The 144179-nt window shown below is 37.3% G+C and overlaps 1 protein-coding gene across 1 annotated transcript; it reads right to left on the bottom strand.

Moving 5' to 3' along the window:
- Window positions 1-48736: 48736 nt before the first annotated feature.
- Window positions 48737-105077, bottom strand: FGF10 (fibroblast growth factor 10). Its single transcript, XM_062513371.1, has 3 exons — window positions 104116-105077; window positions 53294-53397; window positions 48737-49582 (listed from the first exon to the last, which is right to left on the bottom strand). The coding sequence occupies exons 1-3, from the start codon at window positions 104450-104452 to the stop codon at window positions 49385-49387; spliced, it is 639 nt and encodes a 212-aa protein (XP_062369355.1). The 5' UTR covers window positions 104453-105077; the 3' UTR covers window positions 48737-49384.
- Window positions 105078-144179: the final 39102 nt, after the last annotated feature.

Genomic DNA, 144179 nt, shown 5'->3' with positions numbered 1-144179 from the left:
GCATAATAGACAGAGAAGAAGGAGTATTCTGACAGAGTATGTGTCATTGGCAATCATCTAGGCTGAAGACCTGTGAAATCTGTTTGCGTGAGGCCTCTGCTAAAGTGGCCAGAAATAGCTACATGTAATTACCAAGTTTTCAGTTGAATAATTTGGCAGGCTTATGAAACATGTGTAGAGGGTTTCCATCGTCTCATGTGGTCCGTGTGTCTGTGAAGGGTGAGAAACACTTAAACTGAAACAGTCCTGATGTATGGGTTCTCTGCTGGACCAGCATTTTTAACTTCATTTCTAGGGGTGAATTACTCTTGAGCTGGGAAATTACACTAATTAATTCCTAGCCAACATGGCTTCTTGGCTTACAAAAGAGCAAAGAAAGCAGGGACAACAAAAACTTTCATAACCAGAGTGTTACAAGTTAAAAAAAAAGCCAACCCAAAACAAGCCAACAAACCTTCAAAATGTCTTGTAAAATTCAAATGCTGTTTCTGTGAATAAAAGGCCTTGGGAAAGACACTTTCTACTCATGTAGCAGAGTAGCAGTGTATATCTATTCCTGAACCCTCTGTGACCCATAGAGAAAGTGCCTGGAATACAGTACTAGGCAACTGACCTAAAAATAATAACTACAAGTACATATAATAAATGTTAAATGTGATCTGAAAAACAGAATGGAGAAAAGGAATTTGTACTACTTTTTATTGGTTTTTTAAAGAATTCCTCTGAGTTAAAAATTATTATTTTGAAGGCTTCAAGATGTCTCACTAGATTTTTCTTCCTGGATGTCCACTAAACTGTATGAATGATTCGGTTTTTAATTGCATATAAACTCCACTTCTTTGGCTTTCTAATTCTCTCCTTTCCTGACATTTTTAAACAGAAAGAACAAAAATCTTCCTCTCACTTCTTTCATAGAAAAAACCCAAAAAACTACAGTCCCAAATATCATAGCATAAATTCATATTAAGTTTGAAAGGAAAGTTATAAATAATCAACATAACATCACTATTTTCAGGCAAGATAGACTATGTAGGTTGAATACAGCAAATTGCAGAATATAATGTGTGTCCTCAGTGAAGAGTTTCAGTGGGTGGAAGTGTCTACCTTATAGGTAATTAATATATTCTTTCAATTTTATGTCCATAATGAGGAACCTCTAATTTACCATTTCTTGAGTCAGAACTCTGTGTCTCCTTTTGTGTTAAGAAAAACATGGAAATGGCCAGCTGAGGATGCCATTACAGAAAAGAATTCCATTAAATAATTGATTCAAATAAAGTTTCATGAATAGGAATTACTGAAAGACTGCTGTAAGTTTATTTTTGGTGTATTGGAAGACCCCAAATGTGAGTTCTGAGAACTCTGATTAAGCTCCCCCATAAAAACCATTTAAGATTTTCTGAGCTGAGAATATGCAGGAATTGTGATAGTCTGAATTTGATGGTTTTTATCAGTTGCAAGTGAAATGATTTTTTCAAGAAACTAAGAAGATTTATGTCACTTGTAGTGATTTTCAGGTTAGCTATTTTCATCAGTATCTACTTAATGACAGGGATTTTTAAAGAAAAATGTAGAATAAAATATGCAAACACTGCTGAGCTTTGAATATTGCTTATATGAAGCAACTTTGATTTGTGAAGATTCTATTTTAGGTACCACCCTGAAATGAGCTATAAAATGTGAAGCACTGGGAGAAGTGAAAGTAGATAACACATACAATGCTCACTTACTAGACTAATTCAATATGGTTGTAGTTCTTTTACACTGTAGCAGTAATTTGGAGAAAGAATAAGATACAGTTAGAATCCATTTTAAAATGCTGCTTATAAAAAGGTTGAAATAAAACAGGTAGCAAAAACAACATGAAAGCTCATTATTAAAAGCTATGCAAAACTGGGATATACACATACATGTGTCAGTTTTTGTTGTTGTTGTTTCTTAAAAAAAATTGTTTTAAAACAGCTTTTGGTATTATGCTCAAAAATTGCAATTCCAAAGACCACTATGAAAAGCAGAAAATGTTGGGTTACAGATTCCATCCTTGTTCCACACAGAAAGCAGAACAATTATATTTTTTTTAGATAATTCTTTCTGTTTCAAAAAGATTTCTTTTTGTTTTGTGATCAGTTTCTGTATTAATACTATAAGATAACTGTCAACTGGAAAATTTAAAGCATAGAATCTCTTGTTGGAAGGCACATGAACAAATTCAGATACAACAAATACTTATGCTTTAAAATATTTTAAATATTGAGCAACACTATATAAACATCTTCATAAACTTTAACTATTAAGATTTGGATGTGAAGGGAGGTGGAATAGAAAGTAATAGCTGGAAAAGAAAAAGTTTTATTGAAAGTAGTTGCAGAACTCATGATCACTTCAGTTTTACTGGAGCTAAAGTATAAGTCGTTTGACTTTTAGACAACTGAAGAGAAAAATAATTTCTTCTTCCTATTTACTTACTATTTGAAGTCAAGAATTTATTTTCTAGAACTGCATGTTTAAAAGCATTCATTTTTGCTTTTTTCCTCTGGTGTTCTTATCTGTTTCTTTGAATTATGAGCAAAGTGGTGTTTGAATTTTCTTATGGTTTAGTGGTAGGATATTCCAGGGTTTTATTTGCCTGGTGTTTTCTTGGGACATAGCAAACCCATTTAGCCTCACAGTCATGAACAACTTCAATGGCCAAAAAGCAATTAATTAGCACAGGATGAGAGGGTCTTTTTAGCTAGCATTTGAAAAATTAGCAAGTATAGCTAATGATCTTTCAGATTGCTGTCAGTCTGTCTTACTGGCAATGAACTTAGAAACTAATTTAGGGTCTTAAACTAAATAATTGTTCTTGGTTGCTTCTGACTATATACATAAGAGAAGTAAACTTGAGGGAGTAAAGACTCTTATAAATAAGAGTCATTAGCAGGGTCATTAATTTATGTTCAGTAGGTATTCTTGGTAGTTCTGGGAAAATTATGGTCTCCTGAAAGATGGCACTGCTCGAAGTGAGCAAGTGTGATACAGTATGTGGCAGGATGATTGGGAGATGTGAAGTTCGTGTGATTTTGTGTAAGTTCCTCAAGTGCATCCCCACTGCTTTGTGGAAACACCTATAACATACCAACAGAGATGAGTACCTGTTGTAGAAACACCTATAACATACCAACAGAGATGAGTACCTGTTTTTAGATTTGTTAACAGCCAATCTAAAAATAAGTGAAAAAACATAAAAAAACATGACTCTACAGAATGACATGTTTTATTTAAAGGATGGTTGTGTACTATCAATCATTATTTACCTGATTTAAAAGGTGAAACTAATGGAAGATAAATATATTTCACTGTGAAAAAATGGTGCTAAAATTATCAAAGTTGAAAAATGAGACTGCTTAGTGCTGGTAGTTTTTAGACTAATAAAATATTCAGAATTGCATTACTGACATCAGTGAGGTTTTTCTTCACCTCTCTCTATGTGCCACACTTGCTGTAATACACACAGTGTGTAAAATCCTAGTGTGAGGTAGGGACTGCCATCTAGTATGAGACACTGCACGGGGAATGAAGAGCTCTTGTTTTCTATTGAACTTCATTTTTTATCCCTTAAATATCCCTGGGTAAAATCCTTTAGCCCTTCAAATCATTATTTCTCTTCCAATGCTTGTCTGACATGTTTGGTTTCTTCTTAGGGATTTCAGAAGGTAAAAGGGCGGTGGGATGGATGAGGCATGTGGATTCAGCACACCTTACACAGCCTAAGCACAATGTACAGAGCCTTGCAACAGCAGCAACAATATGTAGTGAATGCTATTAATTACATTTGGTAATATATATATATAACAAACTGCACAATCCAGTCCCTCAAAAAGTTCTGTTCAGTCTAGTGGGAATAGTTATACATGTGAGCTCACAGGATTATGGTTCAAGTCTGTAGGGACAATAAGGCTGATTGCAAAATATAAAACAAATATGCAACTTCTATCCATATTGTCTATGCACCGAGTTACTTAAAACATTTTCAATAATTATTTGTGCTACAGATGGTTTTTAAAACACGTTTTTCTCCTTTTAGTGTTTAAATCCTTCAGATATCCCTTGGACAAGTGCAGATAATTAATTACAGCAAAGATTTCCCAGAGTCTCATGAAAGCACACTTGTCAGGCAATCTTTACTATTATTTTAATCTCCATTGTTTCACAGATTGTTTATGTTAATCTTCTCCTGCCCTTTTTACTGTTCCAGGCAATTTTGTGGCAGAATTGAAAGTGGATGAGGCTGAGACAGACAGCATGAGGCATGAAAGTCGCTCAAGCTCTCCTAGCTTGTGTATGGTTTTATGTGCTTCTAATTATCAATGTGTGGGAGTTTTGTCAAAAAAAGCTGGGCGTGTGGTTCCTTTTGTTCTTCTGTGTCTGTTGTGGTTTATATTTTAAATGGGACACAAATGTGATTTATAGTGCATGGCATGATGCAGTTAGGGAAAATTGGTCTTTTCCAGGCAACACAAACATGAGCAGGAGAAAGAGTGCACGTGAACAGTATGTTCCTCTCAGTGGAGAAGAAACACTCCACTAAAGCTCACAGAGAGTGTAAACAACATGTGAGAAAACCTCTTCAAAAAAGGAGAAAAAAAAGTCAATGGCTTACTTCCACTGCATCTAAAAATACACATCATTGAGAGGCAGAGCTGTGAGGGATCAGACAATAGGCTTTCAGCAGAATCACCCTGAAGTGTGAAAAGCGCCAAGATGGCATGGAAAGTACTGTATACTGACCAGCAAAGCACGTGTCATAACACCTGGTTATCTTCTGGGCAGCCCAATGCTGGGTAGCACAGCTCAAAGCAATCCTGCAAGAAGGTTCACACCAGGTCCTGGCCAGCTCCTGCAAAATGTGGAAAAAAATTATTTCCAGGCCCATAATCTCTTACCAGCCTGTAAGAGAGGAGGACACAGTAAGGTGACTGGTCTGAAAATGTCATAATTAAATGGTGTGATTTGGGAAAAGTAAAACATAAGAGGAACAAGCCTTTTCCTTTTTAAAAAAAAATCACTACATAAACACAGAGATTATTGTGATTTACCTCTGCTCCCAACGGGCTGCTAATGAAGAACATTCATATTTGGTTAGTGAAAATAAACTACACAGAAATGTGTCAGAAGGCTTGATATTTATCCGGCTCCTGGCTCCTGACATATATTTCCAGAACAACTGAAAAAGAAGTTACAAGAAATCTGAAGGAACCCACTGATCTTTGCTTCTCTAATTAAATGGTGCAGTAAGGCATAACACCTGAAGCTCAGGTTTTTAGTACAGAGAAGATAAAGGCATTCCAAGCCAGTTTTTCGAAAGGGCCAGTCTTACCCTACTTCTAAAGACTTTAAATTCTCACAAAAAGACATAGTTCAAGCTGTTTATTTTGCTACTGGTAATTAGGTGATCAACAACGTACGAACCTGAAATGAAACACAGAGATTATTTGTGAGGAGAATGAATACATGGATATACAAACCGAGGGGCAAAGATAGGAACCAAACATTTAATTAAAATGAGTTATTCCAAAGATAACCCTTTATAGCAAATGTCTGAACTCTGCAAAGCTCAGTCAGTGGGTAGCAGGTTACCTACATAGGTTTTTTTTAAGTATGAGGCATGATCCTGCAATGGGTTAAAAGAAATCTCGGGTGTTTGGATTCTCCCTGGACTCTTTGTTTGGGAAGGACAAGACTGGATCTGTGGATAACTCCCAGACCTGGGAACACTGCAGTCTCATTTCTAAATTCTTTAGCTCAGAGCTAAAGAAAAAAAGAATGAAGAAAAAATGTGGTTTTAAATTAAAATGGATTCTTGAGTGTGGCAGTAAAAAATAAACAAGCAGTGCTACAAGTATACGTTGTCTTCAATCTGCATTATATTTGCATACAGGAAAAGGCAGGGAAATACTTTGCTGGTTAGAACAGAGAGAAAAGTGAAAACCTATGTGAGGAAAAGTACAACTTTTTCAAAGTGCATGGATTTTGACTCTAAAAAGAAACCTGTTTTTTAGCAACAGAAATATCTGCAAAGACTTTCTAGGATTTTGCTCAGCTCCTTGTTTCTAGTGTCCCCTACCTCATTACAAACACACAACAAAATGCTGTGGTATGACAAGAAAACTAAAACCACTTCTGCCTCAGGGTATGCATGCTTTACTTTACTGGATTATATTGCTTCATTCCTGATGTTTCATCCACTTACTTAAATCGTTCACAAAACATTTGATTTGTGTACATTAATGCAAAACACATTCAACTAGAAGTTTCATGCATTCTTACTCTCCCCACTTCAGGTATTTACTATTTACAGCTGTGGAAATTTCGTACTTTGGCACCTTTCAATTCTGAAGTCTAACCATATTTAGATTTTAAACGGACTGATTTAAATCAACAGGTCTTTATACATATGTGTTTTTAGGGAAGTTTGTTGTATGAAAACTTACAGTCTTCTTTGTTTAAGGTGTTCCAAGGTACATGGAATGTACAGCGTCTGAGCTCAAAATTTTAGAGCTCTAAAAGCAGAATAAATATTGGACAAATTTGCCATTTATTTTAAAAATGCATGAACTCTATTACAATTATTTAATCTTAATGAAGGTAAGAAGATTCTCTGAAATATCCAATGGCTTGTGCTATCTTTCTTGGTCTTCTATTTGCAGAATTTGATTTTCAAACAGCACAGGTATCTGCAACTATATATCTACTTCAGAGTTTCTAAACATGGTAAAATAAATTATTTTTTGGGATAATAATTTATGCCAATTCTGCAGATACTCTATTTACTTTCTTGAACATTTAAAGGGAGAATGGAAATTATTTGCCTTTCGAAATATGCAACTGAATCCAATAAATTTACCTAAATTGCACTGGGAGTTAACTCAGCCCGTGTATCTTATGATTTTTTTCTGAATCATATTGACAGAATATTTTAGAGTGAATCTAAGGGTAAAATTTTCAACAATCTTGTTTATTGCAATCGAGTTATTGTGTTGTCCCCAAGAGATGCCACTTCTCTTCCGTGATGAATTCCCTGTGAAATAGAGTTCTGAGGCAGCTCATGCCGCATTTCCCTGAAAGCAAACAAAAAACCAATGTAGCCTTTTGAACTCCAAAGCTATGTTTTAAACTTAAAACGTGCAATTAAAAACAATGCAGAGCAGCAAACTTTTAAAAATCACAGCCGTGCAGGGAGTGGGTAGCGCACAGGGGGCAATGCTGTCCCAGGTTCTGTGTCTGCCTGTGGGATAAGGGGCAAGGATGACTCACTCCAGCCTGTCCAGACAGGTTCCTTGTCCACACACCTGCAGTTCTGTCCTGGGAAAGGCCCTTCTCTGCTCAGGGCTGGCTTCACACCTTCTGCTCCTCCCCACACAGCCCACAATGTGCCCATGGGTGAAGTTTGGCCAGGCTGCCCAGCTCTAACATGGGCACATGGAACATTCTCTCATGAACATCCTGGGGGCTGGAGCCTCTGCTCTCAGGGCAGGGCCACCAGGACCTTTGCTGCCTGTCTTCTCAGCTGGGTGTTGGGCTGCACACTGCCACTGAAACCTGACCCTGTCCTCCTGAGCTCCTGCATCCTGTTGTCCTTCTGTTTCTGGCTTGTTCCGTTTGCCAGTCAGCACCCTCACCTTACATTTTGCTATTTCCCTTTGATGTCAAACTTCTAATCCATTTTTCATTTTGCTTTTTTACTGTTGTTCCCCCCACCTTTTTTTTTTTTTTTTTTTCCTTGGCACATACCAGGAGATTTGTTCTCCTCTCCATCAGCCATCTGGTGTCTATCCATTATCACCTTTTGGAAAAGTGCCTGATTTTCATCGGGCCAGAGTCTGTTTAGTTTGAGCTCTCTGTAGACTGAATTCCTGGAACTTGAACTAGCTTGAGAGTTTTGATTGCGGGGAACTGAGGAGTTATTTTGAGACCTGCAACATGGAAGGCAATGTAATTACATAGAAATAGGAGAAACTGTGAACTTAAATTCATCTTCTAGACATTTAATCTCTGTTGGAGTGATTATATGGTGGTATTTAGTGGATATGTAATATACAGTTGAAAACTAATATGCAAGGGAAAGAATATCAGTGATTCAAGAAACTGAGGATGATTGCATAACAAATAAAGCTAACATGCCCCTTTTTGGAAAAACTCATTCTTTGATCCACCATTATGTTTATCTTGAAAACATATTGTTTATCTAACAGAGGATGTGGCTGGCTTCTGAGGTCAATGTCATATGGTGAAAAGTCCAGTTTGCTGTGAGTAGGAACATTAGGAAAAACCTTGTAGGTCAGCCAGGATAAAGTGGAGAGTCAAACTATTGCACACTTTCCCTGGAATAAATGACTAGTTACAGGTCAGCACGTGCATGAGGATTTCTGGCAGTTAGAGAAGGTCACCATCTGTTAAAGAAAAAACAAGTCCAAAATTAAATAAATGAGGTTAATCACCTTTTCTCAGAGGACCCCAATTTTCCCTCAGAACATTAGGGATTAGATTTAAGATTGCCAAAGACTACACAGTAGGGAGAATCTTGTACTTGAATGAAGGAAGCAACTAGCGTGAAACCCAGGCTTTAAAAGTCAAAGTTTAAATAAAATTGAGCATAAAAATTTACAGTTATCTAACGGGCTTTGAACTACTAGTGGAATTTAGGGATGGATTAATATAACCATTAATATGACCATTAACAACTTAATGGTATCTAACAGATAGACATACCAAGCCTTCCTTCAGGGTTGGTGATGTACCATGGCTTTGCCCAGAGAAGATGATTTTTGAAACTCTCAAAAGGATATGAATTGCACTCAAGTAATTGACTGCAACTCAGGCTCATGTATCTATTAATGCTCATCACTATTAGCACTTTATTATTCCTTATTGACTGAGGAAGAATTTAAATGTTGGTTGTCTATGACTTAGAAGTCAATAATTAGGGATCAGTAGATACCTAAGGTAGTTAATAGATGTAGTAGGAGCCTGGCAATGTACTTCTCTAGATTATACATCTACAGATCCTAGAATAAAAGATGACTAATTTTCAGTAGTATTGGTCTTTGTAAGATTATATTTTTTTTTTATAGAGCTGTTTTCATTTTCTAAGGGCTTTGAGTTGCAGCTGTGGGTTTCAGATTAATTGATCCCTTTGGATTCCTTTCCCAAGGAATTAGAAACAATATATTATTTTTAGAGAAAGAACTGTTTAATTTTTAGGTTGCTCTTATGAATATAGACCATTTAAGTAATATTTTTGGAAAAAATAAGCAAAATTGAAATAAGGTACCTGGTGAGGACTCCACAAAACATTGACATAATAAGAGTTCCAAATCATGAATTTAAAGTTTCTTCTTGGAGGAATAAACAACAATTTTCTATTTATTTCTATTTAGGATGTAAACCACAGTATACAACTAATTAATCTCCTCATAATTCCCATACTGATTTGTGAATTCTATTAAATATTTCAGGTTCTTAATTCAGTACCCACTGGATCAAGCCATTTGTCCAGCTGCTAATGTTGCTGTCTTTTTTCATAAGTGATGGAGGATGATTTTGTGTGCCATCAGTCTCCACTGAGTCTTTTTGAAAGATACTCTACCATCCTCAAGGAAGAACAGAAAATGGTGAGAGGAGTAAGAACCAGCAGCAAGGTAACCTATGGCAGAGAAGAACATTACTGTTAGCAAAGCTATTTGTGAAAATCAGCAGATCACTGATCAGTGTCAACAGGCATTTCTGACTGACTATATCTGTGTCTCTGCAAATGAAAGAAATTTTGAGTGAAGACTGACAGTAATTCTGTTCAGTTCATTGCTCACTGTTAATAATGCCATATTAATAAGTTCTTTTTATATTTTTTTTTTAGTTCTCCTATATTTTGGTTTGATGTTATGTTCTTTATTATGTACTTGTTAATAAATCTCTGGCTGGAGCTATTTTGCCAACTGTATCATTTGAACAGTACTAGGCTTCTTTTTTCAGTAGGAGGACTGAAAGAATTACTGAGGAATAATTTATTAGTGTCCCACTTTGGTACTTTCACTGTCAGTTCAAGTAATATTAATAGGGTCGTTAGTTGAATTCCTATCCACATAACATCCAACTGTGGGTTCTTTGGGCTAGCTTTTATGGGTGCTAGAGTGACATACTCCATTTTACTGCTGGAGTTTCATGTTGCTGTTTGAGAGTTTCTTGAGAATTACTGCATTTTTCTCTTAGTAGTGTTTTTGCCATAATCCTTATACCAGTGCCTTCCAGCATTTATATTTTCTTTGTGACTTACAATTCCAGAAAAATAGGAAGGACTTCTGTGGGATTAAGCATTTGTTCCAGTTCAGCCTTTCATTCCACATTTCTCTTGTAGTGCAAGAAACAGAGCAAAGGTCATGTCCACTTTAATTTGCTTTGCTCACTGTATGATTTTCTTAGCTACCCTGCTGTACTACATGCAATAACAGCTTTAGTTATGGATATGAAACTGCAATAATTTACAAACCTACAAAATCCCTCAGAGGCCAGTTGTACTCCATTATCTCAAATTAATTCTTTCCAACTAATAGGCTCTGTGAAAAGAAACCCTGAAACTGCAAAAGTTCCAACAACTGTTTTTCCTGCCCTGGTTTTAATGATCGGTATTGTTCATAACCCTGTGACTCACTGCCCATTCCTTCATAAACTCTGGTCCATGCACTCCTAATTTCTGTGTCCTGACATTTTTATCCTGGTGCCCATAACACTCTGCTCCCATGAAATGAACTTACATCAACTCAAGCGCTGTCAGGGAGATTTCACAGTGTCAGAAGCAAGATTTGATCCAGTAAAAGTAATATGAGTTTGTCGAAACTCACTTTTTCTTTTACTCATGAATATAAACAAAGACCTATTTTGAGGCACTGTAACTGCTGCTACTACTAGGAACATAATCAATATTCAAAGCAATAGAAACAACTTGGGAGCGTGGTTTCTTTGTGTTGTCCATGGTATTTGAATGACAACATCTGAATTCCTGCAAGAAAATAGATATGTGTTTCTGGCAGCATGTGGAGAGAAGCCTTAGAATTAGTGGAAAATGATGCATCCTCAAATATAGTATCACTTAAAAACTCTTCGTTGTGACACATGTTGCAGGAACATTTTCTTTAGGGGTCGATTCCTACCATCCCAAGACACTGAACTGTGCAAGTAGCATCCCCTGCCCCTGAATACCTATTTCATAAAAATGAATTTCATTGTTTGTTTACTACAAGAATCACACAATGGTTTTGAGGCACACCCTGTTCTTTAGGAACTGACAGCTCCTCTGCAAGTTTTGGCAGGATTTCAGGTAATTTTATGTCTCCCATCACTTCCTGCACCACAATATTTAAATGCGGTCAAATGTTTTTTGTTTTCTTTTCTAAATTCCCAGTCTTCAGCTCTTTCTCATAGTATTGGAGTCATTTTTATTAGAGTAAAGTTAGGCTCCACTTCAGGAAATGATAAGTATTTTGCCCACAAGAAACTTTCAGATGACATGCTTATTTAAAACAGTTTTGTTTACATTTCAGAATGCTTGATTTTCTTCAACAAATGAATTTAGTAAATGGGAATATACTTTTCCCCTCCTCTTTTTATGTCTAATTATTCAATTTCTTGAAGGATCTAGCAGGTTGTTTTGTCATTGATGAGCAAGTGAGCAAACAAGGAAGGTTGCCCTCCTAGACATGCTATTTGTGAATGGAGAAGAACTTATGGGAGCTGTGATGGTAGGCGGGTGTGCTGGCCACAGTGATAATGAAATTACTTGGTTCAATGTGTAGAGCTGCCACCCTGACCTAACTTTAAGATATTAAAGAAATCATTTAGCAGGCTACCCTGAGAATTTGCTTTTGAGGGCTTACAAGTAAGTCCATGGGGGCAGGTCTGTCTTTAAGAAGCACAGTTGCAGTCCATCCCATTGCAGTGCAAGTGAAGCAAGAGGGGCAAAAGACCCCCTTGGCTGAACAGTGAACCCCTCATAGAGCTGAAGAGGAAAATTAAACTATATGACCTGTGAAAGTAAGGTCGAGCTTTGCAGGAAAGTTGCAAAACTGGTTCATATATGCAGGAGGGAGATGCTAAAGGCCAAATTTCAATTAGAGTTGAGACTGGCCAGTGAACTGTTAAACAACAATAAAGGCTTTTTAAAGTATGTTAATAACAAGAGGATGTCTAAAGAAAACATTGGACTAATATTTGTTGAAGATAGTTAGCTGACTGATAGGGATGAAGAAAAAGTGAAAACATTCAATGTGTCTTTTGCCTCAATGTTTAATAATAAATCTGGGGCTTACTAATACCCTGAGTCTGTGGACCACATGTGCAGGAACTTGAATTTCCCTTGTGGACACTGAAGTTGTAAGGGACCAGCTGTATCAACTGAATGCTCTCAAGTCCATGGAGCTTGGTGGGATTTGTTCCAGGATACTGAGGGAACTACTGAATATTGTGGCAGGACTCCTCTTTATCACCTATTAAAGATCTTCAGGAGGTTTCTGATGATTGGAAATGAGCCAATGGTAATTCCACCTAGAAAAAAGGTGTGAGGGAAGAGCCAGGGAACTTGTCATGGTTTAGGAATGGTACACTCCACTTCAGTGCTCCCAATCAAGGCTCTCTAAATCACAGGCCACTCTCTCACTGCTGTGCTTTCCGTCCCCCTCTCAACTGTGGTTGGAGTAGTGGGGAATTGAAGATACAAAAGGTGGAGCTCATGGGTTAAGGTAAGAACAATTTACTGAAAACAGCAATGAAATAAAATAATCAGTAACAGCAAAATTAATAACAAAAGTATACCAAAGAGGGAGTGAGTCATATGCCAAAATGTATGTTGTGTAGCCTACCACCTGACTGTATCCATGTTGCCCCAAGCAGAAGAGATCTCCTTCTGGAAAGTGACTAATTTCCCCCTGCCTCTGGCAATAAGCTGGTATAGAATAACCTCTGGGTCCCCCTTCAGACTACTGAAAAAATTAACTCTGTCCTGGCTGGAACCAAGACAGAAATAATTTGAGTTCCTAGAAAAATTATGTGGAAGATTATACTAGGTACTATTTAAAAGCATGTAACAATCATCACAATCATCACATGCAGTCAGCATGGTTTTATAAAGGGAAAGTACTTTTAAACTAATTTGCTATCCTTCTATGATAAGGTTCATGTAGTGGAGGAAGGGAGGGCAGGGCTTGTAGTTTCTCTGGATTTTATTTAGGCTTTAGATACTGTTAAGGAAACTTTCCTGTTCTACCACCCGTGAGCCACCTTGGTGGTTGCACCACCTAAGCTAGGACAGAAACACCTTTCAGTGGGCAGCTCCAGAACTGCTAAGTGCACTGCTAACTCTCTACACACACCACACACTGTCAGACAAGACTTCCTCACCGACTCAATGCCTTGTTTTCCATAGCAAAATCTCAGACATCTCTGCCCTTAAAAAATTTAATCTTAGTTCTATAACTGAGTAACCAAATCACAGCCCATGCTGGGTGATTCCAAGGAGGGGCCTCAAAAAAGGGAAATCCTGGACTTTCATATAATTACAAATGTAAGCTTGCAAAAGTCTGGGGTCCTTAGATCCCATTGTGTCTCAGAGTGTTGGTCCCTGGCTGCAGGTCCCTATGCCCTTTGGTATGGAAAAGTCCGTAGTGTGGGGTCTCTTGCCTGGAGTTCCTGTCACCCTGAGCTCCACTGCAGCTGGGCCCAGGACTATCTGCACTGATTCTATTCTTTAACAATACTATACCTCACAGCATCCTTCTGGACAAGTTTTCCAGCTGTGGGATGAGGAGGTTCATGGTGTGGTGGGTGAAGAACTGGCTGAGGGACTGAGCCCAGTGTGAATGGGACAACATCTGGCTGGTGACTGGTCACACCAGTGCTGTTCCTCAGGACTCCACTCCAGGGCCAGCTCTCTTCTGTGTATTTATCACCATCTGGATGCAGCAGGTGAATGCACTAGCAGCAAGTGTGCTGATGCCAAACTTGGAAGTGTTGCTGGATCTTTGGAAGGAGAAGAGGTTTTGCAGAGGAACCTATCTGATTGGGTTGAATAATCTTAAAGGGGGTGAAAATTGACAAGTCCAAATGCTGAATTCTGCACCTGGGATGGAGTAACATGGGGCAGAGGGATAAGGTGGGAGAGGAGTGGCTGGACAGGTGCAGAGGGAGCTGGGCCTGGCTGGTGCTGGGCTCATTGTGGGTCAGCAGAGCCCGGGCAGCCCCGAGGACAAACCCCATCCCAGAGCACTGAGCATGGCACAGCCCATGGAGGGGATGATCCTGCTGGGCTCAGCCTTGGAGCAGCCTCAACGTGGGCCCTGCTGGGCCCTGCAGGTGGAAAAGGATGGGAAGGTCCTCCAGTGCATCCTGAGAAGAGAAACAGCTGGTGGGAGGGCTGGAGAATGTGTCCCGGAGATATTGGAGGAATTTGGCTTTTCTGGTTTGGAGAAAAGGAGGCTGAGGGGTGATCTCACCACTCTCTGCAGCTTCCTGAGGAGGGGAAGGGCACAGGGAGGTGCTGAGCAGCTCTCCCTGGTGTGCAGTGACAGGATGTGTGGGAATGATTCAAAGCTGTGCTGGAGGAGGTTTGGACTGCACATTGTGAAGCATTTCTTTACAGAGAGTAGTCAAACTTTGGAACATCTTAGTGATGTGGTCAGTGTTTAAGAGGCATTTGGATAACACCCCTCTTAACTTCTGGGCTTAAGAGCTGTTCAGCTTTGTGAATCAGGAGTAATTCCACTAAACCCAAGGATTTTATCTTGGTCCTATTAATTTCTAAAGGAGAAATAGATCTAACATACACAATGACTAGAGAAAGCATTTTAATAAACATCTTAGATATTCTGTCTATATGATTTTGCCAAGCAGATTTAAGTTTGATACAGCACCTGAAGTAAGCAAGAAAAATACCACTTCAGCATCCAGGCACAGTCCTATAAATACTGTTTCTGTAATACCAATAGTCTAATCCCTCTAGCAAGAAACAAATTTTCCAGAAGTCATAGGAACCCTCAGAATAACAGAGATTAGAGATGGATCACTGGTACAGGTAGCATGCTACTATTCTTTCCCGACATTAAAATTGTCTTGTCTTCAGTAATTCCCATCATCATAAGAAAAATTGTCTGTTATTCAAACCATATCAATCCTTTTTTTCAAAGTGGAATGTATGTCATCTGAAAATAGAGGCTGGTGTGTGGTAGTCTAATGGATTCACACAGAGTTACAAATTTGGTGCAAAGTTCAGGAATCACTCATTCAGTAATAATATTCATTCCGATCAAATTTCTCCTGAAAGTTTACACATTAGTCAAGACTGTTTAATTCTTAGAAAATATACTAGAGCTGCAGATCAAGGTAATTTTGTTTCCTCGTCCATGGATTATGCCAATGTCATAAATTTGAGGTATGGAAAAAAAAGTCAAGCAGATCCAGTCCTTGGGTCTGATTCAGCTAATACTTGGTGACAGTTACACTTGCATGTGGTGATGCAATGCTCTGCAAAAATATCTGAATTCTTGGTGCTGGAAAATTAATATAAGCAGTAAACTTATCTTTCAGTCTTCATGACAGGCTATGTAAATGTTTCTAGGAGTATATAGGTAACAGTTTGCTGACATAAATAAAGAAATCTATTTGATGTCTCTCCAGGTTAATTAAAATTGCCTCATAAGACCTTTAATGTGGAATTAATCTTTCAGATTGAGACACCTAGATTAAGGTGGTTATATATAATTTTCTGCATGTACACTATACTCATGCTTGCTTCACAGACACTGGGGGTCTAGTGCATACCCTAGAGCTGACCTCAGCAATTCAAGCCACAGTATATAGTATATAGTTTATATACCTTCAAACATCTATTTAATAGAATCCTCAGCTCCTTTGTGGTATCAGTTCACATTCCAAATATTTTCCTAAGGCTATTTGCAGGCCATTAACCTGGATACAGTGTACATGCTATGGAAATAAAGGAAATCATATAGAGATTTTGATTTATTAATAATTGTTCTCTTTTGGGTTTCTTTTCTCATTTTGTGCTCTTTCAAACAAGTTTTTGACAGACTAATATTTTAACTAATGTAAATTTTAAACAACTAGATAAATAATGAAAACCATAAGCATTTTGGAGCACATCTTATTTTTCATGGATATTATCCATAATATTTTATCAGAGGTTCCATTTGATCTTACGTAATGGAAAAGCTTTGCAGTACCATTGAAAATGATTAGGAGCAGCAGGTTACTGTACAGCTAGAGCTTTCACAGAGACTGCTATGGTATCCCTTCTTACTTGATTTAATATAAAGTGAAATGTGCTTGACTGGAACATATATGCTTTGACTATTGTGCTTGAACCACATCGCAAAGGCAGAATTGAAACCATACGTTAATGGAATGCGGATATTGATGACAGGAAGGATGTTCTCATAAACAGAGATTGGAATCCACATATCCCTCCTCCTTCTGCTTGTTTGCATCTGCTGGCTAACTAGATGATCCCACAACTTAGTTTGTATCAGTTTTTGTAAATAAGCCCAATAGTACAGTGGACCACAAGAAAGGTAACTGCTTGAGGACATCAGCAGCAGAAGCAGCAGCAGGGGTCGTAAATTATTAGCGCAAATGTGAATTTTTACAAAGTCCTGTGTGTGAATGCAACCCTCTATTGTCAAGGTAAAAACTCTTTTAGTGCCAATGGGCACATTTTTCTGCTGTGATATTTAATTGCTGACAACAAACACACAAGAAAGCATTCAGTCTCAAGAAGTTAATTTGTCTTATTATTATAAGTGGTGTAACTGTTGTACAATATATATTTAAATGGTTCAAGACAAGTTTTATCTGGATTAAGAAAATGGCTGCTGTGAGATAACCTCTGAGAAAATAGTTCTCATCCTGACAAAACAAATAGACATTTTTTGCAAACTGCTTTTCTTTCATATAATATGCACAAATGAAGCAGGCATCTATTTTGCTGCAACTCTGTCAGTGCAAGCAATGGGATTATTTTGCATTTAACTTCTTAATAATTTAAAAATACTTAAGAAGCCTGATAGTAAAACTGCTAAACATCATGTAAGAATTTTCACCATCATAGAATACTTGAAGGAATGACTTTCCGTCTCTGTGGCCCATAACAATCAATTTGCTCTCCTGTAAAATTAAAATTGCAGCAGAGTTTTGTGGATGACTATTTCATGGAGCTTTAGCATAAAGCAATATCTTGAAATGTCACTTTTCTGCTGAATGACAGAAAATCCATTCACTTTCCCAATGATAGTTAGAGAAATCTTATCTTCAGTTTGTGGTTGGGTCCTGGCCATGGGGTGGGGCAGTGGTAGGACCTTGTGTGCATCTCTTTGCTTATGGTATCACTTTGATATAGAAAGTGTTAATGGTAAATCTGTTATCAGTGAATGATGGGATTGGGGTGGGAGACTGTAGAGAGAAGGCTGTGAGTCTAGATTCAGTTGTTCCATTTCAGTTGACATTTGAACTTCACAAGTCATGTATTCTCTTTATCAAGTTGTTTCAAATGGGATGTCATAAAAAAATAAACATAGAATACAAGCTCTGCTCCAAAAAGATGGTGATTAGATATTAGTTAATAAGAAAGAAAAATTTAAAATATGTAAAGGACATACCTATAAAATTGTTTTGACTAGTGTATGAGCAGTGTGCCTTTCAGAATAGAACAAGAAAATGCACCTGTTAGATATATTTATTTATTTCTGCTTTTGTTTTAATGCAAATCTGTTCTGCTTTTCTTCAGACAATTCTATGCTCTCTACAGGTGATTCTTAATACAGCTATTTTTTTTTTAATGTAAATACCCAGATAGGTTCAGTGAGAATACTTGAGGGAAAAAATAAGGAAAGATGAAATGTTCTCTGTTTAATCTTCGTTGAAAAGGCTGACACACAAGTCACAGGTAGTAGGATGAGGGTAGGTAACTCTTTAGAGTGAAGAGAAAGAATAATTTTGCCAAGAAATGCGGTAAGTCAAGAGAACTGTCATTCAAAATGAGGTGGATTTGGCTTTCCAAATTTTCAAGTTTGGATTTCCAGATTTCTCCTTTGTATCATGCCCATTTTCCCTCTCTCTTATATCCTGCCTGTTCTGCATTCAGTAAAATGAAGAATTACCTAAAGGTAGAATTTTTATAATGTTCTGTAAAAATAAGTAAGAATAAGCAGTTAGGTTGACTCAAGGTCTCAATGTTGCCCAGTTAGCTGGAAAAATTATTCAGAAATAGCTGTTTAATTAAGTTTCAAATACTAATTATATGAGCATCTTTCTTTATGTGTACAAACACAACTGCTCTGTTCTACCACATTAAGTGTAAACAATTCAAGCATTTCCTTCCCTGAAAATTTCTGAAATTCCTCCCTGGGTACTTACACAGAAGACCTCAGAGGATGTGTTGTCTGTGTCCCTCTATATGCCTCTTCCCCCTCTAAAAATCTCCAGACAAACAAACAAACAAACAAACAAACAAACAAACCCATTAAAAAAATCCCAGATACTGTAAAACTCATGCAATTTAGGAGCAGCAAGACAGATGGAAAACAGAAAATAGGTGGAGCTTTCTTGTATGGGATAACCTAAATTTTAGTTTAAAGTGTTGTAGATACTCTTCTAATGTCTTCAGTTCATCCTCGAAGCACAAACAAGATTTCAGCTGATTTGTAAACACGAATGCAGAAGATCCAGCTGTGGGAGGAAATGACTAATAAGGAATGCATGACAACTTGACTTACTGTTGACTTCTTGGGTGACCAGTTCAAATAGCCAGAGGATGTGTTAACTAAACCAACAACCAGATTCCAGTGGGTGGAGGTTATGACAACATTTGTCTTTCCAATCCCATGCCTGCTGACACAGACACAGGGTAGATTCCTGCTGGTTTTGTAGACTTTCTGACACATGGAGCAGCCTTGAAGTTTGCAAAGCTCATTTTATCTTTTTTATACAGAATAAGAGCAAGGGTGGAAGTGACCTAAACAATGAAATAGCTGTAAACCCATGCAGATTTTACCTATTTCATTTCAATTTAGACTAGGTACATTTTGGCAATTGCCTAGGAAGTTATAAGGACAAAACTTTATTCATACTAAGTCACTTAGTCAAGATATTCTAGACAGAATTATGCAAGTCATTAGAAAAAGTATTATGATCCTTCTCTGAGCTTTTTAATAAGCCCAGATCGTTCCTAGTGGAGTACCTAAGTAAGGTGACCTTATTTGGCAGGCTCAGAGAGGATTGAAACTCTTAAGAGTCTCTGCTGCACCCAACATACTGATCATACTGGTTACAGAGTTTCACAAAAATTTTTTAGGACAGAAGTCATAGGAGCGACTTTAGACACACTTATTTAAGTCACTTCTCTTTTAGAGGAGTGATAAAGAAAAAAATGAACTGTCATTGTGACGTACCAGTCTTTTGATAATCACTGTTTCAGCTTTGCTTCCTTCCACTGTAATGGCAATCAAGGTACACAGCTGTCCATTTTGTAAGAACAGAATATTCCGCATGAACAAATTTTCTTCTCAAAAATTTTATTCTATTCAATTTGGAGGTATTGGCTCATAATTTTTTTGTGATAACTGAAGCAAAAAGTGTTGTAAGATAACTACTTCTAGTTACCTAGAAAATCTAAATTAGAAATTGTGTTCAGATCACAAGTGAAAAGTGCCAGAATGCAAAGAAACCTACCTTCTTATTGTTTTTATTCTTTCCTGTTTCATCATTTACTGCAAGGTGCTTGACTGGATTTCTATAAATCTATGGGGCCTGATGGGATTAATTCAAGAATTCCTAGATTTGGCTGATGTTGTCTCCAGGCTCTCTCAATGATTTTGAATGGTCTTGGGAATCTGGACAGGTTCCACTGAACTGGAAGCTGGTGAATGTTGTCTCAGTTTTCAAGAAAGGCAAGAAGGATTACCTTGGAAACTACAGGCCTATCAGTCTCTTCAGTACCTTGTCAAGTTATGGAGAAGACTATTCTGTCATGTTTTAAAAAATGCCTGCAAGACAATGCAGTCTTTGATCACAGCCAGCACAGCTTCATGAGCGGCATATCCTGCTTAACAAACCTGATTTCCTTTTGTGACAAGGAAAGAGAGACCTCAAAAATAATAGAAGGCTGCCTAACCACCCACTATATAAGTTTAATGAGGGAAAATGCTGGATTCTGCACCTAGGATGCACCAACTGTGGATGAATGGACAGATTGGGGAATGCTGGAGACAAGTGCCATGGAAAGGGCCCTGGAATCCTGGTCAATGGCAACAGGACCGCAGGAGGGCCCAATGTGTCTTGGGGACATCAGGCACAGCATCACCAGCTGGGCAAGGGAGGGGATTGTCCTGCTCTGCTCTGCACTGAGGCAGCCTCACCTCCAGTGACACAATAAATAAAAGATATTAAACTATTAGAGAACATTCAAAGGAGGGCAGCAGGGATTGTGAAGAGCCTGGAAGGGAAGTTGTGTGAGGAGCAGCTGAGGTCACTACTTCTGTTCAGCCTGGAGGAGACTAAGGGGAGACCTCACTGCAGGTACAACTTCCTTGAGAGGAGAAAGTGGAGGGGTAGGCACTGATCTCTCTGACCAGTGACAGAACTCCAGGGAATAGTGTGAATCAGGGGAGTTTAGGTCAGATGTAAGGGAAAAGTTTTTGACCCAGAGAGTGGTTGGGCACTGGAACAGGGTCCGCAGGACAGTGGTCACATCCATAAACTTGACAGAGTCCAAGAAACATTTGGACAAAACTCTCAGACACATGGTGTGACTCTTGGGGCTATCAGAGCTGCCCCTGTCTGCAGATTTAATTGGTATTAGTTGACTGTGGGCTATTAACAGGATATCCTTTTTAGATCTAAAATCTAGACCATATACACATAAGTATAATGCCTCTTTGTTGCTTTTTCTTACAGTAGAAAGATTTCTTGCAGTAGAAACTACTGTAAGGTTCATTGATGAAATATGTTGATCTGCTGGAGGGCAGGAAAGCACTGCAGGTGGATCAGGATACGCTAGATCAATGGGCCAATGATATGAGGTTCATCAAAACAAAGCACTGAGTCCTGCCCTTGGGTCACAACAACCCCAGGCAGTGCCACAGGCTGGCACAGAGTGGCTGGAAAGGACCTGGGGGTGCTGGTGACAGCAGCTGAAGAGGAGCCAGGCTGTGCCCAGGTGGCCAAGAAGGCCAATGGCATCCTGGGCTGGATCAGCAATAGTGTGGGCAGCAGGAGCAGGGCAGGGATTGTCCCCCTGTGCTGGGCACTGCTGAGGCCACAGCTCGAGTGCTGTGTCCAGTTCTGGGCCCTCAGTGCAAGAAAGACACTGAGGGGCTGGAGTGAGTCCAGAGAAGGGCAATGGAGCTGGGGCAGGCTCTGGAGCACCAGTGCTGTGAGGAGCAGCTGAGGGAGCTGGGGGTGTTTGTCCTGGAGAAAAGGAGGGTCAGGGGAGAAAAATTCCTGAAAGGAGGCTGTAGAGAGATGGAGGTTGGTCTCTTCTTCCAGGCAACCAGTGACAGGACAAGACAAGACAAAACAGCCTCAAGTTGCTCCAGGAGAAGATTATAATAGATATTAGGAAATTTTTTTGATAGAAAACAAGGCCAAACTTTGGAACAGGCTTGCCAGAGAAGTGGTAGAATTACTATCCCTGGAAGTGTTAAAAACAAAAGTTTGTTTATGGCACTTTAGGACATGGTTTAGCATTCTTACCATGGTTGAATATTGAATTTGATCTTAGAGGCCTATTCCAATCATAACAATTCTATTATTCTATGGTTCTATCTATTATATTTTACAAACATTTAGAGTCAAATTTGGCCAATATAAGTCAACAAGACTGTCTTACTGACTTATCAATGTAGTAAAAAATAAACTGATTATCCCAGTTGCAGTCTAAGGTCATTAAGATGTAAATCCCATAAGATTTATATACCTACTCTCTGAGAGTAAATTGCAGTCATACGATCATGATTATGGCACTGGACTAGAAGTCAGAACATCTCTGATTCATGCATGTCTAAAAGATGCTCACATTTACCACTGCTAGTTTTAAAAAGATCATTTTCCAGTATTTGTCAGTTTAGATTATGACAGTGGGAAGCAGGTGGCTCAGGCACAACTTTGCACCAGTATGTAAACTTCACTTCTTGATCACATGCCAAAATAAAGGTTTTCAAGTCAAGCTGCAAGATTACTTCATTTGTACAGACCTGCTGCTATGAAGCTCTGGCAGATGAAAAGAAGAGCTACACTTGTATTGTTTGTACCTTAAATCAGTTGAGGCAGTAAACACTGAAAACTTAGGCATGTTAGAAGGTGTATGAAAAACCTGTTCTTAAAACTGTGTGATGTTTTTAGCTAAAGTAAAAATAATCTTGGGCTTCTTTTAAGGTGCTATTCTAGGGATAGCATAAACAGATTGTTGTTACTAGTTGTTTTTCTTCCACCTGTTAGTTTTCTGTCTGAATTTTATTTATTCTTTCTTTGCTCTGTGTCTTTTTGTATTTATTTTCTTGTTCTGTGTGCCCTTTTTTTCCAGTGTCATTTAAAATTCAACTTCATAGCAGGATTGTCTCCCGTCTCTCATTCCCTTAGAAGAAAACAAACATGACAACCACAATGTTTGGGTGCATTCACATTTAAATAGAGAGTCCTTCCATCCTTTCACAAAAAAAAAGTACTGGACTAATTGGCCATGTGAAACATTCATACTTACAAGGAGTACTGAACACTGCCTGTCTCCAGATACAATAATGGTTAACAACCTAATTTTGCACCATAACCTTTTCAATTTCCATTGAGGCTCCATTATTTTGCTTTTTAAATTTTCTGCAATATTTTTTTTTTCATTTTAGTCTGTTTTTTATTATTCTTTCTACAGTGGGAGGTAGAACATAAAGTGATAGAAAAAATTACTTAATTGGACATTGGCTAATGATGTTTTCAGTGCAAGAAAAAGAGTCCTGGAAATCATATGCTTATCCTTTCATATGCTATGAAGTAAGTAATTTCTTATTAGCTAAACCATTAAATATTGTGTTTTGATTCTTAGCAAACTGAAATAAATTTATTCCTTTAATGTAAAATTCTACACAAGTGAAGACCCATTAAAGTCACTTCATGATATCTAGCTTTTAATTTAGCCAAACCTGAGGGATTAAATTATTCTATGTGATGTAAGACCAGCAGTGAGTCATCCAGCCATTGAATTTAGGCAAAAATCTGCCTTGCCATTCCAAAAGCAATAATACCGTGCTTTGTTTCTGTAGCTTTAGTCTCAGGCAGACATTTTTTAGTCTATCTGCTGTGCAGTTTTTGGTGGATCAATAGCATACCAGTCTGAAAACTTTTTCTCCTCACAATTTAGTATATAGTCTCTGGAAATAGATGGTAACTGAATTTGGCAAAGAAATTTTATAAGATGAGGAAATAAGTCAAAATGAAAACATGTAAAAATATTAACGTGATGAGTTACAGTCTGTATCTACATACATTCTGTTAAATATATTTTCACAGTTTACCATGTTATGAAAATTAAAAGATATACTGACTTTTTATTAAAAATATTATGCTTTAAGTTTTAATGATTCTGTGCAGAGTCCTTCAAGAATATTGTAACTGTATGAGGACTAGATGGAGGTTTTGGTAAGAGCTGCTGAACTCAGTTGAAAATGGAATAGTACTCAGTATTATTGAGTTGTTCCCCATTATTCATTAGTATGGCTGGTTAACTTTAGGTAATGGATCACAGTATATATGTACACCCAAGACTGGGAATGCTCCATAAGAAAGGATTGAGTAGTCATTGTTAATTAGTTTAACTTGGAAGAGAATGCAGAAATAAGGGAATTTGTTCTCTAGAAATATGAAGGATATTGAAATTTAAAAAAAAATACTGTTCTCTTAAATTGATGATTTTGTGCCACAGTATGGGAAATTTCAGGTGAATATGAAAAAGAAATCCTGCATTCCATAAAGATGGATAAATTCTAGAGATTTTGGGTTTTTTTGAGATTATTCTGGCATCTCCACTACTGAACACCTTAAAAATTGTGTCCAAAAGGCATAGTTCAGGAGTGATAAAGGGAAAAACTGAATTTGGCAGTGGCATAGACTAAAAGTCTTCACCAGGACTTTCAGAGTCTACATGAAGGCTTCTATAACAAAGTTGAGAGTTGTGCCCCAGGGTTTGAATCTCAAATAATAAATAATTCATGCAAATATAGTATCATACACAGATGTAAACACTGCTCACGTCTTACCATTGTCTGAATACTTTTCTTTTTTAAGCTGTGTGGTTTCAGGAAATTAATTAGGATGTTCGGCAGTGCATGTTGTAATACGATTTCAGGTTACATTTTGCCTGGTTTGAATGATGTTGAATGTCAGAATCATGCCTGCGTTTTAGTATAAATCTAATTTTTAAGACCACAGGCAGATTTTATAATTCTGATATATCAGAATGAAATTGAAGTATTATCGTGCCTTATTTAAAACAATGAGCTGTGACCAAGAGTTATTAATTCTGGAAGTAAGAAACTTTTTATTCCTGTAATTTTCTTGCCTCTATTTTTAGGCAAACTAAGTGCAACTTTAAATTATTTCCTCAGAAATTATATGTTACAATACTTATTATACAAAAATCAACTATGTTTGTTCAGTTATTTTTTTTTCATTCCTGGGTGGACAGGTCAAATCCTGCAGACCACTGTACACTGAACTTAGTGGTGCTTTTTTTAGGTTTTACAGACTAAGGAATAGCCAGAAATACATGGCTTTCAATCTTCATTCATGTATGTCTCTTGTGGATCAGCTGTCACATCTGCTGAGACATGACAGTAGACCATATCTAGGTTGTAAGAGCAAAAAAGATACTTCATTTTTAAAGCAAAGAATAGGCTGGTAATGCGTTGTCGCTGGAGGCATGCTTTCTTTCTTTTGTGGCAAACAATTGTCAAAATGGTCTGGTGCAGCCTTGATCAACAACAGATCAGGAAAACTCTTCTCAGCTGATAAGACTGGAGCTTCACTGGGGTGGCTGTGAGCTCCTTGCACCCGACAGTGTGACCACTGCTGTGCAACAGGCTCTGCAAAGGGGAATAGGTGAGGAGGCAAGCTGTCAAACTTCAGTTTGATTGCAGTAAGGACTGACAGTAAGGTCAAAAGGAAGGAAATATTTTTTTTTTGTTTGGTTTGGTTTGGTTGGTTTATTTTTTGGGGCTTTTTTTTTGCACATAAGTAAAGAAACATTGAACAATAACAATTGACTGTAATTAAACTTCCTGAAATGAAGCACCAGTAAAGTAGAAGGAGTAGAAGGATAGAATTGAGAGGTTTTGCAGGGGTTATTATTGTCAGCCAATTACTTATTCTTGATCCCTAATAGAAGCAGAACCCTCCAATCGAAGGGGCCCAAATGAAGAATGGAAATGGTATGAAAAAGAATATGACAAACAGAATATGACAAAAAGAAAAATATGACTAACAAACAGAACATTCCATTCTCAAAGTGCTGAACAAAACTGCCTTAAAATATGAGAGGAGTACTCCAGAAAATTTCCCAGAAATGAATGACTCTTTTTGATTTAAATCACAAGAGTTCTACAAGCAATGATGACATTTTAATATATTTGCCTTCTTGCACACTCAAAGTGCAGAAGCTCTAGGCATGAATGCAACAATGTAAAGCAGAATAGAACTGCTTTAAAACCTGAGTTATTGCCTACTCAGTAATAAGACATTTGATATCTTTCAGGGAATTATAATGTGGTTGTAAAAATATTTTCCCAGCCTGACAGTTAGGTATTCAATCCAGCAGAACATTTGTTTTCATAATATTTGAAAAACTTCTTTGGTTCTTTTTCAAATTACAGTAGTGCAAATGAATAAATAGAAACAAAACTAAAAAGAAAGAAAAAGGGAGTTACTGCTTTCAGATGTTCTTCCACACTTCTCTTAACTCAAGCATTGCACTGGTTTTTTTTTTAATGTAATTTTGGAAGCCCTTCCAGTCCACTCTGTAGTGGTTGTGGACTGGTACTTTTGGCTACTCAGAGAAATAAACATTTTAAAATAACTAAATGCATTATTTTGGAAAAACAGCTCCTGCACATGTTTAGCCCCAATATACTCAATGAGAAATGTCAGACAGTTTTAAAACTGGAACATGTGGAAGTTGCACTGAGACATACAATAATACACCACAACAGGGGTGCACATTAGCAGATTACTGGTATACTTCTTGGATGTCATGTTAGTCTGGAGACCAGTGACTGAGAGACTTCAGTGTCTTCAGAAGTGGGTTAATAGCCTTCATGATTTAGCTCCAGCTGGCAACTAAGTCCCACACAGCCACTCAATCTCCCCACAGGGGAATAGGGGAGAGCACTGGAGGGGTAAAAGTGAGAAAAATTGTGGGTTGAGACAGAGACAATTTAATAGGGAAAGCAAAAAACTGTGCACACAAGCAAAACAAAACAAAGAATTCATTCACCACTTCCCACAGGCAGGCAGGTGTTCAGCCATCCCCTGGAAAGCAGCAAATAACAGTGACTTGAGAAGACAAATGCCATCGCTCCAAATGTTCCCTCCTTTGTCCTTCTTCCTCCAGCTCTACATGTTGGGCATGTGCCCTGTGAGATGGAGTATCCCTGTGGTCAGCTGGGGTCAGCTGCCCTGGGTGTGTCTCCTCCCAGCCTCTTGTGCACCCCCAGCCTGCTCACTGGTAAGGTGGGGTGAGAAACAAAAAGACATTGACCCTGTGTGACTAAAACACGCCTGTATAGTCAACACTGTTCTCATCACAAATACAAAACACAGCCCTGTACTGCCTACTTTGAAGAAAATTATCCTAGATAAAATCAGCACATTAGAATATTCCTGTACATTGCTACTAATTTGTCTTACATGTAGATTGCAAATCAACATATTTCATTGTCCTCTAAAGAGTTTCATTTCATAAAGAGTATTGTATCTTTTCACTTTGAACAATAAAAATCAGTCAAAGAAGAATTGAAAATATATGTAATGTATATAAATTTATACAGGTTTTATAGTGGTTTAAGTAGTTTAAGATGCAACAGCTATTATAAAAAGAAAATTTTAAAAACCAGCAACTAGTATGAAATATTGAAGAGACTTGCTTTAGCTTTTGCTTATGTAACTTTAATTACCTGTTAAAGCCCACTCCCATTATAGCTTGATTGTGCATGTCAGTAGATGATTGAGATTTAAAATTGCTTAACTGAAAAATCTTGTAAGGGGTTTCAAAAGCTTCAGTTAATTTAACTAATTGAAAATATGTGGTTTATTCAAATGCTGTGTGCCTTTTTATGGGCAGAATGGAACTCTTCTCAAGGTCTCCAGTTCTTGATGCACTATATAAGAAGTAGTAGCAGCAGCAAGATTTTAGTTTTCAGAATAGATAAAAGCTTAGAAATGACTTTCACAGGGATAGCCATAGTCTAATCATATCAAAGGTATTTTGTAATCTCCCTTATTCATTCTGTTTATGATCAGACAAAAAACCCAAAATGCTTCCAAAGAAACTGCAGAGTAGTGGTATTACACATCACTTGATTTTAGTGTCCTCTGCCTATTTGTTTTGGCTTTTATTTTTTTTTTTTCATGGTTAAAAGGTGTCATGTGTCCAAAGAATGCCTGTAGGTATATCTGAAAGTATGTATATCATTCCATTGAAAAATAAGGATGAAATTTTTTCACCTATTATCCTAGTGAGAGTTAACTACCACAGATGATCAATGGTAGCAAGTTGTTGCCTTTGGAGATTGACTTATACCATCTTAAAATGTCACTTCATACACTGAATAAAGGATAGTCCCTGTTGCCATTTATATATCTAGATATAAATCAGATACACATATATTTATAACGCTACCTATAACATCTGAACAGATTCAAAAACATACTTCAGGAAGGAATTTCCCACTAGTATACTATCTGTTTAAGTAAAATATAAGGAAAAACAAAGATATATAATCTCTGAAAAGGCAGTGGAAACTGCAAGTGTATCTGCTTAATGAGACAGAATGACGTTAAAGGATCAAAGTCAAGCTTAATTATTTACATCTTTGTGGTTGGAGAGACTGTCCATTGTAATTAAGTAAGATAAACCCACAGGACTACAGTATCACTACATAGAATGATAACATTCTTCCAGATGTCACGAGCAAATCCTAGTTGGTATAATATCATTTTGTATGATAAAGATCAACATTTGCATCCTGGTTTTCCAGTGGTGTGAAATGACACTAAATCACTGCATTACAACAATGCTCCTAAGTGTCTGAGGAAATGTATTTTTTCTGAAATTGTAATTAATTTTTAATAGAGTATAGACAAAATAGAGAATTCATTTTGATGTGTCCTAATCTAGTAAATTAGTAAGTGGAAAACAAGGATTCATCATCTGGGCTGTCTCTTTAACAGCAAGTTCTTTGCAAAATACCTGTATCCTGTACCTGTGTGTACTATTTACTTTATAAGCGCTGGAATGCCCACTGACTTTTTCTTTTTTCTTTTTTTTTTTTTTTTTTTTTTTTTTTTTGTTTAATCTGAGGGGCATGGAAAGTATGAAAAGGTGAATTTTCTTTGAGCCGTAAAGATCTCTGAGTACAGGTGTACACTGAAGTTTCAAGCAGACTGATACAGGGCAGAATTCCTTTCTTTTCTTCCAATTTTTTATTGCAAGCTTGTCAGACAGGATTCCTTAGTACTTTTTCTGGATGACAAATCTAAATGTTATAAAAGCTGTTTGGTTTATGTGACTTTAAAATCTGTGCTGTCTTCATTTTCTGTGAATTACATTTTGAACTTTAAAAACACCTTCAGGTATTCAGAGACAGCAGCCATTTTTCCTTGAGTAAGGCTTGGAGGGAAAAAACATACCAGTTTCTCACATTCCGATGTGTTTTTTTGTTTAGCTCATTTTGCAGCTTTCATTTTGAAGAAGACCTCAACACAGATTCAGGTTCTACCTTGGCATTAACACAGACATGATGACACAGATCCTAAACAGGTATAAGGCAGCAGAGATACCACAGAAGTGAGTGGAGGAGTATCCCCATGTCAGAGAGGGGACTAGACAGAAGTTTCTCTGTGGTCTCCTTTAGAACTGAGACCAAATAGAAAATGTTTTTAAGAAATCCAAACACATCAATAGTCCCAGAATTTTTTATTCTGCTTGTTAGAATGGATTCACCAGCAGGATTTAAGAGGACTGTAGACCCCTGAAAATGGCTTTGTGTCATGCAGACTCCACATCTCCACATGGGTTTACAGATTGCCAACAGCAATTTTGTGGCTCTGTGCAGTCCTGGTAATAATAAGAAAATTTTAAAAAGAATGGCAGGAATGGCTGTTTTTCTGAAGATTTTGCAATGAGAAGATTGTCAGTATTTTCAAATCAAGTTGACAGAACTAGAATGTTGTCAATAAAGTTAAAACATGGGGCTGGTAAGAAAAATTGTGTTACTCAAAAGTTAACAGTAATGAACCCAATAATAGAACTTCAGTAGCACTTCTGCCAGGGCAGCAACTATTTTTTTTTTAATGTAGCAAAATTATGCTGTATATTGCACCAAGTGAAAGTGAACACAGTATTTCTTAAGCTACATTCACAGTATTGAAACTACAGCATTGTGGAATTCTGTGGAATTCACAAGGAATTAATATATTACAGATTTACTTTCCTAATAAAATGCAATCAAAAAGCTAAGTAAATGTCAGTCTACCATCTATAAAAAGTAACTAAATACCTGTGGAGTATTTTTTTGTAGGTGGTGGGCATTTTTAATAAATTAAAATAACATATTTTACAGCTTTCCCTTTTTTACCATTTTCACCTTAAAGTGAAAATTTCTGATTAAATATTTTGAAAATATCCTTCAGAATGCCTTTAATCAGATTCTGAGCTAGTCTTTTTCAGGCAGGAGGGATTTCACACTACATTTGTATATAGTAGTCGCATTTTTCAGATGGTGTTTATTGTCTTGACTAATTTTTTGTAATATATAAAATTATTCTTGCACGAGCTACTAAATCAGACAGTTACTGTCAGGTGGTAAGTTTTGCTGTTGTTGCATTATATTAGGGATATGACTATGCTAAGCCATCTTAATTTCTTTCTAGAATATTTTATCAAGACATAATATAAATGAGATACAGTTTCTACAAGTTTGGTTAGTATTACCTAGATAGGAATAAATCAGTGGAATCTCAGTTTATCACTAAGTAGAAAATACGAAAGTTTGACCAATTTCTTCTTTTTTTTAAAAAAAAAAAAATTATTTTAATTTTTTTTTTTTACTGTAAACCTCTTAACTTAGCATTTCCAACAATTTCATGTTAGGATATAGTCTTAACAGTCCACAAACTAAAATATCTTGCGGGTGATATATCTGTAGACTGCCTTTTCTTTTATAGGGTTCTTTCCACCACTGATACTATTTCCAGATCTAGGCACTGTGCAATGGAGCAGAAAATCCTCTGCCCTCCTCTGCTTCCCAAACCCAGAGCCAGAATGGTAAAAATACTGGAATTATATGTCTGGAATAATTTCTCAGATGTCTCAAATGAAACCACATTTTATAGAATTATTAATTAGAAATTATTTAAGAGCAAACAAAGAACACAAGTGAGAAAGTATAATTGTATTAGCAAAATTAGAACATACTGAGATTGTGTCCTAATATGTAAAGGCTGTGTATCTATAAAACGTACTTAAACCAAACTACAGTAAGTAATTGCTTTGTGCCTTTGTGTTCTTTGTGATACGTTTTAAGAATCCAGGGGTAACATAATTAAGTGCCACTTGCCAATATTTTCCAGTGCTGTGTAAAGTTAACTGCACATATAAAACATATTGTCTCCTGCTGCTGACTTTTTATTGTCCTGTGTCTGTATTAAATGCTGGACTGGTATGCTTAAGGATATAATTCTGTGCAGGAAACCACAATAAGGTCTGGGAGTAATTGCAACACAAGATCAAGATTAAAAGATAGTTTTTTTAAAAAAAATCACTCGACATTTTTATCTAAAGGGTTTCTCTAAAGACTGTAATTCTGATGGTCAGTTCATAGATAAAGATAAATGTGAATGAAGGCTCTGATAGTTAATGTTGCCACATACCTGAACAGTTATATAAGGCTTGATCAAGCCATGACATTACCTTGTCATCTGGCTCAACACTCAGTTTGAAAACCATTTTGTTATAATGTTTTACAATTCTTCTAGCCTTGAACATTTTGGCTTTAAGACTAGGAGCTTGGCTCAGTTTTCCACTGATGGAAAAGTTGTTCTTGAGAACAATTGCCAGCCCTGGAGATCTATACAAGACATGGTTGAACATGGCCTGCCTTCCATTATAGTTTGTTCCAATGAAGATTTTATTTCTGATGAATGAGGTCAGGAAAAAAAAAAAGTTAAATGAAAGAGGCCGCTTGCTCTTTGTTTGGTTCAGCAGGCCCCTTGTCCTTGATGCAAAGTGAAAGGTTATCCTAGACCCCCAACTCTTGCCATTTTGCACAAAATTCCCTTTGAAATACTTTTTTATTTTAATTTGAGAGGGACAATAATTATTTATGCTTCAAATATTTCAGAGACAATTCAAACTGAGTCCATAGCAACAGAGCAAGTACCACTGTAATCCATACAGCATGTGCCATCTGTAGAGGATGCAATTGCAGTAGTGTTATAAGATGTTATCTGTTGGCCAAACATGTGGAACATTCTGTAGATGTCCTATTAGGATAAAAATGTTTAATGTCATGGTATTTTAATTTGGGATGAACATCGAGGAACAGCATTCTGATCCTAAGCATTGAACAACAGCATCAAACAGAGCATTTAAAGATGGGCTTGTAAGAACTTATAAACCCCATACAGACCTCCTTGGTGTCAGAATGCAGGAGCTGCACTTTGGAGCTTCAGTATGAGATTCATGAAATTTGCTTAACTGTCTTCAGGCAGATTAATCTTATCTTGATCTGAGCTCTTAATTCACATCAGTGAGTCCAGTTTGACCAAAGAAATAACAAATGAGCAACTACTTTCTTTCTGTAGAGGGCAAAGAGTAGAAAATGTCAGTTATTGGTTTGTTGTTAAAATTGATTGCTTAAAATAATGCATAAACTTAGAGAAGTCATATTTTTTAATGGCAACACCTTATTGTCATTTGTTGCCTCAATTGTGTGTGCTGTCTTCCACAATATAGTGACTGGCAGAGTGGTTTTCCTTATCGTCACTCAGAAATGTGTTCTCAGAACTCTGGCAGGCATGAACTTTTTGGGCATTCATCCACCGCTTTGGGAGAAATTCACAGTCTGTGTTACATCAAAATTGCCATATATATTTTGTTGATTTGTTTTTGATAAGGTAAGATTTGCTGTCCAAATCCTCAGTTCCTGTGAGCACATCACACAGAAAAAAAGCATCCTTAGGAGGCTGTTTGAAGCTTAGATAGTGGATCACAGTAAGAGGTACAACACATTGAGTGTTGGGACTCCTGACCAAAAAAGAAAGAAGTGCCTATGGAATTTAAGCAGAAACCAAATAAAGGTTGTCAGATTAAAAGCACAGAAGTGCATGGTGTGTGACCTTAAAGAAAAGAAGGCTCAGTAATAAATTTCCGATAAAACCTACCTACTAAGTACATGCTGTTTCTGAAAAACAGGTAAATAAAATTACAAATTTTGATGCAGTCACCATATCTGCCAAAGACACAGTTTTGGATCTTTCCCATAGGCATTTTGATTAATATTTTTCTCTACATGTCTTACCAAGGTCCTATACAGCCACTCTGGCAGCTGAGATTTGAGGTCAGAATTTCAGTCCAGTGCCTTACCCACAAGATTACCTTTATTCTTACACAGTAGAGACATCCTTTGAAAAGTTTGGTCTATGTTAAAGATTGCAAACAGATTTCTTATATTCTACAGTAAACATTTCAAAATGGAACAGTTTTTGGTTTGAGGTGACAGGAGGATTTATAACCCAACAGTTGACCTTCAGAAGTGGAGCGTAAGGCTGCAATAATGCATTTAATAATGTCTTTCCCCATTCTATCTAGTTTCAGCTAGAAAGAGAGTTTCATTCTGTAAAAGCCAAATGAAATAACAGTTTGATATTTTTAACCTGCTTTTATCATTTGAGGTTCCTCAATATTTCAGTGCTCTCAAAGGTAATGCTGAAACGCAGTTTGAAAAACAAGATTTTTTGAGGCCCTAAGTTCAGATAATTTTGTAATTTTGTAGTTAAAGACACAGATTTAAATCACATTAGGGCACCAGACTTGACACCTTAGTTTCAGCTTCAAGGTTTCAGTAAGACACTATTTATATTCAGCAGCTTACTCTCAGCATGTACCATAACATCAGAGCCTCTGCAGATTTTTGGTCTAAAGATAAGCTAATCTTCATACTGCTCATTTATTACCTAAACACAACACAATGTGTTTTAAAGATCTGACTTCCATTCCCTTCCAAGCTGTATGATGAGTATTTTTACCTTTTGTTTCACTGGAACAGTGGCATAGAGAGCATCCCAGACTGCATGTAGCAGAAGCGTTAGCAGGAATATTTACAATGCTTTCTAAAATGTGTCTTGCAAAATTGAAGGGTGCTTTCTTTTCATCTATAAATTTTGCAAAGAGTTACAGCCCTTGCCACTTAAGACTTCCTGCTTTTTGTTTTCCAGTTGGTTAAAGGGATCTCTGTAGTATTTTTTTCAGAGTAAAAAAGAATAGTCTATCATTAAATGTAGCAAATGAAAGAAGAAAATGAATAATTATTTTCTTGGATGCAGATGATCTGATCCTGCATACATGGAATTAACACTGCAGGGTGCAGGTGTAGAAGAGCATGATATGTGATCTTAAAGAAAAGAAAGCCAAGTAAAACATTATTTATAAAACCTACCTACTAAATGTATAGTGACTGTTAAAAAGTGACAGGTAACTACAACAATTTCTTGGTACTTAATCTTGCAAATACAGTTTAAAACCTGATTAAAGAATATGAGTTCCCTTAAAATTAAGGGGAACAATTGAAGTGTACAGGTATTCCTGATGGTCTGTACATCTATATAATGGGGGTGTAGTCAGGAACAGAGTTCTAGGCTCTGTTCCTTTGATTCAGGACATTCCCCATTAAAAAAGCATCTTGATGTAGGCATTAGAATCAATTTATATGTCTGAATTTGGACATATCATCACCAGGAGAATAAAAAAATGAAATTCAAACTTCTTGTCAACCTTCACATCCCTATTTCAAACCATATTGGTTCTAATATTATTCAGAGTGAGCCACTATCATATCATTTAACAATAGCTTGTTTCTAATGATGACTATTGTTTGAACAATATTATTGTAACTTCTGAATTTTTTTTTTAATAAGTCCAATGAAAGTTAATTTCCAATTTAAAAATTAATTAGCAGAAAGCTTCTGGGTGGCATGCAATTATGAAAAGCTTTTCATTTTTCTCCTTTGTTGAGTTGAAGATAAGTATCCTAAAATGTGACACTGTTTTCCTTAAAATATTTCAGACTCATATAATCATTCAGCTTGGAAAGTACCTTTTAGGTCATGTAGTCCAACTATAAACCCAACACCGCCGTATCTACCACTAAACCATGTGCCACAGCAGCACATCTTTCAACCTTGTGCAAGGTGGTGACTCACTATCCTGAACTCAACCAGATCCTTGCACATCCTGTTCCAATCTTGAAAACCCTGTCTGTGGAGAAATTGTCCCTATTATCCAAACAAATAGGGAGCATTTCAGGGGTGTACTCCATCACTTCAGAGAAACAAAAACCTTAAAGGCTTTCTAAATCTGAACTCAACTATCTGCTCGTAATGATAAACAATATTCCTGGGGTTTTTTATTATATAATACTAGGAATAATGTTCAAAAAACAGCCTGTTACAACAGACAAGCTAACTATTTATTTAGAGATATTTAAAACAATATCTGGGATTTGTAAGATAACCCTAGAGTATTATAGATGCAGTTAGATGTCTGTTAGAGGCTGAGGCTTGGCAAGTGTTAGAGTAACATAAACATGTTACATGTGTTACATGTTAGAGTAAACTAACTAAATTAAACAGTTTTCTATATGAGGTTTATATGAAAATTGAGCCAATTTAGCTTGACTTACTTTCTGGCTCTCAAGAAACAAATGTATTAACTAAATTGTTAAAGCAGGAAAGGACTGAGCTACAAGCCTGTAGTGAGTAATGTTGGAGGGCAGAGAGAGGAAACTCTTAGTTTATACAAATTTTGGCTCTGAGTCTGGGTTAATATTTATCTGTACAGGTTAGTTGCCTTCCTTGAAGTTCTCTGATCTACAATAAAGCAAGTTAAGGACTTAATGGCTGTCAGTGCATCTGAATGAGGTCACTGATGGTTGAAAATGATCTTACCTATTGTTCAATGACTAAATGAATAGGAAATGTGTAAGGACGGGCTTGGAAAATGCAAGAAAGAAGCTGGGGACACATATGCAACTGAATGTCATTTATAAAAGAGGCAAATGCCATTTCAGAAAGTTATTTAAAGCATGTTTCTCATTAGAGTTAAGATGTGTTTATTTCATGCTGCCTTACACCATGAGCGCTTTTAGGGGAATGGACATTTTGCTGACAGACACAGAAATTGGAGATAACTTGTCATAAATAATACAGATGATTAGCAGTTTAGAAAACATGGCTTTCAAAGCATGTATGAAAGAATTTAATTTGTTTAGTCTGGTAAAGAGAAAAATGAAGATGGGCTATGATAACAGGCTTGTGATCAAGTGCTTCCATCTCTGTAATAGACAGAATGTGAACTAGTTATATTAATTGGTAACAAAAACCATTTATATTGGATTTTAAGAAAAACTGTCACATCAAAAGGCCAGTTCAATACACAAGCAAGCTACTTGACAAAGCAGCAGAGTTTCCATAAGTAGATATGTTAAACTGTTGGATGAACTTCTGTCAGACATTAGGTATAGATTATACGTTGGACAAAATTTTTGGAATAGAAAATTATCAGGTTTATATCTCCAACTCACTGATAAAATAATAGTAGTAGCAATACGTACTAAGCAAATAGAGATTAACTGTAAATTTACAAAGAGATTCAGTAATAAATTGCTTGGTTGTTTTACTGGATATTGCCAAATTTTGTATGGGACTCATAAGTAATTGATTCATAGGCAATAAAACTAGCATGAATTTTTTATTTGCTATGTTCCTGTAGCCAACTATTGTCTAATGATTAGATGAATAATTTTTAATTCATTTGCAGAGTCAATAGAAATGAGGATGTGAACTTATATTTAGCAAATTAAGCTTATTGATGCAATGTTTGTTTTTCTTAGTCCTTTCGATTCTTTGGGAACTATCTATAAATACTATATTCAAACATATAGAATCAAATAATACCTCAAATACAAGGCATAAAAATTGCAATTATCTGAAGGGCATGTGGGACAACTCCATGGTATATAAACCAGCCAGTATTATATAATTTCTGCAAGATTTTTAAATCAGAGAATGAAAGTATTGTACTAGCTAATAGACCTCAAAGGAAATTTAAACTTTAAGGAGCAAATTAGATTTTCTTTGATAAGCTAACATGTTTGACAGATAAAAAGAATGTGTAGATGTACTAAATTTTATAAACTTCCCATTAGTAATTGTGTCTTACTGCGGTAAAAAAAAAAAAATCAAAATTATGAAGTAGCAGAAAAACACATTGGCAGAAAGCAGTAATCAAAAAAAAGCCCTGGAACATACAGGAGTTCCATTTTAAGTCTGATGTTATTCAGGTTTTTTTATCATTGCCCTGAACATAAATATCAGTTTATTATATTTCTGTGCAAACTAACGTCATGAAAAATATTTTGTGGCAAAAGGTGAACTAACGTCATACTCTGACTAAAAGAAGGGGTGAAAAAACCAGAAAATTTTGATTTATATCTTTCTGGTAAGATACTGTGGACACTAGAGATGCTGTAACAAATTAGAAAAAAAAAAAGAAGAGAGAGATAATTAAGATAATTAAACTTTATCACAGGAGAAACCATGTGCCTTATGGTGAGCTGAAAGAATTTTTACTATTCAGAAACATAAGGAGTGACTTGATTTTGGACCTTCACAAAGAGTAAAACTAGCTAGTGCCACCTTTTAGTTACAGTGAAAAAAAAGAAAAGGAAAGCCGAAACTAAGATTTGCAATAAACCAGAAAAATACAATTTCAACAAAGCTTGTAACTGGGACAAAACTGGATTTCGTCTCTCTTTAAACACTCCTGTCAAGATAAGATCATTTTCAAGTGGATATACTTCAGTAGAGCACAAATTAGGCCACAGTCTCTTAGAATCTGGTTGAGAAAATACAGCCATGATAGAAAAATTTGTGAAGATGAAGTGATATTCCATTCTAGTTTCATATTTTTTTGGATGTGTGAAGAAAGATAAGAAGATAATTGTCTTGTTGGCAAGTGTAATTACTGAAAAGTTCTATAACTGAATTGATATAAAACGCTATAGTTCAAATACTTGTGATCAAAGGAACAACAGCTGTGGGAGTGTGGAAGCCGTGGTTCGTTCCACAGCGTGAAGTGTGTCCAGGGAGTGATTGTACTGATGGAGTTCTCATGATCACTGCAGACAGAAAGTTAAAGTACAGATAATTGCACAAAACCAGGTCTGCCAGCCCTCTGTGTAGCCAGCTTCTTGCCTTTTCTACTTCAAGTCTTCTCTTTTGACTTAACTTTATTCTTTGTTCCTGATTTTTATGCTTCTCTTGCTCTTTATTAGTCTTTCTCAGAAGCAATATTTAGAGCAGAGTCATTACTACATCAGATCTATTTGCCCTGTTTGCACTTTATTAACTACTTCCACTGTTGGCTAAAGTTGCCATTCTTCCAAAAAAGAGAAGTTTGATGTTGTGTGGCATCAGCTGCCACAGGTGAACTACCCCTTCCCTCAGGAAGTCCTTATATTTTCTAGCCCCATCCAATGGCTCACGATGCATGCTAAACTGTCCCACTGCTCCCTGTGGAAGATCCTGGGTGGGCACAGCCCGTCACCTACCCAGGTAAGCACACGTTCCTGCAGAGACCCGCAGCCCATGCTGTGACTCCTTGCAGTACTGGCTTATGCATTTGCAGAACAGAGTAAGATTGAGAGTGTGCCTTGTTCAGTTCTACCTAGGTGGCAGGAAATCTGTTGTGGATTTCATGCTCAATAAAAAAAAAGACAGGAAATGGCACAAGATTTCTATGTACTGCAGTAGTACTGCCAGCAGTCCTCTGTTTAATTAGGGCCATCCTTGTTACATGGTGCTTGTTTAAAATGTAATCTGGGTCAAGTTAAGAAAATTCTCCTTATTTACATAAAACACAGTAATGTTACCAGGAAAATGTTTACAAAGTGGACAATCTGTGAGGGTTTGAAACAAACAAAATCATATTTAATTTGATATTTAGAAACCAATAGCAGCTTACTTCTAGGACTGATGGTGAAGAAAATTTCAACTTCTTCTTAAGGTTCAGACACTGCCCAAAACAAATTGAAACTTTGCTGAGAGATTCTGCATGTTAATCTAACTAATTCTTTCCAATACTCCTATCTTCCTGTTGCGTTTTTCATCTAGTCACATTTAAATTTCTATGTTGCTTTCTTGATATGATGCCTGTCTGCCTGTCCTGGCCTAGCTGTTTTTTGCAGTGATCTCCTATTCAAAAACTCCATATATCTTCCTCCTGCACTCAGGGTATACCTTCCAAGTTAAGAAACATTGCTCCACAGTGCTGTTACAATCTCTTTTATTCTCATATATTATAGCTCTGAGGTAATTTGTTTAAATAAGAAGCAATTTGAGGTAAAGTATTTTCAAGGAAAGTTTTGTGAGTCCACTCCCCCCCATTCTGCAGCTCTTTGTTGACGTAGGTGATCTTGCCACTTCTCAACAACACTGAGCATTTATGTTGGTCATTACAGTGTACTGCCAACGTTCATGTTATGCTTCTCTGGAATACATACAGTATTTTCTTCCTAAGCACAATAGACAGTTACTATGTTTTTTCTCACTAATTTTATTTACTAAATTAAAATGATGAAGTCTTGTTTAGATACTATATTCTGAATGGGTAAATGTCGATTTACTTCTAATTCCTTCCTTGACCTTTTGAGTAAAAAGTTCTGTGTTCTGAAATACCATCATGGTGACATACTACAAGGATTATGCCATACTGCTATTTGGCTCAGATGCCAGCTGCACCGAGTCCCTTTATTATGAGTATTAAGTACACAGCTGCTCAAATCTTTCTTCTGTCACAGGGCTTGGCACTCAATAACTGTCTTTCTGTCTTTGCCCACTCATAAGGAAGAGGATTCCACCAAGACTTTCTCTGACAGATCTTAAATGACTTACAAATTTTGAGATATTAGCTGTGATGCTTCTGCCTTCAGTAATACTGTGGGGATTTTGTTAATGTTCCTTTCTTTGGACTGAAGAAAACAAAATTCTCCAAATGGAAACCCGTAAAATCTTTTTTTTTAAATAAATCACTCCTTGAATTCTATCTCTTCAGTAAAGAGATAAGCCTAAACTCTTTAAGATACATCTTAGAAATATGCATAATAATATAATGATGACACCCATATATTTATTGTTCTATGTCATATTCCACCATATAAAAAAAAGAGGTAAGTAACCATACTGGATCATTAATGTGTATTAACTTTTATTTTCTGGCATCTAGAACAATGGATTTTTGATAACATGAGTAGCTGTAATTAACAACTGCACTTGCCCTATGAACAACAAACTGGTAGCTGCCAAATATACAGAAAAATGAGAACACCTGCCTTAATTATTTTGAGGTCCAAGACTTTGTCAGATGGAGTTGTAGGAGTTGTGGAGTTGGGCATGATCATTGAAGGTTGCTTATTAAGCAAACTTCCTGCCAAAGTTGTAGAAGCAACAGCAGTGAATAACATGGGTGCTCCTCCAGAGCTAAGGAAATGAAAACAGTAGAATGAGATTAGCTGGAAACTACCAGTGGTGCAAGCCTCTGTGCTAGTGTGTGTTATTTATAACTGTTTGGTGTAAATATTATTACATGTTATATAAAAAACCATAGACTTAATGTAAGAATATGACATTTAGAATGTGCAGCATACAATATATTTCATGATATGTCTGTATCTGTAGTGCTACAATTAAGTGGAAGAATAATTTTGCCCTCATGTCTCATCTTTGCCATGCTTACAGTGTCCAAGCAGTAACCCAATAGTCATGAACTTTGTATAATTCACCTTTTCCACTGTGTATATTAAAACGATGATACAGAGTGTTAGAAGAAGAAACTGTAAGTGGCTGAGCTGTCCCCAGTATAAATAGAGGGCTCTATATAATGTAGGGTCAGTCTGCTATTTGATCAATTACCACACTTTGTTTAAAGTTAATGAAATAAGCACTACAAATTATTAAGCTGCCACCAGATCAATAACTTACATTAAATATGAACATTTTGTAGAAGAAATTCTCTGTTGTGAGTGTGGTGAGGCACTGGAACAGGTTATGCAGGGAAGTTGTGGATGACCCATCTCTAGAAGTGAAAAGGCCAAGCTGTGTAGGGCATTGAGCAATCTGGTCTGGTGGGAGGTGTTCATTCTCCTTTCTCATAACAGGGAGGGTGGGAACTAGCTGATCTTTATGATCCCATCCAACCCAAACAATTTTATGATTCTGTGATTCTATTTACAGGTTAATTTATAGTGCTGTTAGTTAAAGCTAAAATAAGTAAATTTTCTTGAACAATAGCCATAAGTCAACTCATAGTAGGAGGACATGCATTTTGAGGAGTCAGTTATTGACATTATTCTTCCAAGAACCACTGAAAAATATAGTAATTATCTATGAAAATCATCTTTTGCTTTTCATGCAAGCTACTGAGTGTTGAAAGGAAGTGGGCACTGACCTTTTCATGTTGTAACTGCTCATGTCAGTATTGCCTCCTGCAGTGAGCTATGGAAGCTTGGGTCAGATCCAGATTGCATCTGCCTACAAAGGTGAGTAGGACAGGACAAAAAAGCTTGCTGACATTCCCTGGAAGTGTATGCTCTGTGGAAAAAAACTTGTTCTTTGGCTGCTTTTGGTCACTCTGATTTATTTTACTTAGAAAGATTTTAAATACTAATATTTCTTTCTGTTGCAACACACTTGTGTGAAGTAATTGGGCAACTGTATAATGGCTCTGGATAATTTTAAGATGATCTCTACGTATTACTGGTTTGAGTTTGAACTTGTTGGTAGTAATTTAAATTATGCCTGCAGCTAATTTTCTTGTGTTTTATAGAGATTCAGTAGATGGTTAGTTGGACCATACAAAATATTGCTATAAGGAATTTTGAAGAGATCTGCTCCATGCTTGTCTCTGTGGCAGAATCAGCAATGTAAACCATTCCTGATAGCTCTTACATGCCTAAAACTCAGTAAGTTGTGCAATTATCCAAATCAGTTAACTAGAGCTCTTCGTGCTGAGAAGGTTTTTCTAAACAACATAACTTGGATTTCCTTTAATTCAATTTGGTAATTTTATTCTTAAATCTTAACCTGTGGTTAAAATAGGGATATTTTACTTATGAACCTACCAAAACTGCCAGGCCAACTTATATCAAAAATCAATGCAACCAGTTATGACTGGTCTCAACATGTTTGAAGAAATAATTTAATCTAGTGTTTCCTCAGTAGTTTTGAGGTTCTACCTCAAAATCAGATGATACTATATGTGCTTGGTGATATGGAAATGTTCTCATATGATGATCATAAGCATTGTGGTCGGTGAGAACATCTCATTCTTTAGGATTATACATTTCTTTCTAATATATTATCTAAACCTATTCTCCTTAAATTTAATTCAACTTTTCACAATTCCCCCGGTCAGAAGTTTTTCTCCAGCCTTCTTGCAAGTCCCCTTCAGATACTGGAAGGCAGCAATGAGGTCTCCCTGGAGCCTCCTCTTCTCCAGAGCTGAACAACCTCTGCTCTCTCATCCTGTCATCATCTTTTTGATCAGTTTAGTGGCTATCCTCTGGACTAGTTCTAACACGACCACATATTTCTTGTGTTGTAGACTCCAGATCTGGACAGAGTACTCCAGGTGGGGTCTCATGAGAGCAACGTAAATGGGGAGAATCACCTCCCCTGACCTGCTGGTAAAGGTTCTTAGTGAAACCCAAGATGTGGCTGGCTTTCTGGGGTGCAAGCGGTTGCTGTCCTGTCATGTTAAACTTTTTGACGACAAACATGGCCAAGAGTTTTTCTCCTGGGCTAGTCTTGATACATTCTCTACCATGACTGTACTTGTGCTTAGAATTGTCCTGACCTATGTGCTGGACCTGGCACTTGGCCTTGCTGAACTCGCTGAGGTTTGCATGGTCCCACCTCTCAAGCCTGTCCAGGTCCCTGTGGATGCCATCCCTTGCTCCCCTGTGCTGACTGCCCCCCTCCCCCCCCCAGCTCAGTGTCTGAGCTCAAACTTGCTGAGGGTGCTCAATCCACTGTCCATGTCACTGACAAAGGTGTTAGAATGTGGAAGTCCTGATATGGACAACTTCTCTTCACAACACAATTAGTGCAACCATACCACTTTTTTTTTTGTTTGTTTTTTTTTCTGCTGAGCAGACCGTCTCTCAAATCCATGTCTCATCAGTTTACAGACAAAAATTTTTTTCTTCTAAAATGCTTTGTCTCCAACAGTGAGCACAGAATTGTAGCCAGAGGGATTAGCAGAAGAATGAAGAAATTTTATAGTATTTCCATAAAAGTACACTTCTGAAGTCCAGCACTAAGAAACTCAAGTACTTCTTGGGCCAAAACCTTGTGTCTAGTATTGAACCTCCTCAGTGGACAAGCTCATATAACTGTCACAATCTTACTGACATCCTTTATAACAAAATAGATGACAAGTTTGAGGAAAATCTAATACAAATAAGTCTTAAAACAAAGCATAAAGCCTGTCACATGAGTGCTGAGGACTAGTCTGCTGTTACATCCAGTCCTGTATGTCACAGGCAGTTTTCAGCAATAGCTGTGCTTGCAAGGTTCTACCTGAGGGTTTTAATTTGAATTTTTTCACAAATGAATTTTCATTCTTAGTTCATATAAGTAGGACATGCTCTTAGAAACCTCATGCTGTATTGCATTTCATCTGCAATGAGGAAAACCTGTGTCAGGCCTCTGACAAAAGTCCAAGGAAAATGTTAAATGCTACAGAGTGGAGGGGAAGAAACAAAAGATTGCTGCAGGTGACTTACACTCAGTTGCTGTCACTTTCTGACTGTCAATAGAATTGGATTCACATTCTACATCTGTACATGTAATCAGATTCAAGTTTCTTATAACTTTGATGCGGAGGATGGTTGAGACATTAGAGCAGTCAGGGGAGTAAGGGGCAAACCAGAGTTTCTGGATAAATTACTTCCTCAGTCTTGAGGCCCAGGCATTCATCTGCGACTTGATGGTGGCTTTCAGTGTGAACATAGGCTGAACCTCGCTGCAGGATTTTTTATAAAAACAGTTTAACAATTCTGACACTGTACCTTCCCACTGCATTTCCCAATTACCATAGAAATGTAATAATTATGGCTATCAGCAATGCTTTTCTCTCACACTATATAGTTCATTTAATAACATTTAAGAAGCAATCAATTAAATGAATAGATGGATTAAATCTTATCTGTGTCTGTCAGGAAAAGGATACAGTACTCATTTAACATGATAAACAGAGCCATATCTCTTCTTCCAAAGCTGGAATCTTATAGTTTAAGTTATATTTCAGTGACCACAAACTGCATGCTAAATCAGTAGCACTCAGTAAGTTGAATTGGCTGACCATAAGGAAGAGAAAGAGACTGATCCTTTTATGACAAGATTGCTGATATCTCTATTCTATTTCATCACCGAAGGAACATGCAGTCACAGACCAGGATAGGTCATGCATTGACTACCAATTAATAAGAGCAATGGTGGTAGTGGTGGTAATAGTAGTAGTAGTGGTAGTAATAAAAAGGAAGATGGCAAACACTTTTATTTGCAATATATATTGTGCATAGTTGTTGTTAAAGTTGCCAAGTTATGCTCAATACATACTTAATTTCTGAGCCTAATTAGTACACTTACTAGTAAGTGTATGTGCAGTTTCAGGGGAGACAAGGGTTATCATAATTCTATGGAATCACAGACTGTGTGTGTCATGTTCTACATGGAACCAGAAATGAAAGTTTTCTATTTGTGATTTTGAGGACAATATAATGCAGACATCAGTACTGTAATTTCCCTCAGTAAACTATTCATGAATTTTCCTGTTACATGTAAAAGAAGAAAGCATAGGAAATAACCATAATTGTGTAAGAAATACACTGCATATAGTAGTACAAGAGTGATGAACATTTTTGAAAACATGGGCAAATGAAACTTCAAGAGTATTTCTAATACAGGAAAGTATAAAAGTTATCTGGGCATCATGTAAACAGTGGATAACAGGTAACAATTTTTCATTCCACTCACTGAATCACTCAGCAAAGTGTACTCAACAGCCCACAAAACCAATGGAATCCTGGGCTGCATCCAGGCCAGTGTGGCCAGCACGTTGATGGAGTGGATTCTGCCCCTCTGCTCTGCTCTGTTGAAACCTCCCCTGGAGTATTGTGTCCAGCTGTAGGGTTCCCATGAGCAGGACATGGAACTGCTGGAGCAAGTCCAGAGGGGGCCACAAATCTGCTAATAGGGCTGGAACACCTACCCTTAAAGAGGGGCTGAGAAAGTTGGGACTGTTCAGGCTGGAGAAGAGCAGGTTGTGTGGAGACCTCATAGCAACCTGCCAGTATCTGATGGGGAGCTACAGGGAAGCTGGAGAGGTACTCTGTCAGGAACTATAGAGACAGTGAGGAACAATGAGTACAAACTGAGACTGTAAAATTTAAGTATGTTATGATAAGTAAAATTTAGATGTATGGATGCAATTCCTTACTATGAGCATAGTGGAACAAGTTGCCCAGAGAGGCTGTGGATTGCCCCAGTAGTGGCAGAGTTCAAAGCCAGGCTGGGTAAAGCCTTGAGCAGCCTGGTCTACTGGGAGTGTCCCTGTCCATGGCAGGGGTGGTTGGGACTAGATGATCTTTACAGCCCATCCCAACCCTTGACATTCTGTGAGTCTATTCTGCATTAATGAAATAGCATACAGTGACACCACTGAAGGTCCTGGTGAGGAATTTCAGGAGTGGAAATTCTTTTCATTCGTACTGCAGTAACTCAGAAATCACTACTGTCTTATCAGTTACTTGAGGTTTAGTCACGGTTTGCTTATTTTGCCTTTCACAGGAGCCTATTTTTATAAAATGCTGCAGTAGACAAAGGGCATATAACTTTTTTTTCCTGGGACTACCAAGTGAAAATACATAAATCAGGTATGAGATGCACTGTACTTCATTAGAAAATCCTAAACTTATTCCAAGAAACCTTCCATATAGTTAAACATGAGATTTAAAAAGTTGGGGAGGTAAGGATAACGATGAATCATAATTTATAGGCTGAAAGTCAATTAATGTTTCATATTCTATTTTTTTTTTGCTAACAATGCCATGGGAAACAACTTTTCTTTGCTTCTGTTACTTGAAGTTGCACTATAATTTGTTTCAGTCAAGGATCTTTTTCTGAAAAATACCATCAGTATTGACACATCGAACAGAAAATATTTATTACAGGTTACTCTTTTCTTTCCCCAATTTTATAGGAAATTAGGAACATGAATTTTCTGACTTAAGGGGGTAAATAATGATACTTGATACTTCAAAAGAGGGGTTGTTTTCATACATTAGTTAGTTTTAAGATCACCCTTTGAAACAGTTACTGTTTGTCTGAATAGAGACAACCAGTTTCAGGGGGGCATGAAGTACAAAGTTCTGCTCCTACTTGTAAAGCTTGCCAACATTTGGTCAACTTCATTACCTGAAATATCTTGAATAAAGCCTTACACAAAATGTAACTATTTTCCCATATCTAAAGTTTACTTTAAAAATATTACTACATGCTCTTCTTCCTAAACCACTTCAATCTTTCATCAAACATGCTTCCTCTAAATTCACTGCTTTATTCCACTGTATAAAACTAGGTGGATTTAAATACAGGAAGAATCTGAAGCATTTGGTTGTTATTAGTGTGGAGACAGTGGCCTCACACATACAAAATATTAAAAATACTTAGAAATGCTCAAGTGATTTTTGTTTGGGGGATATACAGAATGAAATCACAGCCTGTAATGCAACAGATCTTTTTCTTTTTTATTTTTATTGTGCAGTACAATTTCAGGTTAATAAAACAAACAAAGACAATACTTTTATTCTCTAATCCCCACAGTTTATTATTTTTATTTAAATATAACATACTATACATTGTTGCTCAGTGATTTTGGTATCCCTTTTATTTTCTAAGCCCCTCCTCCTGTTTTCCTTTTACTCAGGAGACTGTTATGCTCAGGGTGACAGAAAACAGAGCTTATGGTTGAGGATCTGGGATACTCTAATATCTGCAGTTTGCTCCCACTATAGTGGGCGTTACAGTATACCAAACACACAGGAATCATTGATTCCTTCAAGGGTTTTTTTATTTTGATTAATTTTCAGAAACCACTCTTCATGTCACAAATGGCTCCTGGCTCACTTTGGGAAAGTGATATTTCCTGATCTCATTGTTTGAGCAGCATGGTGTTTTGAGCACTATGATAATATTTATGCAAAATCCTCCCCTGACCAAGTCATCTAGGTAATTCTGTAAGAAGAGAATTTCATTTGTACCCTAAATGTTCTTTAAGTCGTCATTCAATACTGCATTCATCCAAACTCATACTGAAGGTTCAGTATGGGTGGTCCATTATGTCTTGTCAGTTTTAATTACTGATTACAAATTTAAAAAACAGAAACTTGCTTTTATCATGGTAGCTAAGTTTTGCTGTGAGTGACAATTACATTTAAAATCTGAAATTCTTATTTCTTTTTCTAGAAAAATGTAATTTGTGAAGAAGAAAACTGGAGATAAAGTACCATGAAATACAATATCAGATACCAGCTAAAATATGGTGTCTCTCAATGAATTCCTAGTTTTAATACAGCTGACTTTATTTAAGGTTAGGAAATATAATCTGTCCATTTTGTATTTTATGGGAAAGATTTTTTTTTAGCTTTAAAAAAAAACAAAACAAAAACCCAGCTAATATTTAAATAACGGATTAAGATTGAAGTGCTGATTAAACATTGACTTAAATAAGTTATAGAAGGTTCCAACAACACCAGCCTTTATAGAGGTTAAACATTCTCAAAAAGACATATTAAGCAAGGCTCTCCTTTGTACCAAAATACAGTCTCCAAACAATAAAAATAAAACCAACTTTTTCACAACGAGAAATATTGAAGATAAACTGCAGCATCAATATAATCTTATAGTTATCAGTTAAAGTATTTAAAACAAAATAATATTATACTACTTTTGTTTCTTACTAAAGACACTGCAAAGGCTTATTTATTTATTTATTTAGTGGAATACAATGTGAAGACAGTGGTACAAATTGTTTGATGTACTGTTTTCTATTTATCTGCTCTAACAAAATGAATCTCAATATGGTTACACTGGTGAGCTATCCAGAGCTCTCTAAAATTACTGAGTAAAGCAAAATATAAAACAAACCTTATGTACCTTTAATTGAACAGACTTCATATTATGCTTAACTTTATTATACTGCAGCTGCTCAAGTTAAGCCATGGGATGAGTAACACTTCATAAAAATGTGCTGGATATTATGTATTTCGAGCCTTCAGCTACTGTGATGGTCATGAAAGGCATGCTAAAGCTGGAAACCAGCACAGCTTTTTGGTTGGCTCCCATATATAATATACACATGAGTAATAATCTCTGAAAAATGCATGAGCATGATTTTGGATCTCCTGTCTTGCATTCCTTAGTTAGATATCACTCCCACTATATGCCAGTGATTCTTCAAGTTCGTACCGAAGGCAAATGGGTTGAATGAGAGTATTAACTGGATAAGGTGTGCAGGACTGTGTTGCCTTTTTGCTTCCTTTTCAGTGGCCAATGTTACACTTGGGACTTACACACCACTGTTTTATTTTGAGACTTGCTGTCCCAGTGGTTTTAACAGGGCTGACCACATCAGGGTTCCAGCCCAATGTGTGCTGCAGAATATCACACTGATAGCAGTGTGCTAGATCCCAGCTCCAAACTGAAATCAAAGTCAGATGAATATACACACAGATGCACTGACACCCAAGTACAGATGTGGCCCCTTCTCTCAATTTCAAAATAGCAGAAAGACCCTTTGAACAAAGTATTTCATGAAGGTTTTTCTTGAGTGCTGATAAGTACAAAAATTTCTCCAGTATAAAGACACCCAATATCACAAATCCAAGCACTGCTTGTTTGGTCTTATGCTTAAGTGCAAGACAGTTTAGGAAAAAAAATGGAGTATACACTCTAAATTCTGCCTTTAAAGCCTTGTCTAATACCTATTCTCTAAGTACTTCTGAGGTTCTGACATTTTAATCTATCAACCTCTGTGTGAAGTACTACGAAAAAGGGAAAATAGGAAAAAAGCATATGAGGAAACATTTAAAATAAAAAAGATATTTAACATCCTATTAAATAAATAACTTAGAAATAAAAAGAAATGAATTTAGGACATACAGGCAAACCATACTATTCATTTTGTTAGAACAGTTATACACTATGCTTATCCTATCCATTTGTCCACAAGGCTTCTCCAGAAATGTCATTATTTGTGCATATGACCCAAGTGCTTCCAGCTTGTGTGTCTAACTGTTCATTGAATCATTAGGCTTGAATGAGCAATTAAGGACTTTGATATGAATTAGTATTCCATAAATAGCATTCCCCATGAAGATCACACAACAGATTGTCTTATGTCCATCAAGGTCTGTTGCAGTGATTAAAAAAAAAAAAAAAAAGTTCACACTGGCAATAAATTCCATCCCCTTTGATCCAGCTTCATTTTGATTATAAGATATGACAACGAACTAAATAAAGGTATTTCATGTGCCAGCAATAAGTACAAAACCTTCAAAGGCTTCCCCTGCTCTCACTTCAAACATGCAGATGTCTGTGCTACTTCGCCGCATTCTACCTTTTAAGCGAATTACCAAATATTCTTGACATAACAGCCTTTGGTTCAACTGCGTAAAAAAAATGGTTTGTTCATCTATGACATGACTACCATAGGAAGAAAGTGAGCTGAAGTGTTTTTTCTTCTTGTTTTCTGTCCTCTCTTCGTGGTTCCCCTCCCATTCAGGGCCACAAACATTTGCCTTCCATTGTGCTTCCAATTTAAGGACGCATATGTGTTATATCCATTTTCTTCTATTCTTTCCTTCAATTTGCAGTCGCTATTAAACTCCTTCTGTTAAAAGAAGAAAAACCACACAAATTCAAAATAAACATAGTATTTCAGCATACTGGAGGCAAATACTTTAAAATAAAATATTTCAAGAGATTGTAGTCTTTTGTTTGTGGCACTCTTTGAGGTTTATACAGTGCATTTAAAGACAAGTTTCACTGTGTGGACAGCATATAAAGCTGCATCAGTTAGACTGCAAAAAGTGAAATTAACAAAGATATAATTGATTCAATGCATAGATATAGCAATTAAATTATATAATTCATTAAGAACTGAAAATCAACTGCTCTGTGTTGTTATGTGGCAAGAATACTAAATCAAATTCTCAGTCATAAACTCAAAAGTATGAGGAAGCAATTTTGGAATCATTAATCACATTTCAGTTCTAACAAATACTACTCTTAAACATCTTGAATGAGATTATTGATATTATGCATTAAACAAATATTGATGGAATAGGACTTTTTCTTATTTAAAGTAAGAATCTTTAGACCACACTGGTAATGAAAACACCTATTTTTCTGGATAGGTGCAAATCACTGTTATGCTGCTATCACAATTGATGTGAGGCCTCTTCACTTGGCTGACATGAAAAGAGGCTCAGCAAAAAAGGAGTCATGTACGATCCCATATCTTATTGACTAAACAAGGCTGGAAGTAATTTTATGTATGGGACCAAGGATTAAGGCTTTCTATTTTTAAAGGAGAACCAGTCATCAGGCTGTTAGAAGGAATCAAAAATACAAGCCTGTGGGAGCATGTAGGGGAGAGTACTTTTTTCCTATACTGTTAAATGTAATTTTACACAGATACACTTTTCTGTACTGAAGAATAAATTTTTCCATAAACAAGTAACTCCTACATATAAAACCATTAAATTTCAACAAATTATTTATATTGCATTTAGTAGGCTTTTAAATGTGGGGTGTTTTTAACATCATTAAATTAAAATGGAAAATCAGCGTTTTGTTGTTTCTGTATTTCAGAAGAAAGGATGTAATTTCACAGCTCATAGAGAAACAGGTCAGAATCTCAGAGGATGATATACTAACTACATGCAGTATTTTTAATGTGATCATTAAGAAGAAAAGAAATGTCTGAATAATAAATCAAGTTTCATGTTAGTGCAATCAAGTTAAAATATATTTTTCACACCTATTAATTTAAATTAGCATTTTTAAACTAGTTACCTTGATACAGTGAGAATTTTCTGTGTACAACTTATATTTCCCTTAGTTGCTTCTATGACCACGAAAGACCTGGTTGATGGAATTGCATACATTCAAATTCAATTTGACTCCCAAAACGCTCTTTAGTTTTAGGATTGGTAGTTATTTGAACAATGATCAGTGGGGAAGAAACTATCAAGGCAAGACTCTTTACAAGACAACTATAGACATTGCCTACACTCACAAAGCTGTCATACAGATCATTTACCTCTTGTTTTCTGTAATGTCATCTCTGGTGTCAAGGTATTAAAAAGGCAGGTGCTCATCAATCACAGTTCTAACCACAGTAACTTCTCCTATCTGCCAATTTGTTAAAGAAAGAAGCTGATTTTTGTTAAAGAAACCTAATAGCGAGTCTTTTTTCTGTCATTTTTCAAACAGAAATCAGTCAAACGGAAAAATATTTGATTGACATAGAAAGACCTTTGCTTGTTTTCCTAGATGCAGAATTGTACTCAAATCCAACTTTTACTTCTCTTCTTAGATAACAGAGAAAAGATGATGTTGTGATGTGCTTAAAAAGTCTTACTGGCAGGGGTCTGAGTGCTACAGACTTTGCTCATTTCAAACAAATTTCAGCATAAGCCTGCACCAATGTCTATTGAGCACGTGCTCAAGGGTGTTTTCACAATTTTTATTGGTTCTGGTATTTATATCCATCTGCAAACTGCCACACTGCAGTAATATGAGGCTAACTGCAAGTCCTGGGATTATGTGAAAAATAATAACAGAAGCATTCTTGAAATTGCTGAAGTATTATGGAATAGGTTTTGATAAATCATTATGCTCTGATTTTATGATGTGAATATTGAAAAATAATCTCAGCTGGAATTAAAAAAAAAGGCTTCCCACATTCGTATCTTCCTGTCAACACTATTTCTAATACACTACAAGTTACTGAATCTTATGGCAGCAATTTCCATCTATGGTACATGAAAGCTGCTTCGATGTCTTTTGTACATATACAGTGTTGGGATAGACTGTAAATAGACTCTTACAACACCGGGCAAGGCTAACAACTGGTGTAAGAAAGCCTGTCTTGGGCTTTGGGATGGACCATCACAAATGACTGAAGTGCTCAACTGAGATGTGTGAATTGAAGGTTGTGATTTATGATAAAACCTTTACCTACATACAGAAGCATACCCATGATCAGTGACTGCACTGAGTAAATCAGTACACAGTTTCTCTCTCAATGAGCACTGATCATTCTGTATTTCTGACCAGTATAAATCTAGAAATTAAATCTACATTTACAGGAATATAAGAAAAATTTATTTGTTCTGGTCTTTCCTTAATGTGATTCTTGGACACTGTCACAGAGTTTAGAAAATCAGAAGTATGTTGTTGAACCAGGAGCGACTAGCCGCAGTGCAGATGAGATAGGACAGTTTATATAGGTTGTATGAACTAAACACAGTCTTTAGAAATGTTTCCTTAAAAAAAGAGGGCCAAATGACTACAGGCCCCTTGAGACTTACTTGAGAATATTCATTGTTTTCAGCAGAAATATGAGGCCTAGCTACCTTGCTCAATGATAAACTCAGTCCCCATATGTGACCTCCTTTCTATAAAGAATATGGATGATCTGAACATTAAGCAACCTGCAGAATGGCTCATAACCTTTCCAGGAACTGGAAAAACATTGCAAAATTGCAAACCAAACCAGATGTAATACCAGAACAATCTGGTGGTTTGTGTAATCATGGGGATATGTGAGGATATATTTGAGTTTAGTTGTTAGATTTATAGATCATATTGCTTTCTATTAAAAATATTTGGATAGCTTCTGGGTTTTCTTCGGTTGGTTTGTTTTTGTTTGGTTGATTACGTCTGGGTTTTGTTTGGACTTTTTCCCCCCTGAAAGTATCAGTAACCCCAAACTAACACAAATACTAATTAAGCATATATGGACAACTTTCAAATGATACTTGAATTCTGCTCAGATAATTAAGTTCATGCTATTGATATTTAAGTTCATGTCTCTCTGTACTGTCCATAATCTTAATCATTAATCAATAGAGTCAGTTTAAAGACTACTACTCTATGAATCTTCTTCAAAGTTTCAATTGAATGATTTGGTGTGTTTCCTCCATCAGCTCAATTTTCCATGATTTCAGGCACACTTCACCCCTCTCTCCCCCACCCCTGCTAAGTGTGATTGCATTGTAGAAAAAACAGGGAAAACAAACCTTAAAGATTACATTTTGTGAGACCCTCTCTACTGAAAACTCCTTAAAAGCAGTTTGACTGAGGTAGTAAACATGAGAAATTCCAGCAGCTATATTGGTATGCCATGAGCTTAGCAAACAACAGGAAGCTTGTGGAGAGGGGTGATCCTAGTTTATCAGAGGATGAAATTTTGATGAACAGCTCTTTTCAGCTCTAATTAGTAGCAATACACAGACAAGAAGTACTTTCAATAGGCAAGACAGGGAACTGTGCTGACTCCTGAAATCTATTTAGAATGTAAAAAGGTACTTACAGAGCCGTAGACTTTTCCTTTTTTGTTCATGGCTAAATAGTAGTTGCTCTTAATAGACTTGACCGCCACAACTCCAATTTCTACAGATGTTATCTCCAATATGCCTAAAAAATAAAAATTGAGCTATTTAGTCACTTTGTTACAGGATTTTCTCGCTACAGAAAAGACAATAAACCTGAAAAATACTAAACTTGTAATATTTAGAACCAAGTGACCAAAAAATTCAGCAGAAGTGTTTAAACCACTGCAAGAATATACAAACAATTTTTTCCATTAATGTGTTTCCTAACCCTCCATTTAAAACCCCATAGATACTGGAACATTTCCATTCTTCTTAGCACAGATTTTACTGAAAATAACATTTCTGATAAAATTTATCAGAAGAGACATTAAAACCACAGTATCAAATTAAATACATAGCATATGTCAATACAATATTGGATTTACCCCAATCTTTAAAAACCCTTGTTAAACTACTTATTCCTTTTAGAACATTTAGATAAACTTAATCTCTTGGTTGCACTGAGCTGATAAATTCACTTTTGGCAAGTGTGCTGCCAATGCGAGAAATAGTAAGACCAACCCTAATGGTCACACTAACTTTGTCTTCCAGATATCAGAAACATTTTGCTCTGTTTGTAATAAATATTATTTCTCCTCACTTTAAAACAGACTCTTTCTGGGACACTGGACGGCTCAAAGGACCTTTAATAGGAGAAACACCTTTTCATCTCTGTTTTCTGCCCAGGAGTGTACTGATTTGGGAGAAGGAGCAATAGTTGGATCAATAGCCTGGCTAACTCAGTGTGCTGCACTAAGGGTGTGCCAATAAAGAAATTACAGGAGGGGCAGAAGTCTCCTCCTTGATTAGGTTGTGATAGCTTACATGTACCACCCTGCTGATAGAGGCAGATCAGTGAGTCCATATTTGCAGGGCTCTTGTCTGTATTATTCTTAAAATGTTCCTCATTGTCACAGCAAAGAAAAGCCAAAGTTGCTTTCTTGATCTTGTGAGAGAGAACTGTTATAGAGCACTGAGCAGCTCTCCCACAGGACATCTGCTAAAGTAATTGTGCTCAACATCAGAATAAAGTGGACTGGCTTGAGGATGACAAACTGTTAGAGGGCAAGAATGTGATGCAAACACTGCTACAACACCATGAATAATGCCTTTTTTTTTTTTTTTTATTTTCCATGCCAAAAAGTGATGAGAAGAATTAAGTTAATTCTTTCTACAGAATTGTATTCTGAACTGTGTCTAGGTCCATTTCAAACTCCAATAACAAGACAAAAAAACAAGCCAAAATGCAAGCAAGAAAAATACTGGCATAACATGTGCCATTATACAGATTTATGTTGAAAGGTATTAAACTGATTTAGATTTTTCCATACTATCCTTGTAACAATAACATCATATTACGGTATTTCAACTAACTATTGCATTAAGAGATGAAGGAGAACAGTGCCTAAATAAGAAACTTGTACAGAATTAACCCATTTTAAGTGCCTTGCCCTTGAATGATGGATGTCACTACTTTTCAGTAAAATACTTAAATGAAAGTAATACAAGTAGTCCCACAATTAATGAAAATATAGACTTTTTTTTCTGGCAAACTTTGCAATTTCACACTCCATTATACTCCTGGTGGAACAACTGTGAGGAGGTCATGAGGAAAAATGTTAGTACATTTACATTTTATCCACAACAAATAGCTTGGCTATAGCTGGTTAAGCTACTTAGTTGTTGCCAAATATAGCAGAATTGTTCCAAATAATTATCAGGTTGATAATATCATCACTAGTGATCCTGGATTTACTCTCACTGAACGTGTTCTGTGTACTTGAAAGTTTAAAGAACATGTAATTTTCATTGAAAATTTTGCATAGTCTATCCTCTACAGAATTTCTTTCTGGAGAAGTGGATATTTTAATGGATGTTTTTCTTTCAAATGCATTTAACCTTGATCTGTTAACCCTTCAGTTACAGGGACCTAATTTGATACTTTGATATGTTGCTGCTCTCTGTAGTCCTCCAAGAGTTACCTGCTAGTTACAAGCACAGTTAAAATCTAGATTTAGTCTAGACTGAAAATTATTCACTGCTATTTGCAGATTTTCCCATGAGAAGACTCTCTAATTTGATAGAAATCTTTTGAAGGCAATAGGAATCTTTCATTGTTTCAGTGATTTAGACAAATTTCAAAAGTCAGCAAGACAGCACCTACTCATCTGACATGAATCTGCAAGAAGACCTAAGAACTTTCTAGAACTTTGAAATAATTTAATTTGAATTAAAATAAGTAAAATGCATTTGATGTAAGGGTGACTGTGATGTACAGTGTTTTCCCCTTTCCCTTTACCTTACTTTTTTTAAAATTTCTTATTTTATTCCCATCAGTTTTAACTTTTCATTGGAGCTTTTTTCTTTTCTCTACAACTGAAACAAAAAAGGCATTTCAACATGCTTTCCTGCATGCTTCTTATATGTGATTTTATACCATTGCTTGGGCTTTGGTATTTCCATGCCCTAAGTCTTAGCTACAAGAAGATGTGTAAGGTAAATAATTTCCAAGATACAATCTGACTTGTAATTATTCTTGATAATAAGTAGTCCAAAAAAAATAATGTCACTGGGACAAAAGTCTTAGGAGCTGTTTTTTCTGGTTTCATACTTCTTAGGAACTTGGAAATGAAAATAAATTAATTAAAATTACCAAAATGCTCTGGCCTCCATTATGGTTTTAAACCAGATAGCACACTATTATTTTACAGCGTAACTCTGTAAACCCCAGCAATTAGAACTAATCCCCATTGACCACATCTACTGTAAAAGCATAGCTTTCAATACCCAAACCATTTCCAATTCATTATAATTAGAAAGATTTCAAATATCAACTTGTGATGTGCCCTGTAGCTATGCATGTGCTCTCTTTAAAGGTCCCAAAGGCTTTAAACATATTCCCAATAGAACCCTAATGAATTTACCTTAAATAAATTGCATTTTTATAGTTTATAAAAGTGATCATTATGTATATTACAAGGCAACAGAAACCTGACTCTTTGTCTTCTTGCTTTGCACAGAGGGTCTGTAAAACTACAAGTGAGAATTGCACTTCCTTGATTAGGTATGTTAATTAAAAATGTCCTGTATTTTATAAAAATGCTGATATTATGAAGCAAAAATAAGAGAAAAATAACCTAGAAATTAGAGGAATTATGTCAAGCACTTCTTAGGAAAGAGAATTTGACAGAATATCACATCTGCTGTCACGGCAGAAGTGCAGTGATGAAGACACAGTCTGCAACAAGAAACACTTGATTCTGGGACCAAGTTCAACTTCTTTTCAGTGTGAGGCAGTGGTCATTTTTCTGTAGTTGTATCATTTGTTCTTGTAATCTCTTAAGGAGTTCTTATAAACACATTTAAAATTCTCCAACACTAGATGCAGTCCTCTCTATGTAGAAGAACAGAACCACCATCCATCTTCCTACACCCTTCAGAGATTATCTCATAGCAATCCACAAACAATCCCTCCCTCCTCTGAGTTTTCTTCTGCTTGCAAAAATATTGTAGATGAAGAGTGAGTTCAGCTGGATAGAATGTGATGATGACTGAGAGGTTGTGAAACCTTTTGGTTTCCCAAAGGATGACAAGAAGCTGTTGGTCCATGAAGGAAGCTGCAGCTCTTGGTAGGTAACTGGAGAAGATGGCTTGGTGTAGCTTTTCAGAACTTTGGCTTTTGTGCCCTACAAAAGGAGTTTCTCTGAAGGGGTATCTTTGACTACCACTGGCTTGAGCCACAGTAAGTTGGTGTTCAGGCATAATGTGGAAGATATGGTAGTTCAAAAAGCTGTTCTTAGTAGGTGGCTTGAAAGAAAGTAATTTGAAGCAAATAGATTTCTTGGATGTAGTCATGGAAGAGTGAAGTGCTAAGTATGTGAGGCCACTGCCTCTGTTCCCACTCTGTTTCACCAATTACACCTGTGCAAAGCAAGTTGAAAATATCCCCAAATTACAAATGATACTGTTATTCCTATATTTACCTGTATTTAGTGATAACAGAAAAAGGAAGATGATGAATTAATAGGTAAAAAAACATAAGAAACAATGAAGATGGCAAGCACGTCTTGCCTTTAAAAGCTTTTTCAATTAACCAAAGTAGTTCCACTGAAAGGCAACCTTACAGACTTTGTGCTTGATGTTGAAAGGGAGCATAAGATACAAATCACACAACTGACAGTGCCACAGTTATGGGCAGAAATCTCAAATAATAACCAACCTGAACCATAATCTAAGCTTTGCATTAAAAATAAAAGTTTATTTGAAGTTAAACCAGTTCTGTGGTTTTATTATCACGCTGTATTTTTTGAGACTGCCATCGTTCCTACTCTAAATCAGAAGTTAATGTACTGAAGACCACAGTCTGCTAATGTGTCATATTTAGACCAGCTACAGACAAAATATTAATGTCCCATGAACTTTTCTTTCTAGTGCCCATACCTAAAACATTTGGATAAGCCTGAGAAATGTATCAAAACTCCTGGAAGATTATGGTAACAAAAACCTCTGAGCCTTCCTATATCAGCATAGTGTCAGCACAAGATGTGCATAAAAATCACATGAAAGACTAATTATTAGAACCTGTTTTCAGATCCACAGAGTCTGTAACAACTTCCTTTACATCTTCTACTGCTTTTATGGCTTCAATTTCAGAGCAGAGCACAGCTGCCTAAATCAGTGGTTCTCTGTAGACCAGGCAAATTGAAGTGTGGCACCTGGGACGAGAGAACCTTTTAGAGATCAATAGTGAGAGCTGTGGGTTAGCTGAGGAGTTTAGGTTTAGCTACAAAATTGTCAGGAATCAATTTAGCTAGTTTACATCCTGACATGTAACAGAATCAATTACCTCAGGATCACAATTCGCCTACATTTTCCCCTCTGGTCAGTGAAGACGGGCAACTTAAAAGGACAGCTCTAAACACCACCACTCCCTCTCTTAAGTTTCCAAACCTGGATGGGTTAAACTGAAAGAAAAGACATGACGGACGTGACTTTGAGGACAAATCTGTGCTGTCAGTTGTGATGAGTTCAGTTGTCCCCTCAAGGACAACATGTCTGTCACTTTCATCACTAGCACACAAGCATGTAATCAGATTTAGCTGAAGTGCTAGGGAATATAAATGTTTGCTTCCTTCAGGTGGTTTTAATGGGAGAGATGGGATGAGTTGAGATGGGATGGCTACACAGAGCCAACTGTACCTGATTCTGTTAATCAGAACTCAAGTTTCTTGAGCTCTGTGTTTTGAGCCAAGATGGGAAGACATATAAGCAGCTGCATGAATGTTGATGGAAAATGTTCATGTCTGAGCATCTCAGTGTGCTTGACCCAAACACCACAGGATTTGGTAACTTTTAAATTAGATACAGACAGTGCAGGAATACATTATCTGATCTGGTTTTGGGACAGAGGAGCTATAAGTGACGACTCATACTAACCAAGGAAGAGTAGTGATTCCTGTGCCAAGAGAAAAAAATTGAAAACAAACCACCACCATCACAGTATAGTACATATGATTAGATGCAGGGTTTGAGTTATCTGATTAGATCTCTTGACAAAGATGGCTTAAGGAGTTTCAGCCCTCCCTTCGCCTGGCTTCTTTTCCCTGCCTCTGTGCTGAAGTTCACCAACCCTTCAAATGTAACTGTTTGTGGAGCAGCACTATAAACAAAATCACTGGAATGATCTGGCTTGGAAAAAACTCTCAATAGAAAACAAATCGACCTAAAACCCTAAGGACTAAACAATCCAAGTTTTTGCAGTAAGTTTTAGTACTATATATTTTCTACAACTTCCAATGCTCTCATTTTGGTCTTTTTCCAATTGACTAATTTTTTTGAACTGAGGTGCCCAAGACTGGACCAATGTTCTAACTAAGGCCTGATGGGTACTGACTTGAGCAGAATGAGTACTTCATGTGTTTGTAAGGAAACCTGGATCCCATTCCAAATACTAATCGAAACTTGGCAGTCCATGTATGTTTCCATTTTGTAGACAGGACCAGGCACTCAGGATTTCTGCCAAATCTTAAATTCCCATGTCTTCAAAGAAACATGCAGGAGAATGGAAAGCTTATAAGTAAGTAGTACAGCTCAGTAGATTTTCTGAGGGCTGTGTGGATCTGCCTATTTTGACCTGGGTGAAATCCCATTATCTTTCACATTCATGATTACTATATTCACCTCCTGCATTTTACTACTTGTATAAGATTCAAAGTGAATAACTTTAACTGGAGGAAACTGGATAGAGGTAAGGCTATTCCATTTAATGTTCATCCTAACAGACTAGGGAGGGATAACAGACAGTTGCACTGCAGAAGAAACAGTCCAAGTGCATGGTGACCGACAGAAGCATCTGTACATCACCTGCAATCTGTCCTTACCCTCCCGGGGCAGGGAGGAGCTTCTAGCTGGGTGGAATGTATTGACAAAAGACCTAATGGGCAGAAATTAGCTAACAGATACAATACCTATATTTGCAAATGGGGTGCAAATGACAATTAAATGGTGCCAAACTATTTAGGCACTGACAGTATGAGCAGATGGAAGTGAACCAGGGTGCTAAAGCAATCAGAGTATGTACAAACAGACGAAAAACTCTTATGAGGCATTGTATAGGTGTTGTGGGACAGGAACCCAGTGTGCTGCAGATGTCCTCTACCAACAATCTTTATACAAATGACAAGTTTGTTGTCTGCTGCTGAGATTGTCTGACACATACTGTGGCTTTTGTTCTAGCTAAGGCTGCTAGAAAAACAGCTAAGTGCGACAACAGCTCTCTTTCATCAGTTCTGTTTCATTTTGGACCTCATTTGTTCTTATGATCTTGACTCCCCTTCGTGTGATAAAACAGAACTGGAAAAATATGGTCTGTTGTTTCCTCATCAGAAACACATATCTTATTACTGAAGTTAGGAGACAGAAGCATAACTACCTTCATATCTCTAACAAACCTTGGCGGTGTGCACTGCACTGCCTGTGGCAGGTAGGATGTTCTCCTGAGTCTCTTGTGCATAATGACTTAATAATGAGGTAAAATAGAAAAAAAATTCTACAGGCTCCTCTTTAAAATACCATGACTAAGAACACTTTCTAGCAGTATTCTGTTACTGCTATGTTTCCCTGGGGGAAAAAAAGGATGTTTTTAGCATCTTCCCTGCAAATCAGAAAGCTGCCAAGCACACTAATCCACAACATCAATTAGTTGTTGGTTCTAATGGTTTATGTCTGTCTTTGCCTCACACGGCTAAAAGGAATTCATGGTATTTTAAAATATGGGATCCACATGTTCATAATGAAAGATTACCCCTGGACAGCTATAATGATCATTCTTTTTTACATAATTATATTTGGTGGTAGTTACTCATCAACACTTTCAGCAGTTTTCTTCTGCAATGCCACAAATATTCCTAATGTTACTTGATCATTATAATCTCTTTTGCAAGAAAACTTTATAAGGACTCTGGGAACAGAATGAACATCTGAGAAGTGTAGATTAGGGCAGCTGTATGGTATGGGTAATCAAGTATTAAGAAAATCAATGCAAACAGTATCACTGTAGCTAAAAATTCCTTAAATTTTTAGATATTAAATTCATCACATCTGTTTTTTGTCCCTTCTGGCTTTTTTTCTCTGGAATTGTTTTTTCTCAGCCAGCCTGGATAAGATCAAATAAAAGCCAAGTCTCTGACCTTAATACTTATATTTATATAGTTTGGGACAACGTTGTATATGATATGATGGATGATTTTGAGTAGCTCATAACCTGGTTGGTACTTTGCAAAAAATACTACTGTCAAAACCTTTTCAGACAAAATATTTACTGAAAGACACAATTGTTATAAAAATTGTTGTTCAACAGTCTTGGAATAAAGAAAAAGAAATTAATTGCATGTTGCTACTATATGAAAAGATATTAAGGCCAGCAGTTCAGCAGCTGAAAAGAACCTGATGACCTCTGATCACCAGTTTACTGTTTTATCCATTAATTGATTTGCTTTCTCTGACATAAATAATTTTGTGTACTTAATTAATTCTAAATTGCAACCAATAAAAAAGTCACCATTCAATAACTGTATTATTCTGTTACAATGTGATGTGACCCACTTCTCATTATTTAATGCTAGATTTATGCTTTATCTTACCTATTCTGTACTCTGTACATTTCTTTCTTCATCAAAGTTATGCAGTAGAAGCATAAAACAAGGTTTGTACTCTAGCAAACATATGTAAACTATGGCCTGCTACAGTGCAAGCACCTGATAAATGTCTTTCACACTGTTTTCATCTTTAATACTTGACTGTCTCTAACCTGGTTAGACCTGGTATCTTCAGACTGCTAGTACAAACAGTTCTTTCTAAACTTTGATGAGCACTGATAAGTGCTGTCTTCTTAAGCATTCATTCAACACCCCATAAAAAGAAGGGTTACAAAATCGTCAATCTTGCGCAGCAACTTAAAAGGCTGATCTGAAGAGCACAATCACTTCACACCCTTCTGCTTTCATTATCTTCAAGTCTCCTTCTATATTGTTTCCATCTTCCCTGCTGACATCCTCAGATAGCAGCTAACAAGCATGTTTTGCACACAGGATTATGTGATCTAATTGCACGTGCTCACAACTCATGTCTTGTCCTTTTATAAAAACTATGATTCCCTAGTCTGGATTGCTGAAACTTTTTGTGGTTCCTTTTCCTTGAACTGTGTAAGTGTGAGCACAATTGTTCATGAAACTACGTTAAGGACACTTAAAAGATAATCCACGAGGTTTGATTATTTCCAGTTTTTCTGCTCAACATTCTGTAATTTAACAGCACAAATCTCAGCCAACCAATCCCAATCAGCTACTTATCTGACAGTGAGTGTGATTTCTGCCGTCATACCAGCAGAATCCGTGCCATCTTCTCTGCATATTTCTGTGTCAGGTTCAGAGATACCTTTGATAACACCACTGTCTAACACTGCAAAGAGAACCTGTTCCTTGGCCATTTGATGAAAACTGTCCGACAATCATATTCACACCTTCTAGGGTTGGTCTGGTGCGTCCCTGAGAAGGCTTGGTTCAATTTTCCTCAGACAATTTTCCTACAGAGACTTTACCTGTACACCAGACACACCTGTGGATTTTCTGTTCTGAGTATCTGATGTATTGTGAAGACTGTGTGGCAGCCCAAAGTTTGCTCTTTACGTAGTCTGATGGCAAGATCATGTTGGCACTGCTTTGCAAGGCCTGGCATCAAACTATTAAAAAACAAAGGAACTAGGACTGGCTTGGTCTTGCTTATATGGCCTCTGTAGTAAATTATACTGAAAATTTTATGGAAGTTGATCCCACCAGAAAATCGTTCATGCAAAATAAAGCTAAGTGTGAACTACCATGTGCAGTGTAAAACAGGACTACTGGATCCAACAGTCATCTTGGGAAATATGTTATTACTGTAGACCTGCAGACAGCCTTGGAAATTAGCAGCTGAAGAATAGAGCTTCCATGTAATGGAATTTTGCATGTGAATGCAGAAACACCTGAGAATGTCAGATCAATGGTGAGCATGCTACTTGTACAGCCTGTGCACAGACATTAAATGTAAAACTATCTACAATTGCTTGTGCATGACCAACTCAGTAATTGTACTCCAGGTTCCATCAATTTTTCTATTTTTCTACATGTTGTATAGCTGGTGTATAGAAGACAATAAATAAACAAATTATGGGTTAAAAATAGGGGAAAAAAGTAATACTCTTTCTTGGGAAAGTAAGCAACAAAGTCCTGGTATTTTCTGTCCTTAGTGTATTCATTAGTGATTTACAGTGATGCCATGAAAAACCCTGCTGATTATACTAAATTATTCAGGGTACGAAATCTGAAGGAATTGGGAATAATTGGAAAAGACTCTCAGAACCCAAGCTGATAAGGCGCTAAAATACCAGAAAAAATTCAGTGTAGGTGAATGTTGTATAAAGTAATGCACGCTGGAAAAATAACACAGGTTATGAACATGGTTAATACAGGTTTGTAAACATGCAATTTGTTACAGAATGTCTTATGGTCCAGCTGCTAGTTCTTGGTCTTATAATACACACTAAAAAAGTTAGGAATTTGCTGGAGAAAAGTAGGGAATGTTTAAGAAATTAAAAATACAGCCACAAAGTTTAAATCCATCCATGACTGCAGTTTGAATGCAAATGCTACCCTTGTCTCATAAAAAGTAGAACAGAACTGGAAAAGCTACAGGAAAGAGCAACATACATGATCCAAATTAATGATTAATATTTGAAGAATAACTAAACCACCGGACTTTACAAAGTGGAACAGAAATGGATTCAGTAGCAAAAATCTATAAAACTGTAGGTAAGTTTGAGAAAATGAAAAAGGAGCTACTGTGCACTGAATCTTAAATGAAATTACTGGCTAGAAAACAACAATTTAATGTTTAAAACAAAAGAAGATATTTTTCACACTTGTTAGACTACAGCACTCATTGTTAGGACATCAGTTTACCTTAAACTGAAAAGCAATCAGAGCAATTAATTCTGAAAATACGTTCCTAAGACAAGTAAATCAATGCCATCATTAGCCTGTGAGTTGCATACTGATGCACTCTAGGGAAGTATAGCAGGGAGTTAGCATTGTATGCTTGTTCTCCTCCTCCTGGGGCTTCTCCTACTGCTACTGTCAGAGACAGGAAACAAGACTGACCTTTAGTCTAAAGCAGCAGAGTCACCCTTTAATTCTTACATATACATCCCCCCCGTAGAGAGAAATGAAAAAAAAAAAAACAACAAACCAGAGAAGCAGTCAGCAGAGACCTGTCAAGAGCAAATTCCATTAAATCTAACCTGATTTTATAACAGCATAACAGGTCACGTCATGAAAAGGGCTATATAGTTAGGATTTTGACACAACCACATTACATAATCAAAAAAATACCCCAGTTTAATAAAAATTTATTTTAAGCAGGATGAAAAACAGGCTAAGAAACTGTTGTCTATGATTCTCTGCAGAAATTAAATGAAGTGTTGAGGAAATGCAAATACAGGATGAATAAGGACAAGATAACTATTTTGCAGAAAAGTTCCTGAGTGGCTGCTGGTGTAAATTGTGGCCTTGAGCGAGTAACATGAAAAGTGAATAGCTTCCCAACTCATCTAAACATGTTGAAAATGCAAACATAATCCAGCACTTGGAAGGATTCATCTGAGCTCTATACTTGCTTCAAAGTGTGTCTAACGAGGGCAACCAGCGTAGTGATAGGCATAGAAAAACAAGACTTGTAATTGAAAGTTAAATAAAGTTATCCTGTTCATCTAAGGAAGAAGAGAGTTGGGAGGAAAAACTGTAACAGTAACTTTCAAATACTTAAACATTTCTTGGAAGAGGAGGAAATATTCAATGCAAGAGACAACAGAAATAATGGGCTCAACTACACAGAAGAGTAAGAGAGGATGTTAAGAATAATAAGATTTTAATAAGGGTGATAAAAACTCTCTTTATTCATTAAAGATGCTTTGGAGTGTGTGCAGACTTTAAGAGCAGGTGATAAAAGTGTCCAGCTGAGTCAGTGATAGATGTTGTGGGACAAGAGGATGTACCACATGATCTCTTGAGAATGCTTCCAAGCCCATAAAACCGTGTTTCCACACACAGGAAGTCAATCAATCTTTTCTGAATACGTTGGACTTACTACACTACAGAGCAGTATTTCTTAAGATTATTTGCACTTCAGTGTACTTACAGTGTGCATGGTGTGCTGCTGATTTTTGTCTACAGAGGTCAAAACTACTGTATGATATTTCTGATTAGTGCATTGGAGTCCCAGAAGTGCAAAGAACCATTAAAAGGCCCAGGCAGCAGCAGAAGATGGTTCAGATATGTGGTATTCCTACTCAACAGAAGGAGTGTGATCATTTACATTATGCTCACAAAAAATTCAAGACCATAATTGTTTCACATTGAAATGTTTTTATAGATTACATATACTTTGGATGCTTGTCTCTAAACTGTAAGATTTATGTCCCTCATCCCCATGTTCTTCATTTGCTTATTCTGTGCTTATGATCTGACCAAATGCAACATTAACCATACTTCCTTTCTGCTTTATTAAAAACCATCAAACACTGCAGTCAGTGCAGTTTATACATGAGGCATTGATTTCTGTAAATAAGTAATAATTGATGACTGTACTAGTCCTGTTAGACTGAAATGTGAAGGGGCTTCTACTTAAATATAAAATTTAAAATATATTTGAATTCTGGTAAATCTTACAGAACCTGTGATTCAGTACAAGAAAATTGGATTCCCAACTCCAGTTCCTGCAAGAATTAATAATTTGTGGGTCTCCTTTCACAAGTCAGGCTCACAGATAGCAAGTAGCCTACAAGTATGAGGATACCATGTATGAAAATTTGATTCTTAATTGCCATGCTTTTGTCCTCTCCTCTCCTCTCCTCTCCTCTCCTCTCCTCTCCTCTCCTCTCCTCTCCTCTCCTCTCCTCTCCTCTCCTCTCCTCTCCTCTCCTCTCCTCTCCTCTCCTCTCCTCTCCTCTCCTCTCCTCTCCTCTCCTCTCCTCTCCTCTCCTCTCCTCTCCTCTCCTCTCCTCTCCTCTCCTCTCCTCTCCTCTCCTCTCCTCTCCTCTCCTCTCCATTGAATTACTTCTTTTTCCTATTCTTTACTTTTCAGTGCCTCTTTTTTTCCTCAAGCCCACATTGCAATCTCCTCCCCTTTCCTTGTAGACACTAACAAAAGAACTTGATAGAAAAACAGTAAGTTGAAACATGTGACTGAGGATCACAGTGGCTTCCTTTAATCTCTTAGCCTATTTATTGACTTTACATATTTTGCTGTTTTAAATATTTTGTGCCAAGACAAGGCTTTGGGAGCTCTTTGTTGGTTTTAAAGTAACACTATAAACAGTTAAAACACTGCTGAATCTATTGTCATGCATCTGCTCAATCATAATTCACTTCCATGCAACTACAGAGCCATTGAACTGTCTGACCCCACTCAGTCCCACCAGTAACATTCTCAGCTGCCTGTGAAAATAAAAAAGCCTTCACAGAGAGCAGAAGATAAAAATCTGAACAGAAAGATGGAAGAAATTTTTGCATCAGGGTAAAAATTATATTCCAAATATTTTCTTTGTTATAACAATAGAGCAACATAACTTGAAACTATTTGTGATGATTTTTAATTTCCAGGTCTCATATGTTTCACTTACAGAGTGAGCAACAGCAAGTTCTCTGTAAAATCTTTAACAAGACGGAGATGATGAAATTCTTATTGGCAAACTACCTTTTCAGCTCTCTGGTATCAAAATGGAACAGTTCTGGTGCAAAGGGATCTAGCATGTTGCCTTAAGTACCTCAAAGCTTCCAGCGCCAGTGCTAAAATATCAGCTGATGAGATCCAGTGCCCACTCAGAAATCCCTTCTAATTAATCTGATGAATTTGAATATCAATCTCTGATGTCAAAAACTACAATTCCAGTGCTAATGGGGTACATAAAAGGGAGGAGTGTGGCCACATTCCCAAAGAAAGGCAAAGATGGTGAATTTCCAAAGGGTCATATAAGTTTATGCCAGATTCTACCTGAATTTACTTGAATTCCATTTCAACAGGACATGTCAGACATATGGGTAAGTGATCAGGCTGTCACTATTCTCAGCTATTTCACCACTGTTTACTCAAAAATATTTTAAGCCCAATGCTCAGAAATAGAAAAAAAAATAATGGGAAATATGCTCTGTATTAGAGAGGCTTCAGAGAAGTCTTATATCTACTTAAAGGTATAATGCATAAAACCAGCAGTCAGTTCTATCATAACTATACTGAAATATAATTTGCAGCTGACACTTCAGCAATTCCTGATTTCTGTGCTACTTCTAACAAAACCTACATAGCTTGGAAAACTATACAAAATACTTGTATAAAAAAAATTTGTAACATCTCTGATTTCTTGCCTAGTTTCTCATTGGAGCTACATCTTCATTTACATGAAAACTCTGAGTTATTCCTTAACAAAAATGAATGAAAATTTCCAGCATAAGTGAAAGTTATTAGGAGAAGTCAACTAATACTTAAACTTCACTTCCTCAAGAAACCTGGCTTATGTCTCAGTAACAAGGGGCTAAGGCAAATCACTGATGGATTTGTTATGGGACCACTCTAAAACGTCTTCCCACTCTACCCTCATAAAAAGATTATTATCATGTACATTAAAAACAGGCCATTACCTCTGTAAGTGTTAACAGACATGCCCTTGAATGCCATTCTGCTTATTTTTTACATATTAGCATACATATTACCACACCTGGAAAGCGTGTGACCCTCATTGCAGGATCATTAGCAATCAGAGGCAGTAAGATCAGTTTGGGAAGCTAGAAAACAGTTGACTGAGAAGGCTGATGGATTTGCTGCAGTGACCTTGAAGAATAATAGCAAAACTTGAAAGAAAACTCTGCTATCTGAGATGTATGTTAGTGTTTTATCTGGTAACACTATAATAATTAAAAACCCAGATTTTCCTAATTATCTCAAATGATTTGAATATCAGTGTCTGATTCCCATCTTAACAATTCCAGTGTTCCTGGATATAGCAGAGCTTTCTAGATGCCTTTCAAATTCAGACAATACCCCAGGCTGAAAAAGCCTTTGAAGGTCTTCTGGTTAAAACCCCGGAGGCCAAATTCAAAATTTTCATATGTTGTTCCATTTCTTGCTTTTATTATCTATGTTATATCTGATGTGGCTATCTTGAAAAAGAGTTAAGTGACTCCTGTGACTGAAGGTCATTGGAATCCATCTCTATCAACTACACCTTTCCAAACTGGATCTGTCATATGCAAACTGAAACCTCAGTGGAAGGCACTGTGTTGAAACTGGCATCAGATTCAGAATCTGGTCCTGATTCCACTGTAAATTAATTAGAAGCATTATGCTCAGAGAAGATCACTGACTTTTGACAAGAAGGTGGCTAATGGGGCACTGTAAAACATGTGCAGAAGACAGTGACAGCTGATTCTGATTTCTCTTCCAACATGTGGATTATGTTACACTCACCCAAGTGCTAAGCTTTCATCTCAAACAATTGTGAAGGTGAAGGTTTCTAGAGGTCTCATTCTCTAATTATTCCTGACTTAGAATTCACTTAACTTAGACTAACACAGATAGGAAGTCAAGTTCTGTTAGCTGTTCCACCTTTCACCTTACCACACATCTGGGAAATATTCAGATCACGATCATAACCTTGCATTTTGGCATTAGCTACATAAAAAACCATTAAGATATCACCAACAATTTGCCTTTGACTGGGAAAATTAGAAGCATATTTGAGATGTAAACACTGTTGTGGCACTAATATTGCTGGTAATGATTAAAGGCTGCTACTTTAACTATAATGGAATAAACCAAAACTGACAGTCTTAGTCCCTGCCCATTTTCAATTTAAACAAGATAAGGAAATCCCAATGGTGTATCATATTCTGAGTGAGGAAGAAAGCTGGGAATATTTACAGATGAGTATTTTCAATGAGGTCTACAAATGGAAAGCAGTATGTGTGAAGTACTGTAACAAATTTGTGGTTACAAAGCAGAAGTGAGGACAGCACCCAGCTCTTTCTGCTGTAAGAGGCCTCTCTACCACTTGAACTCATAATTGTAACCAGGACCTATTCACATCCGTAGAATTGTTGCAGTAGAGGGCAATGCTCATCAGCCAAAATTTGTTTCAAATTAATTAGCAGACTTATTAGAATAGCCTGACCATAACTATCACTTTATTTCAAGAAAAAATATTGGCAATCAGAAGCTAATAATACAGGAGTTCAAGGGGAAGCATACCTGGGGCATGCCTCCACATGCAGGAATGGGGAGTCTCAAACCCCCTTTCCTCTACAGTTTCCCATTCAAACCACAGAACTGAAGTCTAGAGATGGGCCTATGTTAAGCAGGATTTGCTCTAACAATCACAGTGGTTAACTCTGCTCACTTTTAGGATTATTTCTGTGCTGAAGTTTCTGCTTATAAAAAAAAAGACAAGATTACTGCCTAATGTAAAACACACAGAGGCTCAACAGAGATCAAACTGTAGAAGCTGAAGTCAGGGTAACTCATTAAGAAATCACTTAAGTGAAAAATTTGTATTGGGATTTGGTACCACCTAGCAAACAAAAAATTAAGTTTTTCTAAATATTTATGTCTAATCTAAGATTAATGCTTATCTGGCTATATGATTAGTCATATATTACGGATGTTAAATGTGGAAGGTTAAATGTTACTATTCTCTTTTACAGTGTTAAATGCAATAGATTGCAATACATGAATGGTCAGAGAAGATGCTATCGATCTCTCCATACAATAAAGAGCCTTAAGATTTGGATTATACTAGCACATTTTTTATCCACTTATTGCTTTTTTCTTCCTTTTTTTACCAACCTTGCATGTTTAAGATATAACTCTTGTAAAAAAATCAGAATTTCATACTGAAACAAGTGCTTTTTACTCTATCAAATTTTCACATTATTAAGCAGGAAAACAGTGATCGTGTGAAATCATTAATCAGTATATGCTGCTAAAGATCGTGAAATGAGATACAGCAGACATTAACAAAAGCATCTGTCTTGCATGTTTAGTTTCTTAAGCCTTTGATGTGTTTCAAATATCAGTAGAGCCTTTGCCTCCTCTTCCCCATTGCAGTGCAAGTTCAAAGAAAACAAAAAGGCTGAATTGTAACAAAAGCTCTCCAGCAGCTTTGAACTGCCACATACAGTTTAGCAATTATAAGAAATGCAATAATATATGAGATAAGTTTATTAAACAATTATTTTATTAATTGCAGTTAATTTATTTTCCACACTGTGGTGGAAAGAAACTATAGATACTGGGGACACCAAGAATATACAGGCTGTACACTGGCTGCAGGGTTCATTGTGAAAAATCAAGTTCTTGAAAAAAATGTAATAAAAACTTCAGGCAGAAGAAAGCAGAAAACCCCAAGTATGCAAAAATTTTGCTCAACATAGAAACTATTTTATCTGTAACCAAATGTGGCTATTATTACCTCTCATGAAAGTGATACACGTGGCACATACATGAGACAACAGCTAAATATAGGTAGCACTCTAGAAAGGGTAGAAATAGATACAAAAATCTGAAGCAGGAGTTTGCCTTAAGAGAGCAATTAAAATACTACAGTGTAAACAGAATACAGATTTTCTGAAACCCTTGGAATTCATTAGTGTTTGTGACCAGAGAAACTTGGGTAACATCACTTACTAGAGCAATTGGAACTACAAAGATTTTGCAACAGTTGCAGCAATAAAGAGAGGATTTTAAAAGGAAACAGGCTTTGTTTTTCTTGTTAAGACATCTCAGTACCTGAGAGAGCAAACCTACCTGTGTGACAAATTCCCACGCAGGCTAGGAGCATGAGCTAATTAACTTAAATAGTTCAACCTTAATTTAAATAGTTTGACTTAAGTGTAATGCCTTTAGGGACACTACACGGTATCTGATAAATACCCCTTCCCCCAAACAAGCAAATAATGTCTTTTATTTTATATGTTTTATAAGTATGTACATGCTTATTTACATATGTTAAATGCATTTCTTACATAAATTTATGTCTATTTTGTGTATCTGTAGCACATTTTCTTCAGAGGAACTGTTTCCTCTTTTGTACTTGTACTGTTTAGCATAAAGTACCATGGGGCAGTGGAACTAGATGATCTTTAAGGTCCCCTCCAACCCTGACCATTCAATTATTTCTAAGTGCTCACCGTGCCCCTGTATTGGCTCTTCAGGGGGATTCAGCCCAGTGGCTTGATTGCTGTTAATTCTTAGGCTAGCTTGTTTAAAGCTAATTTAAAAAACTTTGTAATACTCTAGTGAAGAAATTGTGTTTTCTCTAGAATATGGCTCATCCTTTCTGTCTGAGTAATTCTGGTTCTCTGTGCTTCTGGGCCATTGGTCCAGCTGAGCAATGATATTCCCACTTCTGTTCCTATCTTACCATGTCCTAAACGGTAGCATTTGTAGACTGGCATCTGGCTGCAAAGGTTAGGTTGCCACAAAAAGTTGTATATTATTCTTTAATTAAAAGACACCAGGAAAACAAATTAAGTTCAGCAATAAAACTGATCTGACAGAGGTAATAGCTTCAGCTATGCACCTGCAAGTGTCTACATTCACTGTTCACAGCAATAAACTGCAAACAGGAAAAGGAATTTTTGCACATGTACTAAATATTCTAAACATTGTACATAGATGCACTTTATTATGTTGCTGATGTTAAAATATAGATCCAACAATATGAATGCTAGCTACTGATGTACTGTTTATGAAGACATATATATATATATTTACACACATGTATTTACACACACATATTGAGCATTTCACATTTAATTTAAATATACTCCTTAGCTCTTAAGTAAATTCACCTGGATGCAAAATCCCTGGTATATTTCCCATCAGAAGCCAAACTGCTATGTAGCTGTCAAATTGTTTATACTCTCAAAATGGACAGAACCTGTATAAAATGAACTAGCCAGTAATTAATATTTTTGATACAAAAAATGATGTAGGAAAAGAAGAGTTAAGGGATTCTAAATGCAGGCAAAATGCAAGTGACACACTGTAAATATTTAATGTAATCCGAGGACACAGGGTGAATTTGTTTCCCTTAAAATTTGCTGTATTTCAGCACAGGCATGAGACATCATTTATCCTCCCTTCTCATATTTCTACCCACAAGACAGATGTCAATGTTGTCTAATGGATAGATCTTTCCTAAGCTATTTCCCATCTGGAAGCAGGCCAAACAAAAGCAGAAACACCTAGAATGAGAGAATGACGTATTTCAGAAATTATTTCAAGCTTTTCACTAATTATGGGCATCTTTTCAGCTCAGTTGTGTGTAGATAACTTCTACCAAGCATCTGTGAAGACCATTACTTTTTTGACATAAGGTAACATATATGATTATATAGACATATCCCTAAGATAATAATATCCACTACTGATAATCTAGTTTATGAATATTACACTCATTAATGTAGGTGTTTGCATCCTTCACCATACTGCAGAAATTACTTGTCAGATGTCCCAATGCATGACTTTTCTGTACATTATAAATAAGCAGAAACATCACTAAGTGACATAAAAGGGAATACATGATGAAAACTGAAAGTGATAGATTTTATTCCAGTGTGCACTACAGCACAGGGCTGAAGTGTATTCACACAGGATGCTCACAGACTAACGGGGATTACACATCACCAGAGCACCATCAAACAGCATGTCTGGACAAGAGACACTTCATTAATAAGGAGATTACAAAAAACCTTGGGCTGGCTTTGCTTAAAGGGAATTGTTAAATGTAATTATGGAGTGCAGTATCTGACAATAGGTGCACAAAATGGCTGGATTTATTGATTTACTACCCTGAGCCGTAAACACAGGTGACAAATACAGTGGTGACAGCAGTTTTAATGGAGATGTGTCAGCTATTGTCAAATCTCTGTTCTCTGACTTCTCCACATAAGATAGTTTCACTTGCCTGGAAGTCTTGTTAACCCTGGAAAAAATCTACTTGATAAAAGCCTGAGGGCCCTGAAAACATCATGAATAATTAAATGTTTAGTGAATATTGCAGAATTATTACATAATACAGTACACAAAAACACAGTTCATCACACAGTTTCCAAGGCAACATTATTATGCCTTGCTTATTGCAGGAATATTATATTTGTACCACTAGAGTAAGCTGCCATTGCTCAGGGGCTGGCTGGGCATAAGTTACTTGGTTTTACCCTTCTGATTCTCCAGTGTCATTGAAGGAGGGAGTGATTGACTAGCTGCGTGGAGCTTTTGAATCATCAGAGCTGCTTAAGTAATTCTATGAAACAGCTAATGGAAGTGGTCCTGTGATTTAATAAGTTTAGCTGTATGACAACATATTAAGACTGAAACTAAAATTATGATATTAAATGGAGTAGTGCACTTCCTAATACAGTTAGGTGTCAAATACTTAAGTAGTAAAGGATGTGGCTAAAACACCTTGCATGAGAATTTTAGCAGAGAAAATACCTTGATTATGACTTATTTGTGTCTCTAAGTCATCCATTCAAAGTTAAGAAGTGATTCATATTTTGGAAAATACTGGAGCTTGTTACAGGAAAGAAATCAATGACTAACAATAAGAAATCAGCTGTCAGAGGATGCGTTCTACTACTTCAGAAAAAATAAAAAGCAACAGTAAACAGAATCAGCTACTTTAGTAACAAACTGCTTAATCCTCTTTTGCTTAATAAATTAAAGTTAAATGAAAAACAACTTTTGACAAATTTTTGACAGAATATATTACTTATGCATCCAGCATAATGTCATTTAATGTAATTTAACTAACAAAACAATGTTGGGTTTGAATTTTTAGTTACATGCTGATTTCTTTCCTAATGTGGCTTGACAAAAGGCATATGTAAATTATTATCTTGCAAATAATTACCTTACCATCCACCATTTTCTAGCAAGATGAGAAATGAAAAATTATGAATCTGAGTAGCTGTTCATGAAGTCATATAACTATGCATATACAAATCTGCAGATACTTTGTGGCTAGTAAAAAGAGTGCTAAACAGTACTAAACACTGAGAATCAACAAAATTACTAAATAAAAAAATATTATTTTAAAATTACATGTTCCTGTAGGATGCTTTAAATCATAGTAGTATAAAGAACTAATGGCAGTAAAGCTGAGTTAAGTTACTTGTTGTGTGAAGCCATTCTATGTTTCCAAGTTATAACTTACCATAAAAATTATTGTATGCTTGGGATTGATGATAAAGCATCAAATTTCTTGCTTTGCCTTAAAGACAAGAATGGATTCTCCAGAAAAATTATCTTAGACAGCAATTTTGACATGACTTTGAACTCTTCTTGCCAGCATCTTAATCTGAGCAGAGTTTTATCTCAAAGGGTCCTGCTGGACAAATGGCTGTCCTCAAAGATTTTGGTCTCTGACATCTGGAGGAATTGCAGAAATCCTTGTGTATATTAAGTTCAGATGACGCATAATTACAAGATAAGAGAAATAATTTTGTCTCTCTCTTTTTTTTTTCCTGTTCATATATTCATCTCCTACTCACACATTTACATTCACCCTTTGGATTGCATGAAGACAGCAAAGCTGTAATTTGACTTCCATCTCCTGATAAACAAGGACAGACTCTGACCCTTTGCAGTGCCCATGTGCTTGTGTGGGACATAATTTTGTTTTCCCAAAGATGAATTTGACCTTTTATTTTCAGAATAACATCATGTGGTGAGCTGCTCGAAAGACATAGGGCCTTAGAGACAGATTCTAATAAAAAGTAGCATCCTGAGACTTCTGTCCTGTGGTAGCTGGCCACAACTGTCCATTACATATTCTATGCAGAGTGGAATAAAAAATAAATGGAATGCTTTACCACTGGATATTATCAAGAAAAAAAAAAAAACAACCAACAAAAAAACAACAGCCCAGCAATGCTGGGATTTACTTCTGACTCAAGAGAAAAAGACTACTCTTAGTAACTCTGACACAATATAAAAATCATAATATAAAGTTATTCTCTTCTCCATTCACTTAAAATGCATGGAAATAAATGGAAAATGATGTAACAATTTAACATGCCTTTTCCAAAAGAGTATAATATCAAGGAAATCTGATAACTTTCTTTGATGACTGGTAGATTGACATTTTTTTTGCAAAAGAAACGTAAGTGGGATGTGAGCTGCCTGGCTGGACTTCAGGAAAGTTGATACATTTTCTGTGTTTTCACTAGTAACGTGGACAACAACACAAATTAAATTGGTTGTGAGACATTGAAAAGTCTCAGACATATAAAGGAATTGTAGGAAGCATTTTATAAGACTGGTCAGTGGAGAGGTGGGTGTAATTTGATCATTTAAAGATACACATTTACACACCTGGGGTAGTCTAAGAAACTGTACTTAAAACAGGTATTCTCCCAAGACAGTCATGCTAGAAATTGATTTTTCTGGAGCTCAATTTAAGCATGATTTTAAAGATCCTATTTAAAAGTTCAGGTAGAGTTGCTCTTGAAAACAAAGGGCTCAGAGATCAAACAAAACAGAAGTCAGCTCTATGAAATATTTTTCCATTTCCTCACCTCACAAAGAAGTACTGCTTTTTAATATCACATTATCAATGTAAGAACAAACTTCTCTCATACAAAATAATGTTTTACACAGGAGAATTGGAACTCGAGTGTTTAAGCTAAGCTAAGCGTTGCTGTTGTCCAATTGTGAACCAAAACTACAGGGCAGTATTTCTGAGTAATCTAAGAAAATAAGGAAACTTTAATTGGAAATTCATTAGGAATCAGATTTAAGATTCATTGGAGACAGTGGAAAAGTTTCCATGAACTTCAGTCTGGATCGTTTAGTGGCACATATCTCAGTGAAGTCCATTTCCTTACAACTCAAACTCAACTCTCTATTAGATATGTATTACTTTATCACAATCTGAAAATATACACACAACATAGCAAAATTATGTATTAATGTATGTTGATGATCAAATATGTCTGTGCCAAATACAGTCAACAGTTGTTTTTAATCAATCTACAGTGAAGGACATATTTTTCTTCAAAGAAAAAGATTATAATCACTCTATCAACAACTCTCAGCAAATATATACGAGGGGACATTTCCTATTTGACCTCTAAATGGGAAATATTTGAATACCAAAGAAACCCCAGGAAAGTATTTCCCACTCACAAAGACAAGCAAAAACTTAAGTAATTCAGTAAAATAAAGGAATTAAACCCTTGTCTACTTGATACCAAAGCTGTTCCCTTGTAATCAGTGGAGATCCTCTTTTATGTCACTGTGAGGTATTGCACCATTTATTAATGTTATGTGGGTAGTATAAAAATTTCTGGAATATGAGGTTGTTTGGACTTTGGGGCATGATGATGTGTACACACATTGGTGGCACATAACAGCCTAATGAAGTACTTGATTTCTAGAACTTCAGTGATTTAGTGACTTTCAAATGGGGATGCTCAGAGCTTCTGTCACTTTTTGAATATTGCTAGTAATCAACAAAAAACTGAGCAAGAGCACTATTTTTTCAATTGATTATTTTGTATGAGATAAAATCTGCATGACACTCAAGACTTGAAGGTTGTGAAAGGTAGCTCAAGTGTTTCATTAGAAGTGCCTGCCATTCTTCCTCAGAAATCAGTGGTTTACACTAGTGAAATGTAAACTGGCCTTAACCCCAATGAAATCAATGGCAAAACTATACTTGTTTGAAAGAGAATATTATCAGGTTCTGCAATTACAACTGCGGTGTAATACAGCAAACAGATGCATAGAATTTGCTGAGGACACAATATTGACTTAGTCTCTGTCAAAAAACTAACTTCTGCCAATTCAGGAAAGAAAATGAAGAGTATATTTTGTTACTCTATCACTGATAAGACATTGCATCACAGTGTCAGGGAAAGATAACTTTGATTTACATTACAAAGCAAACGTTTGTCTTGGATTTAAGAAAGAGTTCTCTAGAGCTTTCCACCAAAGAAACACTCAGAATTATGCTTATTGCTTTCTCTTTTAAGGTTTGTTCTGATTTTTTTTCTAAATGAAAAGCACTAAAACAAAATGCATGAACTGTTGAACTTTCTGCTTCTCTTGCAGTCTCTTGCAGTTGCAATATTTAATATACTGCCACTAAGTTACTCAAGCAAAACAGGGTCAAGGGCTCCTTCTAGGGCTTTTCAGTGCTCAGCTCCCTTTGTGTGATCTGAGTATTCATCAAGAACCAGCCTCCTCTTATACCTTTCAATGAACTTGGCAGAAGTGTCTGGGGCTCAGCTTACACCGGAGCATGTTCTACTCAATCTTCTCTTAGACTAAACATATAACTAGGGAAGGAAACCTTTTGTTCCTAAAGCAGAAGCAAATGCCTCATTTTGTAAGGTGAAGGTCCTACTATTATGACAATAAATGCTGAAATCCCTAGTCTGATATGAGTACAAGACATATACTCTTTCTGCTCTTGTTCTTGCTGGTTCTAAAGACACAGGTGAAAGACTTCACTTGTACTGAAAATGTGCTTTCTTTGTGCTTATCCCTTGTGGTCCCAGAATCCAGAAAAAAAAGAAAAATGGCCTCAAATCACTAAAGAACTAGAAAACATGAAAAAGCAGCCTGACCTATTTTAAGTGTACTTTCCAAAATATTTATTTTATTTAGAGCACTGAATCAGGGTAACACTACTGTAGAGGAGATATATACCTCATGTCTTTAAATTATAAACCTACAAATTTCAGGGCAATCTTTCCTCTAGTTGCAGAAGTAGAAAATCAGATTATTTTACAAGTTTTTTTCTTAGGAAGAAGGAAGTTTCATGTCTTAGGTGCTTAATCACATATTAGAGGGGAGGGCAGGAAGGCTCTGCAGAGGGATCTGGACAGGCTGCATTGATGGACCAAGGCCAGTGGGGCGAGGTTCAATAAGGTGAAGTGCTGAGTCCTGTGCTTGGGGCACAAGAACCCCAGGCAGTGCCACAGGCTGGGACAGAGTGGCTGAGTCCGTTTACCCAGTGGAAAGGGACTTGGGGATCAACCCAAGAAGGCCAATGGCATCCTGGCCTGGACCAGCAATAGTGTGGCCAGCAGGAGCAGGGCAGGGATTTGTCTCCTTGTACTCAGCACTGGTGAAGCCATACCTCGAATCCTGTGTCCAATTTTTGGACCTTCATTACAGTGAAGGGCATTCAAGTACTGCAGAAGGGTAAAAGAGGGCAATAGACTTGGTGAAGAGTCTAGAAAACATGTCCTGTGAGGAGCAGCTGATGGATTTGAGGCAGTTTAGTTTGGAGAAGAGGAGGCTCTGAAGAGACCTCATCTCTCTCTACAACTGTTTAAAAAGAGGTTGTGGCCAGAGGAGGGTTGGCCTCTTCTTCCTCTTCTCAAGTGAAAGGACGTTCCATAGAGTGCAAGAACTAAGAACCCCAGGGGCAAGGAATCAGGCGAGGAAGGCAGGAAATTTACATGGATGTGTAGGGAACTGGTGGTCAGACCAGAGAAAGAAGTGAATGCATAGACAGGTGAAGCCAGGACAAGGGATGCAGGGAGAATATAGAGACAAAGTTTGATTACATAGGGATGGGGTGAAGAAAGCCAAGGACAAGATAGAAATTAATCCAGCAAGGAAAACAAGAGGAGGAATAACAAAGCTTCCACAAGTATATGACTCACAAAATGAAGGTGATAGAAGGTGTAACTCCCTCTGATAAAGAATGCTGGAAAACTGGTAAGAATAGATAAGGAGAAGGCTCAAAAAGTTTTTTGCCTTGCAGTAGCACTTGTGAAGTAATAAAACACTGTGAAATTATGATGACGATGTTCACGTAATTTGAAGCATTTAGGGGAGTATAATTATTTGAAAGCAGTGATAAGAGCCAAAACTTGAGCTGGATGTGTACACATCAGTGGTACTATTGTGAAGTTTCTGCATGGACACCAATGCTGCTAAGAGTTTTTATATTTTATACTAAATCATCATAGAATATTGTTAAAAGCTAATGGTTTAAGAAACATTTTAGCCTGTGGGTACGAAACCTCCAATGAGCTCCATGAAATGAAGAAAAGCTCTTAGCAGAGCAACACTTCTAATTTACTTGGGCCACGTGAGTGTAGTAGGAGTGGAGTAACAGTAGACTGTGCGCCCTGCAAGGGAAGAGGAGCTGGTCATCTGCTATCGCCAGCCAGGGCAACTGCCTTTGAACCAGGCCACAGTCAAAGGTCACAGTGTGTATTAGAAGGCCTCTTACATACCAGGTCTCAACTGAACCATGCCTTCCTTATTCTTTTCCACCACAATATAAAAACAGTATTTCCTCAAAATAAGAGAATAAGCAACCTTTGCCAGAAAGTTATCTTCTAACTGAGCTAAGATCTGTTTGTACTGGACTGGAGCCAAAAAACTTCTCAGCCCCCTGAAACATATTAATAGCAAAAGTCACATCTTTAGGTACACATCTAAAATTCCTGGATTCAGCTCACAAGTCAACATCGCAAAATACGTCCCACTCAGGCTGGTTTCGTCCAACCATTATACAATATAAGACATTTTCAAGCTGGTATTTATCAATTTCAGGATGGCCTCTTTGCTCTAATATTTTTGTGCCATGAATTTCTGAGGAGTGCTGACTTCAGAGCTGACAAAGATGCCAAAAGCTGACTGCTCTCTGCCCCCCACTATGTACACAGAGCAGTGCAGCGTTCTCATCTGCAGGAGTCAGCCAGAGGACTCTGTTTTTGTTGGTTCTTTAGTTTCTGCATGGCTGAGGTTTTCAACCCTCAGAGTCACCAAATTGCCTCCAGGCTGGAGCTTGTAATTAAAGTCTTGGTGCCAGGATTTTGTACAGTCTATTCTGCCTCTAGTCAGGATGAGGAAACTTTCAAAATAATTATCCAATTTTAAAGACAAAAGTAACAAATGGGTATCCAAAGAGCTGTAAGGTTCAATATAGAGTATTTCATTATACAGTTAATACAAACACCAGGCCTAAGTTTAGCAGTGATTAAGATTGAAAACTCTGCAGAGCAAAAAAGAAATAAATCTGTATTGAGGGAAACTGCTGCAGTGGAAAATCTGCCCTCTACACATTACCACCCACAAAGCCATATGGGGATTCCATGGATAAATATGCAACTGCTAGTTAGAGCTGGGTGGGAAACCATCCCTCTAGCCCAGGAAACATTTCCAGATTTCAAAAATGTTCCCATTCTGCACCATGGAGGCTGACCAAGCTACTGCTAGCACTGAAATCAGATAGGTGGGCATTTGTGTCCAAAGTAAAATATATTACAGAGGAAAATACATAGCAAAAAGATAGGTTTCAAAATTTAGAGTCGGGAAGAAAAAATAATTAAATATCAGACTTTCTCATCTCTAGAGTCAGAGAACAACACTTGAATAGAGAACACCTTATTGCAGTCCTGAAAGATGGGCAAAAATAGCATACAGGAGAATGAACAAAGCCCAGAAGAACTACAACACACCTTCCCTTTCTCTTCTCAAATATAAATTCTTTAGTGTCCTTACGATCTGGCCATCGGATTGTTTGGGACTAAATAATACTGAACAAATCCAGAACACCATTATCAAGATGGTGGCCTATACCCTGCTACCTTCTTTCCTGATGGCTCTGTGACTGGAGCCACAACAAAAGTTTAATTTAACAAATAAATTATTTATTTATTAAATAGAACTAATTCTGATTTATTAAATCAGAACTAACTGTTCTGATGTATGTTCTTGGCCAAATCACATATTTAATTCCATTCCCAGGCCAAAGGAATGGTGACGTGAGCTCCTTCAGTGCTTCTGTACTTTAACCAAAAGCTTTCATCATAGATTGCCAACTGCATCAGTAGACTGCCACAGGAGTATTCAATACCTCATTGTACAAAGCCCCTTGATAAACAAGCTTCACTTCATATTACTTATAAGCAGGTGAATGTTCTGCATTTTAAACAGTAAAGATGGTAAAAGCCTGAAATTTGGAAGACTAAATGGAGGTAAATGATGACCACACTTACAAATATTACTTCAGTTAGTGTTCAAGACTATTTCTCATGCAGACATGAGAAAGTTGCTCATGTTATCCTGCTGCATCATATTCAAAGCACTACAGGATTTTTATTGCTTCTGGTGCTTCTAGAACATTACTTAGCTTATGTTGCTATGGCTTTGAAAACTTGAAGTACAATTTCTATATATTACTCTCTTCAACAGGTTGTTGAATATTAAATTTAATTTCACAGTTTTGATATTTCAGGTAATAGATATGGAAATTCAGGATAAAAAAGATCTTTTGACTCGTGTAGTGTGCCTGTTTTGTACTTTTTTGGCATACCTTATACCAGGAAAAAAACAATACATTTTCCAAAGCCTTGTGATTCATTTTGAGAAAGAACCATTTTCTCTAAAGATAAAAGACATTTTGGAATGCTGTGTTTGAATCCAGAGCTGCTGAATCACCTTGACTAAATGTTCCTCCTGTATATAATAGGAAAAGAACCATTAAAGCACTCTGATGAACTTGAGTGTCTATACAATGCAAATATTTTAGTAGCAGTGAAACATTGCCCAGCTGTCTCTTCTAAGCTTTCAATCTGGTTTAGCAGGAAGCCAAGTGGTCCTAGGCTGTTACATAAATTTGGTGACATCTGAAAGAAGTGGTGTGCTCAGTGGGACAGACAGGTTTTGCATGGGAATATGTTGCATTAGGAAAGTTATAAAGCAGCTGGAGATTTAATACAGAATCTGTGATGGATAAAATCCAGGGCTACTGGTTGTGCTACTGACTGCCCAGTCACACCATCTCTATTCAACCAACACATGCAACATATTAACAATGCAATAATTAGTACACATTCCTGTCTGCTACTTAAAAACTTTACTCCCAGATGCTGCTTTGGTCTGATCTCAGTTTTATTACCTTTGATGATTCCCTGCACTTCAGAATAACAGGCTCCATTGCTATTCATTAGACTCAACAGTGGTTAGGCAGACGCTAGCTGAAGCCAGGTTTCTAACAGAAATGCCCCTGCTTTTATTTCATGTGGCTAACTTCTGTAAATTACTGTAAACCCTTCCTCCAAATTACCTGCAATATATGCTCATTCATGTTTGTCTGTGGGCAAAACAACTGCAGTCAGGAGGGCAAAACAACTGCAGCCAGGAGAACAAAACCAGGCAGCTAGATAACAACTTACTTAAATAAAAAACTAAAACAAAACCAAACTTAAATAAAAATCAAACTAACCCTCACCCAACCCAGAAAAAATTTAAAAACCCCCTTATTTTGCAGTAAACCACCCTGTGTAAGATATCTTACAATCCCCTCTACTCTTTTGAATTATTTTGGTTTCTGTACACTGGTAACACTACGAGGCATGTAATATCCTCCTACAGCTGGACAGTAGGTTCTGGATATTGATATAAATATTTCTGCTAAGCAAATGTTCATGATCGGTATGTCAGTGAGGATATTTTTGTTTCAGGTGTTAAGGTATACACATTTGGACATAAAATTATCAGTAGATACCCAAAGCGTTACTTTCTAGCATCAACAATTTTAAATTGCTTCCAATTTAAAATAAATGTGAAAGGAAAGGTTTCATACTAATATAAATGATCAAGGTTTGGCTTGGATTGACCATAAAAATGATACATCAAAACTTCTTTACCAGCCCGTTTGCTTATTGCTGCAGCAAAATATGCTATGTTAAAGGGAAAAACCCCTAATTACCTAGTTTGCAACGACTGGAAATATTCACAGTAAAGCCAGAATTTTTGAGGCTTAGCAGACACTGACTTTAATGAACATCCTGGGACTGAGCTGTTGCAAGTGTTTATATAAGTTGTTCAAAGAGGAATGGGGCTGGTATTTCTGTCTGCATGGAAATCTTTTTAACATTTTTATTCAGTAAAACCCAAACCAGAAAACAAATTCACAGAAGAAAGAGTAGTATATATCTCAACTGACAGCACAAACCCTTTGAAAGTGTGAATTTTGATTTCTAGACAACTTTATTTCAATCTAGCTTAAGTAGATTACATTTTCAAATTTAGACTGACTTTCTTTTTGCCTTGGAAAGCGTCTAAATTCACTTTCAGTTCTCTGTTATATTCCTAACTACAATTTCAATATTTTGCTAGCTTTTTCTGATATGTATTTTACAAGAGTGTCATCTGTCATTGCACAATGAAAATGAATTTAAGAATGGTGCAATGGTCAAACTTCTGCTACCTATGATGAGAAATTTTTCAAAATGGACATTTCAGATAATTTTCTGTTTCCAGATATGTTTTACACTTCTCTCCTTGCTGATGGGATGGAATTGAATAAACAAACAACAAGCTACTCAAATTCTTTGGATCAGACAATGACTAATTAAGTGTTGGTGTCCATGAAGTGTGTCAAACTAAACAAGGGATGACTGGAGCCTGTTTGCCCTACTCTTAAACCTACTCATGAAACACACAACTGGTCATCTTGATAACAGAAAAATAAACAACAAACAACTCATAAAGGTTGGGATGTGCGGATTTTGTTCAACTGAAAGTGCTTGGGCAGCTCACAAAGAAACCAAAGTTGGTCCTGCAAACTCCTCCACCCAAGTAATGTTCAAACTCAAGAAAACTATCCAAGTGACATTTCAGTCATTATCCATGACTGGAATGGGGTTTTGATATAAAGAATGAGATCCTTAAAACTGTGCATGTACTCAAAAAAACCCATTAAAGACTGCACTCACTTTGAGAATCAAGACCTCATCTGACATAAGATAATAAGGTCTGCAATATCCCATGGGTCTATTTCTACCAATGAATATTTAATTCTCTTTTTTTGGCTTGCATTATGAGTTGTAAGATGTTTTCCTCAGCGTGTGGCTCCCCTGGGACCAGCAACATCTAACATGTCCAAAAGGGATGTTGGCTGTACATGCTCAGGCTTACAGGGAGTAAAAGGTCTACTTTAGTCTGTTTTACTTCAAAGCAAGCACCTTCTGAGTTTCCTCTTTGAAAAAAACTACTGTCACAATCCAGTTAATTGCTATTTACAGGCATTATTATATCAACAGCTTAGTCTGTTTCAATTAATATGAAATAGAATTCAACTGTCCTTCCACCCAATGTCCTAAAAAACATTAGACATAAACTTAATTTAGCAACACTCTGCCAAAATGTAATAATGTCATTAACCGGACTACCTAACAGTCTTTTATTACACAACATACTAAATTATATAAACATAATTTTTGGCATGTGTATATTTTAATTCAGAATCATAGTTGGACAGCACAATGCAACAATTGGCAAATCACAATCTTATCTTGGCTTTTGTAGTAGTAGTGTCCAAACAAAAGTAGACATTTACTGGCAACAGCAAACAGCAGAACTCATGGCTTTTTCTTTTCACAATTCACAGTATCATGTTGGCATTTGTTATACATTTCTAAGCATATTTTGACAGCTAAAAATGTCCCACATCATACCTCAGCATAATGGCTGTTTTACATTATATTTTTTCATCTAATCCACTTAAAAAAATGATGATCCAATTATTTTTGGTACAAAAGAATTCCTTAGAAATTCTGGTAATTAAATCTAGCAACCTGGAGAATTCCTTGAGTGTCCTAGGATTTTTTTTCTGTGATCTCATATAGGCAAATTCAAGACAGCTCCCATGTAAGCAGTGTCCAAGTTGCTTTAAGCATACAAGCCATATCAAACAGATTTAAAAGATTATTGTGCTGCTGCTCTGAAGAAGCAGGAATGAGGTGAGACAGAAGTGAATTGCCACACTTTGAGCTCACTGGCTGACCTTCCAACCCTTCCTCAACTTGTTCCTGCACACTCCAAAGCATAAAACTGCCTCCTCTCTTCAAAAACAGTAAAGAAAGTGGTGTTGGAATGTAAGAAAACATTACAACAAGAGATAAAGGGAAGCAGCTACTTGCCCTTTCATTTCTTTGTTTTGCATAGGAGATAACTGATTTAACTGGAGTAAAATAATCTTAAATGAGATGGTTGTCCTGAGGACAGCATTTGTTTGAAAATCTTATGCTTTCTGTTTTTTAATCTAACACCTCCACGGATTCTATTAAAAAGAGAGGAATGATTTATCTGGTTGTTTACTCTGCACTCTTGACAATATTTCTGTTTAAACAGTTTTATTACTTTCCCAAAAACATTTAGCATTCAGCTCAACAGAGAAAAGAAAATTTCTTAAACTTAAAAAATGAGCCTACAGAACCTTAAAAGTTCTTGACAAGTACAATATATGCAGGTGTTCTACCAAATTTACTACAGGTTTTTATTAAAGAAAAGGAAGATGAAGTACTTTAAAATAAAAATGAAGACTTTAAAAAGCACTGTTCGGCTGTTAAATGTTTGTAGGACAGGTAGGAATCTTTTTGCTTATACATATGAAGAAAATATCACACAGAGGCTATGCAGCTGACCTACAAATTTATTTCTTTGCATAAATGGGCCATGCAAAATGCACAAGCATGTATGAAAACTGAAATGCAAGTGCAGGGGCTGGGCAAGTGTATCACTCATGCTTTGCTAATGATAGCTTCTCCCAGATTGTTTATGTAGTGTGCTGAGAGTGTCAACTGATGTGGAGAGTACTGGAAACCTTCAGGCATAATTAACCTCTGCAGCCTCTTAATGTAGTTTCACCTATAATCCACAGGTCCGTATCATAGAAGAGCAAAGAGTTTGTTCAGGCCCAATTGAAACATTTCACAGAGAAGTGACTGATTAAAGCCAGACAAACAGACAGTAAAAGAAAAGGAAAACAGAAAAAAAAAAAAAAAGAGGAAAAAAATGTAGTCATGTGTTGCCTATTATCTCCATGTATCAGCTGCAACAGTCCACACTTCTGTGACATCCTGATGCATCAGGGGAGGACTAAGAACAGCTTTGGCTGATATATCCATCTTAGAATGACAGGAACAGGTGAAATTACACCTAAAGACTTCAGGAAATACTCTTTTTTTGCTCACAATAAGGAAAAAACCACAATTGTCAATGTTTTCTTCTCTCTCCTCATCAACACATAAGCAAGAGACCTGTATTATGTCCTATGCAAACATACAACCACACAAAGCACACTATTTCCTAAAGTGCTTTCATAAATACAAATGTGCTTTTCCCATTAAAAAATACAAAGATTAATGAAAAATCAGCTGGGTTGCTCAGTTTGCACTATAGCCAGAACAAAAGACAGTTGTTTAGCTTCTCCTGAAAAAATATTAGGAAAATAAATGTTTTGCTTGGGAATGAGAAAGCAAGCTTATTTCCTAATGTTTATACTAAATCCATTGACTTAGTGGGAGGAATGAAGCCAAGGAAGTAAAGGTGGAGCTCTGCCTGCTCCCTTCTACATGTGGGACAGAGAGAGAATGCCTCATGGGGAGGTTTCTGTGAGAAAATCAACAGTTCTGTGTACAGTGTTAAGCCACAATGGGTATGGGCTACAATTCTCTAGTATTTCTAATTCAATAAGCCCTAGAGACAGAAGCTACCTAAGCACTGGCTAGAAATGCCTACTTCTTCAGTCATACAGGCATCAGTGCCTTGAACCTCAAGGACTGACTTAGACATTTTATAAACTGTGAAACTTCTTGCCTGGAGCTGGAACTTGGATACAGGCCTGTGCAAAACACAACATAGTCATTCTCTGTCTTTAGCATCATGTCAGTGAAGAGCTTGATTATTTTGGCAAAGAATACTTCAACTGTCTTCTGAGCATGTATTTTTTTCTTCAATTCTCTTCCTTTTTTGAATTAGTAAGCCGTACATGGAACTTTTATAACCAAACATCATATCATTTGAAAATATCACTAAATTAATTTAATTTCCCTATAGAAGTAATGGGCTTCAAACAAATTTGCAATTCAACTTTCTAAATATTATGATAAAATTAATTTTTATACTTCTAAAAGAAACAGAGAAACATCTCGTCAAACTTATGATAGTGAAAAAGAAAATTAAATTGGACAGTTTTCATGACATATTTCTAACTAATTCCCAGAAAATGTCATGCTTCATCTAAACTGACATTATTTTGGACTTTGATTTTGTAAGAAGATCTTTCTCAATATGTCTTATTCACTCTATTTGGAAAATGCTTTGGCATTTCAACATACTTAAGAAAGTAGGGAAAAGAAGCTCTTTCCCAAAAACACCTATTAACTAATATTATCCTTTTAAATCTCAAGTGGTCTTATATTCAAATCAATAAGATTTACATTTTTGACATTAAACAACTAATGTCTTAAATTCACTTTTGTGTACATCGCTCATTTGCATCACTGCATTCTGACCATCACTCTTGACACAGTAGTTCAACCTTTTCAACACTCTGCCCTGTCAAATACACTGTAAAACAGGCCTAGGCCATACTTAGTTTACTAATGGGGGAGAAAGTAGCCATTGCCAAGTGGCAGAAATGAGGTCTGTTTCAAGGCTTACTAGCTTTAGAAATCTTCATATTCTTCTTTTAGATCTTGGACATGGTAGCAGTTCTTGAAAGAGAGGAAATGAAAGCACTGCCTCACAAGAAAAGAACACTGAACCCATAACCTGAGTGCTATTAGCACCATGCTCTGACCACTGAGTTAATCTCAGGGTCACGACTGTGGGCTGTGTCTTAGCACACTGTTCTTTGTTGAGCAACGAACTTAACACATTAAATTTAGCAGAGGAAAAGAAAAAGGAGAGAATACAGCTACCTCCTATATGTACATTGTGTAGTAAACTGTACAGAATAAACTTTTGGGTCAGTTAAAGATACCATTTTGGTGAAATAATTGAAAGAACAGTTCTGATTACCACAGTATCATAGAATCATTAAGGTTGGGAAAGACCTCCACGACGACCGAGTCCAACATTTGGCTGAACACCTTGTCAACTAAACTGTAGCACTAAGTTCTACGTTAAGTCATTTCTTGGGATGGTGACACTTCCAGGGATGGTGAATCCAACACCTCCTTGCACATCTCATTACAATGTTTAACCAACATTTCAGAGAAGAAATTCTTCCTGATGTCCTACCTGGTGCATCTTGAGGCCATTTCCACTTGTCCTGTTGACAATATTTTGTTTGAAAGTTAGAATTATTTGGAACAGCCTATAGCCAAGAAATATGGGAGCGAACCTATCTGGTGTTAAGTGAATTTGTTAAACTTCTGAACAAACTTATGTAATGAACACTGGTGACAACAGAAGCTGTTAGGGTTTTCAGGGGGCTTTCTTTGGTCCTCCTTCTCTGTGATTTGACACATTTTAAATTAACAGACACACACTTTTTAAGTTTAACGAATACCTGTGCCAAGGCTGTTTCTGCAACAAAGCTCCCCAGTCATCATAAATCACAGAGCAATACTGTTTCCTTCCTGGGACACAAGGCCTGTCTGGGTACTTCAAAGTGATCCACCAAAGGCTGATGTTACAATACGTCAGAGAAAGATAAGCAAATATTGGTTTCTTATATGCTAAGTTCACTGATTACCTATTACATGGCTTTACAGAACTTTCCTATTCTAGACCAAACCATTCTCCCTATTCTAGAGCTGCAAGCCACTTCCCACCTACCCAGAGCTCCCAGGCTGCCACAGACAGATGTTTGTCAGTGGGAGAGGCCATCTGGGAGTGCCCATCTTGCGGATGACACGCTCTGGAAATGTGGTAAAAATTGCCGCTGTGCATAGGCTGCTGTTCCACAGAAACTGCCTGCTGGAACTATCCAGTAAGAATGGTTCCAATAAGGTTTTCCCTTTGAAATTTATGCAGATAATGAGAAGACAGAGTTTCTACAGTAGTTGGAAGGAACAAAAAAAAAGAAGAGTTTATTGTAGGAATTCAGAGTGCTCCTACCCCCTCATTGCATCTTGCAGCACAAAGAATTATTTTTTAATTTCCTCTTCCTTTTTATCCCAGAACTGACCTTTTCCTTTGGCTATTTCAGCCTTCTGCAAAGCTGACATCTGCAACTTCTTCCAGGACTGTCACGGCTCATGAAATCAACTGGTATTTACTCCTGGACTAGGTTCTAAGGTGGTATTATAAGGCATAGAAATTATACTCTTGATAGAAATTGAAATCACAGTGGAAATAAATTCACTGCTTTATACTGCCAACTTCAGAGAAATACTAGAAATACACAACTGAAATCCTGAGATTCTGGAATGGGTCAAAATGCTGTCCTCTCTGTTCAGAGTGTAAATGATTTGGGTAATTTTATTTCAAATGTCACTTAATTTTTAACACTCCCTTTACTTTTTTTTTCCCCTTTTAAAACATCTCACATTCCCTTTATGAATCATGCCTAAAGGGAAAAAAATTCTATAACAGCCACTCTTTATGCTATTTCCCCAGATGGAGCTTAGCTGTTCTCCAAACACTCCAATGCATTCTTGCTTTACGTAACATAATTCAGAATGGCTGAAATCTTGTATTTACGCCAGGAAAGCTAAGATGTGCGATTTTGCTTGTGGCAAAATTTTAAATGCTAACATGAGCTGGTGAGATTTAGTAACCTCCAGCTGAGGAGTAAGAACAAGTTGCTAAAGGGCTTCTCCTCTACTCACTTCTGGTAATGATTCCCTGATTGCAATAGCTTCTTTTCAGATTTGTTTCTCCTGTCTTTCTGTAAGCAATTCTCCTTGATTCCTGGGTCAATATTTTCTTCTATTAAATCTCTCCTACACATTAACTCATCCATACAAACTTGATAGTAAGAAAAGGAAGAAATTAAAACTATGAATTTAGACTCCATATGCAAAATATGCTGCTTTTCAGACTGGGTAATTTCAAAAAGACAGACTTTCTACAGATGGTATCTGTAGTGAATACATTAACAGCACTTTAAACATTTATCTTTCCTGATAAAACAAACTCAGCTCCCAAACTCTTCCAAAGGATACCTTACGGGTTACATGCAACTCATAACTTTGCTCATAAAGAACCTCACTATCAAACATTGACAACTTTCTTTACTCCACTGTCTGATGGGCATTTTTACCAAGAAACAGCACCTTCCAAAACCACCATATTTAGACAGCATTGTTTACTGTCTCTTGTTACTCACTTTTGTAGACTTTTATTCTGTTTTCTACATCTGTAATTAGTGATTTGTCATCTAGTCTGTGGTAGATATACATCTAGGCAGAGAAAGACTCTGCTACAAAAACTGAACAGCACTAACGTTTATCCTTCAATTCCCCTATTATGAAGGAGAACATCTTCTTGAGCATCATCCTTTTTTGAACGCAAAATAATGAACAGAGTAGAATCATCAGTCAATGGCTTTACAGTGGAATAAACTTGAGTAAAGACAAAATAGAGAAAATCCTGATCTTTAAACTCTCTGCCTCAATCCCTGTCTCCAAAGAAGAGGAAAATACCACGACCATATTTCAAGTCTGGATTAGAGAATGACTGTAGAGATGAAAAATTCTAACACAGGACAGTGAACCTGGGATCTATAACATTTCTAGATTTTCTGTAACACGTGAGAATTTAAGTACTTGTTACAATTGGTTTTGCTGCAACTCAACAAACTTTCAGCCACTACTTATCAAAAGCAACCACAGTTATTGTTCTGAATATCACTACAGTAAAACAGTCTGTTAGCCTAACACAGGACTCTGTAATACTGTCTCTTTCTAAAGAACTCTTACTCAGTTGAAAAGTTCACCTTACCATATCAGTTATTTTTGTTTAGAATATATTAACTTTTTGTTCCTAATGGAAGCCAGTTAGAAAAATGAGGGTGAGAGGTTAAACATACATCTGGTCTCCCTATTTAACATAGAGGTTTATCTTTTGCATGTTGCTGATGGTAATTTGGAAGGGAGGGGGGCACAAAGAAAAAGCACATTTGTATATTTTTCTGTTATGAAAACAGCAGCCTCCATTTTTCATTTAACATATGAAACAGCTCTGTCATAAAAGCCTGTGCTTTTCAGCTTTGTGTTTAATTGCTGGAGCCAAGAAAAGGAGGTGAAGAAGCAAGACAGATTTCACTTGGGCTGGTAGGACATAGTGGGCTATAGCAAGCATGGCTCTCATTATGCTTAAGTGAATTAGTCTGTTTCCTTTAAAAAAAAAGAGGGGGGTAAAAAAGGAGAGATTAACAAGCCACCAAGGACCTGCTGTAGGACTTTGACACTTTTAGTGGCTTGTGACAAATGACTTGTGAGTATTAGCTCTCTTCAGAATCAGAAAACAAATCTACCATTTGGATAAGGAATGCAAAAAAAAATCAACAGCAACAAACTCTGCTACAAGGTCATGCTGACTAGGACTCATTAGCAGTGGAACAAGAGAGGTGGAGAACAGATAAGTTCTTTAACTGACTAAACTCTGAAATTGCTTTTGGATGTCTAGAAGTCTCTAACGCTCGTCACCCTTTTCTAGGTAAAGAATATGTTATGGTACTTCTGAAGGTATTAACATGTTCAAATATTGCAACAATGGCACGTATTTCTACTTATACTCAAGAGGCATTTTGGGCCTGGGATCAGCTTAGAGGCTCTCCTCTGGACTCATTCCAAGAGCTAAATATCCTTCTCATGCTGGGGCAAAATGTAAGTGTGCTCTTCAAAGAAGTCTCTACAGATTCTTTGGAAACTTCATCTTATGAGCTACATTAGCTGCACTGTCCTGCAATCTACCCTTAAATCGTCAGAACATCTGAAAAGGGAGTTTTGCACGTAGAACTTCTATAGTTTAGCACACAAAACATATCTGTAAACGAAGAGCATATATATATATATATATATATATATATATATATATAGTCTTTTTGGAAAGCAGAAACATTCTGAAACCTCCATGAAAAAATACTTAGTTGAAAACCCAACATTAGGAGTACCAGAAAATGCCAGACTGCAGTTGACTCAAACACCAAAATTACATTCCCTTCCCCATTATGGGTTTAATAAAATCTCATCTATAACTTATTTTGTAAGGTAATAGGAATAATTAATATTTATATCTACTGTTTCTTTTTTGGTTAATCATTAGTTACTTTTTCAGTCTGCATTTCTGTGTGAGCACATGCATGTATACCTCACATGTATGACTCCTGTTCAAAGTATTTTGGACTGTGATTAAGGTTTGGAGGTCCCTGGATAAGAGACCTGACTCCACTTCCTCCAGTGGCAATTTCTTTATAGCATTATTGAACTTACTAGTTTAGACAGCACAAAAGTTCTTCATGAATATAAGCACTGTGTTTTTATTTAAAAAAATATCATTTGGGGTGAAGGAGTTACTATAATTCAGTTATATTGAAAAGCTGTATCAGTCTTTATTATGTCTTTAGTGAGTTGGAAACAAAAAGTTGTGTCTTGCTGACCTTTATGATCTACTGTGTACATGTATAGAATTAATAAAACCAGAAAAAGGAAGAGTTCTACAGAAAAATTAATATGGATATTTTACAAGAGTGTTTGTCTCTAAATACTCATCTTTGCAAAATATTTCCTGTTTCATAAGGAGAATCAGCTGTAAGCAGAGTCCACAAATGCATGTGTGGCAGAACTAAAGGAATAAAGCAAGCATGGCGAATTTTGAGCAAATCTGGATGATGCTTTGAGGAATTATTTGGTGTGTGGTCTGAGGCAAGAAGCCACAGAGAGGCGGAAGTTAATCTTATGTACTCCCCAGCTGCAGATATGTCTTTTTGAGAGCTGACTGCAGCAGAAGAAACTGAAGAAATGACCAAGAGACCAGATTAATTCCACATGAGCCAAGTGTCAGCCTCATTATAAGTGTTTTCACTAAAGTTGAAAAGACTTTAACTTGGATGGCTGTCATTTCAAAGCAAAGTTGTGACATGTAGAAGCAATTGTAATAAATTAAACTGAAAGAATAATGTCTGTGACGCTAAAGGGGAAGTATCAATAATTTAAAAAATGGTAGAGAAAAATAAACTTCCAAATAATTTCAGTAGGTTAACTCCAATAGGTTGACAATATTTCAGGGAAATTAAGGCACTTCCAAAAATACACTACATTGATACAATAAATAGTAGGAGGATATCATGCTCAAATTTATTTTACTGATAGGCCTGACAATAAAGACAGTGAAATTACAATTATATTTTAACTGCTTAATCATGGAAATTATACAGATCCTTGAGCTGTAACACCATAAGGTTTGTATCTTCAAAGCAAAAAAAAATTAACACTGCTTGTGATTGTAATGCTCATGCAGCAGAACCAGATCCAGTTTTACAGGACAGCTCCAATATGTGCCTCTACTAACGCTATTTGGTTAGGAGTTATTTGACATTAATGTTTGTTTTATGCTATGCAAAAAATCTGTTGGGTAATCTTGACAGAATGCTTGCAAGAGGGGTTATACGTATGAATTTTTTTTTTTTTAAAGTAAGAGTTCTTCTTGTTGAAAGACAAAAATACCTTAGACTGACAGAATTAAGTAGTAGCCTATTCTTCCCTGCTCCATAGGAAGACAAAACTGCCCTTACTAGTCCTTATATCCAAACCTTTCAGAGAAGAGGATGATTACCCTCTGGTGTTTTTTTTCTTCCTGGCACTCATCATGGTGTTACTGGTGCGTTTCACAAATAATTGCCTTTCATAGCACCATTGCTTGTGTAGAAGTATTGATAAGTTCATTATATAAGCATCAAAAAGGCAAGGAGAAATTAGACTTGAATAGTCTCAGAAATTTTGAGGTACAATGGATAACCAACATATAAGACCTATTATTTCCTAATACACTATGGAATTTTTTATACTCAAACTTTAATTCCTGCAGATGATCCTTGTGCCAAATTTTCCAGTCTTCTACCCTCTCCATTTAAATAGATTCCTACTTTCTGCTACCTGACAATCACCATGTGGACCATTAGGAACTCTGAGAATTTCTTCTCCTTATTTTATCCCCTCAGTATTTTCACAGCACATGGTGAAGGACAATCATTCCTGCAATCTTACACCATTACTCCAGTCTGTATCTGTTTCTGTCTTGTTTTGAGACAAAAATCCACCACAGTCATTACAAAACTTTCTAAGGTTCAAATACCCTGCAATCTCTTCTATAAAGAAAGCTGCTGTTGGACCTTCTCTTTCCCAGACAAACTCAAATGAATAGCTGCTCTCTGAGGCATTTCATTCAGATCACAAGTATTTTTTCATCCAAAGCCCTACAGCAAGGTATTTTATACACTGCATTTACTGGCAGTATTCTCTCAGTTTTCTATATAGTGTTCTTAAAATGTTTTTAGTGTGTCAATGTGTTCACTCTTGTAATTCCTCAATATACAACAATCACCAGCTTTTAAGCAATCAGCCATCACTGTTCTTGACTGGTTTTACGTCATATGAGAAAAGGTACTAAGAAATAACTAATACAGAGATGCTATGTAGTTTAAACGCCATGCACAGGCTGGGTTCCAGCTGCCATTCCTCAGGTTACTCAGACACAAAAAGCTGTGAATGAAACGGTCTGTTCATATCACCTGGAACACAGATTTATTTTTAGCCTTGTCCCCCTTTCCATGTCCTGCAGTATTTCCCACTGTATGTCAGCAATAGGAAACATGGTCATTCCCAGAGTGGATGGAATTACCAGTCTGCATTACCTCAGAATCACCCTCCATCATTCTTGGCCTAGGAATAGGGCTGCTGACAAAGCAAAACCCAAGAAAAGCAGCTATACTGCTTATATTGAATCTACCCTTAAGCCTCATAAAGTGCATAACTTATACCCCCCAGTATTTGCCTTACTGAATTTTCTATTAGCTGCTTAATTGGTATAAGCAACTCATTGTACTAAGAAGTAAGTCATTGCTTATGTGTGCTCATGGATGTTTAGAAGTAGAGGTCATGCTGCTGTATGAATAATAGCTATCAGGCATGACATTAAATGTCACTGTTCATAAGAACTGGACTTGCACATACGTTTTCATCAGCATCTTCACCTTTAGGAAGCTGAAACAATCATAATTTCCTTCCATTACTTACATTCTACTTACTTTCTAAATTATTTGTGTCAGAACCACATGAAGCAAAAATTTAAAGAGCCTTCAATGGTTTGTATGTCAGAATGCCTGGTGAAATTAGGTTTGTAATAATTTTCTCCACCAGTTTACACATGGTGGTGCCTTAACTCAGATCTTCAGTCAAAATATGAACTGTTGACCCAGCTACTTGTAAAGGTAGCACCAAAACTACACATGTATTGTGTATGGAAGGTTATCTTTTTAGCATCTGAAGAGACAGAGTAACTACAAAGTAAGCAGCAGACACAGAAGCAGACTAACAGGAAGCAACCCCACCTTGGGTGATGAGGTTAGCTCTAGACTCTTTTCGTGCATCTTTTCATGTTACGATTAGTTTTGCCTCGGTGAGCACAGAATTTCTGTGTTGCAGTTATTAGCACTAGTGTTTTGACAAGGGAAAGGTGTCCTGTCATCAGAATGTGAACCACATGCACCACACTGCTTCCTCTGAGACAGGGCAGAGGGGCAGAGTCATGAGCCCCGGTTACAGTTCAGGGGAAGGTTTTCATTAGCTTGTCTCCAAGGGAAACGTGCCACAGGTACTAAGATAATTCATGAGGATAAGAGAGGTACTTCCAGATCAACTTCCAGATTGCCCTGTGCAGGATCAGAAGTTGGACACAATATTTGCTGTGTGACCCTTCTGTCTTGGGATATTTTACAGTTCTACAGCTTTATGACACGGTTTATACTTTCGGTGTTTACATTCAGGAAAAACCATAGAGAAAAAAAAAGTATCTGGGAAATAAATGAGAAAAAACTTTGTTCCACTGAAGTTAAAAGACCACTTCAGAGAACACTGGAAGCTTTAGCTTCTCCTCTAATGTGATAATACAATTGTGAAAAGACAGTAAACATGCATTCTCATAAAATATTGTGTTAAATGCAGTCATCAATTCCGTTCTAGATCACACATTTTCCCTTTGCTCACTGTAGCAACAAACTTGTAACTATGTATCTGCTTCAATTCTTAACCATAAGCTTGCAAAATATGAAGTATTTGATTACACTAAACATACCAGGAACCAAAATACTTTATTTCACCCTATTCCATTGCTCCAAAAATCAGACCACTTGGAATTCTAAGGTACCTTGATATCCTTCAGGTATGTTTCTCTTAACAAATATGGTGCATAGTATTAGCACGATGAAAAATTTAAGAAAAAACAACCAAATAAGACCCACCAACTTTTTTTTTCCTTTTAATACAGAGCTTGTAGCTCTTTCAAATATTTACTACTTTCAAGGGCCAATTCACCCACCCTTCTGCTTGCAAGTAGTCCATACTGAATTTGATATTAGGAATAAAGCAGGTAATTAATCCTCTTGAATAACATAAAATGAAGATGAAAACACTAGAGCACATACCAAACAGTATCTAACATCTACAGAATAAGGTCAGAGAAGACAAAATTAAATTGGGATGGAAAGTTCGTACCCTAACACCAAGCACACACTTTTAATACAAATTCAAAAGGCACCTTAATGTCTTCACAGTTTCAGTCTGTGAGCAAACAGATGTTACAGTGAGATCAGACAGGACGACTGAACATCACTGGCAGTTCACAGCTGCCAAAAGGGGTAAGCCACACTCCCCCTCTCCCCACTTCTCTCCCACTCATGACACATGCTGCCCCTATTTCTTTCTTGTCATCTTTTCTAGTACTGATCTGGTACTTGTCACACATCCCACCCACTTCCTCCAACACGGGCACAATATCATTGATTTATACCCAGTCTCCACTTAGCACTGTGCCTTAATTCCAATTAAATAACATCCTGAATGATTCCAAAATGCTTCAGCCTTCCCTCCCCAACTCCCACACATGCTGAGTACAGCTGCACAGCTGTGTGTCAGGAACCTAAAAGAAAACTTACATTTCATTTATTTCTATGCAATATTTGAACCTCTAATATCAGTGGCAGAAGAAAGAAGAGAAAAGAGACTCCTCATGGTTCCCCCTTCCTCCCCCTGCAAGCCCCCCATTTTCACTTCTGCTCCCTGCATAGGAAGAAAAGTCAGGAAAGGCAAAACCCAACTAAACTTACTGTCCTTCATGTATCTTTTTCACCATGAAAGGAGCAGGCATCATATTGCTTTCCTAAATCAAGGTTTATGAAAGATCTGATCTTTATTTTTATATAACATTCTCAATCATTCATGTTCCCACTATCTGTAACCTCTTCCTCTCTTTGACAACACCAAAAATGATGGAAGAGGGGAAAGAGAAAAGGAATAAAACTATTTGGTGTAGTTTCAACATTTCCTTTTTTCTTGAAAGTCAGCTTCCATGACTTTGTGTGAAAATTCCTCTTTAACTGTAGAAGATATACACTACTGACAGATTATTTAGAGGTAAATGTGAAAGGGGACAGGCTAATAATTCTTCAGGCTAACTATAAAATAGGGGAATGCTTTACAGCTGACATTGTGAGTATATCAACCCAGTAATTGGATGCACGTGTTAGTAGCAGTAAAAAGGCACTGTCCAGTTGTCCACCTTACATGGGAATCTACTTTGAGCGTATTCTTTGATTTACTGTTGCAATTAGAACTGAATGTTCAAAGAAAGAACACACGTGACCTAATTTAAAAACAGTGCCTTTAAATCCACTATTTAGCATGAGACTTGGCTTACTCATAACCATTTCTTTCTCCTGCAAATTCCATTTGTTGCACTGTATTCATGAAGCACCAAAATCAATTTTAATAATCTGCACAATTAATGAATTCATTTTTAATATCCATTCAGTGATTCAAGATTTTGCCACTTCCTTCTGACTCTTACCCTTGGAGATTTTAATTCTCTTCATAAACACAGAGAGCTTTCCCAGGCGGACTTTTCAAAACTTCATGAAACACTATTTCCTGTCTCCTTTTTACTATGTTGTAATCAACAGAAATGTTTTACAACAAATTGGGACAAGAACCAAGAAGTGATTAGGGGAGCTAGGGAAGGATCCCTCTAGTTAACAGAACTAACATTACAAGCATCATCGACTACTTTTCTCTGTTAAAGTATCTGAGCAATGAAAGGGTGCAAGATAGCATAATATCACATAAAAATAAATTGTCAAAGCAAAAGAAAGAAAATTTGTTTGACAGGTACACACAGACTGGTGGCACTAATACACCTACCAGTTGAGAAACAAACATGTGCTAAGGTTGACTAAACTTATCCTCCATTTCTTATCTGGTAGTTTGCTATTCACAGCACAAAGCGAGCAAGGGTTACGTTTCTATGCAGCCTCGTCACGCTGACATAGGTTGGCAATGCGGATAAACAAAATATTTGTGCTGTCCTAAGTGACAAAGAGGTCATTAGATTATATACCCCAGAATATTGGGATAAAGCAGTTCAGTGATGTACACAACTACAAGGAGCAGTAGCAAGTGTTTAAATGAGCAAGCTGGAATTTCAACCTGGTGCTATTTTGGGGGAAAAGAGACAAAAACCTCTCCATAAAACAGGAAACAGTGTATTTTCATAGCATATCAATGTCAAGAAGGGAGTATATAAGAAATCCCAAGATGACCAAGTAATTTCTCTGCTTTGTTGACACTATCAGTCCAAATACTAAGCCTAAAAAGAGAAATACATTATTTACATATACATTTTTTCCTATTCAGAATATTTCTTGTGCAATTATATTACTTTCTCAGAGGAAATATCAGCCATCCAGATCACATGAGTTGTTGCTCTATGTTCACACAGGTACTTGTGATTTTTAACTTAAGACACAAGTTAACAAGATTTGTACATAGAAAGGTTTTTGGGTTTTTTTTACACGAAAGACTCTCTGCAATAAATGAAAACTCCCCTATTGCAGGATCTGATCTGACTCTCATTTGAAGTGAAAAGGCCCCTATTCACACACACAGTTCAAAGACATCTGAAAGTCATCTTAAAATGCCTTATTTCAAAACAGAGGATCTTATCCTATGAGTGAATGCATCCAAGATGTTTCAGAAGTGTAAGCACATTCTATACTGCTCACTCAGCTAATGTCATCTTCAAGCAAAGTTTTGACCGAGCCACTACCTGTGAACCCTCCCATTAAAACAGAAACATGGCATCTATAAACCTGTACATCCCTTGTTTTCTTTCTTCTGGGGTTTTAGGAAAAGACTTCCAGTTGCTCCTAACTCTTGGGATTTCTTTTTCCCAAGTGGCTATAAGTTAGATTTATGAAGACAAAAAGACTTCTTACAACTGTGTATTTTAAAATGATTTATGACAGGGCTACAGTATCAGCATGGAGGGTCCACAAGGCAGGAATGCAGTAAGGGTAACAGGAGAGTGTCATGTAGACATTAAATAGTACAGTTCTTTCCACATTCATAAATCCTAAGTGCCTACGGTTTTATTCTGCTGGTCATAAATTATATAACTGAGTTCTACGGACAAAAAAACAAATAAACAAAAACAAACAAAAACCCCACCAAAACAAAAAAAAAAAACCTGAAAGTGAGAAATAAGAACATACACATTTCACAGTAAGGAGCCTATGTTTCAAATTACTTCACTCATTATTATTTCCTATTTAAAGTATTTTGACTGGTAAAGCTATAAAACAGAACTCTTTGGAGAGTAAACCAGCAAAACACTAATAAGTCTTTAGAAAAACAGTGAAAACTTCTTACATTAATTTGCAAACACATAAGATAAGAGTCAACAATCCCAAACAGTCAGTTTACAAAAGATTCAGTAGCAAAAGAGTGCATTTTACCAATTATTCTAATCTGCTTGAAGCTTCATAACTGATGTTAAGTTACCTATGGCACTTTATTATTTTTCTGTACCACAGGTGTGGTGAAAAAAATGAGTATGAAGTAAAATGAAATGAAAGTTAAATGAAATGAAGTATACTTAATCAAAAGACATTCAACACTATTTTTCTGCATATAACTCAATCTATAATACAAATACCTATTTATATGTCATGTATATATGTACACAATTAAAATTCTCATTAGTACTGTTCGGCAATTCTAGTAGAGTGCCTGATTACAATATTTTGGTCTAAAGAATGGGGCTCCAAACTTTCTTGCTTTCACTCACTATGTTGTTAAGCTTATCCCACACTAACCAAAGCAAAACCAAAGACTATTGGGGACTTCAAGAGTTCTTAAAGCTTAGTATAAAAGATAATTGAATATTCAGAACAAAAGCCCAGAATAGGTTAGCTTGTGGTAAGTGGCTAATTATTTTTCGCTAGCTTCCCTGAGATACACTTTTATTCTGCAACACAGCGCCTTTTTCTTGAAATAGTCCACTTGGCTTGGTCAGATAGAATATCTCCAGGTGCAAGCCCTTTTGGCTTCGCTTGAACTAAATTAGCTGGCGCAGTTGAGGACCCTTCTTGTCCACCTCTTTGAGCAGAGGTGACACCAGACAGTGGCTGTGCTGCCATCTACTGTAGGTTTTGCATAGCACTGCTTAGTCCAAAGTCCACAGGAATTCCTCCAGCAATTCTTCCCATTCATCTCAAGGCGCAGTGACATAGACTGCACTCCCTGGACAGGTACCTAAGCAAGAGCCTGATCCTGAAATCTTTGCTCAGACAGAACTCCCTCCACAGACTGCAGGTCAGCTGTTGCTAATGAAGCATTGTGCATTTTGTTCTTCAACTAATAATGTCTGTCCTGCAAATTTGAAGTTTTGTGTACCTTAGAGTACTGTGAATGGTTGCCTTAGAAGTCAGTTGAAAATTGTATAGCACCAAGATATACATTAAAGTTGTCTTGAACCAGCTTATCATATATCATGTAGCTTTAATGCATGCCATCCATTAATCCCAGAGAGTTTCACTATCTTTATCAAGAGAATTGTCTGTATGAGAGTGAAGTCAGAATCTGCACACACACAGCTCCCTCTCAATTTTAATATATGCCTTAAGCTTCTCTTGGCAATCCCAGAGCTCAAGCTATAGTGAAAGCTTTTGTAATTGCTCTTTGGAGGATTTTTTATTTGTTTGTCCCTCACCTAGTGTGTAAGCCTTCAAAAAACACTACAGCTCTCTTTATTTGTGCTTGTGAAACGCACTTCAAGAACAGGGGCAAGGGACTTCACAGCTGTGATGCTGCAGGACAAGGCAGTAGTTGTATTTTCAGGATGAACTTCCAGATGCAAGGAACAATAAAATAAAGTGTCCTACACCTATCTAATCACAGACACCTCCAGCCACGCCAAGCACTGCAAGTTCTGCCAGTCTTCTGACAGAACAGTCAGGAACCACCTGGTACTGCACAGGTAGAGAAAGGATGATGGAATAGTTCCAAGCAATCAAGTTGTAATACAGCTTCCAGAGTAAACTTTAATTTAGTGCACTCTACACAGTATTTATAGAGCAAATCCATGAATGCTGCTTGAGCTGTTCAAAGGCTGGAGACTAAATCCTTTTTTCTGAATGTTTATTCTGACTTTCTCCAACTGTTCTTCTTACTTGACAGTGCTTAATTGGCAGTGAGCCATGAAAGCTGTTGTCTAATTACCCGACATATCACGATCTTAGAGACCTACTGATAAGGCTTTACTGCAGCATAAATGGATTTTAAACATTAGCATATGAGAAAATTAGCCTCCAGATTAGAATATTTCAATCTTGTGCGTCAACATTCACTCTTATTTGTTTAGGAAAATATACTTTCAGAGGGAGAAACTAATTTTAAAGATTAAACAGCCTGTAATGTTAAACAGGCTACAATTTAGTGGCCTCTCTGGCTAACTCTATGCATGGCAGAAATCTATTCACATGTAATTACTTATTTCAGACCATATGAAAGATACCATATCTTTTCATGGAATCAGTCCAGCTGGGGATTATAGCAGTATTACCATAGCACTGCTACACATGATGCTGTGAAAAACCCATATATAGTGAATTCACTTGCAACATTTTGCTACACAAAGAGCCTTGAATAAAGGCATAGTAAATATATTTTTGAATGGTCCCAGACTATGTTTTTACAGGAAACACAATTTCACACTGCATATTATAATGATTATTAATCAACAACATAGAACTCTGACTTCTGTCAACTGGATGGTAATAGTTTTGAACTGAAGGATGCACACTAGGTATGCCTTTGTGATGTAAGCACAGTAGGGAAGCTACAAGTTTTAAGATTATGGCAATCTTTTCTTCACTGCACATAATCTTCAGTGATAGGATGCAATTATGTATAATAAAGGCATTATTTTGCTTTTATATGAAACAAATTACATTCTCCTCTCTTTCAGCAGACACTCTGCAGATGTGATGGTAACCATGACATCACCAAGAAGGCAAATTCTCTTTCTGATGCACTGAGTGGAAAACCAGAACACACCATGCACATCCCCTCCCACAACTGTGCGGAGTTGTTTTTGCATGTAGCCTGAAAAGGTAGGAAGATATGTATGTTCCTTTCAGTGTGTTCTACCTCCTCCTGGCAGGATTTTGCATAAGTTCAAGCATGTGGGTAAGTTTACTCACTGAGCAATTCTGCTGGTTAAGTGGGACTGCTCAGACGTATAGCAACCTCCCTGAGTACATTGCTGTCAGAATGGGCACCTTACAGCCCTTTCTGGCAGCAGTGTGCTATACAGAATGGTTTGATGTTCTTAGAGATGCACTCAAAGCTTTCAGAATCCCATTTTAGGGGTGCTGCTCTCCTCTAAAACCAAAGGTAACCAAGAAACACCATTCTAGGACCTCATTCCACATGAATTCATCAAAGTTAAGCCTTCCTAACAGCTCTGTTTCTTAACAATTTGCCTTTCTATGAAATACAGAAAGGGAGATGGTAAAATTCAGCTGCTTTGACATCTAAAGCATTTAGAAACATTAGAGTGCATGATAAAGCATGAAGTTGCAAGGTGGAGCAAGTGAAGCAGTGACACATGATACTCCAGCCATTTTCTCACTGTTTATAAGGTTATATTATGGGTATTTACTAGAAATACAGCTGAATTAACAGCAGTGTCCATCGTACAGCATGGCAACCTGCTGACGTACTCTGCATTTTACACATTAGCTAACAAGGGATCTACTTAATTCACTTTCAGTTGTTTTAACTTAACAGCAGATTTATTCACGGGTTTATCTGGATTTATGTAAAACAACACAAGAACCAAAATGTGGTTCTTTACCAGTGAAGAAAGCATTTCCTCAAGTTGCATAACAGAGTTTTACTTTCTCAGCATATTCCTATAGTGAGACACAGTCACTTAAGATTTGCAAGAGAAAGCAATATACTGTAATTTAGTACAGTTCAATTTAGGATTGCATGGACAGGAAAACCAAGTAAAGGGTATATTTCTAGTACTAACAGCCAAAAACACATAACAAGAGGCATGCTACTACTAAGCATCTAATTAGTTCTGGAGAAAAGCTCGAAACTTCAGCTATGGGGACTGCCATATGACTTTTGCTCTGACATAATTTATTTTAAAAAAATAAAAAGAAAAGAAGAGAGAAAGAACGAAAGAAAGAAAGAAAGGGACAATGAAACGCGTGTGAGGTCTGCGGGGAGGCAGCCCCAGATGTTTACAATGGAGCGAGTAGCGGTATAGCGGCGCTGCAGCCCGGGACCGGCGGGGCGCAGCTCGGCACCGCCTCTGCCGCACCGCGGGCGGCAGCGCGGCCGCGCACCGGCTCCAGCGCCGCCGGGCACCGCGGCTGCGGGGAGCGCAGGAACCCGGGCGGGACCTCGGCCCGCAGGAACGAGCATCCCTGCCCGGGAGCGGGGAGGAGGGAGCGCGGAGCGGGCGGCTCGGGGAGACGAGTGTGCGGGCAATGGATTAATTGTTCCGATGCAGCGCTCTCGTCAAGGCACTCTAATGACAGGGGATAATGACTTTCAGATTCAGGAGACAATGTTCCCCACACACTCCCCGCCACTTCTTGCAAATCTTTCTAATTTGCTCTTCTGCCAGGCGAAGAAACAAACGGTGCTCAGCGAGGCCATTTGCAAAACAAATGTAACCGGAGAGATTCGCAGATACGGGCTGGTGGGGAGCGGCGCCCCTGTGGAGCCGAGCCGAGCCCACCCAGCCCTGCCCTGCGCTCCCTCTCCTCTCCCCTCCCTTCCCTCCCCAGCCGGGGCTCGGGCCCGGGGCGCAGCAGCAGAGCCGTACTTACTGAACGGGCAGTTCTCCTTCTTGGTGCCGCTGACCTTGCCGTTCTTCTCGATCTTGAGAAAGTACTTGTTGTAAGAATAGAGCTTCCTCTTGCGCACGTCTCCTTGGAGGTGATTGTAGCTCCGCACGTGTCTCCCCGCACTGGAAGGAGAGGAGAAGGACGAGGGGAAGGAGGAGGATGATGAAGAAGAGGAGTTGGTGGCCTCCGGGGACAGCATGTCCTGGCCGAGGTCATGGCAGGTGACAGGCACAGAAGACACCAAGAAGAGCAGCAGCAAGCAGCAACAAGGCAGGTGGGAAAAGGCTGAGGCACCATTTGTCAGTATCCATTTGCACATTGTACTGAAACTCTGGGCGCTGGAAAATGTCTTATCAAATGAAACATACTGGAAGGGTAAAACCTGGCAAAAGGCAAGTGGAGAGACGGTGGTTGCTGCTTCTGGTTAGATTCCTCTGAGCTCTGATCTGGCCTGAAGTAAGTGCACCAACATCCATAACTCAGGGGACAAATCGCCTCAGAAGTTGCTGCCTTTTAATCCTTCGAGTCCTCCCTCAGCAAAAAGAGCTGTTGGTTGTTGGTTTGGTTTTTGGTTTTTTTTTTTGTTTTTTTTTTTTGTTTTTGTTTTTGTTTTTGGGTGGGGGGTTGCTGTGGTTAATCCTCTTTCCTTTTTACCTTCCCCACCCCCCCCCACATGCACACACACTCCCCAACCTGGTTTGAGACTTTCCAGTGGTTATTTTGTTCTCTTCCTCACTCCTTTCTTCACCATCTTAGATGCAGAAAGGTCTGAAAAATAGATGACAGCAAAGTCAATGACAACAACAAAAACAACGACCAAGACAAATAATAACCAGCGCAGAGGGGTGCCGGAACGGATTTTTCACACATACACCTTTACACACACGCGCACTCACACTTTGTGGCTTTGCACCTTCTTCTGATCCCCACCCTCTTGCCTTTTTGCAAATCCCAAACCAGTTGCACAACTCGTCCGTTTCTCACTGACAACCCCAGAGGAAGAAGTTTCTTTGTTTTGAATTCTCCAGAACAGTATTAAAAAAAAAAAAAAAATCCCGAAAGAAAGAGAGAGGGAGAAATCCCAACTTGTCCCCCCGCCCTTCCTGTCCCTTCCCTCCCCCTTTGGTTGTAAACAGGTTGGAAGCTGTAGCCTAAATGTCAGCGATTACAAGTCAGAGGTGGGATGTGCCTCTGGTGGTCAGCCCTTATTTGCAGGGGGTCAGGCAGTGGTGGGACATCTGAAACCTTTTTGCAGCTGGAGCGAGCGGTGCCTGCTGCGGAGGCAGCCCCGGGAGCTGCCCTCGCTTCCTCCCGGGCTGCGGCAGCCGCCGCCTTCGGCTCGCTGATAATTGCTCCTAAAGCGTCCTTCTCCTCGGAGCGCCGGCCACCAGCACGGCTCAGAGACTCATGCTTTACTAATTTCCCTGTCTTCCAAGTTGAACCAATCCCCTCCAGGGAGGCTTCCCTCCCCCTTCACTCTTCCCCCACTCTTCCTCCCCACCCCCCCAAAGAAAACCCCTCAACCAACCAACCTCCTCCCCTAACGCCCCCCCAAACCCACCCCCAAACTAACAAAAACCAACCCTCAAAACCCCAACTTGTTTTCTAGTGGAGGATTTTATTTTATTTTATTTTATTTTTTTTTGGCAGTGAAGTGATTGAGAAAGCCACCTGGAGCTTGTTGCCTGCTAGATCTCCCCCTCCCCCCCTGCTGGAGGAGGGGTTGGGTGGAGAGGTTGGAAAGGAGTATATACTACAGGCAGACCCTGGAAAAGCAGATTATATGCTGGTCAGAGAGAGTAAAAAGGGAAGAGACATAATTAGCTCCTTTTCCTTCTTCTCTGCCAGCTTCCATGGAGGTCTTTCTCCCTCCTTCAATGAATCACTGATTTCTCGCTTCCGTTGCTGAAATAAAAAGTTCACACTTTAGCCTGCTCTTCCTTTTAAGCCTCTCAAGATTTATTGTGTCTCTTTCCCCACCCTCACTCTCCTTGTCTCAGAAGAAATCAGGGCCCTAAATGACCATTTTCTAATTGCTAACATGAGTCGTTTACTGGATCACGCGTCTGACTTCAAAGCAAAAAGGATTTTATTGGCATTGCAAAGGTTTCCCCATAAAATCTGTCTGAATACTTTGCTGTCTTTTTAATTTTTTTTAAACTAATGCAGTTCCCCATGCCAGAAAGAAACAGTTTTTCCATTTTCAAGGCTATTTTAAGTGATTTTTCAAGCTATTATTTTCCTGGAGGGGCATATGTTGTTCGTTTTCCCTATGATTCCATCTCATCTAGTGGATTTAGCATTTCACATACTGAATGTTATGACAGATTCATATTTCTAGCCCATCATTGAACTATCAACTTTCCCAGTGATTAACAAGCATCTTCCATATGATGTACTATATTTTAACACCAGAATAAAGCATCAGGAGCTGACAGGGTATGGGCAGCATGCAAGCTATTATATTTAATCAATATTTAGTGTTGTTAAATACCTGTTTTAGAACACATGTGGATGGAACATTTGCAAAGAGAATGATATACCAAGGAAATAGGTACAGAAACTCAGTGAGTAGCTCAATAAGTAAATCCCAAACCTTTCTGAAATAGAGGCAGTTAATGCAGGTCAGTAGAATGCAATGGAAAACCTCCTATGTGATTCCATTTGGCATTTGGCGTAAATCCTAGTTTCAACAACCAAAAATGCAGGAAGAACAAACAGTTCTAAAATTAGACAGATTCATTAGATTAGGATGTTAAATATATTGTTATCTTCACTACAGAAATTAGAAATTATTTTCTCCAATTATGGTGTTTATTCTGGAGAGAGTTGGTTCCTAAATTTATGTGTTCGGCTGCTGGGGGTGACATTTAAACAGCCTTAAAAATGAAACCATTTAATGTTAGAATCAATATGTTTTACGATGTTGTTTATGGTACTTCAGAGTATTTATTCTGCATGTATTTGCACTGAGTACAAAGCATTTCAGAAATATTCCTTTTTTTCAAATCTGATTTAGGCTTTCGTTTTGTCAAAGGCTTTTCCTTTTGATAATTAATATTTAAGAAGTAGAGAAACAAAACAAAATGTAAAGCAAACCCCTCCTTTCTGTGAATGCCTGACAGCTTACATATGTGTCTAAAAAGCTTATGTCAGTATTTGACTGCTGCCTTGGTCATGAAGAACACAACACGTTATTTCTAAAATTGAAGTTATTTTGATTCCAACAGCTTAAATTATAAACCATTTCTCTAGTATCTTAAAGTTTTGGATTTGAAGTCATCTTTCTTTATTGTTTTTCTCTTTTTTTTCTGTCAAATGCTGGAAAATAAAGTGAATTGGAATTTTAAGATCTCTGGTGGGAGTTAGAAATAATTTGGGGGTTAAACAGCTATAATTAACCCTGAAAAAATAGTTACTGTCTTGAATTTACTCAAGAAGAGTTCTGTTTAAACCTGTCTCTAGCTCATGACTATCTGTATATCGGTTGTTAAGATTTTGTGCTTAAGAACAGAAAATTCAACATGCGCAGAATTTCACATAAGATCTGTTTCTGGCAGGTGCAATATTCAGGGCAGTACTTAAAACTACTGCAACGCATAGAGTCCTTTTCTATCCTGTGTGATGACAAGGAGGGCATTTACAAAACAGAGTCCAAATGAAAAGCTGACATAGCTTTTTAGATTATATCTCGTTCTTTTTTCTACTTTCTGTATAGCCTTTCTTTTACAGCACAGTTGAATCCCTAAATACCCCACTACTTTGTATTGTCAGGTCACCTCTTAGGTTAGCCTGAGAAAGCCTGAGAAAAGTTCCACAGGAAAGATGCACTATTTAACGGAATTCAATCTGTCCCAATAGATTTGAATCACTAACATAAATGTATGAATGTAGATTATATCTCTGTAATGAGGCCTGAATCATTCTCAGTTACTTCAAAGGCCTGAAATTCAACCTTCCTTTTTAGCAGCAACAATCAGACCTTAATGGGTTTCTTTATTAATTGTTCCATTGCTAAGCTTGAAAAGCAGCTACCTCCAGTACAAGTCCTAGACTAGAAATGGTACCTGCTGCTCCAAAAACAGTCCTTCTGTTTTGCTTTTTTGCTACTGTAAAATTCTGTGAAATATCTCCTGTACTGTGGTTTTATAAATGATGTATTACTTTGGGCCATCCAGAATGAAATAATAAAAAAATTCCTTTCCAAAAAGTTTGTAAAATGTAGAAGACCTGTTTTAAGAATTTTCTTTTTTAGTTGTTTTCTTTATAAAGAATGTTCAGGGAAATGAGTTGCACAGGTGAATTTTAATGAAAAATAGGTTTTGATTTTGTTTTTTAAATACTCGCAGCAATAGCTTATGTCATGTCTTTGTCTTTTGATCACCAAGGAGAGATATTTGGGTGGTTTTGGATTGGGTTTTGTTGATTTTTTTTTCCCTCTAGCTAGATAGGTGACTTGGATCAGACAAGGATTACTTTAACATAATTGGAATAAGTTTTACCTTGCATGATTTCCTTTACTCAAGGTCTTATCTTATTTAGTTATGTAAATAAGTTCTGTTTATGTATTTGGGTGTTAAAATAATCAGCTTACTCCCAGATGTCACAAGTCGCTCAGTTTAGATTGCTAGATTGTGATCATGAACATTTGCTGCTTACAGTATGATGAGAGATGCACATGAATCTTCTGGTCATGGGACCCAATTCTGTTCTTATTCAAGGCATTGGGAAATTTGCCATGATTTAATTGAGAGAGATTTTGGCCAGGATTGTCACTGCCAGAGAGGCAGCTCTGCCAGAAACAAGGTGTAGAATGCCAAATGCCGTAAATGGCTCAGATGCCTCCCTCTGTACGTCAATTCCAAACTGCAGAATTTGTTATTATTGTGAAACGTTGAATCACAGAATTGCAGGTTCAGTTAAGTTGGAAAAGAACTCTGGGGCCATCAAGTCCAACCTGTGGCTGAACACCACCTTGTCAACCAGACCATGGCACTGAGTGCCACTTCCAGTCTTTCCTTAAACACCTCCAGGTGACTCCACCACATCCCTGGGAAGCCCATACCAATATTTAATCATCCCTTCTGTATAAAAATTCGCCCCAATGTCCAAGCTAAACCTCCCCTGCTGCAGCTTGAGTCCATGACCTCTCTTCCTGTCACTGGTTCCCTGGGAGCAGAGGCCAACCCCCACCTGGACACAACCTCCTATGAGGGCAGCTGCAAAGAGTGATAAGGTCACCCCTGATCCTCCTTTTCCCCAGGACAAACACCCCCAGCTCCCTCAGCTGCTCCTCACAGCACTGGTGCTCCAGAGCCTGCCCCAGCTCCATTGCCCTTCTCTGGACTCACTCCAGCCCCTCAGTGTCTTTCTTGCACTGAGGGCCCAGAACTGGACACAGCACTCGAGCTGTGGCCTCAGCAGTGCCCAGCACAGGGGGACAATCCCTGCCCTGCTCCTGCTGCCCACACTATTGCTGATCCAGCCCAGGATGCCATTGGCCTTCTTGGCCACCTGGGCACAGCCTGGCTCCTCTTCAGCTGCTGTCACCAGCACCCCCAGGTCCTTTCCAGCCACTCTGTCCCAGCCTGTAGTGCTGAATCTCTGAATTACAAAGAAAAAGCAGTGGCACATAGCAGCAGCCATCAATGAGACAAGTTGTTTGATTTGAGAAACACTGCTGCTTGCTGAAATATTTACACTGTGTGGTTCGTGCCCCCTAACAACAGGGACTCAAGGCCATTGCATTTTATCTAAAAAATATGTCTTAAAGCTTATGAAAAATAATAATCTTTTTTTTTCTCTGAAACATCTGCAAAATCATAATTTAATCTCAAAATCGCAGTCACAAATTAATCTCTATTTGTTGCCATTTCATGTACCTCCATGACATTTAAAGCATCAAAATACTAATATTATTCCAATATTCCAATATTATGTATAGAATGAGGTATCATATAAACTCTTAAGTTGTCAAAGGTCAAGAATGCAGGTGGTGTAACTCATCTGTGTGTTGGTAGCTGGAATAAGACATAAAAGATCAGAACACTATTTTCTCTGCTTGTAGCGGGACTTGGTAGTGAAAGCACACTCCTTTCCAACCAAGTATCCAAAACTGGAGAAGAACTCAAGCAGAGTTTAGCAAAGATTAATAAAATGCATGTTTTACCATTTCTTTTTTATTTCAAAAGCACTTGCGTTTCTAGGTCAGACATAACAGAGACATGGAAAATGTGTCTGAGATAGCTGAAATGAAGTTAAGCCAGAGCTGGTTCCACCAGCCTAGAATCAGTGGTGAGAATGGCCAAGTGCCCTGCCCAGGCTGCAGCTGAGTCCTCCAGAAGACTGAGATGCCACTCACTGTCTGAAACCTGGTGGAAGAACAGTGTTGGCTGGGCTAGCACTACCACAGGTGATAGGTAATGATTAACTGGAATATACTCTGTTTCATGTTTTTCTTCAGAGAAACACAAACAAAAGGTAGTAGCCCTTAGGACTGCAAAGGTCATCATCTTGTGAATAGACATGTAAATTGTGGGACCAGGAGTGTTTTGCTGCATTACTTATATTAATAGTATGTGTGTCTCTCAGGAATGCCTTGGCAAAACTGTCCAAATGCTGCGCTTCAAGCAAACAATTAAGAAAGTGATTTATTCTCTCTAAAATGCTAATTATAGTTATTCCCTCAAAATACATTTATAGTTACGTTGTGTCTGGCAAAAAAAATAAATGACAAAGAGATGCATGACATTTGAAAATATCTGTGTTATTTTTGTTTGGTAAATACAGCTATTAAGAGAAGAATAAGAAATAGGTAAAAAATGCATTTTGTGAAAGTCAGCAAGAGGAGATTACAGACCCCCAGACACTGAGCTGCAGTGCCATAAGTAGCTGTGTGTGTGGGTTGGACAATGACCCTGTTTAGTAATGGTCTGCTGGCAGTCAGTTTTGTTACTCTGTGGCACAAATATAATCAAAAAGGCAGTATTTTCAAGGAGGTACTTTAATCTTAGAGGATTTGTTTTTCTTTTATCATACTACTGTGAATGAGGACCACTTAGATTCTTCTATAAATATGAGCAACTGAGAACAAACCAACCAGAAAAAGCCAAGAAGAAGCAAATGACCCTTATGCCTTTGAAAATTATTTTCTCCTCCCACTCAGTGTCATCTAAGCCTACGTTTTCCATGGAGAATCCTACTAAAGCTTAGAGGAAATACGTCGTGCATTCTGACATGCTTTTGACATGAACCTATGTGCTTATGAGTATTCTATGTAATGTGTAATGGCAACAGTAATGATTCCCCTCCTCCCCTTCCCCGCTACTGTTTTATCTAACTATTTATACAACTTTTTTTTTCAAGATACACTGTAAACATTTTCATTAGTCCAGGATCCAAACCTTTAGCTGGAGCAAGGTGTCAGCTCATTGGTGACACTGAAGTTTCCATTCCCTGGAAGAAAGTTTCGAGACAGAGATTACATGGTACTCAAATGTGATCTTTAGGTCTTTGAATGGTGTCTTTTACTAGAAAAAAGTATTTTTTTGGGGGGGGGGAGGGAGTGTAACAGATAAAACAAAAATGTTATATGTACTTTTTCACTTGCAGGGGTATGTACCCTGAAAGGTGCTAACTATCCAATACTCTACCTGGATCCAGTCACAATCCCTTTTAGAAAGGCAACAAAGCCGTATTAAAACTCCACAGCTCCATCCTTCTTGAGTGCTACTGAAAGGGAGTGAATAAGCCACTTCCAGGCTTTGGTCATGGAGCTATTTGAAACAGAGCTGACAGCTAGGAACATCAGCCCAACAGCTGAACATGCTTGCCTCACCACAGGCGATCGGGGTAGCCGGCTGGGCTCCCTCTGAGCTGGTTAATAGCTCACACATTGCAGGGGGAGCTCACACATTGCCTCTTCTTTGTCAATTAATTTGTAGCAGTCACTGGGATAACTTCTGTGAGTAAGCACCTCTCAGCGTGAGGAAAGGAAAGGGAAGTGAGCCCTTGGCTAGCAGAGAAGCCTGGGGCATGGCCGAGAAGGAAGGGACAGCTCCCCATGTCTCCTGCTGTGCAGGCAGGGCTGGAGCTGATGCTAAGACAGCTGGGCAGGTGTCAGCCTTCTCGAGTGTAGCATCACCCAGGAGATGTGCAGCACAGTGTCTCTCATAGAGTACATTCCACCTGCATTCCCACAAAACTGCTGTGCAGCGTTGGACAACACCTTTCCAAAGACTACACCTTTTCACATATATATGACAAATGTGTCTCACCAGCGATACCATGAAGGCAAGAACCAAAAGTGGAGTCAGCTCAAACATAGAGGATTTTTTCCTAAATGCTTTGCAGTTTAGAACATGCTAGTACTCTTAATACTATATGTAAGAACACGATGAGTCAGATATAATTGCCCAGTTAGATAACTCTTATTATTTTAGTCCTGGACTTCAAAAAGTATAGCCAAACTGCTGTTTTCTAGTCTCTGTATCAAAGAATGAGTCCCCCAAAGTCATCTTATTACTGAGTTGTGATCTTCTAAAAGATGATTTTCATCTGTTACAGGGTACTCTCCAGCTGCGGATTATGGTTTTGAAAATGCAGCTTAATTAGTTCTATATTTATTAGCAGATTGTTTAACTTTTTATTAAGATCAAACACAGAGAAAAAGGATAACAATATGGTATCTTCTTTCCAGCATTATTTAAAATGTTTGCAGCATGTTAAAGATTTAAGCAACTCTCTGAAGAGCAGTCATCCATTCTACAAGGCTTAAGGAGATTATTTTTCTTTAAGGCATACAGCATATGGGTAACAACTGGCCACACAGATCCAAATCATAGCAGACCTTACCATGTTGCCAGTTACTGATGATAATGATTAGCTCCTAAATGCCAGATTCACTAAAATTGACTTCACATTTCATGTATCCTATGTGTAGTTCAAAGCAAGGAACTTTGAAAATAACACACTTTTTTTTATTTTATTGTTTTTTTTATTTTTTGCATGCCAGTAATTGTTAAAATGCCTTCCCGGGATATTTCTAAATATGAACAATACTGCTGCAGGTCTTTTCTGGTGTTTGTTTTGTTTTTGTCTTATGTTGTTTTTTTGGTTGATTTGATTTTGGTTTTGGTGGTTTGGTTTGGGTTTTGGGTTTTGAGTGTTGCTTTTTAATTATTTTTAATTTTGTTCTGTTTTTGTTTGTTTTGTTTTTGTTTTTTGTGGTTTTGTTTGTTTCTTTGGGTTTTTTTTGTCTGTTTTTTGTTTGGTTGGTTTTTGTTTTTGTTTGGTTTGGTTTGGTTTGGTTTGGTTTAGTTTTGGTGCAATTCAGACACATGTACCCCCTAAAGCTGACTGGGATTTGTGATACCAAGAGACATTAATGGTCCTAACAAGCAATAGAAGCTTGTATATATGGTATAAAAGTGGTTTCAAAAGTGTAAGAGAACTTCATGCACCCAGAGGATGGAGGAGGTCAAAGAAGGAGGTCTCTTTGACCCTACTTGTGAGGCTGCCTTGCCTCTGATATTCCTTCCAGCTCTGAATCATCTAGTTCTTCTATTCATGTGATTACTGTGAAGAGAATGTCATCTTGGAGCCATTTTTTATCTATCTAAATGATATAAACTGTAAAGAGCAAGTTTAGTTGTGGCAGATGCTGTCTGTTGTCTGCAAAAGGTGATACTTACATTCAAAATGTTGTCTAGGCAGAGGAGAGCATATGGAAGGGCTGAATAGGTAGGCTAACCTATAAAATCCACAGATTAAATATGGGTAAAAAGATTTGCTTAGCTTCTGAGGCATCTAAGACCAGTGCTTTTAATGTTTTCATAACTTCTGTGAGTCTGTTGTATAAACAGTTAAACAAAACAGTGGTGACCCTGGTTTCAGACTGCCCCAGGTAGACTTTGGTTGTTGGTGCTTTTGTTATATATACATCAAAAGGCAGAAGACTTCAACTAACGAATTCTATTGTTTGCTTAGTTAGCTAGTTAGTTAGCTAGTGAAGTGGCAGATTGTTTCCTGCAAAAAGCTCTAGGCATGAAAGAGAAATAGTTAAATTCTTGGTTACTGAATGGCAATTACAAGAATTTTTAAAAGCATTTACAGATAATGTATTGGTTCAACCATACAATTTGTTTACTGAACAATCTTTCTATGATTGTGGATATATATTTGTGAAGAAATCATGTAGTCAGATAAACCACCAGAAGTCAGGTTTTTTGAGGAGATGGAGAAGAGGGAACTGAAGCTCTTAGTTTCTCTGTGGTTTGCTGAAATTGTGCTCCTCCAGAAGTCTAAGACAGATAGCTTCTGCACAGCTGCAGTGGACAAGTTATTCCCTGGTGGCCTTCAGAAGAAGTCTTGTGATTGTTTAGTATCATCAGATGGGAGCTAGGGAGCTAGCATACATCCTCCAAAATACAAACTTGTCCTTGAAAATCTGTTCAGAAACTCACAGTACTGTGGACACTGAAAACAGCCTATCCTATTACTGACATAAAATGTCAGCAGAGAAATGGAGGCTAGGATGTTGTCTCCCAGTATTTTGATTGATGAGTAACACATAGATGTCATTTCTGAACACTGAATAGGACCGTGAGTAGGGAGGGACCTGCCACCAAGATTCGCTGCATCCAGGCTGGACTTCTGACCAATCAACTTCAGCTAATGTGCAAAATGTATTACCCTCTACAACAGGAGTAAATATACAAGTTGTATCTGTGAGGAGGTCACTGCTGAGACTGATATCAGAGAAGTAAATACAAGCCAACTTATGAAATCATGACATAGGAAACAGTATCCATAAATAAGTTCCTCTAATCAGTTAGGAATCTTCAGGCAAAACTGGGTATGGCTCTTCAGAACTTTGAGCCCTTTGCCAGCCTTCTAGAAAATTTCTTAGACAATACAAAACTGGAGGTGTGGCTAATGCCCTGGAGAGCTCTGCAGCCCTTCAGAGGGACCTCAACAAGTTGGAGACGGGCAGAGAACTGTCTGGAGTTCAACAGAGTCAAATGCAGGGTCCTGCACCTGGGCAAGGAATAACTCCATTCACCAGTAGAGGCTAGGGGCTGAAAAGAACCGGCTGGAAAAGTCTGCAGTGAAGTGCTGGGGTGGAGAGCAGGCGGTGCCTGAGACAGCAGTGTGCCCTTGTGGCTAAGAAGGCCTGGGCTGCATTAGGAAGAACAGTGCTAGCAGCTAAAAAAAGTGGATCCTGCTCCTCTGCTCAGTCCTTGTGAGGCCCTGTTAGGAATGCTGTGTCCAGCTCTGGGCTCCTCAGGACGAGAGACATGGAACTCGTGAAGTGAGCCCAGGGGCTCACTTCACAATTGAGGGTCTGGAACATCTCTCTTATGAGAAAAGGCTGAGGGATCTGGTCTTGCTCAGTCTCAGGAAGAGAGGACTGAGAGAGGACCCCATCCATGTCTGTCAGTGTCTGTCTGTATCTGCAGGGAGGGGTCAGAGCATGGACCAAGCTCTGCTTAGCGGTGTCCGAGGGCATGAAGGACGCCAGGCAGAAACTGATGCACGGAAAGTTCCACCTGAACATGAGGAAGAACTTTACCATGCAGATGACTACACACTGGAACAGGTTACCCAGAGAGATTCTGCAGTCTCTCTCACTGGAGATATTCAAGAACCCTCTGGACAAAATTTTGAGTAACATGTTCTAGGTGCAGGAGGGAGGTTGGACTAGGTGACCCACTGTGATCTCTTCTGACCTCACTCATTTTGTGATTCTTTGTGGTTCTTATGCCTGTGCTTAAGCAGCTGCATATTCCAATAAATTTCAACATGACAGCACCTATGTTCAAAGCTACAGGCAGTTAAGTACTCTTAGGACAGATTTATTCATAATTTCCTAGTCATGCATTCAGTTAGCCTGTAAAATGTTTTCTCAGATGTTGAATTATTTTGTAGAACTCTGGGTATCAGGAGTGAGATGATAAAGACTTTTAAGATGGTAAAATTTATCCAAAATATAAGACTCAGAAAATTATTTTTAAAAGGCACTTTTTCAACCCTGAAAGATACTAACATTTTCATAACTGGAAAGAATGGTACCAAAGTAGCGATTATACTTCTTCTCCTCCCAGGAGAAATTCATTATTATGGACTGAGTGCTCAGTTCTTTTGGTGAGCATTGCGAAGATCCAGTAGGTGTTTTGGAAAACCATTTTTATAGGAAATTTCAAAAGGCAGTTAGAAAGGAATTTGTTGGGTTGTTCTAGGTTGACCTGATGTGGTGCGAGGATCTGTTTAAATGATTGCTCAGTTGTTTATCTATAGTTTTTCTGATTTTGAAGAAAACAAATAGATTTCAGTTAAAAGCTTAACAAGATGATTGCATTACTAAGTGACAGCTTCTGCAAAACTACTGCCTAAGCAAGAACAGAACAGGCTCTCTCATCCTTTCACAATAATTTATTTTTCCATTTCTTCTTATAAGGATCCTCTCTCTAAAACTCTAATTCTGTTAAACATGGAGAATAAACAGGACTCAAATTTCCGTTGATTGTGGGCAGATGACTTCAACAGATTCTGTGTGGTTTTCCTGCACTGACCAAACTGCACAAGATACATCAGTGTGTGGCAATTCTAGAAATTCCCTGGAAATTCCCAGTGTTAACTAAGGAAGACAGTAATTATTGCTCATTCAATGTATGCTGATTTATTTTTCACTGGACTTGTATTTTTGCCAGTGTTTATAATTGTGTCGTGTGTGCACATCCACTAAGAATTTGATTTAGCATTTTGCTTTACACAGTGCACTGAATACCTGTGAGACAGTATGAGTGTTTGATCAAATTTTAGTGAAAAAGATCTATACTGTAACAAGAAAATACTTCCTTTCTTTCCAGTCCTTGGGCTTTTTTTCTGGCTAAGTAAAAGTTTGTTCTTTGTTTAAAAAAAAAAAAAAGAAAAAGAAAGGAAAGAATGCTAACAATCCATTAAATTCTGGGATATTAATTTCCCCTAGATTAAAAATGACATTTTCTTTAAGTACTGATTTTTTTTTCCATAATAATTTCTGCCTGATTTTGATTTAGAAAGACAAGTGAACAACATTTAAAGTCTTCAAGACTCACTATTGCGTTGCTGTATCATATGAATAACTTTCCTTGTTAAGTGAACATTTGTAACCAATTAGTCTGAAGAATGCACCCTTAGAGCTGAGAAAAGGAGGACCTCATCAGACCCTTGTTCTGCTGTCTTGGACATGGGTCTTCTCTGACAGCATAAGTAGGAGCAGTATGAGATGCACCAAGGTATTTAGCTGGGGTTGGTGGTAGAAGATAATAGCAGGTAATCTAATTTACTTTTACTCCTCCAGTACTACAGGAGAGGAGGAATCTTTTGCTGGTGATACTATCAGCCTTCAAAGAAAGGGGATAGTTAGTCACAAGATGCTATCGTACTCAGAGCAGCTTCTTCTGTCATGATGCTGTTTATTTGCCACCCTTACTTAACGCTGTGTTACCAATCCAGGTCCTGTAGTCATCCAAGACCAGTTCTGAAGCCTGTTTACTCATAGAACTTCTGTCCTTTTGAATTGCATCAAAAATTTAACTGTGATAATTGTATTGCAACAGATTTTGTGCTATTTTCTATAAAGATAAGGGATATGAAAAACAGGGATGGCACCAAGGATTGCATTATCAGACATGCAGCATTTAAACAACTGCAGTAATGCAATAGTAAAAACTAAGGAAACTGTAATTTAGAATCAAACTCTTCAGAAGTGTTTGTACATGCACACACCCTCACTCCTGATCCCTCCTACCAGTAGCTTTTTACAACTTTCTAAGCATTAGTGGCAATAAATGTGACAGCAGGTCACAATACTAAGGACCTGAACCAGACACATACAGTGTTTGACTCAGATTTGTTGTGGGTTACAACGACTGTCAGAATGTCATTTCTTACTGGTAAGATACCTAAACATTCATTTTTATGAGAAAATGTATGAACTACAAAGTTGGAACCTAAACTGAAACACTGTGAGAACTGCTGAAAATTACTGGGTATCTGGAGGCACCTTCATGTCAAGAGTGAGCTGTGTTTCTGTGCAACACAGCTACTATGAGAATCTGCTCACAATAAAGGGTTTCAGCACTTGTGATGTTCATCATCAGAGTCCCTAAGTATGATGCCTGGTTCCCATGGAAGAAGCTACAGCTTGATGCATCTAATTTGTTGTCTATATAGCTAAAAGAAACACTTTCACCTAGCCACTTGAACACCAGCCAAGGTACTGCTTCTGTACAGGGGGAGGATGCCTTCTTCTCATTTGAATTTATATGCACTTCAGGTAAATCTTTGCTCAAATGAAGTAGGAACCAATCATTTGGAAGAGATCTGAAAGTAGAAGTGGTCATCACTTTTCACCTACAGTTCTTCCTAATGCAATAAGATTCCTCTGGTTTCAAGCAGATTTTGTTATTATCTATGGTACAAAAAAGGGTTTAAGCCATGTTAGGTGAAATTTCTCTTCATCTTCTTAATGAATTCTAATGTAATTTTTTTTACATTGTGTACGTGTATCTAGAAAAACACCAGCTGTGGCCTCAGGCTAAGCCTTTCTTCTAGAAGATCTAGGTTCTTCCAGTTACTGCTCCATGGTATGCTTTTTAGGCATTTTATGACTACCTAATGAAAAATGAATCAGCGACAGTTCAAACAGGCATTGATAAGGAAGTCTGTCTTCATTTTCAATCAATTTGTTTGACTGATAACATTCAGTGGATTGAATCCCTCATGGGAATAAGGAGATTTAACTTCAGGACTCCAGCAGGACATATGCTGACACCATGATAGGTATGTATGTATGATATGTATGTACTAGTGTGCGGAGTTCCTTGGTCCTGTCCAGTTTTAGGTGCTCAAGTGCATTTTAAGACAGTAGAAGTTGATCTGTAGATGCCAACACACCTTTATGGAAGCCAGATTCCTCTAGGAGTATTAAAAATTTTTTGAGCTAAGGCTTTCAAGATTTCAATTTCTTACATGCCCAGCTCTGCCTTAAATCTCATTTTGTATTTTGCAAATAACCCTGGTTTAACATTATATGCCCCAGGGAAGCATGGTGGGGATAAATTGTCTCCCACTTTCCCAAATTATATTTTGTCTTCACAAAGAGTAAGATCAAAGTAAAAGATAGAAAAAAAATGCAATTTATGACATATTACCAAGGCATCAATAAATGTTTCTCAGAGGAAATCTGTGAAATCTATGAAACTGAGCTACAAGCTGTGCCTGCTGAGGCAGTTTAGAAGGCCAGTAACAGAAACAAGAGCAAAATCTCCAGTATCTAAGTCTGTTACTTCATCTGTGCAGAACATTCTTTCTTCTCATATAGTGCCCACTTGCTTGGAATTGTAAAATATCTGACAAAATGAAATCTTGCTCATCTGTGTATTCATTCATTTTCTCTTGTATGTAACTGATGTAGTTTAAAATTTTAAGAAAGAAGCCATTGAATTTGTTTCTCTGTTTCTCAAACATGTCTTTTTAAATTACTACCAGCCTTGTAGCTCTGTAGCTTTGTACATGGTAGGCTTTCTTTAAAACATGGTGACAAATTTACATTCATTATTGATAAAGCTCCTTTTTCTTTTTTTTTCATAAATACTAAAGCCTGGAGTAACTGCTGTCATGGCTGTCAGGTCAATCTTGTGTTTTTACATATGCTGCAGAAAGTTTCTCTTTCCTGAATGTATCTTTAACATAAACCATGCATCTAATAACTTGTGGTTAAAAGGATCTTTGCAAAAGCTTCCAACAGTGGAGTCAAGTCAATACTGTAAGGAGGAGCAGGCTTTGAGAGTGACATCCACTGTCTTCTGGACTAGAAATTTATAAATCTCTGCAACAGCCTTACCCTCCCAAAAATGAACATTTATACAAAGAAAATATGTTCTAGTTACTTGAAAATTGGTATCTAAATTCAGAACATCTATTTTTGGATGAAATGTAGAAACTTATACATTTTATTTTGCTGTATTTATATTATAGTATTTATATAATATATATTATATATTATATTAATTATATTAATATTCATATTATTTTGCTTTTGCTGTATTTTTGATGTTTAAGTCTTCTCCATCAGCTAAAAAGAACAAAAACTTAGCTGAACTTGTGCTATTCAGAAACAGATTTTATCTCTCTTTGCTCTTTGTGCCCTAGAAAATTGGTTTTTAACTCTGATGAAAGAAAGATTAGTTTTAATCCTACAGAATGCTGTACATTTTCTTCAACAAAGCTAAAGATAACAGAATAGATTCCATTGTAATTTTTGTCTTAGAGTATCAAACCTGTGGAAAATATTAATGTCAGATAAAGGGAGGCCTCACATCTCTATATCACTGGTTTTTGCATTAGTCAAAATGTTGCCGCGGATCAGATCTTGCAATGCTGATTTTTTTGCATGCCATTTTCTTTGGAAAAACTTACTTGCTCCAATTTTGTGGGAAAACTATTAAAACAAAACCAAAACAAAACAAAAACAAAAACTAACAAACCCCAAGCAAGCAAGCAAACAAACAAACAAACAAATAACAAAAAAAACCTCCAAAAAATGAAGGGAAATAGACATTTCTAGGCTTATTGGTTGTTCTGGAATCTTGAGATGTTAAAATTTGGTTTTTTTTTTCCTATGAGAACTCTGGAGAGGAAGTTTCTAAATAGTAAAGACAAGACCAAACAGCCAGTTTGTCTTTATTTGAAGTTTCTTGTTGTAAGTTTAAATGTCAGAAAACATTAGAAATAAACCAAATATTCCAAGAAAAAAATGCACCTTATATTAATTACTTTCTAATGCTTTTGGATGCTGAATACCAACATGTCCCAGGAAAATAAACTTCATAAATTTCTTCATTTAAGTTCACACACTGAAAGAAATAGTACTTAAGATTGTTTACAACTCCTGAACCTACAGCCTGTTACATCAGATGGAAAAAAGGTCTCCATTATTATCCATGTTTTCTGGATCAGGCTAGTAGTCTGTTATCTTGAGGTTCTGTACAAGTCTTTGAAAGAGTTTGAGCAGATTGTGGTATTCCAACCTGTTATTTGTTGCAGTAAAGTAACTCTGATGGTGAGTTCTGGCATCTTTCTGTGCCAGTATCAAGATTTCAGTTTCCAGTGTATGGCTTGCCTGCCATCAAGTCAGCCAAAGTCCCCTGTAGCTGCAAGAACAGCAGCCACAGAAGAGGCAGTGCCAGGCAATTTGAAAGATTTGGAAAGGAATTTGTTGTGAAGAATGTCTATTTTTACTCTCCAACTCTCTTGTGGGTAGCTGATGACAGATCAACTACCCAGCACTTCAGTAGAGGGAGAGAATCTCTTTCGTTCTAGAAGATTGTCCAGTCCATTATATTATGCTAAAAGTAGTGTGTGTGTGTGTGTATATATATATATACACAAATATATACAAACATGTATATATATATATACAACTATATATGTACAACTATAATAAATGACATATACAACAACATATATAACTATAATAAATGATAGGTTTTGTTCTCCTGAGGGACTTTGATTTCCAGGGTGGTTGACAAAAGAAATTAACTTTTAAAGTACTCTATTATACATCCATTTATTAGAAAAAAAAAAAAAAGAAAAAAAAAGCCCAAAAAAACCCACAACTAAAACAACAACAAAAAAACGGTAACACAAGGTGTTATAGTCAGATTTATCCCTGAACCAATACTGAGGCTGAAGAGTCTGCTGTGCACTTTTTTGATGCAGGACTGTTTTAAAGAAACCTGAGACCCTGCTGATAGGCAGTCATTTTAGGACAGAACCTATAAATCTTTGGAGAGATTGAAGATGGCAGAGGTTGGGTATACCACAGTATTTTCTAGTTCTCTACTATTTGTTTTGTGCTGGCAGCCTGAGAAACAATTTATTTTTATTTTTTTATTTTTTGGAAACACTGCCCAAATTTCTTTGCCTTGCTGTCACAGTTTGGTTCAGAAGAGCCATGAAAGCTTGGCACTTTTCCTTTTGAGAAAGTTGCAGGGATAATTGTACAGCTTTGGATGTGACATTGGTGTTATTGTTGCCTAGAAGAGCCCCTTAAAATACCTGTTGTAATTGATGCCCAGATGCTTTCTTTTTATTGTAGGCTCTCATAGAAACTCAGAATAGTCTGAGTTGGACAGGACCCACTGGGATCATTGAGTCCCAATCCTGGTGCTGCACAGAATCCCACCATGTATCTGAGAGTGTAGGCCAAAACTTCTAGTACTCTGTTGTTTTGTGGCCACTTCCTTGGGGAGTCTGTTCTGGTGACCAGCCACCCTCTGAGTGAGGAACCTTTTCCTGACATCCAGCCTAAACCTCACCTAACACAATTCACACCATTCTCTCAGGTCCCATCACTGATAATCAGAGAGAAGAGATCACTGCCCCTCCACTTCCCCTTCTAGGAAGCTGTTCTTTTCCTTTAAAATCCACTTTTAACATGAATTGGGCAATTTGCCTTGTTGTAGCTCAAGTGGGATTTCCTACTTAAAGAGTCTGTTTTTCTCTTTCCAAACAAACAAATAACTAAATAGTACCAACACAAAAGGCCGTTGAAAAACATCACATGCATGGAGATTACTGAATGACTATAAGACCTTTTTGATCTTTCAGCGTGGACCTCTGAACCCAACAAAATAAACAAGCCAGATTATGTCCTAATTGTTCTTTGTGAGCAGGGCTGCAACACCTGGGTGTGTGGTTTCCCTTTATAAATTAAAAGGTCAAGCTCGCCCCTCCTCCCTTTAGGAAAACATCCTGTGCCTATGCTCTCAGTGGCCTTAGGCAGCTAATCAGTTTTGCACCAGTGGGTTAGCTGTGTGTGTGAGAGTCTAGTTTGAATGTATCATACCCCCTTCCCCCCATTCCACAATCTCTACTTGTTGTTTCCTCTGTAAACATTCTTACTATTTAATCATTAAAGAGATGATGCTTGACAAATGGAAGCACACTCATATCAAGCCCTGAGGTCTGCAGGCATATGATGTGAATGAACTGATGTGAGATGCATAAATAGCTACTCTGGTGTACAGAAGGGACCTTGCCTCCCTAGGTCTGGAAACTGAAAGTTACACAGTGCTGTGAATTCCCAGTCACACACTGGTGTGATTTCTGTTACATGCTGTAACAGAAATAAAATAAGAAGGGAAAATAAAAGTTTCTTAGGAAATGGCAAAAATGGTTCAAGATTAGGGTGATTATACTGGAAACCACATAACATTCTGCTATCATTTGTAATTATTTTTTTCTTTACAGAGGTATAAACATCTTTTCAGACTATAGTGTTGACAGTCTGTTGCTTCACTTCTGTACGCATGGCATGCTGGTCTTTTTGAAAATACATTGCATTTTAAAAATAACTCTTACAGAAAAGATTTCCCTTTGGGAAGAAAATGTGTTTCAGAAAACAAACAGTTCAAGTACGAACACAGAAAATGAGAGTATCACATATATGTATTTAGTGTTTGAGACTTTACCCAGCTGAATGCTGAACTGCAGCTGAAGCTCACAAAACCTTATGTAGTATCAGCTGTAATAAGTACGTAATAGTAAAGTGTGGTTGAAAAAGATACTTGTTCCTTGGAAGAAAATAAATCTTAATATATATATGTAGCCACAGAATTTTTCTACTCTTCTAAAAGAGCTTATGAGATATTTGGAGGGGATGTTACAGTGGCTGCTGAATTGTTACACTGACATAATTTTATTTCTGAAATGTGAGCCAGAATATATATTGAGCTGTCTTGATTTGGGGTTTTTTTTGTATGTTTTTTCTTCAGAAAGAAAGTTTGCCAGTGGTGGCTCAAAGATTGGTCACACTGGTTGTCTGAATTCAGTTACTGGGCATCTATACTTGGTGGGCTTATTTTTATTCCAAAGATATTTGCTTAAATCTTTGCATTGTATTTTTTATTTCTATGCCAACAAAACTTTTGTGGGGTGGGGAGAGAATTTTCCTTCATGAACAAAATAACCTATGGTGTTGCAACTTTTGTCTTAAATTTAGAATTCTAGATCAACAAAACCTTCCTCTGGGAGCATCCCCACAAAAATGGAACAGGGGAAAACAGTGGCAAGTGAAATCTGTTTAAAAGTCACTAAGGCATTATTTTTCATCATATAATGATTCTTCAGAGGCTTTAACTGAAAGATCCGTAATCTCCTTATCATTTATGTAATGCAATGAATTAATCTGTTTTATGCAATATAGAAATTATCCTTTGATATTGGGCTAAAAATGTTATATATCTGTACCTATATACCATACTGCCAATGAGTTAATGTGGTTGAACTTCCAATAATATCTCACTTCTCTTTTTCTGAGATTCATATGCTACAGTGTTCCCATTCTTGTTTGCACTCAAGTTCTTTCTAAAGGCTTGCTACTAACAATGACAATAATTAATGAATGTGTTTCAAGGCTTCCCAGTACATCCTGTCATTTCAGAGCCTGTCTTCTGCACTGTAGGCTCTGAGAGGCAGTATTTGTTTTCATGTTTTGTCTTATGCAATGCCAAGCAATTCATTCTGTTCCGCAAACAATGAAAGTGGGTGAAATTTTGCTCACTGTTACACTTTTGCAAATTTAACTCCATATAGAAAGGAGAAAATGAATATACTTCACATGTGTTGTTACATGTCAGTATGTACCTGTGCAAAGCAGAAACCTGTTCAGATTTCAGAATGAGGAATTCATTTATTAAACCATGAAAAGCATATGTTTCTCTTAACTGGCACAAACAAATATTTTTTTGAGTCATCTGAAGCATTCAATGTATTTTATGTTGCTTAAGAAATGGTAGAATCATAGAGTCATGAAATTGTTTAGATTAGAAAAGAACTTTAGGATCATTCAATCTGACTGTAAGCCTAACAACGCTGAGCCCACCACAAAACTGTGTCCATGAGTGCCACATTAACAAGTCTTTTAAAGACCAAGGTCACCTCTGATCCTCCTTTTCCCCAGGACAAACACCCCCAGCTCCCTCAGCTGCTCCTCACAGCACTGGTGCTCCAGAGCCTGCCCCAGCTCCATTGCCCTTCTCTGGACTCACTCCAGCCCCTCAGTGTCTTTCTTCCAAAAGAAGTAAGTTTAGAAGCCCTGGTTCTAGTTTAGAAGCCCTGCTGGCCACAATATTACTTATCCAAGTCAGGATGCCATTGGTGTTTTTGGCCACCTGGGCACATCCTGGCTCTGCTTCAGCTACTATTGACTAGTACCCTCAGGTCTTTTTCCAATGGGCAGTTTTTCAGCCACTCTGTCCCAGCCTGTGGCACTGCCTGGGGTTGTTGTGACCCAAGGGCAGGACCCGGCACTGGGCCTTGTTGAACCTCACACCATTGGCCTCAGCCATGATCCAGCCTGTCCACATCCTTCTGCAGAGCCTTCCTGCCCTCCAGCAGATCAACACTCCCACGCAGTTTGGTGTTGTTGAAAAATGTACTAAGGGTGCACTTGATCTCTTTATTCAAATCATTGATAAAGTTATATATCCCAGTCTAAACCACCTGACTGGGTTAAAGCATGACTGGAATTTCTCTTCCACATGCTCTAGGAAACTTCTATCATTACCTTTCCTTTTTATTATGTTCCTAGCAGAACCTGATAAGCTGAAGTGCCCCATGAGATCAAGGGCTAGTGATTGTGAGACTCTTCTGAGCTGTTTATAGAATATTTTGTCTTTCTGTCCTGGTTGGGTGCTCCATAACAGATTTCCTTGCTGGCCTTTCCTCAATCCTTACCCATAAACACTCAACCCTGTTGTCACCATCACTAATCTCTAGACAATCAAAACATTCCCAACCCATAGGGCTACCCCACTGTCCCTTCATCATTGCCTATGGAATTTTTATCTCTATTACAGCACCCCAGTTGTGCAAGTCTTCACACCACTTTTTCATGATTTCAGCTGTGTGATAGTTTTCCTGCTGCTCAATGACTCCTGCTTGTTGTCCATGCTATGGGCACTGGTGTAGCTTCACTTCTGCTGGGCTATTGATCCCAACACTTTTTTGGGTTTAGAAGCCCTAATTCCTAAGTCACCATTTTCAGGTAGTTCCATAGTTTCTAACAGATCAATAACCTTGTATCTTTGCTGTTGCATGGATCTCCATCCCTCTCTCTCTCCATTGAAACAGCAAGATTGAATGGCTTCACTACCACACTGTCCTCTGACATTGGCATGCCACCCTCAGGCCTACTGCAGGGAGCCTGATTTTATTCCTTTCACTGGAAACTCTTTCAGTGAGCCCTACTAGCTCCTGCACAATGATCCTTTTCCCCTTTGAGACAGATGTGCCCCTCCTGTTGCAATCGGGTCTGGTGCCACATGCATTGACCTGGGATCAAAACCCCTAAAATTCTGCCGGTTACACCAGGCTTGGACCCTGGTATTGATCTGCTGTGTCTCTGACTCTTCTCTTATCAATCCCTGAAAATGCAAGGATAGAGGAAAAACCTCTTGCTTCTGATCCCTCAATCAGTCATTCCAGGGCTCTGAAGTCTCTTCTGATTGCCCTCAGATTCCTTGTTGCAACCTCATCACTTTCAACTGGAAAAATAGATAATAATCAGACAGCAATACCAGAGTAGGAAGATTTCTGTCACAACTTCAACCTGGGCTCCAGGCAGTCAATAGTCTTCCCTAACAAATGGGTCCAGTTTGCATATTTGGCCTCTGTTCCCAAAAGAAAACCTTACCCTTCCTTTCCATATTAGTTTCACACTATCCATGTATTATAACCCAACACTGAATGAGTAAATGCAGTCCCCTTCTTTCCAGTCTCAGTTGAACTCTTTCAAAGGCTAAAGAATTTTTTCTGACACTTTTATTGTCCAGATGGTTTGTGATGTGTACATATGTTATATTTGGTAATACACCGATTATCAAAACATGTCTTGTTACTCACTTGAGGGTTATGACTTGATGCATAGATCTATTACAAAGATTGATAGTCTTAATAAATGCTGAACTACCAATTCTGTAAGTGCACAGAGATTTTGTTGTTGTTGGAGTTTTTTAAAAGATGCTAGATGGCACTGCTAGTCCAGGCTTTATTTTGAACAGCTGGCTTTCATAAAGCTAATTGTGCAGTTATGAAAAGGGTATGTAAAGTATTACTTAAACTTGACGGCTAGCACATTCTGAGAAATATACACCGTCATGCAAACAATAATGTTTCCACTGTAAGAGTATTCAGGTTGAGGTTTATAAACTCTAGTTAACTGCATCAAAACTTGTTTTACAAGTATACTTGTGTTTGCATTTTTTCTGGTGCATTTCTTCTTCATGTGCCACCTCATTTTGTAGCTGCTGAGTTATGATAGCATGGAACTTATTTCATGGGTTTTTTTTTTTATTCAAAATGTTGGTTGTGCTACTTTGAATGTTTTTTACATTTAAGAATTAGAAATCCAGCTGTGAAAAAAAAATATTTTTTTACTGGGATAATTTCTTGTATAAATATTATGCTAGCCATGCTGAAAGTTGTAAAATAATTATTTTGCAGTTCTGCATGTTTAAGGATCTATCATTAGATATATCTTAGTGTTCTTGATTTTATTAATTTACTGTAACTTCTGTTTAGTCTGTGGTTTATCTTTCCTTTTATCTAGGGATTTGTTGCCATTATCTGCCAACAGGTGAGGGTCCCATTTTAGAAAAATACATTTCACAACTAAAAACATGAGTGTAGAGAACAAAACAAAAAAAAAAGCAATCTTTGCAGTAAAAGACTCCAGTAACATGTAAAGTTGCTCCTGCTGCATAAAGATTTGTGACTTGAAAAAGTTTATACAATGTTATTGACTATTCATTCTCTGTTTAGTTAGTATCAAATTCCCTTCTTTTGTTAATTGTGCAGTAAGCTTACAAAGAAACTGCAAATTCTCAGCCTTTTGGGCAGACAGTTGGATACCTTGTCTAAGTGTTCGGAGCAACCAAACGGAACCTGCACTGTTCTGACCACTGGCTGGGTCACTGGCTGGGGCTTAAAGACTCACCTGAGTAACTCGAGAAATCCCTTCAATCTCCCCTTTTGATTTGCCTTTCACACGCCAGTACATTTTATTTCTTCTCATCTGTCTGCTATCATGTTAACAAGCAAAGGAGAATCGCGGCAGTTCATTGACAGCATAATAAAATGGGATTTAGATTTCAGTATTTGAAGAATGGCTTGCTTTTAGGGTTTTATGCTTTTGTCTTGTACCTGTATTGCCCCAGTGATCAAAAAAGCCTCAGACCCCACAATGTATGTCACTGGCCCTATGAATTGTTCACCTGAGCTGTCCAGTCATAACTGGCAGAACATATAGCATAAAATGAATTTTGCTTACTTCTCTGTAAAACCATATTATTAAATAATGAATATTCTGTGAGGCTTTTCTCAAGCAATTATTTTCATCTAGATAAAGCTGAAGATGCAAATATAACTCAACACATTTGAATGATTGCCCTCTAATAGAGTACCCCAGTTGTACAATTCTTCCACTTTTCATTATTGCAACTGTGTAGTATTTTTCCTTCTGCACAATGTTTCCTGCTTCTTTTCCATGTGATGTGCACTGGTGTAGCTGCACTTCTGTTATGCTAATGATCCCACCACCTTTTTGGAGTTAGAAGCCCTAATGCCTATGTCAGCATTTTCAGGTGATTGAAAATAGCCCAAATTCATTACAGTTATAAATTAAGTGAACTGATGAGGTGAATTTGGCCTTGTGTATCTGCATAGGAAAACTCATACTTCCTCTTAGAAACCCAATGCAAATGTAACCTAAGATTACTGCTTTGAAAATCAGTACTAGGTGATGCTCTCAGGTGCTAAATATTTCATGACTGTTGAGAGATGCTGCTTAATAATGATGTGTTTAGTTCCTAGATGAAAATAAGTACTGCTTTGGAAAAGGAAAGCAGGAATGAACATTGGTAGAAGTTATTTATTGTTGATGGGACAAGTATAGTGCAACATAGTACTGATATATTTGCAAGTTTGCAATACTGTGAAAAAAATTAATTTTTATCAGGCTGCATGATTTAAAGTGATTCTTTTGCATGTATATTTAAGTTAACTCTAATATGTTTTATCTAAAAAAAATAGTAAGGCTGAGCTTTCAATCTGAAAATCAAATATTCTGGCATTTATGGAAAAACTCATTTTATATATTAAACTTTGTGTTTTACACAAAAGTGAGATTCATCAAGTGGGCTGGCTATGAACACAGTGATGTCTATTAGGATAAACAATTATGTGTATTAGTTTGTCAGCTGTTCCTAATTCTGCATCATTTAGATGATGTGAACAGGAGAGATGTGCATTATTTATCAGTAATTTATGTGTGGATTAGTTTCATGTGAGAGAAAGCTGAGTAGAGAAAACCACTGTAATGTGCTCTATCTATTATTAATCAGTGCAATAGAATAACAGAATAGTTAATAGAATAGTTAAAATATCCTAGTATCAATAGGTATCAGTAACAGTTTTAGCCTTGTGACTTATAGAGTACTGTTTTTGAACCTTGTTTAAAAAATTGTGATGTTATGTCTAATAATCCTGTAGTGTAGGATTTTATGTTTGTTTTGTTTTAAATAAATATTTGTTCAGTTTGCTGTTCTTATTTTAATCCGTGCCAGCAAGGGAGAATTTCAAATTCTGGCTTCCATACTTAAGAAACTCCTATAACATAGTAAAGCACTTGCTGAGAATTTCATAGGCTTCCCATATAGATACAGGGTACAAGCAACAGACTTTCAGTGCAAGGTTAAGGTTAGGTCTAAATTTGGCAAAGGTGAGCCACATATTAAGGTAGCTGCATTCTTCTTATCAAACAAGCACCTGGAAAATAATCCAGAATTAGTATTGGTTCCATATGGAGAGAAAAAACTCCAGATGGAATCCAAACCAGCTGATTAGAGTCACCTAAACTAGTCTAGGCGAAATGTACTGAATAAAGTGTTGTCTATAGTGTCTCTGTTCTGGTCTTGTGTGTTTTATATATTTTAGTCAGGATTTCAGAAAGGAAATTTGAATTTCTCAATTTGAATGTCTTGTTGAGTACCAAGTGGGTGGAACACTCAAGCATGGCCTACTCATTAGAGGTGGGGGTGTGGGCTTGTGCTGAGAGGCAAATTTTCTGCAGAAAAGAAAGGTTACACTTGTTTGCTTCTGGAATCTGCTCAGGAGACTGGAGATTTGCACACCAAGCTGCAAAAAGCCTTGCTGCTTCTTGCTGTGTTTATCCAATGAAATAAATTTCCAGTTTTGTTTTGTTTGTTCAGTGGAGAAACTTCATTCAGAGGGTCTTAAAGTATCAATTTCTTATCTGAAATGATCATCAGACTAGCCAATAACTGGAGGATTTTGGCACAGACAGAAAACTGTATTTTACCATCTGCATGTTTGCTCTGACCTCTTAGTGTTAAAAGGAAAGCAGTAGTACCAGACATCTTTCAAATGAAAGGGCTTGCTCCTGCATTTTATGAAGGTCCTACTTCCACTGGTGTTCAGTAGAACACCAGAGTTTCTCAGAGAATTAGTACTTACTAATCAAGATAGGAAGCATGACCCCAAATCTAGAGTTCTTTTACCTATCTATAAGTATCAGTGTCTGAGGTGTCTTGTTGACAAAAGAGTGAGTAGAATCTATACCACAGTTCTGAGCAAACTTTGGGAGAAGGTCTATTTTGCTTGAACTCTCACCTATAGTGACACGATCTCCCTTGACCATAGAAATACTTCTGATGGCAATGTCAGAATGGGATTGTAGACCCCTACATCTCAGTGGAAGGGTCTTGGCTCCTGTCTCTGTCTGGACATGGGAAAGTGGTAAGTTAAGTAAGGATCAATACAGAGCACTTAAGAAAGAAGCTATTTAGTCTTTATAAAGAAGCTATGAATTATATTTAATAGATAGATAATTTAGTAAATTATCTTTCTATTTTAGATAGATAATAATAATAATAGAGGTGCTGCAAATTTTAAGAAGGTGTTGAAGAAAGGTTTTCAGGGCTATTACTTTGGAATTAAATGCCTTAATTGTTCTCAAACTAACATTGGGCACCTGAAGCCTATTTTTAACACCATATAGCTATTCTGTTGATTTCAAGATTTAAGTCTAATGCTAAAGGCTTAATCTGCCTGCCCTGGAGATGGACTTTTGCCTTTACATTCAAGAGAAGCAAAATTGGCTTTCATTTCTGTGCACACATAATAAATCTGAGGTATCAACAAGCCCTTCCTGACACTACAGTACTTTTTAAAAAACTGTTTCATTTTTAACCAAGTTAATTAGTTTCCAAGTGAGTAGGATGCTTTTATACCCTCTTAATATTCTCTTTGCAGTGTGTTAGTTGCCTGGGGTAGAAGTGTTTTTAATTAACCATATGCAATAATGAAAACCATGAGAACAACCTTATGCAGAAGTTCTCTCTTTCTGATGTTACATATAAAACAGCGGAAGTCTTAACAATATTTAACACACAGCTTTTTCTTTCCTCCTGCTCCTTCCTCAGCACCCTCCAAGCCACAGCTCAAGCTAATAATGGAAGTGTTAGAAAAGGTTGTATACCAAGATTTTAGTGTTTGTAAAGTGTATCCAAGCAGAGGATTTGATTATTTTTTTCTGGTCAGAAGAGACAGCACAGTCAGAAAAGAGATGAAGTAAATGCAGCAAGAGCTGCTTTGAGTACTGCCAGCTCCTAAGGTGTTATCGTGCATGACAGTTGAGCACATGTATACTTAAGGCTTTAATTAAACAAGTGGGATGCCCTACTCCACTTGCACATTTGTTATTTATTCATCTAGCTCTTGTTGCTGTTGGATCTCTCCTATGTCCTGAAGCCTGTGAGATGGATTATAACTAGCCTGTTGGTACTAAATAAGATGGCCAAATGCTAGGTGTTGAGCAAGCAGTACTGAGTCTCTGATAAATACAAAAATACATTTTGAATATGGGTGATTCTTCTGAAAACATGCATCACAGGGTGTAGTTCCTGGTAAAGATGTGCAAAGATCTGATTCTGCTCCTAGTGAAACAGGCAGGAGTCTTGTAGTGTCCTTTGATTAGGGAAGGAGGAGTTCTTGGAAAAAGGACATAGGTTTAACAGGAAGGAGTATTTTGCTTTCTCACATGAATTTCAGTTTATATAAAATAGGTGAATTTTATTCATAATCTCATTCAAAATATTTTAAGGCTATTAAGCTTGTGTGAAATTGAAAACCTCAGCCACCTCTTTCTGTGTGTCACTAGTGGGCAGAATTCTGTAGACTCTTGGGGCTAATGGCAATCTCCCAGCCTGCTCTGTTGTGAGTTCTGAACTCTTGACAGAAATTATTCAAGCTTACTTTGGCGGTGCAGGGAATGGCCAAAATTCCCTACAATAACACAGAAGGGCTTAAAGAATTAGATGTCTAAAAATAATTGTGGCTCTGCTGTTGAAATATATTCAAGAGTATTAAGCTTGCTGGATATTGTTATACATTGTGTCAAGAGGAAACAACACAATGTGGTTTTGTACCCATGAGAATTATGCTTCAGACTATCACTGGTGCAGGAACTCAAACCCATGCATTACTATTTGACATATGCTACAGAATAAGATTTGGGCATTTGTTGTATACCCTTGTCATCTAGTTTTTTTCAGGCGCAGGGCTATGCTCACAATTGAGAGGAGCAATCAAGTAAAATTGAGAATTCATCGTTTGTCTATTATGCTAAAAAAACCCCACAATCTTCAAACTGAAGGAAGTTTAGATCAAAACAAAACCTTTCATAGGTCTTAGATTTGAGCATTGCAAACTAAAACTGAAAGTACTCTAAATATAAATAATTTTGAAGTGAAAATAATTCTATAGCAATTGAAACCAGTGTGTGTGGTCCTTCCAGGACCATGGTATTAGGGCTTTCTAAAATGCTGCTGTATCAGGCTAAGAATTTCTGTTTGTTTGTTGGCTGGTTAGAGCTAGGGAAACACTTTTGTTAATATATATTTATTAATTAATTTCATACCATTTGGCAAATGGGTAAGCATTTAAGCGCAGGAGTGTATGGAATCACTCTTCCTGTAGACAAAAATCAAGAAGATATTAAATAAATCTGAAACAGCCATTGTCAACACACAAGAAGGACAGTGGATAGTACAGTGATTAGATACATCTGGTTCCATGCCGTGTAGAAAAAAAAGTCTCTCCTTGTCACATTAAAAACCTTCCTCTGAAGCAGATATTTATCTGTTCCTTGCAAATGCTCTGTTACAAAAGTGCTCAATTACAGGGATCAAAAACTCTCCATACATTCAGATTAATGTTTCTCTGAAGTAAACACCACCTAAATGTTCAAAGGAGGAGCAGTGGCTTTGAAAAGGTGTTTGGGATAACTGTAATATTAGTTTTTACCACAGCAGTATCCTGATGGCAAACAGACACATCACAGCATGTCACCTTTTGGCAGATAGCTTCTGGGTCATAATTCGCATCTCTACTGACTGTGCTTGGGATTCCAGAGTATAAATCTTTGTCAAATTTCTCCAGTTGTGTCCAAAGAGCACTGTTATGAGAATTACTGAAAAATTCAGTAATAATTTTTACCATTGGAAGAAAAGTAGGAGATCATGCCAAATAGGACTCAAAGCCAATTTTCAATTTGTGTTTAAATATTAGTAGCCTGATAGAGCTTAAAAGCTCTTATTGCTTTAAGAATAAAAAATAATATTTTGTCAGATGTGAGAAGTGTGAGTTAACTTTCTATTGGCTAATTGTAAATGGCAAACCACATATTTTAAGAAAATTTGTGACTAATTTAATGTTACTTATTTGCTTAATTAGATGACCTTTAAATCCAAGCCCAAATTATTTTATATTTAGCTTTTCAAATATCCAGATATCAGTCATTTGACAGCAACCATCTGCAACATTTGACCTGTCTACATGTTAAAATGCCTTTTTAATTCTTTGATTTCAATCTGAATGCAATTTGTTTTTTTACCAATGCTGACAATGCAGCAACTAAATTAGATACCTCCTCTCTGGCATGGTACAGGCACACAGCTGAGACTAAAGTCAAGACCAAGCACAGATAGCAACTCTGAGTGAGACAATTTCAGAAACATCCTGTAGGCCATGTGGATTTTGGAAATGCAAGAACTGCAGAAGGGAGACCAAAAATCACGCAGACTGATTTAGAGATAATGGTTCTTCCTGAACTCAAGTTTTATACAGATAAATCTCTGTTGTATATCCTTATATCCATATTGTTGTATATCCGTATATCCAAAAATCTCCATATTATTTTGAAACTTGATAAGTAATCCTTTCTATAGGGATAGTGAAGCAACTCAAGATAAAAGAGTACTAGTGATAATAGCTTTTTATCTGCTAATAAGCAAATAAACATTTTACTGGAAGCCACCGGTCTAATGCAGTAACAAATATGTTTTTTGGTCTCTTATGACTTCTGTTCATTTTCTTTTTGTGCCTTCTACTGATACTCCCTTTAACTATAGCTATGCTATCTGAATTTAAAAGATAAGCCATTAGCTGAACCCTTGCTTACTGCTTCAGCTGTTCAAGTTAGATTTAATAAACCAAAATATCCCATTGCATGAGATAAAAGGTGTGTATTTCCTGACAACAGTAAATACAGTTCAAAAGGGCTTTTGTGTTTTCTTTGATGGAGTTTATGTCCATTGTTGTTAAGTTTTAAGATAATCATCTGCAGAGTTTTCTTGATGGTGTGATGTCAGGTGCACAGAGTAGGACTTGATCCTGCTAACCTCTGCTCAAAGAAATGCCATCAATGAAAGGTGCTTACCCACAAGCCATGATTTTCAGAATTGGACCATTTTTGTTTTTTGAATAGTGGATGTGTATTACTGAGCTTCTGGCATGTAGTCACTTCCTATATAACTCATGTGTAAATGATATTTTACACTAAACAAATTATTGCCCTTAATGCAATGGTTCACATTAGAAATGGAAGCATTTTACCTAAAGACAAAGATAAAAAAGCTAAATAAGTAATTGCTTTTTTACCATGAGATATGTTTGTTATATTTTTCAGTTGTGATACTGATATTTTGTACAAATAACAAGACATTTTATTCAAAATTGTGCTAATATCTGTGTTAGTTCATTGAATAGTCATTTTTTATTTTAATCCAAAAACCCACATTTTCATGAAGCATGTTTGGAGCTTAATTAATCCTCAGGGTTTTTGTTCTTTTTTTTTTTTCTGTTTTGAATTTCCTCTGTCTTGACTCTTTCAAAGAAATCCTTCTGTGTCAACTTCCTTATGCATATGTTTATCTTCTCCAGGTTGTGTTACTTGTAAATAGCTTCTTATCCTCTGGTCATAATGAGGATATCTATTTAAAAAGTTGTTGAGTCTGGAGTACCTTTATAGCATTCTATCCAAGACTTATCTGCTTGGCAGAGGCTTAAAAATTCTTACTAATGTAAAAATAAGGCACTAATTTCTCTAGTTTTCTTACCCTGGGTGCTTGAGTGGGCAGGGGAACATTATGAGGATGAAATGCTTTAGCACACTCACCCTGCAGGGCAGAGTGTATGAAGATCAGAGCTGTCACTACCTCTTGGATCTGTATCTTATTAGTGTCATCAAGCAGTGAATCCTCTGGCTGGTCTTTTCCTTCCAGGTTAACAGGCCTCAGAATGAACTCAAGTTTATCAAACTTTCTGCAGCTAAGTAGACTCAGCATTACTCAGAAGTTTTCTGCAGAGCCTCAGACAACAACAAACGGGATAGTTGTTAGTACAACAACCCCATGGAGCTATCTGATGTCTGCAAATTGACTGGAGTGTGAATGGGAATCTTCTGGGGGCTGCCCCTCCTCCTGCCCATAACCTGCTCCTCTGAAAGGGAGGCAAAGCTGCTCAGGCTGCAGTCCTATGGAAGGGAGGCATGGATAATTCTTCTACTGTCAAAACCAGAGCAAGCTCTGCCTTTGCTACCTGTCCCATTCTTGTTATCTTTCATGTGACATGGTCAAACTGGGGAGCAGGGAAGAGGAATGAAAAATGCCTTGATGCAGGAACAGAATATATAAGTTAACAGCCAGCATAGAAAGCAGGAGGGTGTGGAAAAAGGACAAAACAAAATTGCTAGGACCTTCCCCCTACTTTCCCAATTTTGTTTCTTTGTTTCATTTGGTGCTTAATAAAGAGGGGGCTCATTATTATGAAATATATTCATGATAAATCTGATACCTTTCTTCTGTAGCATAACACATTTCCTATAAAGACAATGGAAACCTGTCAATGCAGTTTAAACAGATATCCTACTATAATAAGCTGAACCTGAATTGCTTGGGGGAATACAGCTTTAGTATCTACAGATTTCCATGACTTTTGTGTCATGAAAATTGTCTGTCTGTTATTAGAAGATTTTTTTCCGATAACATGCAATAGTTAAGAACATCATTGTTAATAAGAATAATCGCATTGTGTGTCTAATGCCAGTTTTTTCAGAATGTCATCAAATTGCTGGTAAGAATGGATGGCAAGAAATAAGTGTAAAATAGACTCCCTTTTATTAGAGGTCCTGAGTGCTGCTATTTTTTAAAATACTGGACTATAGTTAACAAGTAAAGCTAATGAAAGAGAGATCGTCAACCTCAGCGTATTCTGGGCTGACACGGGAATTACAAGTGATTACAGATGGAAGTGTCATCTGAAAGTTGCACTACATTAAGCAAGAACAACACCAAGACACTAAAAGAAATTTCCCATGAAAAGGCATGGAATTTTTCTCCCTCTCATTGCTGCTTTACATTTTTGGAAAGCAAATCTGTTTGCCTATATAAACTCTGTTTATCTGTGAAATGGATAATAAGAGACACTTGGATCCACAGCTTAGTTATGTCAAGATATGTAATTTGTTTCAGATGAAACTGTGGTACACAGATAAAAAATATAGAAGTGTGTGACTGTAGTCCAAGTTTCTGGCTTTCAATCCCCTAAGGAAATAGGTATCCCGTCTCAGTGAATTCTTGTTCTTGGATCCTTGTACAGCAGTGATGCCTGCAAAGAAAGGGGAAGAAGGTAGGTGTAATGTGTACCCTGCAAAGAAATAAATCATCCATATATTTTTGAAGCAATGAGTATTTTAGGAGCAGGGCAGCATGAGTCTGAATTACCTGTGGCACAGAGCAAAGATTTAAAATTTTGTCCCATTAAACGATTATTCATACATATTTGGAGCCTTTGTTCTAAAGAACCCATGGGGCTTTTCCAAATTAATCATCTATTAAAGGATTTCAGAGATTTCATTAACTTTAATGTGATCCTACTCTGAAAGCAAAAGCATCTTCAAAATATACATGAAGACCTATATCCTCTCTAAGAGCAGCAGAACAAGAAGCTTGATGTATGAACTGAACCAAAACAGAGGGGGTGAAACTACTTTGGGACTAAGGTAGCTCATATCCTGGATTTGCTAAAGAACGGGTTAATGCCACAGTTTTGTCAAACAGTGCAGTGGTATTTGGTGATGAAGAGTTATTTTATTAGGAAAAGAGTCTGTTCACAGAATACTGCCACCTAGCACCATATTAGGACATCAATTTGAATGACTGAAAGAAAGAATGTGACCTATTCACCAGCTCTACTCGCCGCAGAATCCTGGGTTGGAAGACTTCCACCCAAATTTGGCTAGACTTAGCTCTAATGTCCTTGTAAAATGTCAAAGTCAATCTAAGATGGGGGTAGTTTGTGAGTGTCTTATAATTTCTCCCAGAAATCCTTTCTATTTGAAGTCTGATTTAGCAAAAAGGTGGTCAAGGGAAAAAAAAATGTCTGGCATTTGTAATGCAAAAGCCTGTTCAAGGTTTCAGTGGAGGGTTTTGTGGGATGTAGTATTTTGGTAAAGACTGTGTTTTTGAGACAGAAATTCTCTATGAAAATTAAACAGGGTTTGGAAGCCTGAGTTAAGTTCTGATTTGATATCCCTGAAATCAACTTCAGATATTTCAGTACTTTAGTTTTACTCAGTTAATTTATGATGTTGTTGACTTATAAGTGCTCTTGGCCTGTTCTGGATCATGAGCTTGGAAGTCTTTTAGCCACTAAGTAAAAATTTTCTCCTGGAACTGAAAGCTGCTTTCCTAGGGGGGCTTACTGGAATTGCAAGCCAGTTTACTACAGTTTTCCAGACATCACATCTGAACAAAAGTGAGAGAGGAAAAAAGAAAGGTTGTAAAGCACGCTTTTAAAATAACTATGTTGCACATCTTTTTATTTGAAAAGTCTTGGTTTTGGCTTGGAGATATTCCTTCTACCTGTTGGAGGGAAATAGTAAGAAAAAATGTATCTGCAAGTAAGTTTATGTAAATATAGCAACATTATGTGCTGTTGATTGAGTGGAATCTTTGAAAGTTGTATAAATGAATTGTAAGATTTGAACCTTTGTCATCTAGAATATCGTGGAAAATACTGAATGGCATCTACTCCTATTTCGATTTAAAATCCCAAATCAAAAGCCTGAGTAGCAGTAAGTCAAAATTTTCAAAACCAGGTTAATAAATTTAAACTTTTAAATTGCTTTTAAGAGAGTTCCTTATAAATTCTCAGTATCCATTTGAGTTTGCCATAATTGCTATACAGTCTAGCTACATGACCCAAGTGTTTCTTCTGCTCAGCTCCTACTGCTTTGGGTTAGCCTCAGTTTGATGGCTTTGGTCTGCAGAGTTGGGTGGTAAGGGATCCACACAGCTGCAAAACAAACACTGCTACAGTCTCTCATCTGAACAGATCAGAGAATGCTGGAAGGACGAATTAAACTGGTGATAAAAGTTGCTGAGAGAGTGAAGGAGAAGGCTGTCAGAAACAAATTATCTTTCTCATTTTCTGTGTGAGAAGAGAGCAAGTACTACTGCCGATTGATTATTTCTTTGGCTATTCTGTGGTCCTGGGGTATTATCCTTATCATTTCTTTCAGGGAAGTGTCTTTGTTGACAGTACAGTTTGAAAGAGTACAAATGAGATGAACAAAGAGCAGAACAAAAGTTCTTGTGAAATACCAGCAAAATTAGAAGACTTGCTTTTTTTCTCTGTTACATATTCAACTTGAGGGACACCAGTTTCTTAGATGTACCCACATTCAAGATGAGGAATTTTTCACCAGAATATGTTTTTGTACCTTTTCCCCTTTTCCTATGGAAAGATTTCTCTTTTTCTTATTACCTCAATTCAGAAAAGGTAAATAAGAAAATCAGCAGTAAGGGGAAGTTGATGCTTAATGGACTCATTATCCTCAAAAAGTGGTGGGATAAGTTGCTGAATCTCATTATTTGGGCAGCCTTCTTGTGGGATATCTAGACTTTTCATTTTTTTTTTAATTGTTACCAGTTGTGTGCTTATTTGTGCTAAATAAAGATGCATAACAAATTCTGGAAGCTAAAGTCTAAATATGAAAGTATGAATGGCTAACAACTACATGTATTATAAATTCTAGTCCCATTTACTGCTGTCTTCTATAAATTTCCCTTTGGAAAGACCCTTCACATTTTTAGAAGTAAAACACTGCACAAGCCAGGTGTTAATAACCACACTAAGACAAATTCGGCTTTTAGTTCTATCAGCATAAATGCAAAGTTATGGAGTTGCCTTTCAGTAGGCCCTGGGGAGGAACAGCACACATCCTCTGAGACTTCAGAATTATTCAAATTGATGTTGTTCTTGAAACATTAAAGTGAATGATGAAAATGAGGAAGTGAGTGCTGGCCAGAGGTTAGCAAGAGGCAAGCAGTGTGCAGCCATGTCCATCCATGCAGCTTTGCTGCTTTGCCTCTCTGGCTCATGACCTGCAACGCCCTAAACACTCTAGCCCTGGATCTTTGTGGAAAAGCAGTTACAAGCTGTGCCAAACTCTGTGATGCTTTTGTGCTCTGAATACATGTCCTCCAGGGTCTAGGATGAAACCACTGCATTCATTTGCACTTGAGTAAAAACTACATTGTTTTTGCAGTCATTTGGCATCATGTTCAAAAAATATAAGGTCAAATTCAGCTCTAGTGTTGCAACTCAAATGATTTAAATGGCATTTTGCCCACCTACATCAGAGCTGGATTTGGCCCATCATCTGGATCTACTTAGTGAATACTGTGCTAAATGTTCAATGCCTTGCACAGCGTTTTAGTTATGTGCTTACCATTGAATTAAATGGGAATTGTATTCTTAGGATCTTATCCAAATTATGAGACTGTAGGACTCCGAAGGGAACTTATTTTTGTTAAAGTTTATGTAGCACCAAGCACACTAGAACTTCAATTACTTTTTAAAATTAATGTATTTAAAATTTTGCCTAGATTTATTAGTTAGTGGATATCTGCAGTTTTGATGATCAAGGCATCAGCACAGTAAGTCAGAAGTCTTTGGAATAGATTCGTTACTTGTCACCATCTCTTGAGCCAAAAGTGGTCAAGTAGTTTTGATCATATTTGTTTTTCATACAAAATTAAGTTTTCAAATCCATTTCATTTTTCAAGAAAAAACTTCCTAAAAATCCCTTGGGACCTTGTAAATGTTTTAATTTTTGATGCTCAGAATGTCTTCCTTTGAAAAAGCACACTTGTTGGCTTTAACTCACCTAAACCAAGTGTTTGACATGTATTCCTCCAAGATCTTTATAAAAACAATACACTGATGAAGTCTTGGAATGAGAATTTTTTTCCCCATTTCTAAGAATCTGGTTACTCTAAGCATGAAAGCTTTCTAGAAGAGAAAGTAGCAGAAAGCTTTGTTTTGGAGAAAGTAAGCTAAATTTTATATTGTCCTTCCACTCTTGGCTGATACCATTTCAGAACTCATTAAATTGAATAAAAGCAATGATGTGAAATTGCCTAGCTAAGGCACTTAGCTTTAGATTTATCTAGTGGTTGCTTTCATGTAGATGTAATTTGTCTGTCCTGCCTAGTTCTAAATTCATCAATGGCGTCCAAATATGTTATGGTTTGGGGTACTGTTCCACGATCTTGAAGCCTTTTATAAACTGTAAGTATATGTGAAATACTTGTGCTGATCCTTTCTTTGCCATATGTGGAAGATCAGTTGCTTACAGGCTGTGTGAGGAATAAAGGAAAACATGGAGTGAGGTAGGAAGGACACAGTGAACGTTAGGAGTGAATTCTGCAGCATTTGCACATACAGAATACTGATTAACTATGGCAAAATGATCCTCTAAAGTCAGAAGGACAACATATGGAAAATGCTATCTCTATGTGAGCTTTCTAAAGGCAAGCTAAATGAAATAAAAATGCAAGTGCACAGAAATGGTGCTGAGTTGAGGCAGTGAATGCACTGATGTGAGAGTAAAATCTTTGCTTCATAGAGGAGAGCTGCACTCCTGAGTGATGTGCAGTTGCGCATGCAGAGTCTGACCAAGATGTAGCCAGTCAAAACACAGACCAAGGATCCTGGGTTCATAGTAGTTATTCTGCTAAGGTAATCACAAAACAAGAGCTGTGAAGCTCATGTGAGTCAAAGATATAGAGGATGTTTTGCAAGCCAAAAAGACAGGAAGTAGTAATTGTAACTAATTGAAAATTTGAGAGATTTGATCTGGTGCAGTATTAGGACAAGCCACAGAATACTGTTGACAGAAAGTCAGCCTGGATTTTATGGTGTATCACCTAATGATAAAAGAAACTAAATAATGAGCTGATTAGACATCCTTTACAAGAATATTTTCTTAAACATACGACCAAAACAGGAGGATGTGTTAATTCTGATCCCACAGATAACTCAAGACTGTTCATACCTTTTTTTCTGTAGCAGACAATGTAAAACATTAGGAACAAAATATATAAAATATATAAAATACATTGTTCTGACTGAAATTAAAGTGAGGAAAACCCCACTGTGGATTGTTCTGGATTCTCCAGAGAGTAGTAAGTGGTATATCCTAAGTCTTTAGGAATATAAGATGTTTACAAGTACTTAAATTATTTCTACTCTTTATATGGAATGGAGTATACTTTTTGGTAGGAACTGGAAACATTCTAAAAGTGTCCAAATGAGTGCTTTCAATTTAGAAGTCACTGTTTAGCACACATGAAGATGAAGCAAGTCTAACATAATGTCATCTGTACTACTGCACCTCGAATCCCAGAACTGACTGTTAAAACGGACCCAGAAACTTCTTCCAGAGGGGAGGAAACTCTTCATTTTGAGAGAAAAGACTTATGTGCAGTCTGCATGCCTGGGCAATGCCATTGTAGTACCAACTAATTGAGTGACTTTTGACAGAGGAACAGCAAAAAGGATTTGAATTGGTGAAGAAAGGATTTTTATGAACTAGATTGTATTTAAATTTCCAAGTTGATCCTAGTCACTTGCGGCTTCTGTATGGGAAATTACTTTTATGCAATGCTGAAAGTTGCTGTGGGATTTGCACTTGAATAAATTGGACTTGATTGGTGTGGAGTTTGGAGGCTGCAAATTAAATGCCTAAAGTCTTGGTGAAGACTATAAATGCTAGAACATAAAAATAACAATTTTTTACTTTTCTGCTGTTCTATTATCCATTGCTTTAACAGAGCTTATTTTTGTACTTCTGTTTTTTTTTTTTTTTTTTTTTTTTTTTTTTTTTTTTTTTTTTTTTTGGCTAATGTTACAACACTGGGAATTATCAGAGTCCTCTCTAGGTAGCTGTTGTGGCAGTGTTGTTACATATCTGTCTGCAGCTGCATTCCTGAATATAGCAATTCTGAGCTGCAAGTAGAGACAGTAGAAGCCCAAAAGAAATGAAAATAATTATGTTCCCAACCAGGGTGCAGAAAAAGTTTGGCTCTTGATTAGAAAAAGTAGCCAGAAAAAGAATTCCAAACTTAGACCCTTTTGGAGAGAGCCTAGCCCAGTAATTAAGAAACTAAATATTTTTAGGTTTTTTTTGTTTGTTTTTATTTTTTTTTAGCTTTTATTTTTTTCTTGTTGATTCCAAAAGAAAGAGCTAATTTCTTTGTTGAGGACCTGGTGCAGAAATTTAAGAAACATCCCAGAGGAATGAAGAGGGAATTTGGAATTATCCCAGCAACATTTTTGCCTAATAGAAGATGGAGATGGCTTGTGGAGGAGAAATTGCTCAGAACTTGAGAGATTTCCTTGCAGCTGATAGATCTGGTTAAAGTTGCTGATAATTTCAAACAAAGAACAAACAATGCTCTCTGGCAGAGATTTAGCAGAAAACTAACAAAACCTAGCCAGGAGACACGCTATTTAGATTTCAGGAGTTTGGAAAAAGATAAAACTTATGTTGAAAATTTTCTTTAAATTAAAGGGAAGGGTGGTAGAAAATTTGCTATAATCAGAAGTTGGGTAATAAAATCTACCAGATGTTACGCCATTGTCCTTCTTACTTACTTTTTCTTTTCAAAATGGGAAGAAGAGATATACTTGTTCAAGTTGGATTCTTTACTTCCAATGTCCTAATGAATAATTTCATTTCAATGAGCAAGCACTGTAATATGGAGGTGTAGCAGTAATGCAGATGGAGGTTTCAGTTGTGATTTTCACAGTTACAGAATATTCTGAGTTGGATGGGACTTGGAGATCATCAAGGTCAAGACTTAAGTGAATGGTCCATATGGCGCACTCAAACACATGGCCTTAGTGTTATTAGCACCGTGTTCTAAACAACTGAGCTAATCTCAAGGGGTTTTTTTAAAAATTGATTAATATATTAATTTATTTATTATTTTTTATTGTAGTTGTATTGATTATCAGGACTCATAAATGTAGCAGGAGACAATGTCTCAGGTTATATACACTGCTAGAGCAGTACAACGTGCTAGTGCTGTCATCATTGATTTGCATTCAACAGCTGTTTAAACTGACCAATACTTCTGAGCAGTGCTTCAATAGAGGCCTACCTATATCCTTTTCAGATACACTGTTAATTTAAAAAGCATGACTGGCTGTTTTACATTGGTCCCCAAAAAAATGCACCTAAGAGGAAGTGAAATCACAATGATCAAGTCCCGAGTGATAATTGGAAG

Source organism: Cinclus cinclus, chromosome Z, assembly GCF_963662255.1.
Source record: "Cinclus cinclus chromosome Z, bCinCin1.1, whole genome shotgun sequence".
NCBI classification, from domain to species: domain Eukaryota; kingdom Metazoa; phylum Chordata; class Aves; order Passeriformes; family Cinclidae; genus Cinclus; species Cinclus cinclus.
This window is presented reverse-complemented; position numbering and strand designations above follow the sequence as displayed.

Bases quoted from the DNA above. Each gene is read 5' to 3' on its own strand.
- FGF10 (XM_062513371.1), bottom strand. From the start codon at position 104,452: ATGTGCAAATGGATACTGACAAATGGTGCCTCAGCCTTTTCCCACCTG. The intron at 53,398-104,115 runs GTAAGTACGGCT...TTTATTTTTTAG, and splicing joins GAAGGAGAACTGCCCGTTCA to GCATATTGGAGATAACATCT. The intron at 49,583-53,293 runs GTAAGTACCTTT...TTCTTTTAACAG, and splicing joins AAGGAAAAGTCTACGGCTCT to AAGGAGTTTAATAGCGACTG.